Here is a 144,179-nt window from a genome sequence, read left to right as displayed (position 1 = left end):
GTGGTCCAGTGGCTAGGAGTCCACCTGCCAATGCAGGGCACACAGGCTCCATCCCTGGTCCAGGAAGATTGCAGATGCCATGGAGCAACTAAGTCCATGTACCATAGCTGCAGAGCCCAAGTGCCTAGAGCCTGTGCTCTGCAACTAGAGAAAGCGTGTGTGCAGCAATGAAGGCCTACTGCTACCAAAAATAAATAAATTAATTAATTACAAGGGAACAGTGTATCAGTGATACTCTGAAACCACAGCCAACATAAGCTCACCTAGGAAGGGAGAAAGAAAATGAATGATATGCCAAAGCTGCCTGGAAGGATACATTTTTATTTGCAATCCTGGCATCATGAATGCTGTAGGGGGAAAAAATCATATCTTCATGAAACAGTTAAAAATGATCATGAATTAAAATCATCAAGCTGTGTTAGCATATATGGAAAGAATGGGATCACATGATCGTTTGACTCAAACATTTCATTGACCAAAAACTGGTTTTCAAAGACAGACTGTGTTAAATTGAGAGTGAATTAGTTTTTCATGGACATTTTGGAAGTTCTGGTCCATTTGCGCACATTTCAAGGTGCTGATGTCACACAGAGGTAAGCCAAATGGTTTGCATCAGATGAGAGATGAGGAAGTGGCCTGGCAAAGGCTGTTGCTCTTCAGTGAGACAGGGCTATTCATACGGTGGGTGCCCCAACATAGGAGACAAGACTAAGGCAGCCTGGAATTAAAAGGTTGAAAATATCTACATCTTCAAGTCAGAAAACCAGAAATGCTTCTGGAGGACAGTGAATGCCTTACATATCTCAGTTTCACTCCCATGGCCCCTGTTTCCTGGAGCTCTGAATACCCGTGGATGGGTTTCACATGTCCTGGTTTTTAATTAAGAGGGTCACTGACCTTAAGGGACTTCACATGTGCAAAAAGTTATACTGTAGAGTTTATAGATTGCCCATTGAGGATAGTTGTTATGTTATTATAATTTTATGTATACATACATGAATTATACTATTACATGTACCTACATAAACATACACATTATTACATATACTGCTGCTGCCGCTAAGTCGCTTCAGTTGTGTCCGACTCTTTGTGACCCCATGGTCTGTAGCCCATCAGGCTCCTCTGTCCATGGGGTTCTCCAGTCGAGAATTACTGGCAAGCAACTGCAGTAATTTGCCATGTCCTCCTCCAGGGGATCTTCCTGACCCAGGGATTGAACCCTGGTCTCTGACGTCTACTGCATTTGTGGGCGGGTTCTGGAGAAGGAAATGGCAACCCACTCCAGTATTTTGCTTGGAGAATCCCATGGACAGAGGATCCTGGCGGGCTACAGTCCATGGGATCACGAAGAGTCGGACACGACTGAGTGACTTTCACTTTCACTTCTTTACCACTAAAGCCACTTGTCACTATTACATACTCACGCATACACACTATTTATACATACGTTTCACTATTACATAAACATATATACATTATTATAATTACTGGGACTAATTTCATTAATAAATCAGACTATACCTCAGTCTGATCAGGAGATTAGCCCTGGGATTTCTTTGGAAGGAGTGGTGCTTAAGATGAAACTCCAGTACTTTGGCCACCTGATGCGAAGAGTTGACTCATTGGAAAAGACTCTGATGCTGGGAGGGGTTGGGGGCAGGAGGAGAAGGGGACAACAGAGGATGAGATGGCTGGATGGCATCACTGACTCGATGGACGTGAGTCTGAGTGAACTCCGGGAGTTGGTGATGGACAGGGAGGCCCGGCATGCTGCGATTCATGGGGTCGCAAAGAGTCGGACACGACTGAGCGACTGAACTGAACTGATACCTCAGTCAAACTTCGGAGACAATTTTCCCAGTCTTTTTGATTTTACAGTCCATAAGGGTGGGCGGAAAAAAGCTTTTCTTCTGTCGGCTGTTTAGTAGAGTAGCAGCGTTATTGTTTCTTCAAGTAGAAAAGTCACACGTTGCACCTCATCTCAGAGATTCAAACAGCTTTTAATTTATATGTTGATTTCATGTGATCTGACTGGAATGCAATGGAATTAATTAGGCACGCTCACCACAGGGAGAGCAAAACACCCTGCATTTTCTAATTATATGAGTACTGAAGCTTGGATGATAGATGATGGGGGAAAATCCCCAGGCAGGAATTGTGATGCGCTTTCTCATTGCTCACAGCACTTATTTCCTTTAATGTACATTGTGAAACATCTGTCTTCTTTCCTTCGCCTGTTCCCCTTATCAGTGATGTGAAGCTGGTCACCTGCCCTCTGCAATTCTCTGTACTTGCTTCCACTGTGTGAGGCTTATTCCCTTTCTCAACTGCCCACTTCTAGAGATAAGGGATTAAGGATACATTGTAAAAAATATATAACTTATTTTATTATTATGAGTTGCATTTGAGGGTACTCTGTATGTTTTAGGCTATCTTAGAGATATATGTGATTTGAATTAGTTTACAAATACAATTTTCTCAAATTTGGGATTATGACCCCATTTTGCAGTGGTGGTGTTAATGCTGTATGCCCAACACACAGTGAGGCCAGCCAAACTGAAAGGTCAGAATTTGGAGCAGGGAAAGGTTTATTGCAATGCCATGCAAGGAGATTGATGGCTCATGCCCTGAAAAGCTTCTCACTCCCAGAAGAGTTTTCATCAAAGCATCTTAAAATGGCAGGTGGGATGGGGGAGGTCTCAGGGTACCTGATCAGCTCGTGCACAGTTCTGTGATTGGCTGATGGTGAGACAGCAGGATGGTGTCACAGGGGTTAACTGTTTTGGTCCTTAGGCTTCAGGAGGCCTAGGGATATGTGCTCAGGGTCATCAAGTACTTCCTCCATTCGGTGGTGTTGGTGGTGGGGTGGCTTCACAACTTAGGAAATTTGCATCAAATACTATTATCTAGGTACTTCAGAGAGGAGCTAAAGCAGAGGATATGGGGGAAGGCCTGTCTTGGGAAGATCTCCTGGGTCCTGCTTGATTACAGAGCAAAGGTATGCCTTGTCAAGTTCTCCTTGCTGGTCTGTAGGGGAGTCAAGGCTAGAAACCAGAGTCTGATGCCAGAGCCCACGTTCTTCCTCCATCACTTTCTTAGTAAACCATACTCCTCCTCCAGGCCAGTCACTCCAGCATCAATAGGGTACCCAATCTATGGTGATTACTCAACAGATGCTTTGGAATTGATGCCAACCCTAATTGTAGACTTGCTCACCTTACTACATGAACAGGCCTTGGCAGGAAGTGGAAAGCAAAGCAGTCACACAAAAAGGTCAACGTGGGCCCAGAAAGCCACGTGCTGCTTCCCTCCCCCGTTTCCCAGCCCAGAGGAGAAAGACTTCAAAATGACCCGAAATTAATTCTGCATAAGTAGGACAAAGAATGCAAAGCCACTATTGCCAACTCACTTGAGAGATGGCTAGGAATGAATTTGGTTCCAACTGAGCAGAAACTGAATTTTGGCATCCACTCAGCTCAGAAATAAGGTCAGCTGTTTAAAACTGTGTCCCAAGAAAAGCCCGAGTGTCACAGGTGATTATCTTCAAACTTTTGCAGCACCCCTGCGGACCCAACATCAGTGGTAGCCTGCCTTCCCCGAGAGTATTTACATAAGCATTGATGAGAGCCTTACTCTTACTTATATTCACAGGGTTTACCCTGTCATTTAAACATCTCATTTCCCTACAGCAACAATTTTTGGCTTGTGTCCATCTTGCATATCCTTCTCAGGGCAGACAAGACATCATTCTCTTTGTTCTTAAGGAGGCAGCCAATTATGGTTTTTTCTACTTAGGACTCTGAAACATGGCATTTGGGACAGGCTTACTTTCAGCCACAGCTCCCTAGGGCATAATCTAATTACCAGCAAGGTACACAATGCCCACAGTTATGTGGAGAACCCTGGAGTAAATGCTCTGTATTGACCAGAGACAGAAATAAGAGGTAATTAATTCATGAGCCAGCATTTATTAAGCACACTGAACCTTACTGAGTATTAGATATGCCACATGGTGGTAGCTACGTGGGGAAAATTCTCAAGAGATTCCCCCAGTGGCTTGGTGGGGCCAATGTCCCACCCATCCAGTGCTGATGAAGCCGTAAGGATTAGCCAACTCTGCCTTGCTCACATTTCAGTGAAGATAAACAGGTCCTATCTACTCTTCCACTGGAGGGACAACAGCAAGTTCCCCAAGAGGATGCTGGTTGTCGGGTATGGAGAAGAAGGGAAAAGAGCAGGTATGAGAGTTCTTGGATGGGTGGGTTAAAGACCAGCTTTGTTGGGAGTCAACCCATTAGCAGTGTCCAGTCTTCCACCCAACAAATCTCCATAGAGGAGCTGGATGTAATTTCTCCCTTCTGAGAGTTATACAGCTTAAAGTTCTGGAATGAATTTCCAACATATATGTGTGTGTTTGTGGAGGGCAGAGGGGTGGTTCCATACATCCAAGTAATTCTCTGACTCCACTAGGGTGTCCTACAATTCAACCCAAGTCTAACACTACAGCTGGTCATTCCCGTCTGTGGGTTCTGCATCTGCAGATACAAAGGGCCTGCTCTACTGTGCCATTTTATATCAGGGATTTGAGTATCCTCGGAATTTGGTATCCTAGAGGGTCCTGGAACCAGCCTCCATATGTGTGGGGACGACCTGGAGACAGTGTCACGTCCCACAGGTTTGGGACTCAATCTTACAAGCCTGTCTCCCAGTCGAGTTCAGACATGCACTACAAGCCCAAGTTGTCACTTGGGCTTCTGACCAACAGGCTGTAGATCAAAGGTTCTTTCAGTCCCTTCCTTGGGTTTGATTAATTTGCTTGAATGACTCACAGAACTCAGAACATTTTACTTACTAGATTACTGATTTCTGTTTTTAAAAAAATGATATAACTCGGGAACAACTAGGTAATATCTGACAATTGTCCCTAGAACTTTTCATCTAAATAACAGAATAACAAGACAGACACTTAGAAAACACTCCCTTAAACTGAAAAATAACATTGTGTCAAAAATGGACAAATTTATTGTCCTCATCTTTGGGGTGCATGAAAAAAACTGCCACCTTATACAAATAGCTTTTGTGACAAGGATTAGGACAGAATTTTTAGAGTTGATCTCTCTGTGTCACTTATTCACTCTGCCTCTGGGATACCTGCCACTTTCAGGCTCAGGGGACATTCCCTGGGACTTGTTGTCCCTTTCTTGTGCTGTGCTATGCTTAGTCACTCAGTCATGTTCGACTCTTTGTGACCCTATGGACTGCAGCCCACCAGGCTCCATGAAGATTCTCTAGGCAAGAATACTGGAGTGGGTTGCCCTTTGTTAGACAGGAACAAAAAGCAAGACTTGCCTTGTCTGATGCTTCAGCTCTGCAGGATCTGGGATGAATTGCACTTCTGTGGAGGAGCAGAAAGTGTGCAGCTCTGCATCAGCAAGGGTCTCACACCTACCGATCCCATCTCAGGCAAGGCCCATGTTGTCATGAGGTAGCATCAGGGGCAGGTGGTGTAGGAGATGAAGGCATAAAGATCTCAATTCTGCTCAGTCACTATATGGTTCCTAGTGCTGGACTGTAATCATTTAACTTTTCTGGCCCTTAATTTCCTCACTATTAATTGGAGAACTAAATGAAAAAAAATTATAGAATAATGTGTCTAGTAGGATCCCATTGCCTTTTTTGTTTTGATAATATTAAAAACCCCTTTACAGGAATTCCCTGGTGTCCAGTGGTTAGAATTTGGTGCCTGGGTTCAATCCCTGATTGGGGAACAAAGATCCTGTAAGTTGCAGCCCCAAACAAAAGCCCACTCCCCTACAAAATTCCTTTATTACCAAGAGGAGGAAGGGGATAGGATGAATTGGGAGATTGATATTGATATATATACATTGCTGCTGCTGCTACTAAGTTGCTTCAGTCGTGTCCAACTCTATGCGACCCCACAGACGGCAGCCCACCAGGCTCCCCCGTCCCTGGGATTCTCCAGGCAAGAATAATGGAGTGGGTTGCCATTTCCTTCTCCAGTGCAAGAAAGTGAAAAGTGAAAGTGAAGTCGATCAGTCGTGTCTGATTCTTAGCAACCCCATGGACTGCAGCCTACCAGGCTCCTCTGTCCATGGGATTTTCCAGGCAAGAGTACTGGAGTGGGGTGCCATTGCCTTCTCCGATATATACATTATTATGTATAAAATAGGCTTCCCAGGTGGCTTAGTAGTAAAGAATCTGCCTGCCAAAGCATGAGATGCAGGAGATGCGTGTTCGATCCCTGGGTTGGGTAGGTCCCCTGGAAAAGGAAATGGCAACCCACTCCAGTATTTTTGCCTGGAAAATCCCATGGGCAGAGGAGCCTGGCAGGCTACAGTACATGGGGTCACAAGAGTTGGACACGACTTAGTGACTAAACCACTACTATTATTCTTGCCTGGGAAATCTCATGGACAGAGAAGCCTAGAAGTCTATAGTCCATGGGGTTGCAAAGAGTTGGACATAACTGAGCATGAACGTGTATAAAATAGATGATTAAGGAGAACCTACTGTATAGCACAGGGAACTCTACTCAATGCCCCTTGGTGACTTAAATGGGAAGGAAACCTAAAAAAGAGAGGCTACACATATCCATATAATTGATTCACCTTGCTGTACAGCAACGATCCTCCAATAAAAATTAATAAAAACCCTTCAAATAGGTGTTACGTGTATCACACACATATACTATGTATATATATATATATATATATATATATAGAGAGAGAGAGAGAGAGAGAGAGAGAGAGAGAATGCATATATACACACATTGAAACACACAACATCAATGCCAACATCTACACAGAGATACAAATCTGCATGCAGGGATAAACACAAAGAAAGCTTTTAAGATAAGTTATTCTAGAGGGACAAGCAGAAAGCTTGGATATTTGGTCCCTGTGTCCTACTTAGCGTCACTGGCAGTAAGTGGGCTGAGTCAAGGACTGCTCCTCCTTAGAGTTGGGGTGGCGAGACTTCAACTCAATTTCTGACAAGGTTATCAGGTGCTAGCAGATAATGGCCCCAGAAACCTGGGAACAGTTAGCATCTATACTCACCCTTTTGGTACCCAAGGGCAAAGTTATTTTTTCCTACTTGCAAGCACATCCCAATACTTAACCCGTAGAGGTAGGATCATAGAGGTAGGATCCTTTTTCTGGAGCACAACCCCATGGTATGTCTGGTGACATCTATCCCAAGCTTTCCATTTATAGAAGAAAAGCGACCCCTGAGAGTACTTCCTATCTTCCCTGAATTCCAGTCTGCAACTAAAGGATGCTTGCAGGTATCCATGAGCCCTTAACTTGATTGGCATTCAAAGTGCTGACCTGAAAGTGGGAGTGGGGAGGGCTGGCTGGGGAGTGGGGATGAAGTGGTGAGGGGAGAGATTGTTAATGTTTACTATGCTTTTATAGCATGTGTTCACTATGCTTTTACTTGTTAAAATGAGCACACATGTATAATCAGAAATCTTGTTAATAAAAGCAGGCACTAAGTATGCTTTCCAAGTGCAAAATATGGCCATTATTTCAAGGAACATGCAGATTTGCTGTCCTGTGACTTTTCATGTTATTAGAAACACTTGGTCAAGCATTTGGGTTTTGCTTCTGCTGACTATATTGATCATTGTAAGAGCATTGATCAAGACTCATTGTTACCAGATTCGCAAGATAGAAATAGAGACATTTTGATATTCATGCAGATCTTCTAAGACATCAAGATTTTAAAGATGCTTTTAAAACATGAGGTAATGTTGGAAAGAAATTAAAGCTCCTGGTTACCCTAGCCAAGAGTCAATTTGAACAAAGAAAGAGGTAATTGGATTAAAACTGAGTTAAAAACAAAACAAAACAGACTTTCAGAGCTAAGAGACTCACGGGGGAAAAAAAAGCAATTTGACTCTGAAACACCCCGACAGTGTCTGATCCTTCTGACCCTTCAGCTTCTTGTTCTTCTGCACGGATTCTTCAGGAACACACCCTTTACAACCAGTTCTAACATTGCAGCTCTCCATGAGTTAAAAGACAAGAAAAAGTATATGTGCCGCATGGATCAATCCTCGAAGAGAAAGATGCATGTGGCTTTTGTATCCCTGACATTCAATTCAAGCAGGACTTGCAGGACTTATTCTTAATGGCCTTTTAAGCTATTAGGATAATATTTTGGAAATGGATCAACCGCTTAACCAAAGGTCGTTCAGTTACCACATCTCATTTTCTCATAAGGCAGTAGAGATAGCTGTGTTAGGACACTGATGATTTTCCAGGTGGTTTTGGAATAAGTTGAATCCTAGTCTTCTGTCAAACTGGTTAATTGCTCTAGGATTCAAAGGTGGGGAACTTCTTGGTACTTTACATGAATCAAAAAAAAAAGCTTTCCTAAGCTCCACAAGCAGGTAATTTGTGAGATGGAAGAAAGAACGAGGGTAAGAAAAAAGGAAGAAAAAACTCATTTTTTACCTGTGCCTATTTATTTATTTGGTTGTATTGAGTCTTAGTGGCCACACGTGGCATTTGGGATCCTAGTTCCCCAACCAGGGATCGAACATGAATCTCCTGCACTGGAGGGTGGATTCTTAACCACTGGACAACCAGGGAGGTCTCAGATCTGTACCCCTTTAGAATCAAAAGTTTACATGGTCCTCTTAACTTCTGTGGCTCCTCTTTTCCTGGATTCAGGTTGCTACTCTCTCATTTCTCTCCCAAACTGGAAAATACAGCTGTGATCTCACTTTTAAATCACAGATATGGTATCTGTGCTACTCAGCTTCTGAAAGTGAAAGTGGTTAGTCGCTCAGTTGTGTCTGACTTCCTTGTGACCCCATGGATTGTAGTCCACCAGACTTCTCTGTTCATGGAATTCTCCAGGCCGAATACTGGAATAGGTGGCCATTCCCTTCTCCAGGGGATCCTCCCAACCCAGGGACAGAACCCAGGTGTTCTGCATTGCAAGCAGATTCTTTACCATCTGAGCCATCAGGGAAGGCCACTCAGCTTCTGAGGTGGCTGTCAAAGGCAGTCAGCTCATTCAACACTGCCACCTAGGTGGTATTTCAGATTTGTGGATAGAACTGCATCAACGCCATTCCATCCAAACTTGAGAGCATGACTCCAGAAGTATGTCTGCACCAAAAAGTTGAGCTTTTTGCCTGGTTCCCACAGATTGGATAAAATAATCCAATAATTGAATGTTGTTTTCCATTGAGTAAGTCTTCTCGAGAGGAAATTTTACAAAGACCTGGCCTGAAAATTTGTGTGTGTGTGTGAATTTTAATGGCAGGCAAATAATCAACATAGATTGTGTAAATTTACCACAGAGGCTTTCTGTGGTAAATATTCTGATATTTCAAAAAATGTCAGAATTATTATTACTTAAATTATTACTAAGATTTTTTAAAGATCCCCTGGAGAAGGGAATGGCTACCCACTCCAGTATTCTTGGGGCTTCCCTGGTGACTCAGATGGTAAAGAATCTGCCCACAATTTGGGAGACCTAGGTTCCATTCCTGGGTTAAGAAGATCCCCTGGAGAAGGGAATGGCTACACACTTCAGTATTCTTGCCTGGAGAATCCCACAGACAGAGAAGCCTGGGGGAGCTACAATCCATGGTGTCTCAAAGAGTCGGACACAACTGAGTGACTAACACTTTCACCTTCATGGCCTCTTAAAACTATCCAATCTATTAGCTATCCCCTTGTCTTCCTTCTCAACTGTTTGTGAAACATTTTGGCAAAAGTAATTTTTTTCATTTTCCTATCTGCATTTGTATTTTTTCAAGTTACTGTTGTACAGATGATTTATTTATATTGGCTGCTGTGATTCCCAAACACCAGAAGGCTTATGTTTATGCATTTATATCCCCTGGGACTCCACAAAGCAACTGCTTTCAGGGCATTTGGATCCATCCTTCTCTTACCAATGAGTTTCTATGAGAATTTCTACAAGGTGAAAATACACTAGCATTTTCCTGCAATTTTATCTGGGAATGATTTGGGGCTTGAGAATAGTTATAAAAAGAAAAGAGAAGGAGAGTTACCCATCTATGGTATGATTAAAATAATTAAAGATCAGAGTGCTTTAAAAGATAATTTTCCCCAGTTCTTCGTAATTTCTAAAAAATTCAGAAAATATAGCATTTGAAGTTTTGTTATTAGTTTGGTAGGTACCCAGAAGGTGCAAATCTGCTGTGAGAAAAGGATTGACTTTTCCAAATTACATCTCTTGGTTCACATTCTTGATGGAAGTGGTTGAGGTAATCCGTCTTTGAAAGCTATACCTGAAAATATGAAATATGAAGTCATCCATGCATTCACAATTCATCTATTGAGTGTCTTTGTTGGAGAAGTTAAAAGATGCTAAGATGAACTGAGCCATCAATTCTGTGATGTCTAAGTGACATCTATCTTTTAGGATACATAATTTGCTTATTTCTCTCCTTAGGATCTTACGTTGCTCTCAGCCCGATATCATCTGCCTTTTAGTGGTTGCTTTCTGTTCTCAGAAATTTTTAGTGTTATTTGTAGCCGAGGAGGGCTGTGCTCGAAGATGTGGGTATATCCTTTGCTGCATCACTGTCAGGACTCCATCTTTCTGGGTACCTCCTGCTCTCGGGCCATCTAGGGTCGCTTGGGAGGCTGGTGACAGCTATGGATTGTTTCGTCTGCTTACCATACTTCCTCATCCCCCTTCTTTAGATTACAGCACTCTTTTCTTTGGGTAATTGTTCCCTTTTTTTCCCCTTATTATCATTTTGGTGGGGCTTCTCCCCTACCCCACCCCAGGATGCAATAATGGTCATGTGACCCACTGAAGGCCAACCAGAGCCCTATTTGAAATTCATCTGGGAATAGAAAGAAGTCCTCTCTGTGTCTGGACCTAAGGCTAGGGCTCCTCTAAGCCAGCTTCTCTACTGTGTGGAGGATAAAACCAAGGGGAAGAAAAGCAGGAATGGGTTATGGAAAAAGAGGTGGTGAGTCTTGGTGTCTGGGAGCCCCTCTGCCCTCAGAGCGGATTCCTGCAGCTTATTTCTCAGACATGGGAATTGCCCCAGCATCCATTCCTGATAAATGAACCAATACATGTCATTTTTATTCCCTTCTTAAATTAGTTTGATTTGGGTGTCTGTTCCTTATGATCTAAAGAGCCCAAGCTAATAGAGTCATTCCTTACTGAGCTGCCCCATTATTGCCCATTTTACCATGAATAGTTCAATTTTCAGGTAACTATATTACTCTCTCCCAGTCCTTCCATAATGTAATCAACCCTGTCTTTTCTGGAGTCCTTTCTCAGTCTTTTCTCCCATCTTTCCAAAGGGCAGCTAAGACAATTTGCACCAATGTCTCAACAGCCTGATCTTTTCCCGTAACATGTTTAAACACTCTGAGAGGGGTGTATATATATATATCCCCAATGTATTTGGAGAAGGAAATGGCAACCCACTCCAATATTCTTGCCTGGAGAATCCCATGGACAGAGGAGCCTGGTGGGCTATAGTCCATGGGGTTGCAAGAGTCAGACATGACTTAGCAACTAAACCAATTTATTTATTTATTTAATACAGTGATGGGAGCTATAGATGCTGTGGCAAACCAGTGAAAGAGATGTTTGTTACCCCCAAAGACTGGGTTGTAAGTCTCTGTAAGACCCCTGTATCTGTGTAATCCAGTCTTACATAAAAGAGCCGTGGGACTTTTCCAGTGGTCCAGTGGCTAAGACTCTGTGCTTCTAATGCAGGGGGCCCAAGTTTGATCCCTGGTCAGGGATCTATATCCCACATGCCTCAACTAACAGTCTGTATGCCAAACTAAACAGCCCACATGCCACAAAGAAGATTGGAGATGCAGAGTGCCACAACGAAGAGCTGGCACGGCCAAAGAAAAACTTTAATATTGGTTAAAAAAAAAAGAGCCATATGGTTCCACTTCACACAGAGATGGCCAGACACTCTCATCATGGACTCTTCTTACTTTTTACCATGAGCTGGAGGATCTTTATTTTCATAGTAGCCTGTACAGGTACTGTTATCGGGTGAGACCCACTATTATTGAGAAGATGCTTGGTTAAAATTGTTTTTCAAAATGAAATAAGTGTCCAAGATCTGAATAAAGGACAACTATTCTGCAGATGGGGCTTCCCTTGTGACTCAGTGGTAAAGAATCTACCTGTAATGCAGGAGACACAGGTTTCATCCCCAGGTGGGAAAGATCTCCTGGAGAAGGGAATGGCTACCCACTCCAGTATTCTTGCCTGGGAAATCCCAGGGACAGAGGAGCCTGGTGGGCTACAGTCCATGGGGTCGCAAAAGAATTGGACATGACTTAGTGACTAAACAGTAGCAACAATTCTGCAGATAACAGGGGGAAAGTGTGCATAGCATTCCAGGGCAGAAGAGGTAGGGAGAATGGGTGGTGGGTATTAAGGAATCACTTAGGAATTAATTGGAGAGGGAAATGGCAACCCACTCCAGTATTCTTGCCTGGAAAATCCCATGGACAGAGGAACCTGGCAGGCTACAGGCCATGGGGTCACAAAGAGTTGGACACAACTGAGTGACCTCACTCACTCACTAGGAATTAATAGAAGATAATCCATGATAGGGTCTAATTGGTATTTCTGGAGTTACAAAACGCCTGGGTGTGAGTGACTTTTGTCTGGAAACCGCTGAAGAACTGGATATCCTTAACACAGCGTGCTAAGTTGCTTCAGCCATGTCTGACTCTTTGAGGCCGTGGACCATAACCCTCCAGGCTCCTTTGTCCATGGGATTGTCCAGGCAAGAATACTGGAGTGGGTTGCCATTTCCTCCTCCAGGGGATCTTCCTGCCCAAGAGATCGAACCCACGTCCCTTACGTCTCCTGCACTGCAGGTAAGTTCTTTACCACTTTGGTAAAGAATCTGCCTGCAATGCAGGAGACCTGGGTTTGATCCCTGGTTTGGGAAGATCCCCCGGAGAAGGGAAAGGCTATCCACTCCAGTATTCTGGCCTGGAGAATTTCACGGACTGTATTGTCCATGGGATCGCAAAGAGTCAGACACGACTGAGTGACTTTCCCTTTTACTTTCTTTACCACTAGCGCCACCTGGGAAGCCCCTTAACACAGCAGCACCTATTAGTTGGTGAAGCTGGAGACAATAATCTCAGGGAATTGGCAGCAATATTAGGTAATACCCGCATATGCAGGCAGACTGCAAATTCAAAACAATGTTCTCAATAACTACTTGGCAGCAGTCTGTGAGAAACCCCTGCCTTAGCTTGAATTTGTTCCCAGGGGCAAGTTGTCTGAAACAGTAACTGTATCTGTTTATATGGGGAAGCAGGTTGCTAGTTCTAATCTTGTCAGCAAACGAAATGATAGGATTTACATGATCAAGAAACTTTTGATGGCATCTAAAAACCTCAGGCAAAAAGGGCCATTTGATTACTTCCTAACTGGCATACTGTCGCTCCTCCGTCCGTGGGATTGTCCAGGCAAGAGTACTGGAGTGGGTTGCCGTTTCCTTCTCCAGGAGATCTTCCCAACCCAGGGATCGAACCCAGGTCTCCTGCATTGCAGGCAGACGCTTTACCATCTGAGCCACCAGGGAAGACTCAGATTAAAGATAACCTATTTCATCCTCTGGATTGGAGGCACTATGTGTCAGTTTATTAGTTCTTTAGCTTTTGTCATAAAAAAAAAAGAAAAACAAACAAGAAATGGCTGAGACAGAGGTCCATGAAGAGGCAATGCCTTTATCCCGGTAAACCTGTCAGCTTAGGGAGGGAGAAACCGAGGTCTAGTTCATTGCCATGACTTTGCAGAATCTGGGTTTTTACTCCCACAGATTCCATAAAGAAGCTACGAACAGACAAAATTCTGAGAGCTGAGTTAAGTGAGTGAGACCAACGGGTTAAGGGTTTTTCTTTGAAACATATGAAGAAAAGAGGACCAGGGCAAAATGATATAGGATGGTAAGGATTTACTGAGAATAGATGAAGAAAAGAACAGATATTTGTTTCTATTTTTAAGGCTTAGTGGACAGGCTTAGTACAGTTTTATAATCCTTGGTCAAGTTAGCTATTTTTGCATGCAGTTCTACTTTTATTTTATTTATGCCAAAATTTCCAACTCAGGCAAACCACATCCATGGTGAAAGATTCTTCTTTCTCCAGGAGTTTAACCAAACTGTTTTCCTAATATCAAAGGACCTTCAGTACAAGCAATAGAGCTCAAGAAGAAGTAGCTTTTCTGGCACTGAGTTAACAACCTACAAACACATCAGTAATGGCATGCTGTATTCCCACTCGCAGACATCTTTGTTCTTTTCCTGTTATTCTAGCAACTTCTTTTCTTAAATTCAGGTAACCAGCAGTGTGGGAAGCTGGAATCCAGAGGAACCATTATGACTTTGATTTCCAACTGTGAGGAAGAACATGCATACGTGGTCACTCAGCATTATATTTATGAGGACAAGGGCTACAAAGATCATGAACATGACCTAGTGTGTAAAGGATGTCTGTTGGACACATCCTGACATGTGTTCCTAGGGAGAGCTACCCCCGGCATCTTCTGCAGGGCCAACGAAAATGAATAGGGTCTGCTCTGAAGAAATTTCAAGAGCTGTTGTTGTTCAGTCTCTCAGCTGTGTCCAACTCTTTTTGACCCCGTGGACTGCAGCATGCCAGGCTTCCCTGCCCTTCACTATCTTCCCAAGTTTGCTCAAACTCATGTCCACTGGGTTGGTGATGCCATCCAGCCATCTTATCCTCTGTCACCCCCTTCTCTTCCTGCCCTCAATCTTTCCCAGCATTAGGATCTTTTCCAATGTGTCGGTTCTTCAGGAGTAAAACGTTATAAACAAAGATGGTACAATGGGACTTCCATGGTGGTCCGGTGGTTAAGACTCCACACTCCCGAAGCAGGGGGCCCAGAGTTCAATCCCCGATCGGGGAACTAGATCCTGCACGCATATTGCAATGAAGATCCCACGAGCCACAACTAAGACCCAGGGAAGTCAAAATAATAAATAAATAAAATATTGAAAAACATAAAAATTAATCTAAATCCTCACAAAAAAACTATAAAAGCATACCTACATATGAATTGGATATAGAGAAGGAGGAGCCCTCTGAACAGCAGTAAATCTCACCAAGGTGGATGGCTCCCTCTGCTCCATGGCCTCGCAGTGTAGGCCTTTGGAGATAAGAAAGCGGGGCAGGATAATAATGCACACTTGAAATCTAAACTCCCCCATGGTGCTCCCATAATTAACTCCATTAATGGTAGATGGCCACCCATGTTTTTAACATCTGTTCTCCTGCTCTCAGATGGAATATCAAAGCAGTATCTTTTGAAAGAATTGCTAGAGGAATGCGAGGGCACCAAGGCCTGAAAAATGCAGTTCCATTTACTCCCATCCATCTTCATGGTTTTTAACCTGGTTCTTGAAATGCCAATCAACCACACTTCATGCCTTTGTCCCCTCTAGGAACTTTCTTCCCCAAGACATTCTCATGTCTCATACTTCATGTCTTCTCCTTTTCTGACTTCCTTATATAAAATAATATCCTTAATCAATCATATTCCTTTACCTTACATCATTTTTATCTAGACACCTGACATTGTATTACAGGTTTATTCAATAATTTATTTATTGCCTTGGGCTCCCACTGGAACATAAGAGACACAAAGCAGGCATACTGCCTACTTGAAGTGCTTTGTTCTCCGTGCCTAGAACACAAATTGATGTCTAACGAGCTCCTAGTAAATAGCTCTTGACTGAATGCATTTCACTCTTTCTTAACTTTGTATTTGTCATCAGAACTAGAGTTCCAGGTTGATACTCATCCATGGGTCACTTCTGCCTACTATATTTGTGATTTAAATGGTGTACTTTTACAGGGACAAGAGCTTTCCCTTCCATTTTGTTTTCCTCTTTGAATTTTCTTTAGATAATTAATACATATCCTTGTCTGATCAACTTTTATTATTCCATCCAAGCAATTTGTTAGTCCTGACTTGAAGGACTAACCAGAAGTTTGGCTACAGGACTGGGCTTGGAGATCTTCCAAACATGGCTCAGTTCATTCATTATGTAAATATTTCAACCACAGACCACTGACCGTGGGCAAGATTAATAGAACATGGGAAGGAATTTATAGCAGATAATGGGAACATGAAGTCTCTGAATTTTTTAAAGATTTTTCTTTTTTTTGATCTGGAGCATTTAAAAAGTCTTTATTGAAGTTTGTTATAATATTGCTTCTGGTTTCTTTTGTTGTTGTTGTTGTTTGGTTTCAAAGATGTGGGATCTTAGCTTCCTGATCAGGGGTCGAACCTGCATCCCGTACATTGGAAGATGAAATCCTAATCCCTGGAGCACCAGGGAAATCACCCCTGAATTTCTTTTTTAAGCTATATTGGGGAAGAAAGCAGCTATTGGCTATCCTAATGTAATTATTGAGTACCAGACTGTAGACTAGAAATCCAGGAGCATAGAGATATTGTCTGATATACACTCACCTCTGTATACTCAGGACCTAGAACAATGTCTGATATATAACTGAAGGGAAGTTCATGAGCTGAAGCTTGTTAACTGAATAAATTGAAGTGCATTAACATTAGGTTTACCATATTGAGCATGAATCACTGAAAGAAAGAAGGAATATTGCTGTTGGAGAGGGGAAAGGTTAGGGCCACTTGGTTACCTAACTAGATAGGAAGTAAGGACAAACACAATTTTGACCTGTAGTTAGGCTACATAGCATACTCTGTTCTCTCTACATACCGATCTCAGCTGTGCTCTGAGAGTCCCTGGAATCCTGACCCAACGTTATAAATGAATAGCACAGCTCTTTTATTTATTGGCTGTGCCTTGGGGCTTGTGGGATCTTAGTTCCCTGACCAGGGATTGAACCTGGGACCCCCACTTCAAAAGTTTTGAGTCTTAACTGCTGGACTGCAAGTGAATTCCCCATTTATTTTATAGTTATATTCCTGGTTCAGTTCAGTTCAGTCTCTCAGTCGTGTCCGACTCTTTGCGACCCCATGAATCGCAGCACGCCAGGCCTCCCTGTCCAGCACCAACTCCTGGAGTTCACTCAAACTCACATCCATTGAGTCAGTGATGCCATCCAGCCCTCTCATCCTCTGTCGTCCCCTTCTCCTCCTGCCCCCAATCCCTCCCAGCATCAGAGTCTTTTCCAATGAGTCAACTCTTCACATGAGATGGCCAAAGTACTGGAGTTTCAGCTTTAGCATCATTCCTTCCAAAGAACACCCAGGACTGATCTCCTTTAGGATGGACTGGTTGGATCTCCTTGCAGTCCAAGGGACTCTCAAGAGTCTTCTCCAACACACATTTCAAAAGCATAAATTCTTCAGTGCTCAGCTTTCTTCACAGTCCAACTCTCACATCCATACATGACCACTGGAAAAACCATAGCCTTGACTAGAAGGACTTTTGTTGGCAATGTCTCTGCTTTTGAATATGTTATCTATATTCTTGGTACAGCCTGTCAGTTAAAATGACATAAATTGAACCTGATTTTCCTACATTTGTATACAGGAGTCTGAAAAATCTGGATTAAGTCCAGGTCAATCAGATTTTCTAGGTCTGTGATGACATCCTCGAGTCTTGGTTTTTCATCTCTAGAATGATTATAGCTGTCTCGAGCCCAGTTAGATCTGGTGTGGCTATCTTTAATAATATTAGTATTCCTGTAATTACCTGAACAATATCCACTTGTCACCTGGACTGCACACACTATGAAGGCATGGACCATCTGTCCTGTTCCCTATTGAATCTGCAGATTGTAACAGAGTACATTGCACACGGTACATACTTAACAAACGTGTTGACTCAGTGACTCATGCATCACTTGGTATTCCCAAGGACACTGAAATCAAAATGGTTCAGAGCCACCACAGATGGTAAAACATGTCTTCGGGCTCCTTGACACACGCTAGAGAACAGCCCATACGCTGGTTTCACAAATTCTTCATGTCACAAGCTATGTCACCACTATATTTTGAAACTAAAATGTACATACCCATGGGTCCCAGGGTGTTTTCTGGATGTTTCTTTTACCAGGAAGGGTTCCCTCATATACCTTTAGAAGTTTTCCAGTACCACAGTCTACTGTCATACTGCAGGTATCTTTGGAAAAAAAAAAAAATTATATATATATATATCTCTCCAAAGTCCTTTTTATGGGTACATAGTGCATTCTCTACCATAAAACAGAGCACAGAATTGTATTAACTAGATCTTGAACAGTCTGGGCAAAATATTCCTCTGACTCAGATAATCTGTCCATCTGGAGAAGTTCTGAAACAGATCACCAGATATAAGGTTTTAGAATAATAACATGACCTCAAAGGTAATCAATGTAAACAGGTTCTAAGGATGAGGCAACAGGGCAAAGTGTTAGGCTTTTCTTCCTGCTTGTTTGTTTTGATTAGGTCTGGTTCTTTCCCTAATCCTCTGTTTGCGTGATCTATAACATGGGTGTGTGAGCACCACGCCTTTCCCTAAGACTCTAACTTGGACGTCAGCAAGCTTCATTAGCTGCTGTTTACCTCACCTAGGAGAACACAGGACAGGTGGAAAGTGTCTTTTAATTATCTGTGTACCCACATGCCAGGTGCCACTCACCCAGCTTTCAGAACTGAGATTGGCATCAAATAGACCAGCCACACAAGGAAACATAGAACAATAGAAACAGAAGGCAGAAAGGGGGCCCCAGAGAGGCAGCTGAGTAAACAAAGCTTTGGTCTGGGTCCTGCGTTTCAGGATGGGGTGATGGAGACATCGTATGCTTGGAGGCTAAGTAGACACAGATTCGAATCCCAACTGAGGTCTTTGCAGGTCACTTAAATATCTAAGTCTTACTTCCAAGATCAAAACAGGGCCATGCTATTAAACGTCTTGAGTTGTTTTAAAAATTAGAAGACACGCAGGTAAACCATACGAGGCACAGCACTGTCGTGGGTACTTGTCATTGTTTTTGACACTCCAGGGGGAGAGAAGGTCAAGTTTGATAACATCGTTGTATGTTGAGATGGGAGAAAGTAGGAACTGTTCTCTTACATGCTAAAAGAAACTACTGTCTACTAATTAGACTCATAATTAGATTTTGAAGATGAAATTTTGCTTCAGAAATAGTCCCTTGCCTCCCTCACCCACTTATTTGGTTTCATTTTCCCCTGAAACATCTTGCTTATAAACTCATTTTTGGTTGTAGCTGTAGTTACTGGACGGAGAAGGCAATGGCACCCCACTCTAGTACTCTTGCCTGGAAAATCCCATGGACGGAGGAGCCTAGTAGGCTGCAGTCCACGAGGTCGCTAAGAGTCAGACATGACTGAGCGACTTCACTTTGCCCTTTCACTTTCATGCATTGGAGAAGGAAATGGCACCCCACTCCAGTACTCTTGCCTGGAAAATCCCATGGACGGAGGAGCCTAGTAGGCTGCAGTCCATGAGGTCGCTAAGAGTCAGACATGACTGAGCGACTTCACTTTGCCTTTTCACTTTCATGCATTGGAGAAGGAAATGGCAACCCACTCCAGTATTCTTGCCTGGAGAATCCCAGGGATGGGGGAGCCTGGTGGGCTGCCGTCTATGGGGTCGCTCAGAGTCGGACACGACTGAAGCGACTTAGCAGCAGCAGCAGCAGTGGTTACTGGAAATGAGTTTAAATGACATATAAATTTCTGTCATCCTGATGGGCTTCTCTTCCTATCCCAGACACACCACTGATGCTGTCTTATTCCATGTGTCCTGCTTGCATTGATGCTGTCCATAGACCCAAGCCTGCAGAAGGATGTCTTACATCCCGAGTGACCACACAGATACTTGTATTTGTCCCTTGGCCCTTCTGTTCCGTGTAAATCCTAAAATGTTTTATAAGAATGCATAATGTTCAATGGAGCCAGAAATGCAGCTATCGGTATCTTTGGTAAGTCCAGCTGGTATCACTTTGGTCTTGGGCAGAGCCTTGAGGGAATATCAATTTTTACCTGGCATATCAATCCAGGTAAAAATAGGACTTTCACAAAGGTCAATGATAGAGAACCTAAATATATAGGAGAGTTGAAAAGTAAAGGAGAAGGAGGGACTTCGCTGGATCCACTACTCCACATTCCCAATACACGGGGCATGGGTTCGATCCATGATCAGGAAACTAAGATCTTGTATGCCATATGATGTGGGGGAAAAAAAAAGAAGAAGAAGAAGGGGAGACGGTTTCCCAATGGTTTAGCCAAAATATCATCCCATTTATTAGTAAACAACCTTGGGCATGTTACCTAACCCTAAGTCTTATTTTCCACAGCTTTAAAATTGGAATAATGAATACCTACCACAAACATTTATTATCATGATGAGGGAAGATGATGTTGAGGAAGCACCTTGCAGATTACCCAGTACATAACAGATACTCAGAAATATCAGTTTCCACCTCCTTTCCAAGAGTCCTCTTCATGGTCAATTCCTGCTCTGTTTCAAGTTCAGGGACATCATGATGGTAGCTTAAAATTTTCTGTAGTTAGAATATTTACACCATGGAAACTGGAGGTCAAGCTTCAATATTTTGGCCATGTGATGTGAAAAGCTGACTCATTAGAAAAGACCCTGATGCTGGGAAAGATTGAAGGCAGGAGGAGAAGGGGAAGACAGAGGATGAGATGGTTGGATGGCATCACTGACTCAATGGACATGAGTTTGAGCAAGCTCTGAGAGATGATGAAGGACAGGGAAGCCTGGCGTACTGCAGTCTATGGGGTTGCAAAGAGAAAGACACGACTGAGCAACTGAACAACAACAAATCATTCAGAGCTTCTTCATCCATGTCCCTCCCTAGAAAATTTGTTAAACGTTTAGCAGCATTTACATCACTGAGTTTGGATGATTTATCATTATAAATGTTAATAATGTGTTATTATAAATGTTAATATGTATTAATATCTTTAAGCCTTGATTTCCTTACCTTTAAAGAAGGGAGAATGAACACAGTCTGCCCATTTCAAGGGGAATTGATGGCAAATAACAAAACAAAAAACTGAAAATGACTGAGAGTAGTAATGACTGAGATTCATGTGAGCAAGAGGAGGTGCTGATGGCATTTCTTCCAGGGAAGAGAGAGAAATGCTGGCGGTCTGTCACTCCTGGTGAGTCCACTGTGGTCCACGATTGGAAGCTGAGACGAGAGGGATCCCCTTGGCCACATCCCCTTGGATTGGAGCCTTGGTCATTGAAGAGACACAGGTGAGGGAAGGAGGGAACGGTGGTGGCTCAAACAGTGCAGATTCATGTAGTTATCATTGAGATTTAGTGTATGTTCTTGAATGAATATTTCTTTAATGGCTCTCAGCTTCTAGGACAATTTCCATATTTATTCGAAGTAGAGCTGATTCACATTATGTTATGTTAGTTTGAGGTATGCATCATAGTAATTCAGAATTGCAGATTATTTTCCGTTTACAGTTATTACGAAATCTTGGCTCTCTTTCCTGTGTTGTACAGTATATTCTTGTAGTTTATCTGTTTTATACATAGTAGTTTGCACCTCTTAATCCTCTACCTCTATCTTTCCCTTCCCCCTTCCATCTCCCCACTTGCTTGTTCTCTGTATCTGTGAGCCTGTTTATGTTCTTATATTTATTTGTTTGTTTACTTAGATTCCACATGTAAGTGTTAACATACGGTATTAGTCTTTCTCTGTCTGACTTATTTCACTGAGCATAATACCCTCTAAGTATTTCTGTGTTGTTACAAAGGCAGATATCATTTTTTATGACTGAGTGATATTCCATTATATATATATATATATTACATCTTCTTTATTCTTTCATCTCTTGATGGGCACTTAGGTTGCTTCCCTGTCTTGGCTATTGTAAATACTGCTGCTGTGACATTAGGATGCATGGATCTTTTTGAATTAGTTTCTTTGTTTTCTTTGATTATATAAATAGCTATTTTATGTAACTTTCACCATTTATAGTTGTATCCGTGGAATGATCCACAGAGTTCCTCGTTGCCATTTTGGAAGTACAAGTAGTAGTGATTTTTTTAAACAAAACTCCAAAATTGTAAAGGGATAAATCTGTTGTTTTTTACTACATTAAAAAGTTTTTGTTCAAGGAAGGGTGAGAGACAGGAAGGCAACTAAGGACTTCCAGTTGAAATAAATTATTTACAAATTGTTCAGTTGCTAAGTCATGTCTGACTCTTTGCAACTCATGACCTGCAGCACGCCAGGCCTCTCTGTCCTTCACCACCTCCCAGAGTTTAAGCAAACTCATGTCCACTGAGTTGATGAAGCCATCCAACCATCTCATCTTCGGTCGCCCCCTTTTCCTCTTGCCTTCAATCTTTCCCAGAATCAGGGTCTTTTCCAAAGACTCGGCTCTTCACATCAGGTAGCTAAATTTACAAAATAGATTAATAATAAAATATTGTACATTGTTAATGGATATACATCTAGAATATACAAGAATTTCTGTAAGTCTGCAGGAAAATGATGGGCAATCTCATAGAAAAATGGGCAATGAATGACCTAAGCAGGTCACAGAAAGAGGAAACTCTTACAGCTAGTGAGTTCATGAGAATTAGTCTCATTAGCAGTTATAAAAAATGCAATTAAAATAAGTTTCCCTTTTACTCTCAACAGGGGGCAAAAGTTGAGTTATGGGCAGTCAAATGCTGATGAAAATGGGGAAACAGAAAGCCTCACATACTGCTGATGAGACTACAAGCTTTTGGAGAACAATTTGGTACACATTTAGCCTATAACCCAGGAAATTCCATGCTTGTGGGTACCTTAGAAAACCTTTCACAACATGAAACAGGGGAAGATGACTCATGGCAACACTGTTGTTAATGTTTGTCAGTGTAAAGATTTGGAACCAAACTAAAGGTTGAACAGAGAAAGGATGAACATGTGTGGTATATGCAGATTATCAAATACAGGTTAGAAATCAGAAAGAAGGAACTATATATATATATACACACACACACATATATATATATCAAGAAGGACAGTTCACAAATATACTTATTGAACCTAAAAGTTAAAAGCATAATGAAATGTTTATCACAATGCAATTGATATAAAACATAAAATAATGCTTCCTATTGTTCATTGTTACAGAATTTGTGACTAAAGGCATGGATGATAGAATTCAGTTCAGTTCAGTTGCTCAGTCATGTCCAACTCTTTGCGACCCCATGAATCGCAGCACGCCAGGCCTCCCTGTCCAGCACCAACTCCCGGAGTTCACTCAGACTCACGTCCATCCAGTTAGTGATGCCATCCAGCCATCTCATCCTCTGTCATCCCCTTCTCCTCCTGCCCCCAATCCCTCCTAGCATCAGAGTCTTTTCCAATGAGTCAACTCTTCGCATGAGGTGGCCAAAGTACTGGAGTTTCAGCTTTAGCATCATTCCTTCCAAAGAAATCCCAGGGCTGATCTCCTTCAGAATGGACTGGTTGGATCTCCTTGAAGTCCAAGGGACTCTCAAGAGTCTTCTCCAACACCACAGTTAAAAGGCATAAATTCTTCAGTGCTCAGCCTTCTTCACAGTCCAACTCTCACATCCATACATGACCACTGGAAAAACCATAGCCTTGACTAGACAGACCTTTGTTGGGAAAGTAATGTCTCTGCTTTTGAATAGGCTATCTAGGTTGGTCATAACTTTGCTTCCAAGGAGTAAGCGTCTTTTAATTTCATGGCTGCAGTCACCATCTGCAGTGATTTTGGAGCCCCTAAAAATAAAGTCTGACATTGTTTCCACTGTTTCCCCATTTATTTCCCATGAAGTGATGGGACCAGATGCCATGATCTTCGTTTTCTGAATGTTGAGCTTTAAGCCAACTTTTTCACTCTCCACTTTCACTTTCATCAAGAGGCCTTTTAGTTAATAGACATTAAAAACAGGAGTATGGATGTGAATGGAGGGCGAGGAGGTGACAAATGACATTGAGTATGGAAGATGAAGAGGACAAAAATAAATGAATAAAATTAAACTAAAAAGAGCCTCTTGATGAAAGTGAAAGAGGAGAGTGAAAAGGTTGGCTTAAAGATCAACATTCAGAAAACTAAGATCATGGCATCTGGTCCCATCACTTTATGGCAAATAGATGGGGAAACAGTGGAAACAGTGGCTGATTATATTTTTCTGGGCTCCAAAATCACTGCAGATGGTGATTGCAGCCATGAAATTAAAAGACGCTTACTCCTTGGAAGCAAAGTTATGACCAACCTAGACAGCATATTAAAAAGCAGAGACATTACTTTCCCAACAAAGGTCTGTCTAGTCAAAGCTATGGTTTTTCCAGTGGTCATGTATGGATGCGAGAGTTGGACTATAAAGAAAGCTGAGTGCCAAAGAATTGATACTTTTGAACTGTGGTGTTGGAGAAGACTCTTGAGAGTCCCTTGGACTGCAAGGAGATCCAACCAGTCCATCCTAAAGGAGATCAGTCCTGGGTGTTCATTGGAAGGACGGATGTTGAAGCTAAAACTCCAGTACTTTGGCCACCTCATGCGAAGAGCTGACTCATTTGAAAAGACCCTGATGCTGGGAAAGATTGAGGGCAGGACGAGAAGGGGACAACAGAGGATGAGATGGTTGGATAGCATCACTGACTTGATGGACATGGGTTTGTGTGAACTCTGGGAGTTGGTGATGGACAGGGAGGCCTGACATGCTGTGGTTCATGGGGTCGTAAAGAGTCGGACACGACTGAGCGACTGAACTGAACTGAAACTAAAAAGGTACTATGTGGTTGGTAGCATCAATAGTGCACCAGAAACGGAGTATGGTTGGTCCTGTTAGTGCTAGTCTGTGTGTCTGAGAGCCCATAATATTAATGATGATGATACAATGAGATAACATATGTATGAATGACTAGCAGTGAAACCATGCTTGCTAATTCTCCTTTCCATTCTGTCTACCTTACAGAGATAGCACCAGAATTAGGGAGATTTACTTTTGAAATGGACTTGGAAATTTTCTGCAGAAATCAAAGTTTGAATTACTTTTGTAAAAACTAGGCATGAATTACTATTATGAAAATGACTATTTATTTGTCTGAACTAGTCAGTGCCTCAGTCAGGTAGAGACATAACTGGGAAGGTAAAGTTTAAAAAGAAGATATTTCAGCAAGGCAAGCTGTCACAGATTATATGAATTAATGCCAGAAAATGAAAATAAAAATTTCTGGACAAAATCTGTAAGTCCTGAAATATGGTCCAAACATTGCCATCTGCTCATAAAATTATGGAGAGGCTGTTGGAACTTTCCAGCACTGGAATGGACTGTCTATGCTTAGCTGTCAAGGCAAAAATCTGTGGCACCAGATCATCAGGAGAGTTCCCAAAGGGAGAAGGTCACTGGGAAGCTTTCTCCTTGGTGTATTTCTATGCAGCAATTTCCAAAGTTAAAAAAAAAAAGAAAAAAAGAGGATTCACCCTCATAAAACACCAGTCCAAACTATATTTCCTTCCCCTGAACTAGCCCTGGAGCACCCCTCTTAGGGGAAGCTCACTGATTGAAACCTCCCATTCTGGCCAAGCTCCATAGTAACCATTTGCATAAGTTATTTTAGGACAGGAAGTCTTGTAAGGACACAGAACTAACAAGCTACCACCCACCAGAAGAATTCGGGAAAGGTCAAAAGGAGATGCCACATGCCCTACCGCCTCCCAGAATCCTTCTTGCTGGCGTCCATCTTGGCTGAGCTATGCATGTGCCACCAGGAAGGGCCCTGAGTCAGAATGATTGGCCAAAGACCACCCAGAAATGAATCCCATCACCATAAAATCCAAAGCTGGGAGTCATGTGGCGGAGCAATTCTCCTGGATTCCCTTACCCTCCTGCTCTCTGCCTGGGTGGCCCTTCCCAATAAAGTCTCTTGCTTTGTCAGCTCGTGTGTCTCCTTGGACAATTTATTTCCAAGTGTTAGACGAGAACCCCTTTGGGGCCCTGGAAGGAGTCCCCCTTCCTGCAACACCCCGACCTTAATACCATGACCCATCCAATTCATATTCATTCCTCAAGTCTCAGGTTCAAGAAAGGGTGGGCTGAGCAAGGACCTTGGATACAGACAAACCTAGGCTCCAATCTAAATTCAATTGCTCATGAGCTGCACGGACTTGGGTATAGGTTGAAATCTCACTGTTCTGCAATTTCCTGAACAGAATGGGGAAAGTAATACATAATTTTCAAGTTGTGAGAATGAAAAAACTAGAGCAGACACTCAAATCAGTATTTACATATTCTCTCCCCTTTTTATTGACTCCTCTGGTTCCAGTTGATCTCTCCCTTCTTGGAACTTCCTCAGCACCCACAGGTGCAACTCGGTAACTTTCTGTCTTGATTGTAATCTCACTTCCTGGTGTAAGTTTCATCTCACCCAGAAGAGCTGGGCGTGAGCATTTTTTTCCTTCTTCTGACCTTTCCCTCAAAGAACACTCATTAGAACAGGAGCTTGGCTGCATACTGCTAAAGTACCATGAACAGATAAAGGAGAGAAAGACCCTCACCTTTCTCTTAAAATATCCCCACTGGCCATCAGCTATAGAAAAAAAGAATTCTCAACAGAAAATGGCTTTTTAGGTAAAACAAAATTGAGTGCAGTATTTTCAGCTACAGAGAGGCTACACTCATTTATCTGTATGCTTTTAAAGGGGGCATCACCAAGTGGAAGCAGATCCTTTGTTTTGCTGTCCACAAACACAGCGATGACTCAACTGCTCCTTGTTTTGTTGTCACAAATGGAGCTGGACATTTTATTTTTCCTACGATAAATCTAAATTAAAAAATCACTCTTTTCTCCAGATAACCCGGCAATACCCACAGTCAAAAAGGATTCTTTTTTTCTAGTTCATTTAAACTCATAGTTTCATATAGGCCCGGAATGATATACCAAACCACAGAAATATAGTTCAATTTCATCCTACTGCTCCCAGTCAGAAAAAAAGATAAGGCTTTCCTGGTGGTCTAGTGGTTAAGAATCCGCCTGACAATTCAGGGGACATGGGTTTGATCCCTGGTCCATGAAGATCCCAATGCCGTGGAGCAACGAAGCTGGCACTCTAGAGCCTGTGAGCCACAACCAGAGAAAGCCCATGCACAGCAACAGAGACCAAGTGCGGTTAAAAAAAAAAAAAAAGAATAAATAAATTAATTAGATTAAAAAATTTTTTTTTAATATTGTATGTTTTTTTAAAAAAGAAAAAAAACAGTTTAACTGGTAAGGCATGGTATTGAAAGCTGCAATTCATCTCAAATCCTTAAGCCAAATGGATGATTTCATGGCTATATAACTATATAACCAGCCCGTTTCTCCAAGATTCACAGGAAAAAGGGGTGCTTCCTATGTTGGGGGGTGCAGGGAGCCAAGTGCCCTGCATGGTGGGAGCGCCCAGGGACTGCCCTTCTAGTTTCCATGCTGTGGTTGTCCCCAGGAAGCCAATCACTCAGCCAACTCCAGCGTGACTGCCAAGACACATGGGCCAAAGGACTCCACCCCCTTTAATGAAATACAAATTTCTATGAAGGGCTTCTAGCCTTCAAAAGTACTTAAAGTAATTATACCCTGGCTTTAATACAGAGGCCATTTGTTTAATACGTATAAATCAATCCAGTTCCATTTCGATGTACTCAGTTCATACAACAGCCTTGTTGAGGTTTACTTTGCATACCCATAAAACTGAAGGACAAAGAAGTGAAGCAACTTGCCCAAGATCTCAGAGCTGGCAAGAGGGCAAGTCAGGATGTGAAACCCAGCAGCCTACATCCCATCCTCATAACAACTAAATGGAAGTACCTGAGGCTCAAGCTATGAGCCTCATAGCTACAAGCTATGGGACTTGTCCAACACAGCTGCTCAGTCACGGGGATTAAACTGAAACATGAGTTGTCTATTACCAAATCTTCACTTTTTTACTAATTACAATGCTCTCACTCCAAATTGTGGGGAGCTTTGAATATGAGAGCTTCCCAATTACTTTAAAAACATTTCTTTCATGCCCATGATTCACTCAATAGTCATGGAATAAGTACATTGGAGTGAGCCGCAGAGAACTACTGCTACTGCTAAGTCGATTCAGTCGTTTCTGACTCTGTGCGACCCCAGAGACGGCAGCCCACCAGGCTCCCCCATCCCTGGGATCCTCCAGGCAAGAACACTGGAGTGAGGTGCCATTGCCTTCTCCAATGCATGAAAGTGAAAAGTGAAAGTGAAGTCTCTCAGTCGTGTCCGACTCCTAGCGAACCCATGGACTGCAGCCCACCAGGCCCCTCCGTCCATGGGATTTTCCAGGCAAGAGTACTGGAGTGGGTTGCCATTGCCTTCTCCGGCAGAGAACTAAGGCATGGTTTTATCCTGGGGGAATCACAATCTTACACGGAAACAGACACAAAAACAAGGAATTCTGATGGTAGGAACCTGTAAAAAGCGTTTTGTTTGGAGAACAGGAAGGACTAGATTCTACCCAAGGAAGCAGAGACTTGAAGAAGCAGTGTAGGAGACATGCGGATGGGAAAAGACTCAATTCTTTTCTGGGTGCAGCATGTAAGCTCTTCCATCCCTGACCAAGGGTGGAACCCGTGACCCCTGAAGCAGAAGCTTGGAGTCTTAACCACTGGACCGCCAGAGAAGTCCTGAAGACTCTTAATTTTTCATAATAGGGTGCAGATGTTGAGACAAGTTGATGGAGGATGGAAATTGATGGAGAGGAGACAAATTGAGATACTAGGATCCTAAATTAGCACCCTGAGCACAGAGAAGGGAAGATGGGGGAAGATAGTGGAGACTCTGTACACAGCGAACACAGTTAGTTATGAAGACTATCTGTGTGCTCAGTACTGGGCAGGAAGACATAACAGAGGGAAAGGGCCTGAGGATGCAAGGTGAATTCTCTGGTTACTCCTTAATCTACTGGGGAATTTTGTTGACCCAGTGAAAAGGAAGAGAATCCTAAAGTTCTTGGGCATAAAACCTCCCTCCCTTTTCTCACACACGCAATTCCTTCCTGTGGAGGTCCTTTGGGGTTCGAAAGCTATCCTTTGGCAATGCTAATGATTTTAGGAGAAAGCCTCACATCTGGGAGGAAATGGATAAGGGGTTAAGACAAATTTACCCCCATTTTTAATTTTGCTAAAGACTCTGCTGACAGTTTGTGAGTGAAAATTCGAATTTTGAGTAGCACTTATTATTACAAAGGTACCATCTTCATTTCCTTATTTTGCACCAAGACCCCATTCTTCTATTTGCCATTTTTTCCACTTCCCTGGTAGCCACAGACATGAGGGCTGAGCTCTGCAGTTTCCGAGGGTATACAGTCTACTCTGAACGTGGGAGGCTCTACACCAGGATCTACTGGAAGGGTCTCCAGTTTCATAATGCAAGCTGCAAATTGGCATTCCTTTCCAAGAAGAATCCTTGGCAGCTAAACTGAACTGCTCTCCCCAGAAGAAGGCATAAAAAGGACAAGCCCGAAGGAGAAAAAAAAAAAGAACTTACAATGCAAATTCCAGAGGCCGTCATGGATGTAGCTGTTGCTAATATAAAGGCTAAGAGCAATCAGGGCTTCCCTGGTAGCCTACAATTCAGGAATTTGCCTACAATGCAGGAGACCCCAGTTGGATTCCTGGGTCAGGATGATGCCCTGGAGAAGGGATAGACTACCCACTCCAGTATTCTTGGGTTTCCCTGGTGGTTCAGACAGTAAAGAATCTGCCTGCGTTGCAGGAGACCTGTGTTTGATCCCTGGGTTGGGAAGATCCCTTAGAGGAGGTCATAGCAACCCACTCCAGTATTCTTGCCTGAAGAATCCCCAAGGACAGAGGAGCCTGGTGGGCTACAGTCCATGGGGTCAAAAGGATTCAGACATGACTGAGTGACTAAACACAGCACAAGAGCAATCAGAAAGGCTCAAGTGTAACAACCTAACAAGGCTGCCAAGGAAGCAAAACAGGGCTAAGAAAGCATCTAAAAATATAGCAGTGGCTTCTGCTAAGCCTCCCTCAAAGGTAGCATCTAAATAAAATGTTGTGACGCCCATGAAGGTTTCTGCTCCCTGAGCTGATAGGAAATGTCAAATTGTCAGATCAGATTATTAAAATTAATTTTAATTAATTATTTTTAGGTTGATTCTAAAATAAACATCTGACTATAAAAAAGGGATTCTGTGCTTAAAATAAGTTATACATATTCACATCTTTCCCTTCCCTCTACAAATTTGTTCAGCCTTCCAGGAGTTAGCCATCAGCTGAATCTTCCCTGCTCCCAAATATTTAGACACGATTGCCTTGAAACTTACTCCATGCCCTGTGGGAATTCAAAGTCCACCCTGAGATGACTTTATTCTCAGGAGGCTTCCTGTGTATTCTGACCTGAACTCCTGTTTTTCCTGAGTTCACAGGTTGATGACTCACCTGGGAAAATTCTAGGTGCTGCCCCTTCTTCCTTGTTGAAACTTTGACTCCAAGCACGTGATATGGGACTCCCTGAAGATTTAAGGGTACTTAGGGAGGGTTTACAAAGCCCAAAGGCAGGATCATCTAATCTCCAGTCATCCAGCCTTACCACTAACTGCGACTTTCCTCAGTCCCTGCACAGATGCCCAGTCACACCACCTTCCTCCTTTCTTCCCCGCATCTCTTGAAATTCTTCTTTCTGTGAAGGTATGCAGGTCCCAGGTTCCAGGCTCACTGGATATTTGAGAGCTCAGTGGCACAGTAGGGGGTCTCTGTTTGCAGAATCCAGCCTTGGTAAATGGAAATCTGTGGTTATAAATAGCAGATCTCTTCCTCCCTTCACCCCCAATACTTTCTGCCTCTATTGTTGCATGATACCTCCCCTTTAGGAAACTTTAGTCTCTGGGGAATAACACCTAATAAAGATATATACTAAGTGGTAAAAGGACATCAGGAGAAGGCAATGGCACCCCACTCCAGTACTCTTGCCTGGAAAATCCCATGGATGGAGGAGCCTGGTAGGCTGAGTCCATGGGGTCGCTAAAAGTCGGACACGACTGAGCGACTTTACTTTCACTTTTCACTTTTCTGCATTGGAGAAGGAAATGGCAACCCACTCCAGTGTTCTTGCCTGGAGAAACCCAGGGACAGGGGAGCCTGGTGGGCTGCCGTCTATGGGGTTGCACAGAGTCGGACACAACTGAAGTGACTTAGCAGTAGCAAAAGGACATCAGGAAAGGAAAGATTTGCAAAAGAGATTTGTAGGGATGAAGGCAAAACCTTATGAGTAGTCCATCCATCCACCCACCCACACATCCATCCATCTATCCATCCATCCTCCCATCCATCCATTAATTTATCCACCTAACATCGACTAAGTGGCAGCTAAGTGCCAGACACTGCTCTAGCCATTGGATATATATTCATGGATGAGATAGTAAGGGCTGTGCCCTATCAGAGTTTACTTTGTAGTGGGGGCGGGTATTCATTTTGATACATGTTTTGCAGGAAGAATAGGTGTTCACTGCATAGGTAAGGGAGTCAAGACTTTTCCAGCAGAAAAGACAGGATGCACAAAGGCAAGAAATAAAATGAAATTGAACTAAATCACTAGGAAACAATATGGCTGGCTCAGGATGTGCAGTGGGAAGGGAAAGACGGAAGCAGGGCCAGGAAGGCACGGAGTTGGGAGTTTGGATGTTATTCTGTGGCAAAGGGAAGGTCTAATCAATCGTATAATGTCTCTGCCTTTCTTTCTCCCACTGCCGTGCTCTCTCCTCGTCTCTGTTCCAGTCGGCATGTGTTCCTGTCATTCCCAACCAAATGAGTCCATAGTGATGGGAGCATTAATTTATTTGAGCAGACATGTGTCAACATCATTTGGAGAAAAGGCACCAGACCCATTACATACACTCAAATAATGTAATTAGGACTAGTTTGAAAGCAGCAAACCTCAAGCTTTCCTAATTCAGTCCTGACTGCTTCAGCCCGCTCTGTCTCTCAGCCTGTCTTTCGAGCTAATTTCTACTTCTCCATCTCTCCACTCCTAAGCCCTTCCCGCCGCCTCCCCCACCACACCACCTGTCTCAGGCTCTCTCCTGTTGTCTTGCCATATCAAACCACAATATTTACTGGATTTCCATGGTAAAGTATTAGTCGCCCAGTTGTGTCCGACTCTTTGAACCCCATGGTCTGTAGCCTGCTAGGCTCCTCTGTCCATGGAATTCTCCAGGCAAGAATACTAGAGTGGGTTGCCACTCCCTTCTCCAGGGGATCTTTCTGACCCAGGGATAGAACCTGGGTCTCCCACATTGCAGGCAGATTCTTTACCATCTGAGCCAACAAAAAAGCCCACAGTGAAGAAGAGAGAAATTTTTAGATGTTAGCTCCCTTAGTGTGTGGGAGAAGGCATTATAACAAAAACATGGCCACCTGATGAGAAGAACCGACTCATTAGAGAAGACCCTGATGCTCGGAAAGACTGAAGGCAAAAGGAGAACAGGGTGGCAGAGGATGAGATGATTAGATAGTATCACCGACTCAATGGACATGAATCTGAGCAAACTCCGGGAGACAACGAATGGGAGGGGAGCCTGGCCTGCTGTAGTCCATGGGGTCTCAAAGAGTCACACGTGACTTAGCGACTGAACAACAACAACAAACCTTAATCTCTTCACATCCTAATTGGATTCATAAAATTCTAAGAGCAGTATTTGGATGGGACCTTAGAGACTGTAGTGAAATCCAGCTCTTTCATTTTGGAAAAAAACAGGCTCAAGGAAACATGTCAAGTTAACCAGGCTCTGGAGCTGAAATCAACAGAGGCTTATTCTGATATCTCCCATTGATGGGGGATAGTCACGAGTGCGTGTGTGTGTGTGTGTGTGTGTGTGGTCGAGAGGAGTGTGTGGGTGTGTGGTAGGGCTGGTCCACCTAGTCCAAGCAGAAAAGGTAAGATGCATCCCATCAGTCATACAGCCATGCTTTATGGATACTAGAACATTCTTTGGGTTCTGCAGGGGTTAATGCAGCACAGAACTCAGGCATCCAGCCACACTCCCAGCATCAGGGAATTCTTAGTCCTTCCCAAGAATTATGCCTGATGACAGTCTCACTCCTCTTATTTATGCCTCTGCTATTCCTGCTACTTCTGCTGCTTTAGGTTAATAACTTGGGGGAAAAAAAACCAAAAAACTCATTGGTCTTTTTGTAGCTCATGCTGACTCTTGGCTTCTCCTGATTGTAATTTCTGCTTGCTTGGTCTCTGCGGATCATCAGCTTGTACCCATTGCTAAGTCCCTCTCTCAGTCCAGCCTTTAAAGTGGAGAGGGAGTATAACTGAGCAGGAACCCCAGGGCCTTCGCAGGACAGCCTTTCCCCACATCCTCTGCTTCAGCTCCTCTCTGAAGTACCTGATGCAAATTTCCTGAGTTGTTTTGCAGATGCGATCCCCTAACTCCCCTAAATGGAAGATATTAACTTCTTGAGGGCCATGAGCACATGGCCCCAGGCCTCCTGGAGCCAAAAGACTGATAAAGTTAACTCCTGTGACATCACCCTACTCACCATCAGCCAATCAGAGAACTGTGCAGGAGCTGATCACAGACCCTGTGACAACCCCCACCTGGCTTTTACAAGTGTTTTCCGGTAACCCTTGGGGAACTCAGTGCGTTTTAGGGCTTGAGCCACCCGTCTCCATACAGGGCCCTGCAATAAACCTTTCTCTGCTCCAGACTCTGCAGCAGCTGCAGGGTTTCAGCAGGTAGTTACCTTCCCCCACCTGGGTGGGGGCCTTAGTTCCTGCAAAACAACTAAAGATTCCTATCAGATTATTAAGGATTTCCCTTGAGGAGGAACGAGGACTCTCTTTTATTGCTACACTATTGTTTCTTAACTGTGTTTCCTTTGTTTCTGCATTCCCTCACTTCTATAGTTAGCAATTGCTTAAATCTGCTCTTTGGAACTCAGGGAAGCCCTAGGAGAGTAAAGCCTTTTTCTTCAAACATGTTTCAATGCTATTCTCTCAAATCATCCCACCCTCACCTTTTCCCACAGAGTCCAAATGTCTGTTCTTTATGTCTGTGTCTCTTTTGCTGTCTTGCATATAGGGTCATCGTTACCATCTTTCTAAATCCCATATATGTGTATTAATATACCGTATTGGTGTTTTTCTTTCTGATTTACTTCACTCTGTATAATAGGCTCCAGTTTCATCCACCTCATTAGAACTGATTCAAATGCATTCTTTTTAATAGCTGAGTAATATTCCATTGTGTATATGTACCACAGCTTTCTTATCCATTCATTTGCTGATGGACAGCTAGGGTGGAATGATTTGAGAGAATAGCATTGAAAGAGGTATATTACCATATGTGAAATAGATCACCAGTCCAAGTTCGATGCATGAAACAGGGCACTCAAAGATGATGCACTGGGACCACCCTCAGGGATGGGATGGGGAGGGAGGTGGGAGGGGGGTTCAGGATGGGGGATACATGCACACCTGCCGGGAGCTGGCATATTGCATATTGAGTGCATATTGCATATTGCATATTGAGTGCAGCACTTTCCACAGCATCATCTTTCAGGATCTGGAATAGCTCAACTGGAATTCTATCACTGCCGGGAGCCAGCGTGAGGAACTCCGCCCATGACAAAGGTCGTGAGGAAGGAGGCTCGGCATACGCAAAGGCGGGATCGAGCCTCAGGAGTCCCCCTGGAAATTCTCGAGCATCTACCCCCAAAACCAGAGTCTGCCTACTTTCTGCTTTGTGCTTTCACCTACACCTCTGACTTTATGGGGGGCTGTCCCCCACTACCTCTCTCTGAAAAAAGAGTTAGCTTACAGCTCCAGTTAATAATTCCTGGGTGTGACAGTGTTTAACCTACAAACTCCTTTGGAAGTCCTCTAGCCTGCCTGAATAGGTTTTTCCAGCCACATGTGATTGTTCAGAGCCTCCCAACTGTGAGAGGCAGGAGATATTCTAAACTGTCTAAACACAGATTCCTTTGAGTAGTTAAAAGATTGATTAGAAATTGTATTGGTGAAGGGTTTTTCACTTATTGGGCCAATGTTTGCTGCTAAGTTTCCATACTCCTTGCCTACTGTGTCCTTGGCAGTGTATTGATTGATATAATGGGTGTATAGAAATGTAAGTTGTAGCCTCAATGTTTGTAACCTTGGACCCTTGAGTTAATTCTTTTCTTGATTGAGCCCACCACACCTTTGCCCTATAGGAATGCAGCTTTGTCCAATGCTTTTTTGGAGGCTGGTCCCTGACTTTGGAATAATCACCTTTAGAGAAAGATAAGTTTCTTAAAATGTTAACAGACCTCCTGGCCAGAAGATGATGTAATTCACCTGAACTTTTGCATATGATAAGTTTGAAAGCCTGGCTTCAATTAGGACCAGGAACTGCTGTCCTTGCATGACTCCACCCCTTCCCCCATTATCCTCTATGCACAACTTAAGGTATAAAAACTACTTTGGAAAATAAAGTGCGGGCCTTGTTCACCGAAACTTGGTCTCCCCATGTCGCTCTCTCTCTCACTCTGGCTGAGTCTCCATCTGGAGCGCGGAACCCACCATGCTTACTAATTCTGCCTGGGCTTCTAAGATCCGACCAGGGAGGCCTCAGTGTCAAGGCCGCCTGCGGCCTACGTAAGTGGTGCAAACTTCTTGTCTTGAAGTTTTATTGGTCTCCTGCGTAAACCAAGCTACTCAGCCTCTTTTCTCCACTGAATTTCCTCACTGAGCTATCCTCATCCTATTACTCTTTATATCTTTGATAAAATATTTAAATAAATAGGTCGCCGACACCGTCCCTGCTTCGAATACCCTGGATCAGCCGGGGCTGGTCCCCGGCACACACCCATGGCTGATTCATGTCAATGTATGGCAAAAACCACTACAGTATTGTAATTAGCCTCCAATTAAAATAAATAATTAAAAAAAAAAAGGAATGGGGGATATGGAAAGGCTTTTGTACCCCAGAGGGCTCCACAGGATCCTGCTCGATTTCAACGCTTCAAATAAAAATGAGATTGTGCGTATCAATATATTGATGTTTGTGTCAATATACTATATCAATACAATATATGTATTGATATTCTTAATATTTATATTAATTTTAATTAATTTACAGTATTTCCCTCTTGGTAGGTATTTAGGCTGTTTTCAAATTTTCACTATTGCAATGATGCTTATAAGTCTCTTAGGGCTTTCCTGGTGGCTCAGTGGCAAAGAATCTGCCTTCAATGCAGTTTGGTCTTGGTTGGGAAGATCCCCTGGAGAAGAAAATGGAAACCCACTCCAATACTCTTGCCTGGAAAATCCTATGGACAGAGGAGCCTGGCAGGCTACAGTCCATGCGGTCACAAAAGAGTCAGACATGACTTAGCCACTAAACAACAAATAAGTCTCCTAAATAAATCCTTATTTGCACTGATGACTATTTCTTAGGATAGATTTCCAGACTGGGAAATAGTGAAAGAGCATGATGATGTTTAAGGCAAAAAAAAAAAAAAAAAAAGAAAATTATCTTTGAGGTTGAGTTGTAAAGAAGCCGCAGTGTCAGATTTGGGAACAAGGCCAGGACCCCCTTCCCAAGTCCAGAGAAACATATCTGAGTGAACACTCAGTTTCCTCCAGCAAGGGGAGGGAGCCTGCTTTGAGGTGTGGCTTGCATTTTGTCCTCCATCTCTCTGTTGGAGAAATGCGCAACCAGAGTTGGTATAACTGAGCAGGACACTCACTATGGGCCTTCCTGGGACAGGCCTTCCCCACGTCCTCTGCTTTAGCTCCTCTCTGAAGCACCTAGATCATATTGATAGTACCTGATGCACATTTCCTGAGTTATCTTGCAGATGTGAGCTCCCTCTCACCCCACCAAATGGCAGATGTAACTCTTGACCAGGGGCATACAGCCCCAGGCATCTTGGAGCCTAAGGACTGATAATGTAAAGCCCTGTGACACCACCCCGCCACTTCACCATCATCCAATCAGAGAACTGTACACGAGCTGATCACACACCCTACGATCCCCACGTCCTCACCTGCCTTTTAAAAATGCTTAGCTGAAACCCCTTGAGGAGCTAGAGGCTTTTTAGCACGTGAGCTACTCATTCTCCTCCTGTAGCCCTGCAATAAACCTTTCTCTGCTCCAAACTCTTACTTTTTTTGGCCTCACTTTGCGTTGGGCACGCGAACTTGCGTTAATGTTTGGAGGGCAAGTCAGTCCTCTAATATCATTGATGACGTCTCACTCTCAGCTTAAACTGTCCTCTGCTTTCAACGGTCTTCTCTGAGAATAACATCCAGAGGATCATCAAAGCCCACGGCACCCACACGATGTGGCCCTGACCGTCCATCGGCCATCTTTGGCATTGTCCCCTTCCTTCAGTGCCTGGAAGGGGTTAAGTTCTTTAAAGGCTTTACTCTCTGAAATACTCTTTTTCAAGATCTTCAAGAGATCTTGCTCTTTTTCTTCCTTTGGACTCAGGTTCTCTGAAGAACCTCTTCAGAGAGTTCCTGCCCACATCACTTAGGATGTTGCTTCTTTGTAGAACTTAGCAAAACTTGCAATTAGTTTACTTTTTTTCTGTTGTTTTTTCCCATTTGTGATGGGAGAGTCAGTTCTCTGGAATATCCAGAGCCTCACACAGAGGCTGGCATATAACAGACACTGGATAACTATTTACTGTTGAATTTCTGTAGACTTTGGCCAGTTATGACAAGAGGACAGAGTGTAAGATGAGATGTGGAATCCGAAGCCAGATTTGCACAGCAGAGACCAGGGTGCCAGGTCCAAGGTTGAGTTCATCTGCATTACCTGCTGAGTTAGCTGAATAATTAATAAAAGATGGCCACGTCCTCACCCCTGGAACCCGTGACCATCTCAGAGTGAAATCCTGAGGCTCGCTTGAGCAAGCAACTAGCCAAGCCACCACCCCCAAGGTTGGGATAGCTGTGATCTGGTTTCAGAGGCTAGAACACCATTTATGAAATGCCCAGCTCTGCAGAAATCTCAGCCACTGTAGTCATAGCACCCACTGAGGCCCCAGTTAAGCCAAGACCAGATACTGAAGCCAAGGCTGGGTGTAAACCCCAAAGGACCTCAAGATGTGCTTTGTTTGTGGGAGTTGAGTATTAGAAAATGGCCTTGGGAATTTCCTGGTGGTCCAGGGGTTAAGAATCACCTGCCAATGCAGGGGACATGGGTTTGATCCCTGGTCTGGGAACTAAGATCCCACATGCCTTGGGGCAACTAAGCCTGTGTAGCGCAACTACTGAACCTGTGCTCTGCAACAAGAGAAGCCACCACAATGAAAAGGCCAGCACCGCAACTGGAGAGGAGCTCTTGCTTGCCAGAACTAGAGAAAGTCCACGAGCAGCAAGGGAGACCCAATGCAGTCAAAAACTAAAAATAAAAAAGAGTGGCCTAGTATCACTGAAACAATGTGGACTGTGGTATTAACTTTGTTTTGAATCTGGACTTGGCCACTTCCTAACTAGTTAGGTAAGCCTGAACAGTCCTTTAAACTAGTTAAGATTCTATTTTGTTGTCTATGTCAGTCATAACAGACCATGCAGGATAGTTGCGAAGCTTAGAAATTCCATTTATAGCATGCCCAGGACACGGTAGGCTTGAAAATGGTGATTATTACTGGAGTGTCTTCCAGGGACCCACAGCCAGAGTCATGGATCAGGGACTAAGACTCTATCTTAGCTTGGTTCTCATGGATGGGATGTCTGTTCCCCTGCCAAACATCCCTCAAAGGGGAGCAGATTTAAGAAAGTAATATACTAAGGGATAAGATCCATTTCCCCACCAGCTCCCCTACTTCCAATCTCAAACCCTGTTTAACACCATTTGGCAAAACCATGAAATAAGAAGAAAGTGCATCTCTACCTGGTAGAAAGCCTATGAAACTTCTGTGCAAAAAGTTAATTTTCAATCCTATGTTCTTCATCTCTCACATAAGGGTAATAATAGTATTTCCCATGGAGAGTTATTATAGATAAGAAATTAAATAATACATATAAAACACTTATCAAGGAACCTGGTAGACAACAAGAGCTCAGTCAATACTGTTGCTGAGGTCCTGTCAGCAGTGATAGTGATCCTGAGAGTGTTAAGGGCGAGGATGGTGAGGACCATGATAATGATGATGATGATGCCATGAATGTGGCTTCCTGATTAAATTCAGGGGACACCCTGGGAGCTGACAGTCCTTACAGTCTTTTCTTTGGAGGGAAGAGGAGGTTTAAAGAAACATGAATTTATTCTCATCATTGTGCAATCAGAACTTTGAAATCAGTCTCACTGAGCTAAAGTCAAGCTGTCAGCAGGGTTGTTTCCTCCCGGAGGCTCTAGGGAAGAATCCATTTCCCTGTGTTTTTCAACATCTAGAAGTCACCTCCCGTTGTGGCTCAGCTGGTAAAGGATCTGCCTGCAATGGGTGAGACCTGCATGCGATCCCTGGGTTGGGAAGATCCCCTGGAGAAGGGAAAGGTTATCCACTCCAGTATTCTGACCTGGAGAATTCCAAGGACTGTATAGTCTATGGGGTTGCAGAAAGTCGGACATGACTCAGTGACTTTCACTTTAGAAGTCACCTACTCCCCTGAGTGCATAGCTAGCTTTCATTCATCTTCAAAGCATATCACTCTTACCTCTGCTTCTGTCATCACAACTCCTCAATCCTTTGACCTTCTTACCTCCCTCATATAAACAGCCTTGTGATCACATTTATGACCCACCAGACAACCCCAAGTAATCTCCCCATCTCAAGATCTTTAACTTCATCACATCTGCAGAGTCTTTTTTTGCCTTATGAGGTAAACTTCCCAGGTTCTGGGAATTAGGATGTGGATATTTGGGGAGGAATTCCTGTCACAGCCACGGATGACCGTCTGTCCCTTCATTCCCACTTTCTAAGCATACCTTTCGGGATCCATCTCTGAGGCCCTCCTTGTAGGTAATCTCCATATCCTCCCCTCTCCCTTCTGCTGTAAGCTTCAACTTAAACACCCAACTGTTGTAAGTTTCAATTTGAATACCCAGCCCTCCACCAACTATATGTCTGCATCCAAAAAGCTTGATCAGTCTGGAGAAAAGCATCACTGGGACACTGGGTCCCACTTTACATTTTTAGTCCCAGATCTGACACAGGTCCTAAGAATTACAGCAGAGAACCTGACACAGACCAGGCCACAGGCAGGCAAGGGAGAGGCAGAACGGCTCCTTTGGAGACAGCTGTCCAAGAAAAAAGATAGCTAAGGTTAAATGGGGATAAGACAATCTCCTTTGGATTAAAAAATGAATTGTGAGGGACATTTACTCTGACTGGGAAGAGTTTTTATGCGAAGCCCTCTGGGTGGGTGATAGAATTCTGAGGCAGAGGGAAAAGGTCAATACAGAAAGGGGGACTCTTTCCAAGTCTGCTAAATGCTGTGTAAGCACAGGGCTTAATTCTTATGAGGGAGACAGAGTATGGTAAGATAAACACTTGAAGATAAAATACAGTGCCAGGTAGAGAAAAACGCTGATCAAAATAAAACAGGGAAGATTGCAGAAAATAACACGGATTGCTATTTTAGAAAGAAGAGTTGGAGTAATGACCTATATGGGGAAAGAAGCCAAAAGAAGAAAAAAAAGAAAAAAGACTGGATATATGTATGAAAGGAAGTGAAAGTGAAGTTGCTCAGTCGTGTCCGACTCTTTGCGACCCCATGGACTGTAGCCTACAATGCTCCTCCGTCCATGAGATTTTCCAGGCAAGAGTACTGGAGTGGGTTGCCATTTCCTTCTCCAGAGGATCTTCCCAACCCAGGGATCGAATTTGGATCTCCCACATTGTAGGCAGACGCTTTACTGTCCGAGCCACCAGGGAAGTCCAGATATATGCATATGTATAACAAAATCACCTTACTGTACAGCAGAAATTAACACTGTGAATCAACCATATTCCAATAAAGTTTATTAAAAAAAAGAAAGGAGTTGGAGAGAACATCTCTGAGGAGATGGCAAGTGAGTGGTGAGGGAGGAGGGAAGAGATAGGGGAGAAGGGAAGGAAATACAAAAGCCCTGGGGCAGGATTTGCTAGGTGAGTTTGAGAACCAGCAGGGAAGTGGGTGCGGCTGGAGAGGAGTAACCTTGGATGGGACTGGTAGGTAAAGGTGAATGGGTCTCCAGGGGCCACAGCATTCAGAGCCTTGGAGGACCCTCACGCCTTTGCTTGGCTGCTCCTCTGGTGGAATGTCTCAAAGGTAGAGCCATGCGGCCCTTCAGGAAAGCCCTCCTCATGTGTCATCTCTACTGAGAAGTCCGCCTGTATCCCCTGAAGGTGTAACTGATCGCGACCTCTTACACTCTTCCAAGGCCCTTAGAGTCTTCACTTTGGGCAAGTCTTCACTTCTCAAGATCCCAGCCTCTGCATGGGACCAGCTCAGCCTTCCTGTGAGACAAAGGGACCCATCCTTTCCAAAGCCCTGATATCTGAGTCATCACCCTATGACAGGTTCTTTCAGAGGATTTTCTTCTCCCTCTTATGTTTGGGAAGAAAATTGGCTTTCTTCTCCAGGGAAAAATGAAAACACTAATTCAAAAAACAAACGCTGGACTGGAAGAAACACAAGCTGGAATCAAGATTGCCGGGAGAAATATCAATAACCTCAGATATGCAGATGACACCACCCTTATGGCAGAAAGTGAAGAGGAACTAAAAAGCCTCTTGATGAAAGTGAAAGTGCAGAGTGAAAAAGTTGGCTTAAAGCTCAACATTCAGAAAACGAATATCATGGCATCCGGTCCCATCACTTCATGGGAAATAGATGGGGAAACAGTGGAAACAATGTCAGACTTTATTTTTTTGGGCTCCAAAATCACTACAGATGGTGACTGCAGCCATGAAATTAAAAGACGCTTACTCCTTGGAAGCAAAGTTATGACCAACCTAGATAGCATATTCAAAAGCAGAGACATTACTTTGCCAGCAAAGGTTCATCTAGTCAAGGCTATGGTTTTTCCTGTGGTCATGTATGGATGTGAGATTTGGACTGTGAAGAAGGCTGAGCGCCAAAGAATTGATGCTTTTGAACTGTGGTGTTGGAGAAGACTCTTGAGAGTCCCTTGGACTGCAAGGAGATCCAACCAGTCCATTCTGAAGGAGATCAGCCCTGGGAGTTCTTTGGAAGGAATGATGCTAAAGCTGAAACTCCAGTACTTTGGCCACCTCATGTGAAGAGTTGACTCATTGGAAAAGACCCTGATGCTGGGAGGGATTGGGGGCAGGAGGAGAAGGGGACAACAGAGGATGAGATGGCTGGATGGCATCACCGACTCGATGGACGTGAGTCTGGGTGAACTCCAGGAGTTGGTGCTGGACAGGGAGGCCTGGTGTGCTGCGATTCATGGGGTCGCAAAGAGTCGGACCCGACTGAGCGACTGATCTGACTGACTGACCCCCATATTCACTGCAGCACTATTTACAATAGCCAAGGCATGTAAACAACTTAAGTGTCCATCAATGGATAGGTGGATGAAGAAACTGTAGTATGTGTGTAAAAAAAAGGAAAACTCATCATTTATAGCACATGGATGGAACTCAAGGGCACTATGCTAAGTGAAAAAAGTCAGACAGAAAAAGACAAATATCGTACGACTCTCCTATATGTGAAAGTGTTAGTCGGTCAGTCATGTCCAACTTTTTGCAACCCCATGGACTGTAGTGCATCAGGCTCCTCGGTCCATGGAATTCTCCAAGCAAGAATACTAGAGTGGGTAGCCATTCCCTTCTCCAGGGGAGTTTCCTGACCCAGGGATTGAACCCAGTTCTCCTGCATTGCAGGCAGAATCTAAGCAACCAAGGAAGCCCCCAAAACAAAACAAAACTCCCAAAGGCAAGCTAATAGATACAGAGAACAGATTGGTGGTGGCCAGAGGTGGAGGGTGGGGATGGGAGAAATGGGTGAACGGGATCAAAAGGTAAAAAAAAACATTTTTTTTTTAAACTTTCAATTGTTTGGCTACCTAATGGCTGGGGGCAGTGTACACAGTGAACTGAGAGAGCTGTCTTCAGCGAGGGTTGAAGGTAAGAGGAGGATGTATCTCAGGTTCTTTTCTGGTCTCAGGTTCTTTAACTGAATAAAGCTGTACTTTTCAAACTAGATCTGAGTTTCTGCCACCGACAGGTATCATCGCTAAGCAACTGGGTAGGATTTTAGCTTTATCACTTGGCCATATGAGCTTAGACCAGTCACTTGCCTCTTTGAAAATCTGTCTTTTCATCTGTAATACATGGTTAAGGATTCTTACCTCATAGGATTATTATAGTATGATTTTGTAAAAATGTCTGGCATAGAGTAATCATGCAAAGTAAGAGTTGATGTATGACCTGAAATTTCAAGTTGTACCTTTTTCTGAGTTCGACAGAAATAACACTCCACCTTCCATCCCTGGCTTTCCCGTCCCTAAATTCTGTGCTCTATCTACCTTGCAAATTCCTGTGTTCAGTGCATCTGACAGGAGAATTTCAAAGAGTAATAAGGAATTCCCACGCAGTCCAGTGGTTAGGACTCTGTGTTGCTTTCATTGCCAAGGACTTGGGTTCGGTCCTTGGTTGGGGAACTAAGATCCCACAAGCCATGCTGCATGGCCAAAGACAAAAAGAAAAAAGAAGGCGACAGAAATTAAGGTGAAGTTATTTAAAAAAATTTTTAATTGCTTGTAAACAGATATACTTATTAGGAAAGAAAGAACTTAATGCCTTAAAATGAAACTAGTTTTTCCAATTACTTCTAAGAGAAAAATTGCATAAATTACCAGTGAAGTGATTTACAATCTTTATTTTTAAAAGTAGTAACTGTTTCTAGATTAAAGACAGAGTCTAACTGATTTGGGAATAGACATGAAAGAAGGATAGGTTTTCAAACAACCCTGTTCATAAGTCAATTCTAGAACAGACTACATTAAGATGCAATTATCCATTGTATTCACCATTATGAATTTTTTATTTAATATTAGTTTCAGTGCTGTGAAGAGAGATGGCTGAAAATCTTACAAAGTGACAACCACTTTGTTGATTACTCTTAAGGCTTTTGAATATTTAAGATATTTCCATAAAACGATTATTTTCCAAGCAAAATTAATGCTGCTTTAAAACTGACTTCAGATATAAGCAAGTTAGTCCAACTGAGCCTAAGACATTGAGTGTGCAGAACGTCCCTCAAATGTTAAAAGTGGTTTTTAAGCCTTTCATCATTTCAACAATGTATATGTTACAAACAACAAAAAAATCATTTGAAGGTGTTAATATGTCAAGTTTTATACCTTTATGCATTTTGGTGAATTTTGAATGGCTAATGTTTTAATTTTTGTTTGTCAAATATTTGCTAACTTCGATGAGAGGGACAAAAATTAAAATTAAATGTGAATTTTTTAAAACATTAAAACATGTGGCAACTGTATGAAAAAGTTTAAAAAAATGAAGCTTTCAAATAGTTTTTAAAGTTTGTAACATTTATACTTCTGAAAGTATTAATGTTTAAAATTCCAAGAAGAACTTTAAGACACACTCTGTCAAATACTATATATAGTAATTGCTGTAAAGAATAAAATTGAAAAAATATCAAATCAGAAGGGAAAATTCCCTCTCAAGGAAAAAAAAAAATCCCTTTTTCCTTAGATCAATTGATGCAGGTAGGGCACCAAAGACGAATCATGCAAAAAACCCCTATGGGCTCTTGAAGGGGTGAGGCAGGGTGTGTAGGGATGGTGAATTGGGTGGTACCGTGGTTATATTGTGGAGAAGGCAATGGCACCCCACTCCAGTACTCTTGCCTGGAAAATCCCATGGATGGAGGAGCCTGGTAGGCTGCAGTCCATGGGGTCGCGAAGAGTCAGACACGACTGAGTGACTTCACTTTCACTTTTCACTTTCATGCATTGGAGAAGGAAACGGCAACCCACTCCAGTGTTCTTGCCTGGAGAATCCCAGGGACGGGGGAGCCTGGTGGGCTGCCGTCTATGGGGTCATACAGAGTTGGACACGACTGAAGCGACTTAGCAGCAGTGCTTATATTGACTAAATTTCCATCAGTAAATGATTTTGGGTCCAATTTTCTCTTTCTAAAAAAGTTTGCTTCTCTGTCCATTTTTCAGATGCTGCTTTTTTTTCAAGGTCTCCACTTTCATTTTTTATATTTTTAAAAATGCTTTTGTTTTATTGTGGTAAAAGTCACATAATATAAAGTATACTATTTTAACCATATTTAACCATACAGTTCAGTGACACTAAGTACGTTCACCTTATTGTGCAACACTCACCATCATCCTTTTACTGAATTTTTTACCTTCCTATACTGAAACTCTGTCCCCATTAAACATTAACCCCTTCCCGTCCTCTGCCCCCCTCCCCCCAACCCCTGGCATCTACCAATGTACTTTCTGACTGTGAATTTGACTATTCTAGGTACCTTGTATAACACTGCTGGTGAGGGCCTACTATACAGGCAGAGGGAGCGGGGGGAAAGGTAGAATCTGTTCATAGGAAATATATTAAGTTAACCTTAAAATTCATTCCAACATACATTAGGTGCAGACAAACACTGTCAGAGGCTTTTAATGCTGCTCTTATCACTTATAAAAACAGAGAATGGCTCAGGAGAGGTGTTGGAGTAACTATTTATCCAAAGGATCTTCTTCAACCAACAGTCAGTTACTGTGAGGCCACCTCCTGTGCATTGGCTCAGCAGGTGAGCTATGAAGCTGGACTGAGACCAGAAATCAAATCTCCTGACTGTTCCACTTCTCTTGACACTACATTACATCATGTCAGAGTAAGCAATTTTTCTTTTCTTTTTTTTTCATTCATATAATAAACAGAGTAAGCAGTTCTTCTATCCATCTTAACTCCCAATTCTAATGGGTCTTGGAGTAAATTTCAAATTTTCCAACCTACTGTTTCTTCTCTAATTACAGTAGATTATAACAGATAAGCCTCTCAAAAAAAGGAACTTGGAGAAGGAATATTGAGTACATAGTAAGGGACAAGCCTTGTGCTGGTAATTTTACATCTTTTATCTTACTTATTCCTCCTAACAGCACTAGGAGATATTTCTTACTATGTTAAAAATGGGTAAACTCAAAAAGTTGAAGGTACTTGCCCAAACTTAATGAATAAGTAGTATAATGGAGATTTGATCCCAGCAGCAGCAAATCTATTGTCTTTTGATTAAACTATTAAGTGAGGCCTACTTTCTCATCAACTCACCCATGAAGTGAGAAATTATTTGGGGCCCTGTGTGGAAAAGCATATAGCAAAATGGGAACATTACAGGTGTGAAGTATTGCACGTGAATGATGGACAATTCAAGGTCAATGCCACCTTTCACAGTGCTCCAGGTGAAGAAGAAACTAATTTAATTACCTCACTGTCCCCAAGATTGAAACAAAGGTATTATACCTTCAAAAGATTGGCTATTTTATCTTATCAAATCATCCCTCTCTTACTAGCCAAGAGAGAAGGAAGCTTTCAGAACCATGCCTGCTTTGCAGTTCTATTCCCATTTGATCTTATGCAAGAATGCCTTCTTTGTAGAATGCCTCTGTGGAGACTTGATCAAATCATGCCCACGTGCTTAAAATCGCAATGTGCTGCCGAATGGCTGATATTCCTTCTTAAGCCAAAAAACAGCAAGTTCTTTTTTAAATTTATTTTTTAAAAATTTCTTGGCTGTGTCATACAGCACGTGGGATCTTAGTTCCCTGACCAGGGATTGAATCACCCCCTCTCCTTGCATTGGAAGTGCAGAATCTTAACCACTGGACCGCCAGGGAAGTCCCTAAGAATGACAAGTTCTTAAATGAACTGTTTTAAGGAAACAAAGCTGAGGACAAAACACTTAAACCCAAGTCCAGGACATGGCACTTTAGCAAAACACATATTAAACCTTTTATTATTTGTATAACACAGCTCAGGATGTTTGATTTAAGGCTTGGAAAAGGAAAAGGTACATCAGGTGTGTTAACTGTCCCATGGTTTGTCAAACTTTTCAATTATGTTTCACTTGACAAATATTTATTGAGCCAGGTCAATATCTTGAATCTTGACTATGGAGATGGAAGATGATTAAGACACAGACTTTGGCCCCACGGAGCTCAAAATGTGGCCAGCAACACAGACAGGAAAACTAACTACAGTGTCATATCATATAAATAACAGAGACATGTAGGAAAAATCTTGAGGAAGGAACAAGTATCTTTCCATATAAGGGTATAGAAGGTGAAAGAAGATGTTAGGAAAGCATTCTTAGATGAGGTACCACTTGAGGCTGGTCTCAACAGGTAGATTCATAGGAAATCAACAAGCAGAGGTGAACTGAAAAGAAAACAAAACCTAACAAGGACTCAGAAGTATGACAAAGACAAGGCAGGTAAGAAACACAATGATCTAGCAGAATTAGCATGAAGAATCTGGGGTTTGTGGGGACTGGCAGGCAGTGGGAATGAAACTGGATGTAGGAAGTAAAGGCTCCATGTGCCTTATCTGTATATGTTTACTCAACTTGCAGCCATGGGGAGGATTGAACCATAATCAGAGATTAGAATGAATGGTTTTACTAGGCCTTTGCTCTTCAAATTGAGAGTAATGAGGAATATTTGTTGGGTTTTTGGTGAGAGAAGGACATAATCAGATTTAGGTGCTAAAATGTTCATTATCCTTAGGATGTTAAGAAAAGTTTCTTTTGCAGGACTGAGAGGTCCAGGCAAAACATGAGACAGATATCATGAAGTCTGTGTAATCGTCTGGGCAGGAGTAGAAGGGGTATAGAGGAGGAGCTGCTGCTCCTGCTAAGTCGCTTCAGTCGTGTCCGCCTCTGTGCGACCCCGTAGGTGGCAGCCCACCAGGCTCCTCTGTCTCTGGGATTCTCCAGGCAAGAATACTGGAGAGGGAGCAAGGAAGAAAAAAATGTCAGAGACAAAATGAAACTACAATTAAATTGGAGAGAAAGAGCAGGTCTTCATGACCTTGAATGAGAGGGATGATGGACAGTTAAGGTCTAGCCAGGGAGAATACTTCCCAGAAGACATGCATGGCCATTCTGCTTGGCCAGAAATTCGGTCATACATGGGTGTACTGGAGATGGGAAAATAGTTTTATATTCTGGATAGTTGCTCCGAGGCACATGGAAGCTTCCGGGACCAGGGATCAAATCTTCATCTTCTGCAGTGGCAGGTGGATTCTTAACCACTAGACCACCAGGGAAGTTCCCCAACTTCTTTTAAACAAGACTTTTTTTTTTTCCTTGTCAGGCAGCTTGTGGGATCTTATTTCCTCTACCAGGTATTGAACCCAAGCCCCTGCATAACCATGCTGAGTCCTAACCACTGGACCACCAGGGAATTCCATAAACAAGACTTATGATGGTACTGATTAGTCATTTTGAAGTTTTGAAGAAATAATTGAAGCTGTTATCTATGGAGATACAATGCATCTCCCTCCTTCTGGAACTAGATTGAGAAATTCAAGTGCAAACATAATCCTCTCCCTCACATTCCATATTTAGTAGTAATGTTTCCTAGAACTTTGATTTTCACCAGACGGTACACATTATGCTCCAATATTTATCAACAATCATTTTCTTTACTGGCAGATGTTTGAAAGAACAGACTGGAATTAATCCTCATTAATTTTTAGCATCTTTCACGTGTGCATAGTTCAAAGGCCAAAGCACAATATTTTAATAAGAAAACAAATAGTTGGCACCTTTCCCTTGTAGGTTACCTTCAGAGGTACTGTACTGATTCTTGAAGCAGATAATCGAGAAAGTGTATTATCTTTAAGTAGAAGGGGTCAAGGAAACTAGGAGAAGTCCAGCACCATAGAGTTCACAAATGAGTAGTGTGAACCAGATGGCCAAAGAGGCAATTTCAGTATAGTGTGCCCTGTGCTGGGAGAGACGCAGTGGTAAAGAATCTGCTTGTAAATGCAGGAGACGCAGGAGATGCGGGTTCCTTTCCTAGGTGGGGAATATCCCGTGGAGAAGGACGTGGCAACTCACTCCAGTATCCTTGCCTGGAAAATTCCATGGACAGGGGAGCCTGGCCGGCTACAGTACACAGGGTTGAGAAGAGTCAGACGTGACTGAGCAATTGAGCACACAATGCTGTCAGAATCTAGACGATGGACACTATACCAGAAATGGTGGTGCTGCCGGGAGACTCTGCCTCCCGCCAGGGGAGACAACGAAAGGGATGGCAGGTCCTCACTCACATTCAGAAATGCAGGCGATGCCAACTATGGCCAGGAATGCTCTGGCTGCTCTTGTTTCCGATCCACCCACCTCCCACAAAGGCATTTGGAACTCAACTCAAAAATGTTTAATATGTTTTTGGAGGGAGAGTGTTTCTTATCTTTGTGATAAATTGATTCAGAGCTCTGGATCTTTTATTTAGGAAAATGCACCTGCCCACATATTTCAGGGGTTTCCAAGGCCTCTGGAAGACCATCTATGGATCCAACTTCCGTGGACTCCAGGTTTGGAATTCTTTAGTCTGGATTTCCTTAATTGCATTTATTAAGCCAGAGGATTTCAAATTTTGTTCCAAAATCTCCCCAAATCACCCGGAGAAGTTAAAAAAAAAAATCCCAACGCGCCCAGACCACATTCTATTCCGATTCAAACAGAATCTCTAGGGTGGGAGCAGGCATCAAAGTTTGTTTTAAACACTGCAGGTGATTCTGAAGCGCAGCTAAGTTTGGGAACCAACTCGCTGATCTCTTTACGGCACACCGTTGGTCTAAATGCTTTTTGCTTTTTCTCTTACTCATCGGGCCAGAAACAACAGAAAGGCGTCTGTCACAGAAAATAACTTACTGAGAATCATCTTAGTAAAAAGAGGGAAATTTGGGTCAAGGGTGTGCATACCTTCGCAACGTTTTCCTTGGGTCAGAAAGCAGCTGCAAGTTCTTCAGCGAACAGCAGGGGGCATCCTGCACCTCCTGGCTTGTTCTGGACCGCCTTCTCAGTTCTGCTCGCACAAAGAGCCCGGCCTCCTTCGCGATGACATCACAAAGGGCCGATTCCCCGCCCCTTCGGCGCCACCACGTGTTTCCCCGCGCTCGGCGGCCACACGACTCAGTCCCTCGCCGGCCGGTCAGGGCAGCGGAGGACGGTGGTTGGCAGCGGCCGGAGGCTTCGCTATGGGAAGTTGTTCCTTCGTTCTCTCGCGCCCAGCCCTCCTCCCTGGTTCTCCGCAGCCGCTGTCGGAGGAGAGCACGGGGAGGTGCGGGTTGCAGCAGCGGCTGCTTCTCCCCGTCCGGACAGGCGCGCAGCTGGGCAGGTGCTAAGCGCCCCCGGAGCCTCGCTCGCCGCCTCCCTCCTGTGTCCGGCCGTCCGGCTGCCGCAGTGCACATGGGGTGTTGGAGGTAGATGGGCTCCCGGCTCGGGAGGCGGCTGTGGATGCGGCGCTGGGCAGAAGCAGCCGCCGATTCAAGCTGCCGGGGGGCCACGCGCCCCGGGCGCCCTGCGAGCCCCAGGCTCAGCCATGGGGACCTTCACGAGCAGCAGCACCGCCCTGGCCTCCTGCAGCCGCATGGCCGGAGCCACGATGATCGCGGGCTCCTTTCTCCTGGTGAGCGGTCCGGGTGGGGTAGACGGGAGCCGGGGGCGGCGGCCGCGCTGGAGCCGAGGACGCCGCGCTCGGGGAGCGGGGCGGGTCCCGGGGCCGGGGCTTCGGGGTGCTGGGTGCAGGGGGGCGCAGGTTGCGAGCGAGGGCAGGCAACAAATCCAAGGGCTTGGATCGGGTCATTTTGGGGGAGCCGCAGAGCTCAGCCCGACTCCGGAATGAAGGCGAATTGTTTTCCTTGCAGTCTGGCTGCGCCGGGAGAGGCGCTGGAGATGGCCACTCGGCTTCCTGCGCATTTCAGGGTTTCTTCACCTCCTCCGCCCCTCCGGGGCCCCCATCTCCTCGGCGCACCCCCATGGCCACCAGCCGCTACCCCCTCCGCGGGGTGTGGGGCCGGGGAGCCGAGGCTGGCGGCGGCCGCCGCTTTGTTGCAGCTGCAGTGTCATGTCGGGATGCTACTGCAGTGGGAGAGCGCGGGACCCGGGCGCGCCGGCCCCCCAGAACGCCGGGTACCTCGGCGCCTCGCCTTCGGAGCGGGCGCCTGGCCCCCTTCCCCCTTCTCTCCGCCTTGGCTGGGTGGGTCCCGGTTTCGGCACGCCCAAGAAGGAATCCTGAGACCCACTCTCAGGCGCCCCGAAAGCGCCGGCTCCCAGCCAGGCGGCCAGCGCGCTGACACTTGAGTGGGGGAAGGGGAGAGCCCACCATAAAGGAAGCTGAGTTTCCCCCCGTTTTTCTCCATCCCTCGCTTACCTGTGGCCGGGCAGGTGCGCATGGAGGGTGGAGCAGCTTCCTACTTCTGCACCCGGTCTGCATTCAGCTCCAGGGCGTGCCCTGTAGCTAGTTCTCTCCATCACTTATCTGGCCAAAGCCTGAAAGCACCTTCGACCCAAAACTTGTCCCCAACTTCCCCACATCCCTTCCCGGCCTTTCCATATGTTGGCGGGGGGATGGGATGAATTAGGTGGAAGAAGAAAATTGATTTGAGATCAAACCCACGAGCCACCATAAGCTTCCGTGCTTATCTTTCTGTGTCCGCCGGGTGGATGGAGATTCTTAGCTAAGAACCGAACAAAAACAAAAAAACAGGAGCCTATTTTCATGGCAAGGCCGTGTCAGGGAGAGGCAGGCTTGCTGTCTCCTTCCCGAAAAGGGCTCAATGCCGGGCCAGCCAAGATCTCTTAGATCCCAGGGCACTGCAGTTGCTATGGCCTGGGAATTCATCCTACAGACACTCTGGTTCCCTGTGCGAGGCTGATTTTAAAGGCGAAGAGAGACACTAAAGAAAAGTTTGGTGCTGTTCGGATTTATAATGAGGCAGGTCCCAGACTCCCTTCAAAGACCCTTTTCTGCCCATTCTATAGCAGTGGCAAAGTCAAGATTTGTGTCCTTGACACAAGGGTGCTGGATGGTGGGCAGTAGGCTGGGAGGGTCCTTGAAAGCAGTGGGCATGGATTGGACAGTCGGTGTGGAGAGAAACCCATCTAAGTCCTGGGGAACATCGAGCCCAATATCAGTGGAGGTAGGTCCATCCTCAAGCTGCCTCCTTCTCAGTCTTAGATCTACTGCCCTACACCTATGCTCCTCTTGGAGTCCACTCCTGGATTAAGTCTTAAGTCAGTGCAATATTTCATTGACTTTACATTTCTGCATGAGATGCTTTAAGTAAGGTCATGGTGTAATTAAAGCATAGGTTGCTTTAACCTCCAGAGAAAGTTCTGAAATCATTAAGTCTGGTTGACCTAAAAAATTGTGCACTGGATTTGCAACTGAAGACTTGAGAAAGTAAGTTTGCCTGTCTTTTTTTGAAAAGTAATTTATAGTGGAGCTTAGATGCAACCTTGAGATATTAACTAAAATGAGAGTCCTTATTCTCTTGCTAATTATAATAGAAAAGTTCCACTGGAGTTCATTGAGTGGCCTGAGTTGACCCCTTTGTCCTGAAGGGAAACTGAGAGGGTGGACAGGGGTCACCAGGGTGGGGAAGCAATGTCTTTTATTTTTCCCACTCTACCAGCTACAGTCCTTAGCCCAGGCAATGATAGCATATGAAATGATGATCTCATGGTTAAGACTCCACGGTTGGGCACGGGTTCCATCCCTGGTCATGGAACTAAAATCCTAAATGCTGTACAATGTGGCCCGAAATAAAAAATGATGATTTCATGATATTTTTATAAGGATTCTTTATCCCATTGGGATTCTTGGCCCCGTGAAAATGACAGACTTCAGGTACTGCAGCTCAGGTCCACACGGCAGCATGCTCAAGGCACATGGTTTTCTGTTACTCCTCTTTCAAATATTTCTTCTTTTAGGGTGAAGATATTTGTTACTGCCATCATTTTTGATTCTTTCTTGTGATGACAGGCTAACTGAAGGAGAACTTACTGTAAGCTTTAAAAACCCTTTTTATATAATATATATACAGCATATAACATGATTATTGTATGTGACAGGTGCTTTATAGATAGTACCTATCTTAGTCCCAACATCTCTGTGAAGCCAGTGGGATGAGCTCAGTTTTCCAGTTGAGAAAATGGAGACTGCAAAAACTTCACTGGCAGTTCTGGTCACCCTGCTCCCAAGTGTTGCGGGCACTGGTACTGGGACCCAGGATCACTGGGCTCTCTCTCACAACTCACTGCCTCCCTGCTGTGCCACTCTGCAGGTTTCACAACTCCAAATTGCCTGATGAGGAAATGTAACAAGAGAGAAGACTCACTGGGGGAGAGTTGAGGCTGGTGGTTTGATTTGTTGTAGGACACTGATGAGAATTGCATGAATACTTTTGGAGGAAAGTGTTCTTGCTGCTTGCACTTGTGTTTCTGATGTGTTGAGATGTCTGCATGATATTGGAAAGTAAACCACACACTGAAAGGCAAAATATTGTGTGTTTCAGGCCAAAAATCTGGAGAGCAGATGAATGAGACCTTGAGGTTTGTGCCAGTGTTAAGAAATGCCCTAGAATGGGCTAACAACACACTCAGAGATGTCTCTCGCCCTCAAGGAGCTTTGCTTTGACTGCACAGATAGAATATTGGCAGTGGGGCAGTCAGAAGAAAAAGGAGATGTTATTGATAAAGAAAACGAGGTCTGAAATTTTAGAAACCACTAATCTGCATATATTATGAATTCCAGATAGAAGGACAGTTACTGTAAGAGCTTTCAAGTGAGTGCTCTTACAGTAAGACCTAGAAAGTCCCACATATGGGTGTTTGTCACTGTTGTTGAGACTAAATGTCTTGGTGCCATCTCCTGACCTTTGCTTGTTAAAGTTAATCATCTAGCATCCTGGCATTTGACTTCGGCTATTTGACTAGATTGGTGTGGAGTAGCTGGTTGGGGCTGAAGTCCTGAAAAGATTCTAGACTAAGTGACAAGTTCAAGGAAAACTTCGAATTAGAGCTAATGTTATATCCAAAAGATTTTCTCCTTTATATACACCTGAACTTCACAGTCCTAGAGTGTGAAAGCTGCAAGGGAAAACTTGGAGGGGAAAAACAGCGTAGATGGGGGAAGCGGATTATTTTTTCATGTTAACAAACCTACATTGAGCGCTTACTCTGAGAGGCACTGTTCTTGGTAGTGGGAACCCAGGGATGAACTAGAACTTGGATCTTGCCCTACAGGTACGAAGTATATGGTGTATAAACGTACATAGCTATCAGTAGTGCTGGTTGAGTTTCACACTTTCAGAAAGAACCCACAGATGAATGTACTATACTCAAAGTCATACACAAAATGTGATGCATGTTAGCATCTTTAAACTGCTTGAGGGACTTCCGTGGAGGTCCAGAGGTTGAGACTTCGCCTTCCAACGCAGGGAGTGAGGGTTTGATCCCTTGTTGGGGAGCTAAGATCCCTGATGCCTCATCACCAAAAAACCAAAACACAAAAAGAGAAGCAATATAGTAAACAAATTCACTAAATACTTAAAAAATGGTCTACATCAAAAAAAAAAAAAACACTTGAAGAAATTGTGGCTTTTAGTCTGAAAGTCAAAAGAAAAATTTTTGTAGTCTCAGAATAACATCTGTTAGTCTTGGTAGAGAAAATGACTCATGATCGCGCAAGTCAGGTATGTTGACCTGTCCTGGAAGGCAGGGTTTTTCACATACGATGTGAATCTCCCATCCCTATTGTCAAACTGTATAGGATGGGATTGAGCTTTTTCATCTGAATTCTCAGCTGTTTCTAAAGTCATGTGGCTGAATCTGCCACAAGCCCAGTACAAAGCAAATAAACAAAGCTACAGTATAAAGAAGACACACAGGCACATCAAATCAGCAAGAAAACAATTCCTTGTCATGGAATGCAGACTACCCAAAGCTGAGAAAATACCAGGAGTAGGTCAGCCTCGATCCACCAACTCGCTAAACTGCATATTTTAGTGTGGCTAAATTTGGACACAGTCTTTCCAGCTGGAGGTGATCAGCACAGTTAGTAAGGTATTTTCCAGCACCATTTGCAGCAGGCCCCTTTCTCCAAGTAGATGGAGTGAGTGGGTGTGGGTTCAAGTTGGCTTCAGCAGGTGCTCTGCATCCTGTCTATTTGTAGACCAGAATGAGGAGACATCACTTTTCAGCCTTAGGCTTGACTGTGAGGGTGAGAGGTGAAGTTTCTTTAGAGACTCTGGGGACACGTTGCAAATAGGTTTTGTGCTCATCTGGCCCTTTGTAAAGCATGTTAACTATAATTGGCTTAAGGGAACTTTATTAATTGTGTGTGTGTGTGTGTGTGTGTGTGTGTATGTGTGCAATGGGAAATGGTCAGAGGCATCATCAGATTATTCCAGGGCCAGAGTGAATTGAGTGGCTTTTTGTCAACTGCAGTGCCTCTTTTCCAGGAAGCACTGACTCTGCTGGCCCTCTTCCCCCAAGCAGGCCTGGCAAAGACTTGGTGATACCAGGTCACTCGGCAACTTCCTGGAAGATTCAGGTGCTTCTCTTCAGTGACAGAAGTCTCTCATTGCCTTTGGGCTTGTGCCTGATGACCATTTGGAATGGATTCGGTCTGGAGCATTTGGCGCAGATAATGTCTGTTGGACAGAATGAAAACTGAAGCTGCAAGAGGAGTTATCCTGGCCCCCAAGTTGAAACCCCCTTTAGCATTCGTAGGACACTGGGCGTTATAGTTGGAGTAGCAGCTGCTGAGCTGCGATTCTTTAGGAAAGGGGCGAGATGGTGAATAAATACTGGCCTTGCCCCAGTGTTTGTATTTGTCAAATACCAGAAAGTAAACAGGCATCCTAAATTGGTTTGTGTGCTGCCACCTGGCTTCCATACCACCTTGCATGTCCAGCCTGAATCCAAGAGAGGAGAGGATCTGGGCAGAGCTTGTAAGTAGGAAGGAACTGGCTGATGTCAGCAGGTATCTGCTGAACATTCACGGGGGCTGTAGAAACACGGGGCTCACGGATGTTTAGGCTGTTGCTTCAGAGCAGTGGTGATCTCATTCTTCTTTCTCTTCTTTATGGCCACACCAAAGGGTAGATATGTGGCATCTTAGTTCCCCAACCAGGGATCGAACCTGTGCCCCCTGCATTAGAAGTGTGGAGGCATAACCACTGGACCACCAGGGAAGTCCCGTGATCTCACTCTCCTTGAGAGATGCTAAAGGCCACCAGGAAGAGTCCTTTTTCCTGGATTCTGGAAAAAAATCCCAGTCATCAGCACCCTGGCCGTGAAGATGACAGGTGCTTCTGTGGTGGGAAAGTTGTGCTCAAAGTGTCCTCAGGGTGTGGCGCTTGGAGCCATTTGCAAATCTGTTTTGGGAAAAGGAGCCTGAGTTGAATGGATTTAGCAGGGAGGAGAGGAGTGAGACGGGTTCTGGAATCAAATGAGCAGCAGTGGCTCTAAGAGGGCTTTGGTCCTGATAGAGGGGAGGAATATTAACGGCTTTTAAGATGAATCATTGATGTTGATTATTATCAAGCTTCTATTTATTGAGCACATACTATTGGCATTGTGTTGAATAGCTTCTACAAATGATCTCAATAGACCCTTCAAGTCCATGAGGCAGTAGCATTAGCCCCATTTTTACAGGAAATGAGGCTTAGGAGAAGCCATGGTCAAGAAATTGGCAACTGCCAGAGCGAGGGCTCGGAGAAGGCAATGGCACCCCGCTCCAGTGCTCTTGCCTGGAAAATCCCATGGATGGAGGAGCCTGGTAGGCTGCAGTCCATGGGGTCGCGAAGAGTCGGACACAACTGAGCGACTTCACTTTCATTTTTCACTTTCATGCATTGCAGAAGGAAATGGCAACCCACTCCGGTGTTCTTGCCTGGAGAATCCCAGGGATGGGGGAGCCTGGTGGGCTGCCGTCTATGGGGTTGCACAGAGTCGGACACAACTGAAGTGGCTTAGCAGCAGCAGCAGACCAAGGACTCAGATCTAAGTCAGCCTGACTTCATACACACTGCTCTTTCTGCCAAGGTGTGGGTCGGGCACAAGCAACCTTAATTTACTGGAATTTTGTTTCCCGTTAAAGGAATACTTTTACCTGAGAGTCGAACATTCTCTTTCCACTGGGTGAGTGGTTCTGCTCCATGGTGGCATTTGGAAGTTTAGCCTAAAGGGCTGATTATAGCGTAAGAGTAACCTGTGTGTGCCGATTGAAAGGGAAGGGCGTGGAGCCACTGGCAAGCATTTTCCTATGGTGTGACTCTGACCGGCATTGGTTCCACAGTTAAGATGGAAAGATTCTCTTGCAAACTGAAATGTTATAAATAGGGAATAGATGCTGTGCTTTCCTGCTTCTGGGGTCATTTTGAAAAATATTTGCCTAGTGAGTAACAGTATGACATGAATTCTGCTTAGCAGGCTAGTTTCAACTCATCCTGAGAACTCGAGGACCTCTCAGGGTTTCCTTTGCTGACGGCCTGATTATTCATCCAGGATCAGTCCACAGGTTTGCATCATCTGTTATTAGCATTTTCTTTGTTAACTTTTCATTTCAGGTCTCTTAGAAACTTGTTGAGCTCTGTGATTTGCACAGTCTCGTCTCACGTGAGCTGTTTGTACGTGGTTTATCAAACGTGGCGCTCTCTCCTAAGGGAACTTTTCAGCATGTCTTTTCATAGGTTGTAGATGCTGAGTAGACTAAAGAAAGGCAGAAGGTGAGAAGAAATTTGATCATTGCTCCTGGAAGGAGGTTGGCATTCTGATGAATTATCAGATGTCATCTTAGGTATGGCCCGGTCAGTATATCCAGGATTAAAAGAGGCAAGAGGATGAGGAGGAAAAAAGGCAAATGGTGACAGCTTCCCAGAATAATCTAGTCATTAGTCACTCCTTGCTCTTTACTTCTGCAAGTCCATGGCTCCTCTCTCTCCTTTGGTTGAAATCTTCTGTACCTGGTCCAGAAATACTGATTAGATAAGGATTGGGTTTGCTTCTCCATACAGCATGCTCAAGGCCATTGTTGTTATTATTCCTTTTCAGCTCCTTATAGACGACAGACAACGCACTAGTCATCTTTGTGTTTCTAGCTCAATGCCCTGACACACAATATTTAAGCAATAAATGATTGTTGAATGAATTCCAGAAGGATTTTGCTCTAAACTAACAGTTCATTCATTCTGGACAAGTTAGAGTGTAGTGGGAGCTTGAACTGAGTCTCAGGACTTTGAGCTGTATCTCAAGGGTGTTTGACTTACTAACAAAGAACATTTTATTTTTTACTTTTTTTTTTTTTTTTTTGGTCTCATCTGGGATCAAACCCATGCCCCCTGCAGTGGAAACATGGAGTCTTAACTGCTGGAGCACCAGGGAAATCCCATGATTTCCTGGTTCTTAAGTTGAGTCTCTGATGGTCTGACTGCTTTGAAGTGGTGGGTGGGGAAGGAGTGGATAAGATTGGGTCACCCAAAGTTTGGGTGTGAATTTGAGGTGCTGTGGTTCACGTCAGTGCAGCCTTCCTGCCTGCCGGTTTCTATGCCGACGTCTCCTCTGGTTGCCAGTGTGTTGCGTCACCTTACTGTCGTTGGACCCGTGGTGGTGGTTCTCATTGTTTTCCTGCTGCAAGCAAACAGCACTGACAGTTGTCTCTGTACAAACCAGTTGCTCTTTTTTCTTTTGGGTTGTTCCCAAAAGTGAGGTCCTTTTGATGTGTGTTCTCCAGAGTGGAATTGCTGGGTCACAGGAAATGAATGAACCATTTTCTGGCTCTTGCTGCATGTTGCCAGATTGTCTTTAGAAAGACCGATTTCATTTAGATTGTCACCAGCAACCTATAAATGTACCTACTACCCCACAAGCTGGCCAACATTGAAGTTTATCATTTTAATTTACTTATGCTGCTTTAATAGAGAGATGTAAAGGTCCTTGGTTGTGCAAATTTACATTTCAGAAGTTGCAAGGGATATTATCAATTTATCCATCAGGAAACTCGGTAGTAAAGAATCCACCTGCAATGCAGGAGACGTGGGTTCGATTCCTGGGTTGGGAACATCCTCTGGAGAAGGAAATGGCAACCCACTCCAGTGTTCTTGCCTGGGAATCCATGGACAGAGGAGCCTGGCGGGCTACAGGCCATGGGGTCACAAAAGAGTCGGACACAACTTAGCAACTAAACAATTTATCCTTATAATTAGTATTCTGTCTCCACTGTTGAGTGCAATTTTTGTTAACCTGCTTTGTGTTAATTTTTTACGTTTTCAGTTATAAGCTTTTATTAGCTGTATGCTGCTAAGTCGCTTCAGTCGTGTCCGACTCTGTGCGACCCCAGAGACGGCAGCCTACCAGGCTCCTCTGTACATGGAATTCTCTAGGCAAGAACACTGGAGTGCATTGCCATTTCCTTCTCCAGTGCATGAAAGTGAAAAGTGAAAGTGAAGTCGCTCAGTCATGTCTGACCCTCAGCAACCCCATGGACTGCAGCCTTCCAGGCTCCTCCGTCCATGGGATTTTTCCAGGCAAGAGTACTGGAGTGGGGTGCCATTGCCTTAGTTCCCCTACCAAAGATCAAACCCATGCCCACTGCATTGGGAGCCCAGAACCTTAACCACTTGACTGCCAAAGAAGTCCAACTTTGAATTTTATATTTGATCTTAGTAATGCTGGATTTGTTGACATTTCTGGACTTTAGCATGTTGCTGGTGAGAACTACATCAGTGTGTTGTGCAGGATGTTCATACTCCTGATGTGAGTAAAGGATTTCATGGTCACATAAGTTTGGGAAGCTTTGGGAAGCTAAGTCACCATTTTCTGCAGCCCTACTGGGTTGGGCTGGGCCTCTTGCAGCCTTCATGAGGCTGCCATGAGCTGTGCCTCTCCAAGAGAAGACTCCAGTGAGGATCATTTCCTAAACTTCTAGGCCAGGGGTTGGTAAACTTTATCTGTAAAGAGCTAGATAGTATTTCTGACCATGTGGACCCTACGATCTCTGTGGACACCACTCAGATCTGCCTCTGTGCTTTGAAAGCCGACCTAGGCAATGCCCAGAAGAGGGGTGTGGCTGGGTTCCAAGTCAACTTGATTTGTGGACACCGAAATTTGAATTTCAAATCATTTTCATGTATCATAAAATTTTATGCTTCTTTTGATTTTTTTTAACCCAACTATTAAAAATGGGAAAACTAACCTTAAGCTTGTGGGTTATGAAAAAGCAGGGAGCTGGCTGGGATTTATTCACCCGTGTTTTAGACCCTAGAATGATCAACATCTTGTGGGACAAGATCAGAAAAATTCCTTCTGGAAAATATTTCCCTAACTTTCCCTCCATTCATCTACAGTGTACCAACAAATAACGAATCCTTTCTCCTCCTGCGTTTGCTCATCTGCTCAGTACTGTGTATTCTAAATCTGTCTGGAAATGCCAGTTGGTTCTTGCTTCTCTTTTACCTCCTTGCCATGCAGTCTGTATTTTTGGTTTTGTGGCGGGCTCCAAGCCTAGTAGGGTATGTTTTAGGATTATAGTTTTTTAAAAATCTGGAGTCTTTGACACACTTATCAGGAATTGGTTATTGGCATATTGTTTTGTTTTTTTTTTTCAAATAAAAGAAGGCTACACCTTTATTTAACTAGTGTAAAAAACAGGGATTATTGTTATTTTTATTGAATTAAAGATTCTTCAAATTCTATAGTGCTTTGCAAATTTCGGAAGTTTCATACATATTTCTTTTTTGAAATTATTTTTTATTTTTGTACTGGCTCTTCCTTGAGGCACTCGGACTTTTCTAGTTGCATTGCCTGGATTTCTCTTGTTGTGGCATGCAGGCCTATTTGCTCCAAGGCATGTGGGATCTTATAGTTCCCTGACCAGGGATCGAACTCAAGTCCCCTGTGTTGAAAGGAAGATTCTTAACCACTAGGCCACTCAACCCAGGAAGTCCCTTATATATATGATTTCATATAATTCCATAATAACCTTTTGGCCCCCCTTCCCCATATCATTTCTCCCCTTTTCCTCTTTACACTGGTAACCACTAGTTTCTTCTCTATTGGATATGTGTATTTTAATTGGAGTGTTTTGAAAAGTTGTCTAAGCCCAAGGGACTGAAGCTAAACTAGAGTACGATGATAAATAGAAGGAGTGATGATTAAAATAGCATTCGTGAAGAACTACCTTGTATCATGACTGTTTCACCTGCTCTTATCTGTAGTAACAATTGTGAAAACAATCCTATGGTTGTGATCTTATGTATTATTTTTATTGTATTATAAAAATTATTTTTAGTTTATTATTTAATTATATTATTATTATTATCATCTCCATTTACTAATGAAGAAATGGAGACACAGGTTAAACTGCTTTCCCCCTCCCCCGCACCCCGATCAGGATCTGGTAGAGCGGGCTTGCTCAGATGCTTCAGCCTAAATTAGGTTTTGTTTATACAGGCTAGAGTCGCTGCCCTGGCTGGTGGTGGCAGTTTTAATGAGGATTCTGTAAATTCTTCACCTTCACCACTGTCTTATTTATAACTTGGCTTCTCCATGTAGGTGGGGTCTTAGCCTATAGGACTAGCTGTTGTGATGGATGACGGGGTGGGGTTCCCTGGTGACTCAGATGGCAAAGAATCTGCCTGTGGTGCCGGAGACCCGAGTTTGATCCCTGGGTCAGGAAGATGCCCTGGAGAAGGGAATGGCAACCCACTCCAGCATTCTTGTTGGGAGAATTTCATGGACAGAGGACCCTGGTGGGCCACAGTCCATGGGGTCACAAAGAGTCAGACACGACTGAGCAACTAACGTGACACACTAACATTGTGATGGGTGGCGGGCGATGTGTTTCTGTGGTCCAGGCCCCTGAAGGCTGAGTACACACACTCTCCTGCATTGTAGGTTCCAAGGAAGACAGCATCTGGGTTGGTTCTGTCTTGCTTTTTTTTCCCCTTTCCCCTCCATCTCCTCTGAGCTTGCCTCCTTCCGGTCCCGTCGTCAGCACATTCTAGCCTCAGCATTCTCTGGATTCGCCGGCTTGAACGGCAGTCCCTGCTTTTGCCTTAGCAACAGAAGGCTTTTTTAAATCAGAGAGGATAGTAGACAGAGCCAGAGTCGGTCAGATTTATATAACGTAACTGGTAACGGGTCTCTGTGCTTTGCAGAAGCTTTTTGCTTGGCACCTTTCTCTTGGTACATTCTTTTTCTCCCTTCAAATCTCTAGAATTCCAAGCAGCCAGTGTCTTAGGATTACAAATTTAATGTGATGTGGAAAATAAAATGGTCAGAACTTCTGGAAGTATCTCTACTCTGCCTGGCTTTTTGCCATATGAGCATCTGTTCGTATATTTTATTTTTCTAAAGATGTTTTTGATGTGGACCATTTTTAAAGTCTTTATTGAATTTGTTACAATATTGCTTCTGTTTTACATTTGGGTTTTTTGACCCAGAGGCATGTGGAATCTTGGCCCCCCCGACCAGAGACTGAACCTGTAACCCCTGCTTTGGAAGGTGATGTCTTAACCACTGGACCACCAGGGAAGTCCCTGTTAGTATGTTTCATCCTCACCATGTTTTTAGAGTTACCATCTCAGGAATAACTTGTTTCCCTTAGTTATCATATCCAAGGAAGCTGAGATTCCTTTTGACATATTAGTTTTAGGCAGTATTAACAATTTTTCTATAGTAAGCTCACAAGCAGTCTTCCTGCTGATCCATTATGAATAGACAAAAGTTTATCATTGCCTTGAGTTTGCTCATTTTCTATGAAAAGTGATTGAGATTTGATAGGGAGCAAGAATGACAAACACATTTACTAATAAACTGCACAGGCTCTTTGCCTCATTTGTTAGAAGGATGAGGTCATGGGATAAGAATTGTTAAAGACAAGTAAGCGTCAGGACCTTCCTGGCAGTCCAGTGGTTAAGACTTCCAAAGCAGGGGGGTGTGGGTTCAATCCCTGGTCGAGGAGCTAAGGTCTCACATACCTGGCAGCCAAAAAACCAAAACAGAAAAGAGAAGTAGTATTGTCACAAATTCAGTGAAGACTTTAAAAATGGCCCACATCAAAAAAAAAAAAAATCTTAAAAAGGAAAACAAACAAAAATAAGCGTCAACATCCTGACATACATTAGCACATCCGGTGTCTCTTGGGCCCATCCCTGTGTCCTAGGGTAAGAGTGATATAACAGGACAGGTGTGATGCAAGTCATCAAGGTGAGCGTGGAGACCTTCCCTCCTTGAAAAGTGCTTTGTGTCCTGGGTTTTCCCTTTTAATCAGCTCGCAAGTATTTGTCGTGCTTCTGTATCCTGTGCAGTTTGGGATGGTACACTGATTTTTGTCCATCTATCATTGTTGTTGTTGAAATAAGTGTCCTCTAAGTAAATGAAAATTTTCGAATAGCTAAACTTGAAATCAGGATGGGACATAGGTGACTTCTGGAGAATTAATCTTGTTATACTGCTTATCATTCTAATCACCAAGTTACTCTAATCTTTTTATGAAATGAGAGCTACATTTTCTTGTCATCTTAAGCACCACACAGAGCATAATTCTTATAAGCCAGTTACGGTTCTGTGAAAACGGAATGATATCCTCAGGGGCTTTAGAGGTGAAACTCTAATGGGTGCCAGCCTGTTTGAGATATGGTGGCTACATGGTGGAGGCATCTTGGCTTTCTGTCACTTGCTTTTATACCTGCGTTCATCCCCAGCAACCTCCTCCACTCCCACCCTTTACTTTGCTGCTTCTAATTAATTATGGTCTACAAATCCACTCATTCATTTAGCCAACACACCCTGGTCAGGTATACCATGCATTGAGTACTGTCCTCGAGGGCTTGGAGAACATGAGCATATAACATAGATTCTATTCTTATCCTCATGGAGCCTGTGGTCCAGAGGGGAAGACACACTACACAGATAAATGTATAACTACAGAATGATGGTTGTCATATAGAAAACAAAGGAATAGGGAATAGATAAACAACAAAGCCTTACTATATAGCATAGGGAACTATATTCAGTGTCCTGCAATAAACCATACTGGAAAAGAATATGGAAAAGAATGTGCATATATGTATAACTGAGTCACTTTGCTGGACAGCAGAAATTAACACAACGTTGTATTGATAAATCAACTATACTTCCGTGAAATAAATTTTAAAAACAAAACATTTATTAACCTAAGGAAAGGGCGTAAGGGGTGAATGGGAGACGTGTTTTAAGTGGGGAAGGGGACAGCAGGGTTGGGATTTTGGAGGAAGTCCTAACTCTGGTAAAGATTTTGCATCCACCCTAAGTCATGTGAGGGGCCACTGAGAGTTTTAAACAAGGGTTGGAAGGATCAGATTTGGCATGTGAGTTGGAATGAGTGCTCAAGAAAGGAAGCCATGAACTCCATCCTCTGCTAGACTCTCCAAGGAGGTATGAGTGTTCCAGTGAGGGAGCTCCTGGTCCCTGCATTTTTGACATTTCTTTTGATTGCTCAGTATAGGGATTGGCAGGCTTTTTGTTTTTTTCCTTTGAAGAGGCAGATAAGTTTGCAGCCATATGGTCTCTTGCAGTTATCCATCTCTGCCGTTATAGCATGAAAACAGCCATGGACAATACCTAAATGAATGCCTGTTGTTGTTGTTTAATTACTAAGTCGTGTCCAACTCTTTTGCGACCCCATGGACTGTAGCCCACCAGGCTCCTCTGTCCATGAGATTTCCCAGGCAAGAATACTGGAGTGGGTTTCCATTTCCTTCTCCAGAGGATCTTCCTGACCCAGGAATTGAACCCCATGCAGGGATCTCCTGCAAGGCAGGTGGATTCTTTACCACTATACCACCAGGGAAGCCCAAATAAATGCCTAGGTTCCCATAAGTCTTATTTACAGGAACAGGTGGCATGTGGGATGTAGTTTGCTGACCCTTGGCTCAGAGGATGCTTTGTTTATCATTTCCATGGTCTTCATCATTGAGGTGGTTGAGCAAGGGAGGAAATGCAATCTACGTGGTTGTCCCTGGCCTCGAGCTGCTTACAGTCATTATGGGAAGATAAGTATATACACTTTGGAAGTCATCAACTAACATTACAAGGCAATATGTAATTAGGCACCAACATGATGAACAAAAGAAACAGGAAATGTGATGAGTTTGCTCACTGGCTTGGAATGAGTGTCTAGGAATGGTTGTAAAGGCTTCGTGGAGAAGGTGGAACTTTGACAATCACAGACACCTTGAAGTTGAATACACCTTAAATTGAATACAACCTCGTCCAACCTGCTAATTTTACAAGCATGTGAACCCAGGCGGAATTGATCTTAAGGCAGAATCTGGACAAGATTCTCTACATCTTGGCCCAGGTAGTCTTTCTCTTTCAGGTCTGGTCCTCCCACAGTCTGAAAATACCTATCTAGTAAATTCATAGTAGTAAAGAAGAGAAGGACCAAGAGGTTCCAAATTATGGGTTATATGGTGGCTTCTTTGGTCCTTGAAGAAAGGGGTTCTTAAAAGGCTGAGAATAGCATGATTGTACCTATTATTTGCGATGAGAAGGAAAGAAAAGAGAAACTAGTGTGGAGTGGGAAGGGAAGGAGGTGAATATGGATTATAGAAAGATGCATGGGTACCTGACATGTGGACAAGGAAGCAATCTACCTGTCCTCAGTAAGAAGAATCTCTAAATTCTTTACATGTGCACGTTCAAAGGCATATCCGTGCTGTTAGAGTACTTGACTGCTATAAAGAAGGAAGTAGTCTGTGTGCTCTGACGTGGAAAGATTTCAGTGATGCAGTATTAGAAGATGAACAAAAGCAAGTCATAGAATAGTGGGTATATATAGCCTTTCCCCTTTATATATGTAAACCAAACCCAAACCTGAGGTAGCCAACTTGGCCAAGTGAAAGCATGTATGTGTATTTTATGTGTAAATGCCCAGAAAATGGTCTGGAAAGATGCACACCATAATCAAGAGAGTGTTTCTCTGGGGGTGGGTGGCTTTGAGCAGAGACTTAAACATTTCACTCTATTCCATAATTGTTAGAGTGGTTACAAGGAATAGTTAGGGAATGTGGGTTTGACATGTACACACTGCCGTATTTAAAATTGATAGCCATTAAGGACCTACTGTACAGGGAACTCTGCTCAATGTTATGTAACAACCTAAATGGGAAAATAATTTGAAAAAGAATAGATAACATATATAAGTATAACCGAATCACTTTGCTGTACACCTGGAACTAACTCAACATTGTTAATCAAATATGTGCCAATATAAAATAAAAAGTTAAAAAAGAATTTTTATTTTTGTTATAAATAATGATTTTGAAAGAGCAATATTAAAGCAATAAGGGAACTTCCCTGGTGGTCCAGTGATTAAGCTTCACGCTCCCAGTTCAACGTTAGGGTTCTCCTGGTTGGGGAACTAAGATCCCACAGGCTACACGACACAGCCAAAAAAAAAAAAAAACAGTAGAAAGTGCCAGGTTGTGTGAGGGTTGGAGGGAAGGATCTGACAGTTGAACTGGGTTGTCTCCAAAGTGGGTCTCGGAATCTCAGGTGATTAGAGCCCAAGGGGGCCCATCTTGTTTCAGGAAGTCCAAAACTTAGTTGGGGATCAGAATCATTGGGAAAGCTTAAAAACCAAATCAGACGAAAACAGATTCTTGGCCTCATTGCAGATCCACCTGATCTCAGGTGATGGGCTGGGGATGTGGATTTTCAAAAAGCTTCTCAAGGTAATGTTGATGTTGCAGTTGAGGCCCCAGGCTTGCTTTGAAGCTCTGATTTAATTCCCCTGCCTCTGTATCAAGGAGAGATGGAAGAATCTCGATCAAAGAGAACCAGCCTCAGGTTTTCTGGCTCCTGTTCTCCTCAGCTTTTTTCATTGACTGTGTCTCTTGATTTAGATGTCTTCCCTAGCATCAGCTTTTAGGCATCATCTCAGCTTGTTTTTACATTTTATAGGGAATTTTCTTAAATGTTGTTTTTGAACTTTAACTGCCCTCCTTCCCATGCTTTGTTCTTAGGCGCTTAGGTGGCTGCAGGTCCATGCTCCATTGAGCCTGGCCTCAACAGATAGGAGCATCTGAAAGTATTAACTCTGTTGTTTAAAGCTCATTCAGAACACCAAGGGCCTGCCTCTGGTTTACAAAATAAAAAGAAAAGGTCATTTAGCTTTGTAAAGACAAAACCTTTGGAAAAAAAAAATCACACTTTGTCTATTGGTTAACGCCAACTGGGTCACCTGTAGTAGCAGCTTGAATATTTGTCATCCTGCCATCTCAGCTGATTTGTCCAGGTGTCAAGAAATGGCTACCGATTAGTTGGGTTGCAGCAGGAAGACACTGTTCGGCAAGTTACTTTCCTTTTGCATTAAGATTTTAATGTGTAGCATTTTTAATATGAGTCCCAAAGTGCTTTCATGTTCATCTTCTCCATTGATTTTATAATCAGTTTGCAGCTTCACTTTACAGATGGAAAAAAAGAAAGCTGAGGCAAAAGTCAGGCAACAAAACCAAAACTTTGCAGCCAGGAGATCAGATCCCCTGTGGAATTGTAGTCTGTTTTTTTTTCTCTCTCTCTTATGACATAGCTGTTAAAAGGGCACAGTACTGGGGACTTCCCTGGTGGTTCAGTGGTTAAGAATCCACCTTCCAGTGCAGGAGACTTGGGTTCAATCCTTGGTTGAGAACTAGATCCCACATGCCACCAAGCAACTAAGCCCCTGTGTGCCACAACTAGAGAGAATGAATGAATGTTAAAAAAAGTGGCAAAGTACTGGTCAGACTTTTAATGGGAATGATGATGGTCGGGTAGGGATTATTCCATCCTTTCTCCTCCTCTTCCTGTGTAACATCTTCTTAGCTTTTGTTCCTCCTTTCCCCCTTTTTTTTTTCTTTCAGCTTGGATTCCTCAGTACCACCAGGGCTCAACCAGAGCAGAAGGCACCAAGTCTCATTGGCAAATACCACCACGTTGACCGCATCACCGGCCAGGTGCTCACCTGTGATAAGTGTCCAGCAGGAACCTACGTGTCCGAGCACTGTACCAACACAAGCCTGCGTGTCTGCAGCAGCTGCCCCACGGGGACCTTTACCAGACACGAGAATGGCATCGAGAAATGCCACGAGTGTAGTCAGCGGTGCCCCTGGCCGATGATCGAGAAATTACCTTGTACTGCCTTGACTGACCGAGAATGCACTTGCCCACCTGGCATGTTCCAGTCGAATGGTACCTGTGCCCCCCACACGGTGTGCCCCGTGGGGTGGGGGGTGCGGAAGAAGGGGACAGAAATGGAGGACGTGCGGTGTAAGCAGTGTGCTCGGGGGACCTTCTCCGACGTGCCTTCCAGTGTGATGAGATGCAGAGCGTACACAGACTGTCTGAGTCAGAACATGGTGGTGATCAAGCTGGGGACCAAGGAGGCAGACAATGTCTGCGGCCCGCTCCCGTCCTCCTCCAGCACCGCCCCACCCTCCCCTGGCACAACCAGCCTTTCACGCCCTGAGCACACGGAACCCCACGATGTCCCTTCCTCCACTCTCATTCCCAAAGGTAACTTAACCTCGTGAATCGTGTATGTGAGGAAGGCTCCGAGCCCTGTGGGGCGGTACCAAGAACGGGCGGGGAGCCACGATGCTTTCTCCATCTTGTCTATTCCAAAGTCACCCCTTGAAGATGGGGCTTGCCTTTTGTGGCTGTTTAAAGTCTAGCTTCCATGGACCTATTAGAAACATTGAGACTCAGAAGTGTTAGCTATTAGGGAGGAATAAATATCTGAGAAGTAGGTGACATCAAGCTAGAAAATTAGAACCAGGAGAAACAAGGTCAGCATGTAGCCTTAGGGAAATCACTGAACTTCTGCAGGCCCTGGTCACAAACTTGTCAAGCATATGACACCGTAAATGAGTGATTTGGCTCCTTTAAGGTCCCTTCAGATTAAAAGTTTTCTAACACCCAGCCAGTCCTGGGGAGACATAGCCGGAAGGTCAGGAGAAGGGGAGAAAAATACCACGACATCTGGAAAGGAAAGGTGAATGTTGGATCCGAGGGGAGTCTGAGAAAAGGAAGATCAGGCAGGAGTGTCAGGAAACAAGCAGATGTGTGTCATGTTGAAGGTAACTGGCGTTCACGTCTGGAAAAGAGTTTTTTATTTTTTTCCCATAGGACTTTATGTCCTTCATCAAGTATATCCCAGTTTTCCTCAGAATTCTTTGAATCTCAGGCAAGAATAACATTTAGCTTTTATTTTCAAATTCCTTTTGATTGAGTTTAATTTTCATGAGATGATGGCCGAAAACTGTCCAGCGAGCTCTCACATGCGGTTATGTTTGACCTTCTGATGAGACCCCATAAGGAAGGCCTTCTCACAACCGCCACTAGAAATGAAGAAGCAGCCTCAGAGAGCTCCTGTGATCTCTCCAGGTTTCCTCAGGGGTCAGGTCCTGTCTCTCGGGACTTGAAATCCCTGGCTTTCACTCCTTAATGGAAAATTGCTTGTGGAAGCTTCTCTGAAAACAGTCCACTAAGCTGCCTGCCCAAATCTTGCTGCTCTATTACTAGCACATACTAAGCAAGTCCTGCTTTATTTTGTTCACTGAGAATCCCACCAAACCTTTCTCTGGTCCAACTTAGACTGGAGTTTGAACTCTTTCCTTTATCTTAGTCATGTTTTCATTTTACCACTGTATCTTGAAATAGCTAGCTGGTGGGAGAGGAAGAATAAAGAAATTAAAAGACAGCGGAATTCAATTGGAGCTAGTTTTGTAATCATCAAAACAAGTAAGAGTTGACGTGGTACGCGCGGCACAGGGGAAGCTACTGTGAAGCTCAGGCTTGGTCCCTGAGGATGCCCTTGCTTTTGGTAGGAGAGAGTGAGTTTAGCTGTTAAGCTGAGTTTTAACCTCTCACATAAAGGCATTGTCAAGGTCTTTGTGAAAATGTACAGTATCATTTATTCTAAAGCTCCATAGGTCATCTCTTCTTGGATTATCTGACCTGGTTTGGAGATGACTAGGAAGAGGATGGAATGTGTAGATACCCCCATATAGAAAAGCTCTTCCCCCCTCCTTACTCTTTTTTTTCTAGGCATCAACTCAACAGAATCCAACTCTTCTGCCTCTGTTAGACCAAAGGTGCCAAGTGGCACCCAGGAAGGGACAGCCCCTGACAACACAAGCTCAGCGAGCGGGGAGGAGGGCGTGAACAAGACCTTCCCCAAGCTCCAGGTAGCGAACCACCAGCAAGGGCCCCACCACAGACACATCCTGAAGCTGCTGCCGTCCATGGAGGCCACTGGGGGTGAGAAGTCAAGCACGCCCATCAAAGGCCTCAAGAGGGGCCACCCCAGGCAGAACCCACACAAGCATTTTGACATCAACGAGCACCTTCCGTGGATGATTGTGCTTTTCCTGCTGCTGGTGCTGGTGGTGATAGTGGTGTGCAGTATCCGGAAAAGCTCGAGGACTCTCAAGAAGGGGCCCCGGCAGGATCCCAGCGCCATTGTGGAAAAGGCAGGGCTCAAGAAATCCATGGCCCCCACCCAGAACCGGGAGAAGTGGATCTACTACTGCAATGGCCACGGTGAGCCTGCCAAACTTGTTCCAAAAAGCGATTCCACAGTTTTTGGAATCTCTTTTTATACCAAGTGCTGTTTGATCTGTTTGTGATAGGAGAAATCAGGTGGATAGCATGTGATGTGGTAATGTTCAGAGAGAATAACTCATCTCTCCTGGTTCCCCTGGGCATTTAAAGGACAGTTATTTCCGAATGAGACGTGACAGTGACCTTCAGGGTCTTTGTTCAACTTTGTCGTTTAACAGGTGAAGGGATCAAGTTCAGAGAGGTTTGGCTGCCTTGACCCAGGGGAGTCAGTCTTTTGTTTCAGCGAAGGTGGGACTGAATCCGTATCTCCTGATGGAGGCTTCTGAGAAAATAGAGGGAGGAAAAAGGCAACTTGTCTGAAGTGCACTTTTTCAAATTTGAACCTTGCCTTTAGGTTCCTATCACTTTACCCACATGTATTTCCCCCCCCTTATATTTTTAGGATCTCATTTCTATTGGGAAGATAGGAAGGTTTTTTGGGTTTTAAACACCCAAAGCTTAGTATCTTGATCACCTGAGGCTGGCCCCGTATCTCTTACCTAGTTATCAGTGTGTAGGAGTACGGGCTGGAGTATTTCAGCTTTTTCTCTTTGGAGGGCAAATCATAGCTAATGAAACTTGTCCTGCTAGCTAAGTGTGATCTGAAGGCTGCAGTTTTCAGACTGTGGCAGTAAAACTTCCATTTCTTTAATATTAAATAAGATTTCAGCCCAAGTTTTGATAATCCCATTCAGGATCTTTCTCCTTAAAGATAAAGGCATAAAGCTTAACTTCCTGTAAAGTGGTTTGACCTTTTGTATTGAGTCTTGAACTTGCTTATACTCTTTGGCCCAGCAGTTCTATTTCTGTGAATTTATCATAAAGATATAAATCAGAAATACTAAAACAAAAAAATTTAAGCACAAGGATTTTGAACTTTTAATTCAACATCATGTATAATAAATAAAAACCAAAAGTAATTGGAGGGTTGGTTTTAGGGAATTGACTAAGTAAATTGTGGCATATCCATATTATGACTATGAATATTATGTTGAGGTTGAGGATTATGAGATTTTTTTCTTTTTTAACCTATGACATGGGAAAACGTTTATACTAGATTAAAGAATAGAAAAAGCCACCATACTACGCACCTTATATAATATAATCTTAGCTATCTTAAAACTTGGGAATAAATTCCGAAAAGAAATATGCCAAAGTGACAATGAAGTTTCTTTCAGTTTGGTGGTGTTTATGTGGATTTATCCCTTATTGGTTTTGTTTTTTACCCAAATTTTCTTTAATAAGCACATGCTAGGCTTATAATCAGAAATGTGGAGGAAGTTTAACAAAACAACTCATTTTATTTCCCTTTGCTAATTTGTGTGAATGTCAAACCAAGTGAAAGACGGGTGAACTTCCTACTTGGGATGAGCCTGCACAGATTTGAATGAAACAACCTTTTGCTGGCAGCTGAAGAAGGAAGACTCCAATTCTCCCTTTTTTAAAAAAATCATTTTTATATGGATATAATTGCAAAAACACACAAGAATTGCAAAATCAGTACAAAGAATATATTCATGTCCCCACTTGACCTATTGCTAACATTTTGCCCTTCTGCATTATCATTTGCTCCTTTTCTATAAAAATATATATGTTTTATGTTATAAAATGTGCCAGGTAATTTAGTTATATATAAAATGTCATGTAACATAATATGCAATATATAGGTAATTTCCCTGATGGCTCAGATGGTAAAGAATCTGCCTGCAATGTGGGAGACCTGTGTTCATTCCCTGGGTGAGGAAGATCCGCTGGAGAAGGGCTTGGCTACCCAGTATTCTTGCCTGGAGAACTCTATGGACAGAGAAGCCTGGAGGGCTAGACATAAAATAGTTTTTCTGAACCATTTCATGAACATTTATGGCAGATACTTCAGTATTTATTTCCTAACAAAAGGATATAGTCTTAAAGAATAGCAGTTTTCAACTTCAATAAGTTTAACATGGATACAATATTTTAATTTACCATGCGTATTCCTCAGTTGTCAGCTGACCCAGTAAAAGGCCTGTGATAGACAGTGTACTTTTTCCTGTGATATAGGGTCTTGCCTAAGATCTGGTATTTCATTAAATTGTCCTTTAAGTGGCCAGGCAGAACCTTTGTTCTAATATATAGTTAGCAGAAAACAATGTGTCCATTCTGTTCAATTAAAGAAGCGACTCCATTCTTTCAGTAGCTGTGTTTATGGATTAGGTTATGGACAGCTGTATTTCTAAAAGTCTCTTGTGGTGTAGTTTTCAGAATTCTCGAGAATACAGGAAATTATAGAAGTAAATCTAGTCCAGCAACACAAAGCAACTTAATACAACGATCTTAGGCGTTTTTATGGCCGCCGTAACCTTGTAAACTACCATGTCTGTGTCCTTGAAACAATCCTATTTTGTAGAAAGAATGGAAAAGCCAAATCAAACAATACCTGACCCTACCTTCTGAGGAAGCAGAGCTTCAGCATTCTGTTTTTCCAGCTAAATCACAGTCATCTCATTCAGATGTTACTATCTCTTTCAGCAGTTTAACCTTTTTCCCTAGGATTTTGCCTTGGGAGGTTTATATTTAAGATTTTTTTTTTTAAAGGAAGATCTGTTCTTTCCAAATTGCTGTCCTCAAAGGTACACTCAGGTAAAATCCCATAACAAAGAGAGGTTCTGTTTCAGAAAAACCATTCCAGGTGCTCAGAGAGGCCTCTGGAAACAATACCTTGTTGATCTGATTGCAGTGAGTTCTGGGCAGCAGATAATCCTGTATAGTAAGATCATTTTCTGGTCCTTATCCATTTCACACTGAATTGTTCAGGAGGATAAGGGTGAGGATAAAATCACCTAGTCCTGGGTGTTCTGTATAAGAGGTCATTACCCCTTGCTCACCTTAAGCAGACGGTGTTGTATTCCTGAATGCCCTGTAGACCCCAGCACTCTGAAGCCAGACCAGTGGTTCCTACCTTTCTCATCAAGACCATCTCTTTTGTGGGGAGAATCCTCTCACCCCTTATGGATTTATGGTTCTAAAGTTGAATTCCACAAAACTGCTACCCTACTTTCATGGAATCCTAGTGCTGGAAACACAAGATGAGGTCTTACGTGGCCAGGAGGAAGGGAGACTGAGAATGCTGTGGCATTTTGTGTGTTTTATATGTTTCCTTCACTTCTAAAGTCATAGCAATTTTTTGCTTGGCCAGTTGGCACTGTACTCCTTTCGGCTTGGTCCAGTGTAGGAGAATTTGTCTTTGTTCAAATTTTTATTCATTTATTTAATTTTGTTTGTGCTGGATCTTCCTTCGTTTCTGCACCAGGGCTTTCTCTAGTTGTGGCGAGCAGGGGTACTCTCTAGCTGTGATGCACAGGCTTCTTCCTGCAGTGGCCTGAGGAGCGCAGGCTCTATGGCACTCGGGCGTCAGTAGTTGCGGCTCTCAGACTCTCGAGCACAGGCTCAATAGTTGTGGTGCAGGGCTTAGTTCCCCTGTGGCATGTGAGATCTTCCCAAACCAGGCCTCAGACTCGGGATCGAACTGGTCTTTATTGGGCTTATAAAGGAAGACCATTTCCCGGTTTCACAGCTCTGCAGAACTTCACCCTCTTTCCAGGAGAAGCAGTAAGAAACAATCAAATTGTAGGAAGGGAACTGTGATTGTGTTTCTCTTATAAATATTTCTCCGAAGTTGCAGGGGTTAGTTGGGGACAAATGCAGTAACTGGAAGCTGTGCCCTGGATGTATCTGAACAACATTAATATACTCTTCAATCAGATTTCAAGAATGACATAACATTTCATCTGAATTATTAAAGCCACCATAAGCAGTGTTCAGAAATGAAGAACAAATGAAGTGCATTAGGAATTCAATAATGAGTACTTTTCCACTTTACATGTTTCTCTGAAGTGGGACTAGGGGGTGTTTGCTGCTACCCACACAGGCAAGATCTTGAGGTAATTTGGGGTGCAAATCACCCAATTAAACTGTGACTTTCTAATATGATTTTCTAACCTTATAAGAAAGGTTTCTGCCACCATTAAGTTTTCATTGTCTACTTTTCTTTAACAAAGACTGGTACCGTCCTTGGGCTTACGTGGTGGCTCAGTCAGTAAAGCATCCACCTGTCAAATGCTGGAGACACAAGAGACTCTGGTTTGATCCCTGGGTCGAGAAGATCCCCTGGAGAAAGAAATGGCAACCCACTCTAGTATTCTTGCCCAGGAAATCCCATGGACAGAGGAGTCTGGCGGGCTATCATCCTTACTGAATGCCATATCCTGTTCTAAACATTTTTAAAAGTTTAACTTAATTTTCTTAACCCTATGAGGTGAGCTACTGCCATCACCATTTTCACTTCAGTTCAGTCACTCAGTCGTGTCCAACTCTTCGCGACCCCATGACCTAACTGCACCACGCCAGGCCTCCCTGTCCATCACCAACTCCTGGAGTTCACCCAGATTCATGTCCATCGAGTCGGTGATGCCATCCAGCCATCTCAGCCTCTGTCGTCCCCTTCTCCTCCTGCCCCCAATCCCTCCCAGCATCAGAGTCTTTTCCAATGAGTCAGCTCTTCGCATGAGGTGGCCAAAGTACTGGAGTTTCAGCTTTAGCATCATTCCTTCCAAAGAAATCCCAGGGCTGATCTTCAGAATGGACTGGTTGAATCTCCATGCAGTCCAAGGGACTCTCAAGAGTCTTCTCCAACACCACAGTTCAAAAGCATCAATTCTTCGGCACTCAGCTTTATTCACAGTCCAACTCTCACATCCATACATGACCACTGGAAAAACCATAGCCTTGACTAGATGGACCTTTGTTGGCAAAGTAATGTCTCTGCTTTTGAATATGCTGTCGAGGTTGATCATAACTTTCCTTTCAAGGAGTAAGCGTCTTTTAATTTCATGGCTGCAATCACCATCTGCAGTGATTTTGGAGCCCAGAAAAATAAAGTCTGACACTGTTTCCACTGTTTCCCCATCTATTTCCCATGAAGTGATGGGACCGGATGCCATGATCTTCGTTTTCTGAATGTTGAGCTTTAAGCCAACTTTTTCACTCTCCTCTTTCACTTTCATCAAGAGGCTCTTTAGTTCCTCTTCACTTTCTGCCATAAGGGTGGTGTCATCTGCATATCTGAGGTTATTGATATTTATCCTGGCAATCTTGATTCCAGCTTGTGCTTCTTCCAGCCCAGTGTTTCTCATGATGTACTCTGCATATAAATTAAATAAGCAGGGTGACAATATACAGCCTTGACGTACTCCTTTTCCTATTTGGAACCAGTCTGTTGTTTCATGTCCAGTTCTAACTGGTGGGAAAACCGAGGTGTGGAGAGTCACTTGCCCAGGGTCACACAGCTATAAAGAAATAGTGCCAGGTTTTAATCTCAGGCACTGATCTGACTGTGGACACTGCTCTCTGATTCTCAGAGTCTGGATTTATAAAAAAATCTGGATTTTAATTTTTCCAATGTTAGAAATTTCTAGGTTTCTGTGGTTGACTTTTTTTTTTTACCATGCCCAATCAAGAAAAATTTACTTCCCTTAGCAAAACCCAACTTGTTCTGAAATAAAACAACCATAAAATTGTCATCAGTAATGAGTTTGCCTCCACGGAAGCCACTCCGATTTCCTCCTTTTCCCTTTTTCTTGGATTGCTTGCAGTGGAAGCATTCTCAAGCCAGGTACCCAAGGGCTGCAGGCTCTGAGGGCCATTTGGAAACAGAAAAGCTGTTTCAAAGAAGTCCGAGGTGATGGAGTTGTGCTCATAGGAGCTCACATCTGTTGAACTTGGTAGTGCTTTTCTCAGCCCTGGATGGCAGCAGCAGTAGCAGCAGCTGCAACCAAGAAACCTTCCTTGCTTTGCCAGAAGCCTCCTGGACTCCAGATTCCAGACAGTCATCCTGTCTGTCAGCCCAAATTTCCTATGGGAAGTAGACTTGAAGTGTAAACACCGGGGAGCCGGGCTGAAGGGAGCAGATTCTTCCATTGACGAGGCTGCCCAGTCCTTGCTGTGTCCTTAGGGCTGCAGTCATCTCACGGGGAATAGGCAGGAGCAGGCGGGCTGCTTTCCAGTCCCCAACTCTCCACCCTCTGTCTTTGCCACCTCTGCTTCCAGTAATGCTATTTCCAGCAGACGGCACCTTTCGGTGGATTCTAGGATGTTTGAGAATTATAAAGCACACACAGCCATTGTAGGAGAAAAGCCTCTTACCCTGACAACTTGAAAAGCATTACCTCGTGCAGAGTGGAGGGAGGTGTGGCCTTTGCTCTTAGAAGGCTGCTGTCCTTCCCAGGCCCACCCTATGGTGACTTCTTCCTCTAGACTTTAGAGGACAGGTATTTATGTTTTATGGAGGAGGAAACGGCAACCCCCTCCTGTTACTCTTGCTGGGAAAATCCCATGGACAGAGGAGCCTGGCTAGCTACAGTCCCTGGGGTTCCAAAGAGTCAGACACGACTGAGCTACTGAGCATATTTGTTTTTGATGTATATTTTAGTCTCTCATTTATCTAACTAACAGTTTTTGAATTTAAGCTAGTTGGGATACTGGAAAAACACATCAGCATTTTCACCACGTAGGGCTAAAATACAAGCAGGGAAAAAAAGTTCCTTACCAGTGAGTGTCCTTGAATCAACCTGGTCAGGTTTATGTAAGCAGATTTTGCAGAGGAGGAAGAGTTGCTAGAATTCTGTTGATCGCTCTTCATGAGTAATTAGTTATTACCCTTGTAATGTGTGTACAGAATTTGATGTGTTGGGTTGCTAATATGTCAAATTGTAAAAAGTAGGTGGGTTCAAGTTTACAAATTAAAAAAATTCTTACTATATTTTGTCAAATTAAAGATGCCACTGATTGTGGATGCACTGTTATTTTATAAGGAAAATAAGGAAAAAAACAAAAAACTGCAACTGAGCTATGGAAAGGCATTGATTAAAAACATATCACTTATATGTAGAATCTAAAAAAATGATACAAATGAACTTATTTACAAAACAGGCTCACAGATATGGAGAATAAATGTGGTTACCAAAGGGAGAAGGGGTGAGTGAGGGATAAATTAGGTGTTTGAGATTAATAGATACACACTACTATCTATATATAGGGCTTCCCTGTGGCTCAGCTGGGAAAGAATCCACCTGCAATGTGGGTGACCTGGGTTTGATCCCTGAGTTGGGAAGATCCCCTGGAAAAGGGAAAAGCTACCCACTGCAGTTTTCTGTCCTGGAGAATTCCATGGACTATAGAGTTCATGGAGTCGCAAAGAGTCAGAAACAACTGAGCGACTTTCACTATATATAAAATAGATAAATGATAAGGTCCTACCAAATAGCACGAGGAACTATATTCAATATCTTGTAATAGCCTATACTGGAAAAGAATCTGAAAAAGAGTATCTGTCTTATCTGTCAGCCTGTCTGTGTATCTGAATCACTTTTCTGTATGCCTGAAATATTATAAGTCAGCTGTACTGCAATTTTTAAAAAGTGCTTTCAGATATCTTAGAATGTCTAAAATATGGTGGCAATCTTTTAGCCCCAGTCCTGCCTCTTCTCCATGAAGTCTGACAGCCTGATTCTAACTGCGTTGTTCAGTTCTGAGTTTTCCGCTATGGCCTGTTGGCTCCCTGGGTTCCTTTCTTCCTTCCTTTGGGTCTCCTCCCACCGCTCTGGCTGTTCCTTCTTCAACTCCTTGGCTAGGTCCTCCTCTTGGACCCCACCTCTGAATAACGGAGAGCAGGCTCCATTTGCACACATTCCCTCCCTGGGTGACCCATGGCTTTACATACCATTTATCCGCTGCTCATTTCCAAGTGCATCTTCCCAGCCTGGATCCTGCACCTGAACTCAGGCAGAATGCCTCCCACCTGCCTGACGGACCCAGATGTCCAATAGGCACCTCCCACTTCAGATGGGAAAATCTGAATCCTGAACCATCCAGTCCACATCAGTTACCCAGTGCAGAAGATGGCGCCTCCAGTCTTCCCCCTGATTAAAGCAGAACCTTAAAGTCATCCCTAGGTTGGAAAGATCGCCTGGAGTAGGAAATGGCAACCTACTCCAGTATTCTTGCCTGGAGAATTTCAAGGACAGAAAAGCCTGGTGGGCTGCAGTCCATGGGGTTGCAAAGAGTCGGATACGACTGAGCACTCATGCGTGTTAGAGTCATCCTTAACTCCTTTCCTTCTTTCTCACCCCATATTAGATCCATTAGCCAATCCCACCTGCTCTACCTTCAAAACAGATGCAGAAGCCGACCATTTCCCCTCCTTTTCACAGCCACCACCCTGGCCCAAGCCACTGTCACCTCTCTCCTGAATCATTGCCTTGACATCTTAACTGGTTGCTCCGCTTTTGCCTGTGGCCCTTTTAGTTTATTCTTGACACAATGGCCAGAGTGATCCTGTTCGATGTAAGTCAGATAGTGTCATTCGTGTCATTGACAAGTCAAAGACCCCAGTGACTTTCCTTTGCATGCACAGCAGCAGCCTGGAGGCCCAGTGTGATCTGTGCTCCCCTGCCAGCCAGTCAGCTCCAGCCTCCAGTGCCTACCATGTTCCCCATGGCTCACTTGCTCCAGCCACACCGGCCTTCCTGCCCTTCAGTGTACGGGTCAACACCCTTCCTCCCTTCGCATCTGGTGTTCTCCCACAGGGCTCACTCCCTCACCTCTAGGGCTTGATTCCAACGTTAGCTCAGTGGACCCTTCTCTGAGATACCAGGGAGCAGGCCCGTATCTAAAATTGCAGCCCAGCCTGCTCCATCGCTTTCCCTCTGCTTTCTTTTCTTCCCTAGCTCTCCTGGCTGGCTGTCTAACACATGGAATTTCATTACTTCCCGTATCCCCCAACTGAATGTAGGCTTCACCAGGGAAGGATTTTGTGTTGCTTCATTCATTGCCACTGCCCAGTGCCTAGAATTGTGTCTGATGCTCAGTAAGAGCTCAATGCATTTTTATTGAATGAATAAATCAGCATCTTTAGATACAGGCTAAGATAAAGGAAGAGGGCATTTTTGGCTTTGTGTTTTTTTGTGTGTGTGTTCCTCTGAGAAATGAAAGAAAAGGTTATTAGTTCTCACAGCCTCAGTGAAATTGATATCTTCCATCTGGAAAACCATCTACTGTCTTGACAGAGTTTGCCCTTGGTAAACAGTTCCTCCGTAAACCACGAGACCTTTGCACGGTGGTTTTTAGCGGCTCCCTAGACTCATCTGAGCTTGTAATGATTGCCCATTGAACCTCCAACAAAATAGTGATGAATTCTGCCTTGGAAACCACGTTAGGGTTTCAAATGAAATCGAAACAGTTCCCCCAGCTTTTCACCTCCACAGGGAAGGAGTATTTTTAACTTGGGGCAAACCAAGTTCCCGGCGTGGATGAAGCAGTTTTCCGTGTGATGCTTTTGGGAGTGATCGTTGTAGACACAGTGTGTTTTTATTTTTATGTTTTGACCATGCGGGATCTTAGCTCCTCCACCAGAAATTGAACTTGTGCCCCATGCAGTGGAAGCACAGAGTCTTAACCACTGGATTGCCAGGGAAGTCCCGATAGAGCATGTTCTAACCGTCCTATGACATGCTGGTTACTGCAAAACACATTCATGTGTGCGGTATCTGCTTTTAGGAGCATTTACTGTGTTATCAGGCCAGACAGACCGTGACTTGGATAGCTTATCTCTGGAGGAGGTTTCCACCCTGGTGGGACCTCTTTGCCTCATGAGCTCTGGGCTCAGATGTGCAAACAGTGGACCACCCTCCATGGAACCCCTGGCAGAGGGAGAGGTTCTTGCACAACACCTGGGTTCCTGTGCCGGGAAGCCTGGGTTCCCCTCACTGAAAGCCACACGTTGGCCTAACTTCTGATCATGATAAAGACTGTCGATCTGGCCAGACCACACAGCAAGGATGTGATAGCCTTTGGTCCCTCACATTCTCAGGGGTTTAAGTTATAGACTAAGGGGATAATAAATGGTGGGGGTGAGCAGTTTAGGCAAGAGGGACGGGATGACAAAATGGCTCCCATTCATTCATTCAGAGACACTCATTGTACTTTTTATTATTGCTAGGTTCCGGGAGTTGGTGGGGATCATGGTGATGAGAGCAGGCATGGGGCTCAGGCAAAAGAGGTCCAGAAAAGGCATCTCTGAGAACATGACCGTTGCACAGGGCATCATGGAATGCTAAAGCTAGGCTTTTATTCAGATTTATGAACTTGACCTCCATTGCTATACAAACATTATCTGTGTTGTGTCCGTCTTTGCCCTGTGTCTGCTGTTGGCAAACTTGAGATTACAACATGTGTTGATGAAGAGCATGTTTGGGGTCAGGAGTCAGGCTGGGAGTAGAAGTGAAGTGGTTTTGAGCTCATGTGTCCTGTTTTCCTGAGACATATATGTCTCAGGAGACTGTGTGTGTATGTGTGTCTGTGTGTGTGTGTGTGTGTGTGTGTGTGTAGAAACCAGCACAGGGATAACTGTGGAGTCATCTGTCCTGGGAAGAGTTTGTGTACTAATTGCCTCCATGAGAGTTTTTTCATTATTTGTCCCTCCTCTTCCCCCACTTCTTTTTCTAGAAGGATAATGAGAACTGCTATACATTTCACAAGGATGGGGGATACAGTGGAAATCTTTTTAAATGATGAGAATGTAGTACCAGCAAAAAGCTTATACTAAACACATTCATCCCTTCGATGTACTCACTCCTGTACTTCATGGTTGTGTAGCATGAAATTCAGAGGGCTGTATCGTGGGGTCCACACGACCTCTGTTTCCTCCAGTTCTTTCATCACTGTTTCTTGTGTCTCTTCCAGGGAAGGCTTTACAGTGGCTTCTTAATGATGGCACTCATTTCAGATGTTTATCTCCAAAAGAACAGAGCTTTAATACTTTCTTTATAAAAGTCAGTTCGGGTTGTTATTAAAAGAGGACAAACCCTTTCTTGCATGCTGGCATTGACATGAAGCTTGAAAAGAAATGAGCCTCCAGAGAGGATTGTCACCCAGATCATATCTAACTCAGGGTTTTATAATGTTTGGGAAAATACTGTGTCTTTCATGATAACCTCATCCCTTTTTCTTGAGCTTCCTCAGGGTGGAGCTGGGCATTCTGCTCACTCAGAAGAGGGAGCCCCCGAGTGCTGTCTTGATACTCTGCGAGTGGCAGGGGAGGCGGCATTGACCTTTCACCCGTCCCTTTCACCCGTCCCTTTCTGTGGGTGGCTATTGTCTTGTGCAATGATGCCCCTTCGGACATATACTAGAGAGATTTCAAGAAACCCAGGAGGTTGGGATGCTGGAGCCTGTCTTCATCGTCCAGTGCCCGTGATCCTGGTGCTAACAGCCTCTGTCTTTGTAGAACTCCTCCTACCTTTCAGATTCGTTGCTCCAGTGACCCTGGTCCAGAAGTGGAAGAAACAGAGGAAGGAGAAGCAAGGTGCTTTATAGTTTTAACACTTGACCCCATCCCTCTCCTTATCCGGCCTATGAAATAAGAAGTGGTATTTTCATTTTACTGATGAGGACACTGAAATCTTACAAGTCATTTGCCCCAAAGTCACACAACTAACAGGTCACAGAGTTTGAAATCATATCTTGGGATTTATACATTTGTGATCTTTCTACTACTTGCGCCTTAAAAATCACAAGCCATTTCCCTTGGGCCAGGCCCACCTTCTCAGATGCAGCCCCTGGCTAGTACATCCCCTGGTTTATAGGACTTGACTCCTTCAGTGACTTCTTTAGAAACTTCTACCATTCCCCCAGAGCTCCAGGACCTACAAACACAAGAAAAGCGAAGTTAACCTCATTGCCCATCAGTCAGCACTTTCATGGGTTGACAATTATATTGCTTTTCAACCTAAGGAAAAACAAGTTCGGCTAAACAAGTTGAGATTGATTTAATGCCTAGTGACTGTCTTCAGTGAAAATTCTCCGAACTCTGATGGACAGATGACCAGGGCGCCCTGCCAAGCAGGGACTTGGTCTCAATCTCAATTTCACTAGCATTTCACAATGAGGTTAATCATTGGAGCAGGAACTTTCATTTTTGTGTGTGTGTTTCTTTTCACACAGTGCTTCTCTAAGTCTTTTTGCCATTTGATACTTCAGTCTTGTAACTGATGAGAATGTAGTACCAGCAAAAAGCTTATGCTTAAACACATTCGTCTCTTCGCTGTTTTCATTCCGTACGTCCTGGTTTAAAGCAGTTTAAACTGCTACCAGCACATGGGCTCGTTTGTGTTGCTTATGGCTGCTGTCACCTAACAACAGAATTGAGAACCTGCAGCAGAGACTGTATAGTTCTCAGTATTTACTCTCGCCCTGTACAGAAAAAGCTTGCTGAAACTTCCTTTTTTTTTTTTTTAAAGGGACCGTAGTTTAAAGAACTACAGTTGGTATCCTCAGAGAAAAACTTTCCCAGCATCTGCTTGGTCAGTAATAACAGGCCAGGAAGAAGCACACACGTCATGGCCAACCCTGAGTGCATTCATATGTGGGCTGTGCCCTAGGAGCAGAATTCAAGTGAATAATAATGTTCCTCTATGACACCACATTCCATATGATCCACAGCAGGGGTACCACTAGCTAGCTGCTGCTAAGTTGCTTCAGTCGTATCTAACTCCATATGACCCCATAGACGGCAGCCCACCAGGCTCCCCGTCCCTGGGATTCTCCAGGCAAGAACACTGGAGTGGGTTGCCATTTCCCTCTCCAATGCATGAAAGTGAAAAGTGAAAGTGAAGTCGCTCAGTTGTGTCCAACTCTTTGCGACCCCATAGACTGCAGCCTACCAGGCTCCTCCGTCCATGCAATTTTCCAGGCAAGAGTACTGGAGTGGGGTGCCATCACCTTCTCCAAGCTAGCTAGGCAGCCTTAAAACTAGTCTCTAGTCTTACTCCATGAGATTCCTCACCAATAAAATTAAACACTTAAAGAAAATTTATATATCCCACATAATAGTATGTGTATATATGAGTTGTATATGAATACATGTCTGTAGAAGTGTTATATATATATGTTACATATATAGCTTTAAAAGGAATAATAAAAATAAATATCAAGTACAGTAATAAAATACAAAGACCTGTTCTCCCACCATGCAGCTTTGGAAGTTGAACCTTGTGGATACCTTTGAAGTCCCCTCTGTGCACCTGTCCAGTAATGCCCCCCTCCCTCCCCAGAGGTAGTGATCTCAGTTAATCATTCTACTGCATTTCCTATACTTGCATTACTGATTTTGCCTGAAACTTTTTTTCTAAACAAAGAACACTTTCAGATCCCATCAAATTTTGTGCTCCATCGGCATGACTTCATTTTCTTGGTGCTAAACTCTTTGTCTTAAAATCTCACAAGGGCTTTCAGTCTCCAGCAAACAGTTAGCACACAGTGGCTGCCCAGTGAATACTCTTGAAATACTCTGCAGGTTTTTCTTTTCCCTTTGGTGGCGATGGTGGGATTGGGCAAGGTACATCTAGAGTCATGGGCTAGTTCAGAGTGGTCTTCTTCTGTGGTGGTCTGTGATCCTGTGCTAGGCTGAGAGGCTGGGGTCTCCAGAGCTAGTGGTTGCCTCTGCCATCTTTGTCTTTATCAGCTCTGCAGTGGGAGGGGCCAGGCTGGTTCACATGAGTTGACTCCATGTTTACATAGTAGAAGAATAAGGTGAAACCTGATTCATGGTCCTTAAATTTAGCTTCCAGTCAATCTTAGTTGAAGGAAAATCTCATTGAACCCATTCTTCATGTTTTCCTCTTTTTTTTTGTAATTTTTGTGGCTGAAAAAAAAGTATAAATGCTGGCTTTCAGAAGAAGGAGCTATTGTTAAGCGTAAGCCTTTTAAACTCTGTAATTACTCCATAAAGCCTGTGTGTTTGCATCAGAAATGCATTTTGTCTTAAGTTGTAGTGCTCAGTGTATGGAGCATTTATAATGATAGGGTACTTCCAAAAATAAATCGACTCTATAGAAAATGTTAATCAGCTGATCCCCAGGGACCGTCCTGAGTATCTCCACTGTACAAATGAGGAAATGAACATGACAGTTAGTGGTTTGCCCAAAGCCACACTGTCGCTGGCATCACGAAGATTTAAGCAAAGGTCCCACGTACAAGAAAACACAGTCGTGTTTCCATGCAAGACACTGTGGGCCTTCCTCGAATTGACCTACATTAAGATTCAGGGACGAAGCAGCCTTTTGGTGTTTGGAAGAATCGACTACATCAACCACAAATAACTGGTTTGCTTCTGAAAGTTACCTGCGGGGTTTTAAATAGGACTTTTTTTTTTTTTTTTGAGGAGTCTGTTTGCTTGAAATCAAAAGCTATGTATCGCTAAATGATTGCTATGAAAACTAACAAGCAGTGGGTTCAAGAGTATTTCACACCGCCAGGGAAAATAGTGTGAGAAGTACAGTCATTTCTCAAAGTGTGGTATCCCAGTTTTACAGTTTTCAAGAAAGCAGCCTGCTACCAGGCACTTACTTTCTGAAACCATTTTCGGGGGATTGGTTCAGGATATTCACAGTCTTCCAAGTCATCTGCCTCAGTGGCACGCTGTGACTGAGGAAGGGTTTCCATGGCTGTGCAAACCACAGAGTCTTCCATTTACAAGGACACTTCTGGAATTCTTAGTGCTCTCTTCTTAGGCACAAATGGATAGTTTATTTTACTTGGAGCAAAAAATGTTTTGTTTTTTTCCCTCCTGACTAACTTCTAGTTAATTGAAAAATTCAATTAACCATCCTGGTAAACTCTTCTTCCTTTGCTTTCTTCCCCAAGCTTCACTTGGGAACTTGACTCCATTTTTTTTTTTTTTTTTTTGAGTAGTAAATGCTTTAAAGACTTTTTCCCAAGATTTTTATTTTAAAAATTGAAGTATAGTTGATTTACAATGTTGTGTTAGTTTCTGGAGTACAATGAAATGATTCAGTGTGACACATATATATTCTTTTTCAGATTCTTTTCCATTGCGGTTTATTACAAGGTACTGAATATAGTTCCCTATGCTATACAGTAGGACCTTGTTGCTTATCTATTTTTTATATAGTAGTTTGTATCTGCTAATCCCAAACTCCTAATCCATTCCTCCCTCACTCCCTTTCCCCTTTGGTAACCATAAGTTTGTTTCTACATCTGTGAATCTGTTTTGTAACTAAGTTCTTTTGTGTCATATTTTAGATACCATATATGAGTGGTATCATATGTTATTTGTCTGTTTCTGACTTACTTAGTATGATAATCTCTATGTCTATCCATGTTGCTCAAATGGCACTATTTCATTTTTTATGGCTGAGTAGTATTCCACCGTGTGTGTATACACCACATCATCTTTGCTAGCTACAGTTAGCCGACATTGTTAGCTATAATAACTCTGGTATCTGGGCATGTGAGTATGGCTATTGAACGATATGGTGTTGACTCAGAGGACTCATTCACCTGTCGTAGTAACTACCAGAGCCCTTACTGTGGGGTTATATTGGATAAATTTGGGCAAAGCCAATGCATAATTGCAGAGAGATGGTGCCTTATAGAGGAGGACACCAAATTTTGCCATGCAGGGAAGCCCCTACTTCACAGCAGGTGGATGCAGGTGCTTATCCTAGTTATCAGACCCCAAGATTTGATTTTGGCATTTTACACTCTGATCATCAGATCTGGGAACTATAGATCCACGCTGACAGATTTACAAGTAACCTACTATGAGCTAGAATGACTCAGTATCCAGTGAGTTGGGTTCAAAATCCAACCTGCCTACCTTTGTGATATTGGGCAAATTATCTTACTTTTCTTTTTTTTTTTTAAACCCAGACAATTGAAATGTTAATACTTTATAAAAATGTTCCAGGAGCTAATGCCTTCACATAATATCTGGAAGATAATAGCTATTGTTATTATACTGTCATTTTGCTGTTGTCTTCATTATAACTGTGCAAGTCAACTTAGGAGACTGAATAATAATAGATGAGAAAGTTGCCTTACAGTATTTTAAAGCGTGAGAAGGAATTGGACTGGATCAGATGGGTGTTTTGTCAGTTTGTGTATTGGACACCATAGCCTCAACTCTCAACACCCTTTACCCAGACAGTGCTGGATTAACTCCACTGCAGTTTGAACCTGTGACTTACCTTTTTCTAGATTTCATGAAGTCACCGTTTTTTTCTTTTCATCTGGGAGCCTCTTGTTTATTTGATTCCAGTTTTTAGCAGCAAATAAAGGACTCACCTTGAGTACTTTGAGTTTGGCTTTCAAAACATCTTTAAGGGGTGATTTATTATTCTTCCAGGTTGCTCCTTCTTCTGGTTCCACTTTCCTGAGGTGACGTTTGCAGAAGGTGGGCTAACTCATCCCAAGGATGGGTGGCGTATGCCAAGCGCTTCTAGAAGACACTGCACTCCCTTGATTAGAGCATGGGAAAGCATGCTTCTTTAAGTTTGTTAAACCAGAACAGCCTTCTATAAAGCCCTCATGTTTCTGTACTTTTTCTTTATTTTGTTTTGTGTCTGGTATAGGTATTGACATCCTGAAGCTGGTAGCAGCCCAAGTGGGAAGCCAGTGGAAGGATATCTATCAGTTTCTGTGCAATGCCAGCGAGAGGGAGGTGGCCGCTTTCTCCAACGGGTACACGGCAGACCACGAGCGCGCCTACGCAGCGCTTCAGCACTGGACCATCCGGGGCCCCGAGGCCAGCCTGGCCCAGTTAATTAGCGCCCTGCGCCAGCACCGGCGCAACGATGTGGTGGAGAAGATCCGTGGCCTCATGGAGGATACGGCCCAGGTAACGCAGCCCAGCTGTCTGTCCTTCCCACTAACCTTTAGGTCCCTGAGCTCCAGATTTTACCAGGTATATGTCAGAAGAGAAAAGAACTGCTCGTTGCTATTAAGCTTCACACCACACACACACACACACACACACACACACCTCTTCTAGGGCAGTGCTTCTAAGCGGTTTCCCATTAATCATCTAGAGAACTTTTAAAAAATTCTGGTACTTGGACCTCACTGTAGACCAAATTAGAATTTCTGAGGACAGGACTCAGAACGAGTACTTTTAGAAATCAGTATATTTAAAAGCCCTACAAGTGCTTCTAATGTACAAAACTGAGAATGTTTGCCTTTGGGATGGATTCTGGCATCAAACTGTACATCTAGATCTATTCCCTTTTTTCCCCAATTTACGGTTTCATTTTGCATAACACACTTTGAACAAAAGCAAGAAGGAAGACTTTTTTCTATTCCCTTCCTCTAACAGCTGATGTTTTCAGTGATGTGGTTTAAGAAGGCTCCCTCGTATCACCAAGTAACCGCGAGGATGCAGGTGGGGCTGGCAGTGTTTAGTAACAAGATTGATATTTCTCCCTGGGCTTGTCCAATCAGTGTCTCAGATGAAACTGATGGGACCTGGGAGGGTGATTTATTTATAGTCGTTGGTCCATGAGCCCCGTTTTGGCATCAGGAAGCACGGGATAGGAACCCTGGTTCTGACACTAGCTGAGTGACCAAGTATGTTTCACTTCAACTTTCTCTGCCTCTGTTATCTCAGTTCTTACCCGAGTTCATTAAGACTCGAGGAGTAAAGTATATAAAATACCTGACCTACTGAAGGTGTTATACATAGCACAGTTACAGTTATGATGTATTTACTTAGCCCTTCCTTAATCATAAAGTACTTCTCTGAAAGGCTGTGAATTAACTACAAATTTGGCTATTGAATCATAGTTCTCAGATTTCGATTGAAGTTTTGCAATGTATTCTCAGGGAAAAACACTGCTGCTGAGACTTGATAAAAACCACTTAAAATTTAAAAGACCATTCTGCCTGTGTTCTTTTCCAGTGGTCTAAACTCATTACCTAAAAGAGTGAGGGAGAGAGTTTTTTCCCTGGTCCACTCTAATCTGCTATCATTCTGCACCACATTTGTGTATCAAGGGACTCAATTTTATATATTTAAGAAGTCCCAATGCCTTCATCTTTCTATACTAGCAGTGTACTTCATTATTGAAATAAACATTCATCAGGTGAATCTTTTATCTAAGTGACTGACTGGATAAAAGTTCGTTGGTGCTAATTGACTCTGAAGATAGTCTTTAAAGCTCCTAGTATACTTTTTAAAATTTATTTTTAATTGAAGGATTATTACTTTACAATCTCGGTGTATTTTTAACTCCTTTGAAATGTGGAAGTTCAGAAAAAAAGATTTACTAATAGAGGCAGGGGTAAGCATTCAAAGGCACACACGGTGTCTTTTGACTTTCTGAGAAACCATCTCAATTAAGTATGGTTCTCAACTAAAACAAGGCTTTGAGTAGCTGGATTTGGGGAAAGAAAAAGGAGATGCTTGGCCTCCAATTAAATAAAAGACTGCAGTTCAAACAAAGGGACTCAGGAGGCAAAACATTGTGCTTCCTAGGAGTCTCAGCTTTAAGGAAAGAACTGTCAGGGCAAGCAGCAGATTGAAGAAGGATTTAGATACTTGGGAATAAGTCACTGGATCACCTTGATATTGCCTCCAAAAAAGAGAAAATATAATTGATGCAGTGATAGGATTTGGTTAAATGGAATATTTAATAATGTGGAAGGATGATCACGAGGTATTGTTAAGGGTTCACAAGGAGGTTTCTGACTAGAAAAAACAAATATAAACACAGGAAAATGAAAAAGCATAAATGCTAATATTCTATTAAATTTAGGCAGTAGAATGAGAAGTGATTTTTAAAATTATTTTTTATAATGAAAATATTATTTTGTGATTTAAAACATTTTAAAAAATGACAGCTGAAAGGACCCACGAGAAAGATAGGTAGGGCTTTGTTTTACTGTGCTAACTTGAAAGAGGGAGCCATCCTCGTTTTAATCGAGGAAGAGCCAACAGTGGTTTATGTGCCAATCCATTCTTTCTTGGGAGGACTGGCTGAGGTTTGCGATGTTCGGTCAGATTTGCCTAAAACTTATTTCGTTTTTGGTTTCTGCACATCTGTGTCCTCTTGCTCTGTGTACACTCAGCAGTCATTTAGAATTTGTTCCTAGTCTTTAAAGTACTTTCTTTTTGGGGTTGGTGATGACGGTAGTGGAGTATCGTCTACACCAGGTGACCTTGGCAAGTAACCTTGGTATGTTTCTCTGATGGTTCCATTGAGTTCCATCAACGGAGCACTTGCTTTATTCCAGGCTCTGTCCTAGGTCCTGGGAAAGGCGGGCCCAAAGATGCAGACTCCATGGAGGAGACTGCATGTCAGGGAGAGTAGTTTTTTCCTTGTTCATATCTCCTCCATATATATAAAATATTTTAGTATCTATTTTTGTTATTTTTTAAGAGACACTAGCACTCAAACATTCTGTAGCTTTCTCCTTGGTTCTAGTCTGGCCCGCATTTTGGGATGAAGGCTGAGAGGGCAGAAGCTTCTTGTTCCATGTTTTAACTATGTCCATCATTGTCTGGCAGTGTTGTGGACCCAGCTACGATTCTAATTTTAATAGCCAGTGAGCATGGATTTCTGGTTGCCAGCTCTTATTAATGGTGCAGCTTGTTCCTAGTTTATCTCTCAGATTTGTGGAGTCAAACAAGAGAATCAGAGAACACAGGGGGCCTAATTGAGACTTAGTTTTTCCATTTTCTGGTGGATTTGTATTCTGTGTGTATGGTGGTATTGCTGGCAATTTGAGACTTTGCCCCAGGAGTTAATGGGCTCTTAATGTGTGAAAATGACTTTGTGTGTGTGTTTAAAATGGTTAATGTTTTTTTCCTGTTCATGAGCCTGAGAACACCTATGTTATGTTCCACTCAGAGGATTGGTCCTGGTGTTCCTTTTGGTTACCTCTGTCAGGAACAGCTGGTCCATTATTAACCTTGGTGGCCTATTAGCCATTTATGTATTAAACACATCCAGAGTCTGACTTAAAAACAAAATTATGCATTAACAAATTATAAGTACAATTTACTTTATGGTGTACTGTTCTTTGAATTTTTTTAAAGACCATTTTTTAGAGCAGTTTTAGGTTTAAAACAAAATTGAGAGGGAAGTTACATGCACCGCCTCCCCCTCATTCACCATTATCAGTTATCAGTCAAAAGAGGGGTATCAGGGGTGTCCGTCAAAAGAGTTTCTACCAAGAGGGAACCTATAATGACATATCATAATCACCCAAAGTCCATAGTTTGCCTTAGAGTTCACTCTTGGTGCTGTACAGTCCTGTGGGTCTGGGTAAATGACGCATGTCCATCATTATCACACAGAATATTTCACTGGCCAAACAGTTCTCCATGGTTTACCCATTTCTCTCTTCCCCACTCCCCACACCTCCCCCATCAACCACTAAGCTTTTTCAGCGTCTCTTACAGTTTCGCCTTTTTCAGAATGTCGTGTAGTTGGAGTCATGGGGTGTTTTTCAGATTGACTCCTTTCACTCAGGCGTCTGCATTTAAGCTTCCTCCACGTCTGTTTATAACTTGATAGTGGATTTGTTTTTAGTGCTATTTCATTGTCTGGGTGTATCACAGTTTGTTTTTTCATTCACCTGCCTGACTCTTTTCTTATCTGAAGTGTGGCCTGAGTTTCTCAGGATGCTCTTCTTTCAAGTTCAATAAGAAAATGGACCCCAGCCTTCCAGAATCATCTCTATTCTTTCCGTCCCAGGCATGAACTTTTGAGAGAATCGGCAAAGGACAGTAGTTGGAAATTACTGGGATTTTGCCAGAACTCTTTAAAAAACAAAACAAAAGCCTAATACAACTTTCCAAATTGTATGTTGTCTCTTTTTTCCATCCTTTAACTTTTTTTTCCTGTGTCTTATAAAGAAAGCCTTTTGTAAGTAAATATATTGAAAGTTTAAAAAAATCTATTCTAATAGTTTTGTTGTTAAGAAAATTTCAGTGTGGTAACATTTTTTAATGTAATTTAAAAATGCTTTCTTTACTCATATATTTGGGTTTAAATATACCATCTTATTATTTTTTATATTTGTCTTATCTGTTCTCTTCCCCTTTTCCTTTCTTGTAAATAGGGTGTTTTTATTATTCTACTTTTCCTCTCATTAACTTCTTAGGTACACTTTTTTTTTTCTTTTTACTTTACTTTTAATGGATACCCCAGAGATTACCACACACAGTTAAATTATGAACTGTTTTATAAATGTGTACTTTTTATTATTTTCCAGACAACACAACAGCCCTAAAAGACTTTAAACATATTTATCCCCCTCTTGTGTTTTATTGTCATACATTTTATTTTTTTAAGTTATTAATAATTTTTATTGGAGTATGATTGTTTTACAATGTTGTGTTCGTTTCTGCTGTACAGCAAAATGAATCAGTTATATCCCCTCTTTTTTGGATTTCCTTCCCATTTAGGTCACCACAGATCCCTAAGTAGAGTTCTCTATGCTATACAGCAGTTTCTCATTAGTTATCTATTTTAATAGTATCGATAGTGTATGGGCTTCCCTGGTGGCTCCTGGTAAAGAATCCATCTGCCAGTGCAAGAGATACAGTTCAGTCTTTGGGTCAGGAGGATCCTCTGGAGAAGGAAATGGCAAGCTTACTCCAGTATTCATGCCTGGGAAATCTCATGGACAGAGGAGCCTGGTGGGCTACAGTCTAGGGGGTCACAAAGAGTCAGACACAACTTAGCAACTAAACAATAACATCAGTAGTGTATATATTTCAATCCCAGTCTCCCAGTCCGTCCCCCGGTATCCATATGTCCATTCTCTATGCCTGTGTCTCTGTTTCTGCTTTGCAAATATGTTCATCTGTATTATTTTTCTGGATATCATATATTAAGTGATATTATGTATTTGTTTTTCTCTTTCTGACTTACTGTCATACGTTTTAACACTACACATTTCTTAGCCTCCCAAAGGCATAATTATTATGATTTTACACGGTCACACTCCATGTAGATTTACCTGCTTACTGATTTTTTTCTGTTGCTCACTCCCCATGTTTGCCTGAGATCCTTTTTCTTTGGCCTAAAGAATTACTTAGCGTTGGTTTCCAGCAATAAACTCTGTCTTTCTTCATCAGGAAAATGCCCACTGACTAAAATAAATTGCATTATTTGGGCTTTGTTTTTGAAGGAGAGCCGGAAAAATGGAACTTAAACTTAACAGTTAGTTTTTCTTTCAGTACTTTCTAGCCCAAGTTTAAGTTTCCCCTGCTAAATAGCAAGGGAGAGGATGCAATTTTATTTTTAAATCTGTATTACATAACAAATTGCATGGGCACTATTATGCCAGGCACTTTGGGCAATGCAAAGACAAGGAAAAACGGAGTCATTGCTGACAGAGAAACCTGCTATTGAAGGGAAGAAAGGTGTACATCTTTTATCTAAGGGAGTAAACCCAGGAGGGAGGGAGGAGGGAATTGGTGGGTGTGCAGTTTATCAACATAAAGGCTCCAAGTCAGGATGTCAGTGTGAAGAGCGTACCGGGTTAAATTCCTGTCCTGGTCACATACGTGGCATCACTGACTCGGTTTTTCCATGAGAAAATGGGAACACCCTTAGTGCCTGTCCTCTGAGCTGTTGTGAAATTAGGTGAGTGTGACCCAGAGAAAACCCTTGGTGAATGTTTACCATGAATCACTGCAATTATTCCCAGGCTCTAGAGGCAAGAGAGATGGAAGAATGTTCTTGACTAGCTCCAACTCACGTATCAATAGATTCTTTAAATCCTGAACACCAAGGGTCACTGTGTCGGATAGGGAGAGACTGCCAAGTTCAAGACTGCTCGATGGGCAGACGGTTAAGCATGAGGGTTGCCATCTGCATTCAGTGCCCAAGAACTGGAAATTCCAGCTAGTTGTAAATATTTATTCTTGTACTGCCTGAGTGAGTGTTCCTAGGCTGGCAGGAATGTTTTCTCTAGTGAAGAAACAAAGGGGATGGTGTATGTAGACAACGGCCTGCTCTTTCAAGGGCTGTCAGAAAAAGGATACAGAATTGAGCAACTGGATTTCTAGGTTTCCTTTTATGTTGTTGCTGGTTTTTTTTTTCGGATCTTTTTATATTCAAATAGGCTTACCCAGTGTACTGGTTTTCCTTTCTTCCCCCCTCATCTTTGACTTGCTTCTTTCTCTGTAGGAAACCTTAGGCAAATGATTTCTCTGTCTCTTATTTTTCTATTTAAAATGGGAATTCAAGTGGTATATTTTCTTTTTTTTAGCATTAAATCAGATAATGGCTTGTTAAACTATGGGATGTAAAAACGTAGGATATGAAAGTGATGCTTACTGGCTAGGTTCAGAAGTCGTGGTAATTTGAATTTCCCAGCCTTCCTTTAGAGTTTCCTTTTGAGAAAGGGAGGGAAAAGGAATTTTATGTACATTTAAAAATGATAAACAAGGTCCTATCATGTAGCACAGGGAACTATTAATATATTCAATGTCTCGTAATAAACCATAATGGAAAAGAATATGAGAAAGGAAGTATCTGTGAAAATGAATCACTTTGCTGTACATCGGAAACCAGCCCAACGTTGTAAATCAGCTGCATTTCAATAAAAGGGAATGATCATATTAAAAACAACCACAATCATTTAAAATAGTATAAAGCATTACTTTAGCTGCCTGCTTTGACCAGAGATTCACAAATACAAAGGGTTGGTGTTGATCAGGCAGAGGGTTTGGGGTGTCTCAGCCCTCTCTCCCTCCTTTCATGAGATTAGCTAGATTAAAACCATACTGTAATGTATGGTTTTATTGATGAATTGATGAATCTGAAACCAGTATTGTTGTGGTTAATGTCTATATAGTAGAATGATTCTTTGTTAGAAATTCTTAATCCTTTCCAGAAACCACATTGGAGACCTCGGTCCCAGGGACAGTTCTCTCTCTCTCAACCATAGTGGACTCTGTGTTGGAGACTGAGTGGTTTTGCTCTGTATAATCTGCTGGGAGAATCTTAATTGTGAGATGATGAGCACTGGCATTCTGTCTGTGAGGACAGTACCACTGCTTCTGCTGAAAAGGGAACTATAGTTACTGAATTTTTTTTTTTATCAGCTACAGGATGCAGCTGTCTTGATCTACGTTGTCTGAGAGCAGCTCTTTTCAGAAATTTAATATAGTGAGGGCGAGTGGAGGCAAATACCAGCTGTACAGTTAGCTGTTGACTTTTTGGCTTTTCAGATTTGCCCTTAACTTGCCAGTTGACCGTCTCTTAGAAAACAGGGATTACTGTCCTAAGGCCTTGAGATGTTAGCTAAACTGGCATGTATCGAGCCCCTGACTTCTGCTATGTGGCCACTGCATGGGGGTCATTTCAGGTCAAGTTACTTAATTTGCAGAGTGTGACTGTGGGTTCTGGGGAACTTGCCGTATGGTGAGAAGCCGACTCTGTAAAAGCATGCTGACACACGAAAGGCCAGATACTTTGAGTAATGCTTGTGTTTAAGGTGGTGGTTGTGTACAAAGGAGCCAGGCCTATGAAGAAGCCTTTAGACATTTAATGACATTTCAGGCCATTCTACTTATTGTCATACTCCATGGTTTCATTCAGTTAGTCAACAATCTTTTGTAGAGCAGCAGCTGTGTGCCTAATACTATGTAAAGAAGAAAGGTGTGTGCCTTTCAACAGCTTACTCACCGAGATGGAGACATATGTGCAAATAATGACAATTTAGTGGCATAGGCAAGTGTTGTAATAGAAGTGTGCATGAGGAATTGTAACATCAGAAGATAAGGGTACTCAACCCACGACAATATACCTAGAAAATAAGGACAGATGTATACATTTCTATTTAAAAAATTTTTTTTTTTAAAGACAGACTCTAATTTCTTTCAAGAGTATATTTTGGTCTTCTTGTCCAAGACTTTCTCATGAGGTTTCTGCCCAGGGAGCCCCATCTGTTTTTTTTACACTAAGGTCTTCTCAAACTTTTGAGTCTACGAAGAACATGTATTTTCCTTGGAATTTTGTTTCATTTGGTTCAGTAGCAAGCTTATCAGAAGGTTCATTGTTCTTTAATAGGAAAGGTACAAGAATGAGGCTTCAGTGTCTCACTTCACATCAAGTGCAGGAGTTGGAACTTTGAATCTCCAAGAACTAGCAAAAGGAGCTGACATAACCAACAATTAGACCTTTGTCTCATAAACATCTGGTGAAATCTCATGTAAATAGTAGAGATAATGATTGTACATGCCCAGGCCTGCACTTGACATCTACTAGTGGGGCTCAGTACATCTTAGCTACTGTTTTATGGTTGGAATTTGAGTTCCATACACTCCTTTTTTGACTTAAGCAATAGCAGTCTACTTTCTGTAAATGCATGTTATGGAGAAAGTGAACCAGTGTTTGCCACATATCTGCCGTGTCCCAAACACTGTCTAGGTGCTTTGCATCTGCTTTTATCTAGCAAGCTTCAAGGCCCTGTGAGAAACAGGTATTAGAATTAACATATATTTCTGTATTTTGTTGAAAGCTGTGTCAGCCATGTATGTACCATTATTATAGGTACCACTAAGAAAGCAATGAAAACATTGTGAATTATAGTTGTTAGATACAGCCCAATTTCAGACATGTTAAAGCATTTGAAGTGTGACAGGTGATAGAAAAGTCTGGGAAACAGATTCTTGGGATCTTGGGACTGGGTATACCCTCCCTCCCTAACACACACATACTTAGACATGCTTTCTTTCTTTTTTTTTTTTAGTAGCCTTTACTTTTTTATTAATGAATTTTTTTGTTTGGTTGCACCACGTGGCATGCAGGATCTTAGTTCCCCAACTAGGGATTGAACGTGTGCTCCCTGCAAGTAGAAGCACAGAGTCCTATCCACTGGACTGCCAGGGAAGTCCCTTTCCTAGCCTTTAAAGGTGGGATGGTTTGACACAAGCAATTTATTTAGCAAACATTAAAGGAACACCCATTTTGTTTCAATGTCTGTACTAGGCACTAGAGATACTAAAAGAAAACACACATTATATACAATGGAATACCACTCAGCCGTTAAAAAAAAAGAATGAAATTTTGCCATTTGCAGCAACATGGTGGACTTGGAGGGTGTTACGCTTAGTGAAATAAATCAGACAGAGAAAGACAAACACTATATAAATCACTTATATGTGGAATCTAAAAAAATACACCAGACAAGTGAATACAACAAAAAGGAATCAGACTCACAGATAATAGAGAACAAACTAGCAGTTTGGAAGGGAAGCAGGGAGGAGCAAAATAAGATGGGGAGAGGGAGGTAAAACCATTGGGTGTAAGATAGGCTAAAAGGATATACAGCCGATATTTTGTAATAGCTGTAAATGAAAAGTAACCTTTCAAAATTATATTAAAAAAACAAAGAAAACAGACACACACCAAAACACACAGAAACAGAATCATCGCTCAAGATGCCGGCATTTTATAGGAGGGGTGCATGTGTGAGCCAGATGTTGGAATATCCTCTGTGAAATGGCCATACAGGGGACTTGAAATGGGCTTTTCTTTTTTTCTTGGGACGGTGTCTCTACATTCAGAAAAGGCTGAGTCTATCGGTGGATGATAGAGACGGGGAGTGGGAGGTAAAACTATTTTCTGCCCCTTTAATCCACATCCTTACTGGCTTCCTCAAAAAGTGCATTCGAGAGAAACAGAATCAATATTATGAAAAGAAGCTTGTTTTCTCCATGAATTACCAGTGCTGGATGTCATATTTTGTTTTTTTAAAGCCAAAACTCATATTCAGACAAAGTTTAATATCTTTCGGTTTTGGCCTGGCTTCTCCATCCTATGTTCATGAGACTTGTCTCTTCATCTTTTATAACCCAAGTGCCAAAAGCATATACACTGACTGTTAAGGAATTATATTTCAGTCAGCAGTAGGCTTTATTGTACACTAGTTAATTTCATTGTTTTGATCAATTGTGCGTGCGTGCTCAGTCGCTTCAGTTGTATCCGACTCTGTGTGATTCTATGGACTGTAGCTTGCCAGGCTCCTCTGAAAATGGGATTCTCCAGGCAAGAATACTGGAGTGGGTTGCCACGCCTTTCTCCAGAGGATCTTCCCAACCCAGGCATCGAACCCGAGTTTCTTTTGTCTCTTGCATTGGCAGGCGGGTTCTTTACCACTAGCACCATCTGGTAATTGCTTATTCCTCACCATTTCCTTGAGGGAGAGACAGCTGTCATTTCTAATTTCCGTATTACTTTTTTTTTTTTGTAACAGAAGAAACTTTGATTTAGCCACAGTTTGGGCTGAGTCAGGGGCAGGCTGAAACGACCAAACATTAAAATGGCTTAGGGAAAAAAGTACTAGGGAAAGAGGTGGAGGAAGTGTTTGGTTTTTATAATCATTTATTTACACAATAAGTAAGTGTCTTTTGAGAATGATATGAAACACAGAAGCCATACAAGAAAAATTAAATTACTTAATATGTATATGAGCCAGAAAACACCATATACAAACCAAAGACAAAATAATAACTGGGAAAGTTGCAATATAGGGTTAATTTCCTTTAATAATGAAGGATTTTTGCAAGTTAATTAAGAAACCAACCATCCAAAAGAAAAATGGATGGTTTGTGAATAAGCGCGTGCACAGAAAAGAAATCCTGAAGGCTCTTAAAGGTATAGGGATTTTTTTTTGTAACCTTGCTCAAAATAGAAAAATTCAAATTGAAACCTGCACTGAGATGCAATGTTAACCTCTTAGACTGGCAGAGAGAGAAAGGTATAACTCCACTCTTGTGTTGTAAAGGGAATAGAGAAGGTGGAACAGTATCCATTGCAAATGGGTGTCCACATGAGCCCGCCCCAGTGGAGGGCCATCTGGCATGGACCAAAATACACGTGTTTTGACCATGGAGCCCACTCCTAGGAATACATCTTACATATGTTCTTTTTAAAATTTACTTTATTGAGGCATATTGTAAATCAATGTTGTGTTAATTTCTATTGTACAAGAAAGTGTTTCAGTTCTCTCTCTATATATATACACACACACATTCTTTTTCTTATTCTTTCCCATTATGGTTTATTACAGGATATTGAGTATAGTTCCCTGTGCTATACAATAGGACCTTGTAGTTTGTCCATTTTCTATGTAGTAGTTTGCATCTGCTAATCCCAACCCCCCAATCCACCCCTCCTCCACCTCATCCTACGTATATCCTTACATACATCCTACATACGTGCAGAATGGTTCAGGTAAATTATTCATTGTAGCATCACTTGCTAGTAACAAAAAGGTAGAGGCGACACAAATGCCCTTCAATAGAGAACTAGTTATGTAAGCTCTGGAACATCCATACAGTGGAACAGTATGCATTTATCCAAACCAGTGAGTCAGCTCTTTATGTGCTTAACCTCAAGATACATTTTTAAACAAAAAAGTGCAAGGTACAGAACAGGATGGACCTAAACTGTGCTACCATATTGTAAAAAAAAATTGTAAAGAATGAAAGAGAAGGTCTGGAATAGGGTGAAGAATATATGTACCTACCAGATTGGTGTAAGTGTAGACTATTCTGGAAGAATACATGGGGAGTTGGTAACAGTTAACACTGGAAGGAAAATGAGAAGCTGACATCATTGATTAGTGAGGGGCAAGTACTTTCAGAGTTCTCTTTTGCACCTGTACCATGCACTGTGTACCACATATAGTCTAATTCTAATGGCATAAATTCAACTAAGATTTTTATTAAGTGACACTAATTTAATCAGATTTGGGAAGTTCAGAGAATTTGAGTCAGAAAGATCAGCTTGAGCCTACTTATTTCAAGGTCATGTGTTTTTATGAAATTATTTTCTGTCCACACTTCTAAAAAAAACCATTCTAAAGCCTTTATTTAGCATCATGTAGACTATTTCATTATAATACTTGTTAACTTTAAGACAAATATTAAAATAACTTACTGGCAGCTACCAAAGGCCCTTTGGAACAATACCTCAGCCTCTGGTTGGGTGGGTCAATACCATAAGATTGATTGTCTGCATGCATGCTAAATCGCTTCAGTCCTCAGTCGGCCCACCAGGCTCCTCTGTCCATGGGATGCTCCAAGCAAGGATACTGGAGTGGGTTGCCATGCCCTCCTCCAGGGGATCTTCCTGATCCAGGGATCAAACCCACATCTTTTACCTCTCCTGCATTGGCAGGTGGATTCTTTACCACTAGCACCACCTGGGGGGAGGGGGAGGGCGGGGTTGCCTGGTGGCTCAAATGGCAAAGAATCTGCCTGCAGTGCGGGAGACCAGCGTTCAATTCCTGGGTTGGGAAGATCCCCTGAAGGAGGGTGTGGCAACCCACTCCAGTATTCTTGCCTAGAGAACCCCCATGGGCAGAGGAGCCTGTGGGCTACAGTCCATGGGGTCGCAAAGAGTCGAGCTCGACTAAGCACACCGCCTGGAAACCCTACCATAGGATTAATAAACCCCAATTAAAGGATCAAAGCTACTGCACAATAAGTCTCCATACATATCTTAAGTACACAGGTACCTGGAAAATTATAAATTCACAGGACCTCCTTTTATATAGTTGGATACTTCTATCGTGTCTTAAGGCAAGCTTATGATTCTTGCAGTCTTTTTTTCGTGATGAGAGTAGTCCCAAGGCTTTTTTTTTTTTTTTTTGTGGGAAAGGTTTCCTAATGAGCAATAGGTCTCACTGAGTGAGGTTTAGGGAACCCTGTCGTTTCCAACAGGGCCAACTCCTCCTGTAATGATGGGGGCTGAGCCCTTGTAAGGCTGGGCGGTGTATTTGATTGTGAGCTGGCTCCAGCTGTGAACTCAGAGAGCCCCCCTGACTTACTCTCCTCACTTCCGTTTTTTGAGAAAGCCGGTTGGTGAATCAGCTCAGGGTTGATGTCAGCAGCCTGGACAGCTTGCAGACACACACGCGCTCCGCAGCTGGGCGGCCACGCCCTCCTCGCCTCCCTCCGGAGCCAGCTGGTTCTTACCAGCTCTGGCAGCTTTATACCGCATTGCTTGTGGCTTCCTGTGCCTGTTACCCTGCACGCCCAATTCTCTTAAATTCTCTTGCTTAAGGCAAGGATTGGCTAGCAACCACACCTTGGCTTAAATGTGGCTGGTTTTTTAGCCCTTGGGATTCAGTTTTGAAATGAACTCTTAAGATCAGGATTAGCAAATGGCATGTATATATACGCTATAGACAGATGGCTTCCCTGGCCCGTAGCTCAGTTGGTAAAGAATCTGCCTGCAGTGCAGGAGACTCGGGTTCGATCCCTGGGTCAGGAAGATCCCCTGGAGCAGGAAATGGCACTCCACTCCAGTATTCTTGCCTGGAAAATCCTATGGATAGAGGAGCCTGTCAGGCTTCAGTCCATGGGGTTGCAAGAGTCTGGACTCGACTTAGGGTCTAAACCACCATGTATAAGACTATAGCAACTGCTTTGACTGGGGCTTGAGATGCTTAAAGGAGAAACACCATGGCCAGCTAACCTGTTGTTGTTCGTGGCTAAGTCCTGTCTTCCTCTTTGCGACCCCATGAACTGTAGCCCGCCAGGGTCCCCTATCCTTCATTGTCTCTGGGAGTTTGCTCAGATTCATGTCCATTGAGTTGGTGATGCTTATATAACCTGGGCAGATGTTTATATAGAATCTTAAGTAAGGTTGCAGTTGAAACACAATTCTTGAATTATTCTGTGCTTGGACCAATCTAGGGTGGGTTGAGGGTGTCTTTCAAAATAATACTCTAGTGGTTTTGGCATGTTTGGGTCAAGTTAATCCTGAGAGCTTCCTGAGGGTGGGTGAGTTTGTTCCACACGTTTTGCTATTGGCTTGCAGCTCACCTGGGAAATGCATATTTTAGTGTTCACTCAACTCTGCTACCTCTGTTGTCTGGCACGGGGGTTCCCAGGGACCTTGAACATCTTGGCATCTTGACATTGTACTTCTGTTGCTGCTTCCATCTCCTGACCTCTAGAAAGGAGATCTAGAAAGCATTAAGGCTGCAGTGTCTTAGCTGCAATCATTGCCAGTGTCTTAGTGGCAATCATCGCTTGCCAGTTGATGATTTAGATTTAAATGTTAGCTCTGTCCCCTAGTTATGCAATAGAAGCCCCTCTTTGCTTCCCTTTCCTATAATCTGGGCTGGGCGGGAGAAGTTAAGAAGGAAGATTGACAGAGCACTTAACAGTCAGAAGCTTAGGAAAAGTTTGGGGAATTTTTGCCTTCAGGTTATTTGGCCCATAGCCCTTCTTTATGTATTTATTGTCCTCCCTTTAAAAAAAAAGACTCCGGAAGCAAAGAAAAATTAAAGCATAGTACAACGCACATGCATAACCTACCACCTAGATTGAACAATTATGTTTTGACATCTTTGCTTTATCTGTGTTTATGTGTGTGTATGTGTATATGTGTATTTCCACTCCACGTTTCTTTCTGTAAGACTTCCCTCCAAATTTGTTAGAACTGCCAACCTTTCTTTTAAAGGTTTAGGAATCATCGTCTTCTCAATTTCCTCTTTTTTCTTTATGTTTGCAAAACTTTTTCCTGAGTAAACTTGGCTGCTGTTTCTCATGACCCCTTTCTCTGGATTGTATTGAAACAAGAATTCACACTCAGAAAAATAAAGTCATTGTTTCCTATCAGCAGGGACTTTAACGAAACTTTCCCCTTTTATTGGCGGTGGGATTTTTTTTAAGGGAGAAATCATCTTGTACAGGAATTCTTTAGTATCTGAACTTAGGAATTAAATAGATTCAGGTACATATTTTGAGGAGGTGGGGCTGGTAACCATCATTATCTGAACTCTCATTTAGATCTGAAGTCCAGGAACCACATAACTTTGGGTAACAAAACCTTTCTTATTATCTGAATTCCTTTTCTCTAAACAGAGGAACCACATAGATTCCAGTATCAGGAGATACTTGTATGGTAAGGAGGAAAGTGCTCGTTTTTTATCAGAACCCAGTCTTACATACCTACGTAGACCTATCAAAGGTCATGAAATTTAATTTGATGTTGGCAGCTGGGAGAGTGGGGGAAACAAGCTTGAGATAATATCATCATCCTTAAATAGTTGTAGTTATCTCTTTATTTGTGACTGTAATTCATTTGAGATAGACCTTTAGTGGAAATTGAATTTGTGTTTTTTTAAGTAGTCACTGGTCTGTTGGGATCTGAAATATTTTCTAATAGAAAACAAGGTTATTGGCCACAGTTGAAGTATCTGGTATTTACATAATCTCTCATCTTTACCTCCGGGCAGCCATCCAGCCTGGGTGCAAGATCTGCCATTGAGTTATGGGTCCTCTGGCTCCTGCAGTCTGATGGACAGGGCAGAGCAGCTCCCTCTGGTCATGTGATATCTTTGTATTGAGTTTACAGGGTTTGTCAGTATCTGTAAGTACAGTGAGTCTAGACAGCAAGTGATATGACACAGCAAAGAGGATTAACTTGGATGGAAACTAGATCAAACCTGATCTTTTTTTTTGAAGTTTTGTGGTAAAATACACGTAACATGAAATTACTATTTTAATCATTTTTAAGTGTACGATTCAGAGGGATTAAGTCTGTTCCCAGTGCTGTGAACCTTTATCATCCATCTCCAGAACTTTTTCATCATCCCAAACTGAAACTCTCTGCCCATTGAATGATAATGACACATGATCTTTGCTCCTCTGTCTCTGGTAACTACTGTTCTACTTTCTGTCTCTGTGAATTTGCCTATTCTATGTGTGTCTTATCAGTAGAATCATGTAATTTTTAATCTTTTGTGTCTGGTCTGTTTCATTCAGCATTAACAGTTTCAAGGGTCATCCATGTTGCAGCATGTATCAGAGTTTCATTCCATTTTAAAATCTGAATAATATTCCCTATATGTATAAACAGCATTTTGTTTAACTATTAGCCTGTTGATGGGCATTTAGGCTATTTGCACCTTTTGAGTATTGGGAATTGGCTGCTCTAAACATTGGTATACAAGTATCTGTTTAATTCCCAGATTTCAATTATTTTGGATACATATGCATAAGTGGAATTGCTGACTTATATGAGAATTTTTCATTTAACTTTCTAAGAAACAACTACAGATTTTAAGTGAAAGTGAAAGTCGCTTTGGCCACCTGATGGGAAGAGCTGACTCATTTGAAAAGACCCTGATGCTGGGAAAGATTGAGGGCAAAAGGAGAAGGGGACGACAGAGGATGAGATGGTTGGATGGCATCACCGAATCGATGGGCATGGGTTTGGGTGGACTCCGGGAGTTGGTGATGGACAGGGAGGGCTGGCGTGCTGCGATTCATGGGGTCGCAAAGAGTCAGATACGACTGAGCGACTGAACTGAACTGAACTGAAAGTCGCTTAGTCATGTCCGACTCTTTTGACTGTACAGTCCATGGAATTCTCCAGGCCAGAATACTGGAGTGGGTAGCCTTTCCCTTTTTCAGGGGATCTTCCCCACCCAAGGATCGAAGCCAGGTCTCCCACATTGCAAGTGGATTCTTTACCAGCTGAGCCACAAGGGAAGGCCATGAATACTGGAGTAGGTAGCCCTTCTCCAGTGGACTTTCCCAACCCAGGAATCAAACTGGGGTCTCCTGCATTGCAGGCAGTTTCTTTACCAACTGAGACATCAAGGAAGCCCACAGTTTTAAAATATATTTTAAATGTAATTGTGACATCATATTTTTGTGTGAAATTTGATCAAAATCTGTATTTTAGTTAATAATACTGTATCACATGTTAATTTCCTGTTTTTTTTTTTTGTTTTTTTTTTACAACATAGTATTTCTGTATATTCTCAGAATTGGATTAGAAGTTTCAAACCTCAATTTTTTTTTTTAAATCACTAGATAGTAAGCTTTCTAGCCTTTTAGCAGTAACACTAGATGTCTGAATAAGTGGAACTGTATCAAAATTTTGAGTGAATATAAATTAGAAATTTAGTATTCTATTCATACTTAGTTAAACACGTGGAATCAAAATGTCATAAATTTTTTAGCTAGACAAAAATGGAGAAGTTTTCTAAAATATATATTACATTATAATACTATTTATGTATTTGTGTGTACAAATGCTTTTCTATTACACTTGATAAAAGCTTGAAAAAGAACAACAATGAAAGAGAGACAGAGAAACTGGAGAACGTAAATGAGATGGGAGCGCTAAACATGAAACAGAAAAAGTGAAACAATGAAAGTAAAAGATGACCATATAGTCCAGTTGTTTTGAAACATGGCTGCTCATTAGAATCACATTTGGAGCTTTGGAGAAAATAACAGTGGCTTCTGTCATCTTGGGGAGGTTACTTAAACCCCTTTGAGCCATGGTTTGCTCATCTGTAAAATGGAGCTAATAAGAGCTACCTTAGCATCAAATAGATTTGTATATTCGTGTTGCATCATTTAGCTGAGCATTGATGATGACGTTTTTTTAAGTCCTTTTTTGTTTACTGGAGCTGAGTAACAACTGGTCAACTCAGATGGAATAACAATTAGTTTCCATTGAATTTAGCAAATGTGTTTTTGAAAACCATCTTTAAGTGATAGAAATTTTCACAAATGTGGCATAAGAATTCTTCCTACTTTCTAAGTATTGGATGAGATCTGGAGGGAAGGTTCAGTTGGAAGGGAGACTTTTGATTGTAAGGTGCTTTCTCCTTAACCCTATCAGGCATATTTGGCTACAGAGGGGAGAGAGAAGGGTCTTATGGAATCTGACTGGGTGATGCCAGGAGCCAAGGGGTTAAGTTGAACCATTTTGGCAGATTGGCAAAGGGCATTCAGGCTGGGTAATTAAGGCTTCATTTCAGGAGATCACTGATGCATCAAAGTTGTTAATTAGTTTTATGAAAACAGATTGTACAACCACGGGGAGATTGTAATTGGGTAGTAATTGAAAATAACTCAGTGCTAAACCTTAGTTGAGGAACCAGTGGGAGTAACTTGGAAGGAGAAAGGGAGCTGGGGGGTCTGCAGGTGGTGAGGGGAGAGAACGAAAAAGCCAAAAAGCCGTAGTGAGACAAACAATAAGCGAGACAATGTGAACAGAGATGACCTAGAGTAACCTTATTCTTTTAGAAATGAGGAAACAAGTCTGAAAAGGGACAAGGTTTTTCTAAGACCACACAGCTAGTTATCCATAGGTTTCTTTTCTTCCCTTGCCATGATGTTCCAGGATTGGCATGACTTTGATTCTTAGGAGTTGACTTTGAAGATCATGAAACATGCTGAAAAGAAGGCTTCTGGGGCTGGAGTCCTCCACCCTTTCATGTTTGCAGAGTATCCTCAGGGATGCTGTTCCATCACAGGAGAGAAGCAAAATCTTCTCAAACCCTTGTTTTGTTGATTTACCACCCTCGCCGTAACTACATCTTCTGCATCCACGGTCCACCATCCCTGGGGCTGGAGAAACTCTTCAGGCTTCCACAGTGCGTCATCCTAGGAAAGGCCAGTCAACAGGGAAGTGAGTTTTGGTTTGATATTAAAAGAGGAGAGTTAATTTTTCATTGGGGTATAGCTGATTTACAATGTGGTGTTAGTTTCGGGTGTATAGCAAAGTGATTCAGTTATACATCCACATATATTGTGATATTGTTGTTTAGATCCTTTTCCTGTAGATGTTGTTACAGAATACTGAGTTCCCTGTGCTACATGGTAGATCCTTGTTGATCATCCGCTTCATCTATGGTAGTGTATGTGTGTTAAGAGGGGAGTGAGTTTTGAGCTTCAGTTTCAGGTTGTGATTTGACTGCGCACCCAAAACGGGCAGGTGGATTTGGGGAGCTGGTTGAGGGAGGGAGGGGTGGGTTGCAAGAATAAACTAGAGTTTGCTCTTTCCGGTGCTACCTGGGACAAGTTACATCATTGTTCTCACCAACGCTGCCCAAGCCTCTGTAACCCAGAGACATTCAAGGCCACAAATCTCAGTCAATAGCTTGTGTACCTAATCTCTTTGATTGGTTCCTTGTACTCAGTGGTTCTGGTAAATCAGAAAGGCAAGTAGTCAGCAGTGAAGCTTTAGGTATGACTCAGGTGTCAAGTATGGTGAACCACTTATCTCTCTTTTCTTATCCGTTTGGACCAATAAATACAGTATCTGGAAGGACAAAGTGCATTTGCATGGAAACTAATCAGGAGAACATTTGGGGTTCATTTGGCCAAAATCATTGGGGTTTAGCGATTTACAATGTGGTGTTGGGTTTATAGTTTTGGGTGTATAGCAAAGTGATTCAGTTATACATCCACATATATTGTGATATTGTTGCTTAGATTCTTTTCCTGTAGATGTTATTACCGAATACTGAGTTCCCTGTGCTACATGGTAGGTCCTTGTTGATCATCTGCTTCATCTATGGTAGTGTATGTATGTGAAGAGGGGAGTCATGTCAAATCGTGTGGTCTGGAGCTTCACACCATAGACCCATATAGATTTGGGCTACTTGGGAAGCTCTCTCCTCACAGTCCCTGCTCCCTCCCCCTTCTTGGTCTGTCTTTCTGTCTAACCCTTATTTCTCAACTGAGTCTTCTAAGTTAGCATGATTACCTCATGGCTATAGAGCAAAAACAACTCTACTATTCAAGTTTCTCCAAAGGAACTTCAAATATCTATCTGGTGGATCCATTGCCTTTACTGGCCAAGTTTTCCCAGAGGCCTTTAAGTCAGTATTTGCCTCGCTGCAATAAGTTGGGAGGACTGTTGTCCTTTTGTACCTGTGAACGCTTAAGAAAAGTACAGAGAGGTGCTCAGTCAAGTAGATGATTTTCCAGCTGTCCTGTTCCATGGCTATCAATAAAAATAAGAACTATTACAGCCACATTTTCAAGTTAACAGAGGGAAAACACACTTACCAGTGGTGAGTGTGTTTTTAAAATAACATTGTTTTTCTAATTATAAAAATTAACGTTCCTGTAGAGGGGCTCTGTATCAATATAGAGGGGTGGGATGGGGCAGGAGATGGGAGGGAAGTTCAAAGGGGAGGGAATATATGTATACCTATGGCTGATTCATGTTGAGGTTTGACAGAAAAAAACAAAATTCTGTACAGCAATTATCCTTCAATAAAAGAATTAATTTAAAAAAGTTAATGTCCCTGTAGAGCATTTGGAAAGCTTAAAGAAGAAAAAGGAATAAACTAAGTTACTCAGGATCTCTTTTGTGAATATTTTGATAAGTTTATGTTCAGATCTTTTCCAGGAGGATATAGCCTGTTTCTGTAGACATCTGGCTTTCTTGTTTAGAGCATTTGTCTTCTTTTTTAGTACCTGAATCTTTTTATAAGTGCTCTTTATTTGCTATAAACTCAATACTGAACCATGAACTTTCTGAACTGATAAAGAATTAATTATTACACACATCCTGAAGCCCCGATTTCTTTTTTTGTTGTTTATTATTTTTGGTTGCACTGGGTCTCCCTTGCTGTAAGGGGGCTTTCTAGTTGTGGTGAGCGTGGGATACTCTTCGTTGCAGTACTCTGGCTTCTCATTGTAGTAGCTCCGCTTGTTGCACAAGCTCTAGGTGCCTGGTCTTCAGGAGTTGAGGCTCGCAGGCTCTAGAGCACAGGCTCAGTATTTGTTGAGCATAGGCTTTAGTTGCTCCACAGCATGTGGCATCTTCCCGGACCAGAGACCAAACCCACGTCCTCTGCTTTGGCAGTGGACTCCTATCCACTGTACCACCACGCAAGTCCAAGCCTCAATTTCTTGTTAGAGAAAGCACAGGTAATACAATGTTTGAGTTTCAGTGTTGCAAACCAATTTTGATAGATATTGTCAACAGACAAGTAAAGGGAGGAAAGAAGTTTCTAGGGGCAGTTTTTTCTTTTTCTGATAGGCAAAAAAATGCAGGTAACTCTAGAGAAATCTGGAATGCAACCAACTACTGTGTATCTTGTACCTAGTAACAGATATCTCTACTTGGTAGCAAAACTGATTTTCTAGAAAGATGCTTGTCAAACAGTCGATTGTGAGCGCTATTGTGGAGATGCTAAAACCATTCCTAGTGGCATTTTCCCATTCACTCGACTCACTGCTAATGATTGGACAGCACTGCTTCAGCATTCTGTCTTTCCAAATTGTGTTAGGAATCATGTGCTTAATTTCCACTGATAAGATCCTTTGGTAAAAATGGGGGGGAAATTAAATAATGAACTGAGTTCAGGAAACAGGTGGGTGGACTTCTTAGTCTGTTGGCATGTGACTTGTGGGTGGGAATTTCTTTTTAAAGCAAGAATAGTGCACTATATATTGGCTGACTGCATTATCCGTGTACTGGAGTGTAGACAAGTGTTCTTTGTCTAATTGAGTTCATGAATGGCCATGTGCATTTTCAAGGAGGAGGGGCGCATGCCAAGGCCTAATGAATTCAGATCTTCAAAGCATATCTATAAGGGCTTCCCTGGTGGTCCAGTGGTTAAGACTTGCTCTTCCAGTGTAGGGGGTACAGATTAGATCCCTGGTCAGAGAACTAAGATACCACATGCCTCAGGCCAAAAAACCAAAACATGAGACAGAAACAATATTGTAACAAATTCACTAAAGGCGTTAAAAATGGTCCACGTTAAAAAAAAAAAAAAAAAACATATCTGTAAAGCTTGGCTGTGGATCAGAAGGGGACTGGTGGGAATGCATGTTATCCAAATCTTAAGCTTGCACTGGCAGCAGAAGCAGGATGTTGGTGGTTTGTACAGGGGACAGATGCTTTGGGGACATTAGACGTGCCATCATCAGAGGTCTTCAGAATCTGCACTCAGTTGCAAGAATTTATCTGGGCTCAGAGGTTGTAAAAGAAGCAGTTGTGCTTTTCTTTGTACATTTTACCACTGGTCAGCGTCAGGCTTTGAGATGAGGGTCAGTGTCCTCCTGATTGAGGAACTTGAAAGTGTTTCGCTTGACATGCATGGAGTCAAGTCATGAGGTTTATAATGAGGGTGATTAATAGCTCTGGGAAGAGCACACATCATCCCTTGAACCCTGCCCTGTGTCATCTGGCCACCTGGCTCCCGGATATCCCTCCCAGCCAGAAGAGCAAATAAAAAGATAAGTCAACCGACTGGGAGATGCCACCAGTGCCTGCCACATTTCTAACCTATGGTGTCAAATGACAAGGGCAAGTAGAGATAACCAGCTGGGCTGAGTTGAACATTGGCTTTTTCCCAGGATCTGTGTGCCCTCTTGGGCCTCAGTTATTTCACCTGCAAAATGGGGTGATACTGCTTGTCACTTCTGCCCATCTTCCATGTGCATCCTGGTACAAGCCACAATTATACCTCACTTGGGCACCATGGCATCATCCTACCTGGTCTCCACACGGTTGAGTCCCAGAGCTAGTTTGAAATGGAAATCAGGAGATGTAGGGTCTAGTCTGAGTTTTGCCACTTCCTGGCTGAGTGCCCTGAAGACAGTCACTTATCTTCTCTGGGCCTCTTTCCTTACCTGTAAAGAGAACGGTATATTCGTTTGCAAGGGCTGCTGTGATAAAGTATCACAGACAGGGACGCTTAAGCATCCGAAGTGTATTTTCTCACAATTCTGAAGATTAGAAGTTTGAGATAAAAATGTTGGTAGGGTTGATTCTCTATGGTGTGCAGAAGATGACCATCTTCTCTGTGTTTTCGTGTGGCTTCCCCTCTGTGTGTCCGTGTCCTCATCTCTTCTTACAAGGACATTGTTCACATTGGATGAGGGGCCCAGTTGTACCTTCATTACCTCTTTAAGGTCTTGTCTCCCAAAATAGTCATGTTCTGAGGTATCAGGAGTTATGAATTCAACATATGAGTTTTAGGGGCACACAAATTCATCTCGAAACAGACAAGAATATGCTGTATATTATCTAACCTATTTCCAGTGGTACAAAATTATATTGTAGGTTGGGGATCTTCCTTTTCACTTTGTTGTCCAGTTACACTCCTGTGAGGTAACAGCTTGATATACACATAATTCCTCATTTTTAATCTTCATACATAATCCTCAGGTGTATTTTGAAGGGTTTATGAGTCTGTGTGTATGTGTATGTATTGCTAGATAGCAATAATGTAAGTTATGGACTGTCAAAATGGGAGAATTTCTCTATAAAATGTTAAGTGGAACAAAAAGAGTCTGGAAAGGGCTTTTAATTTCATTTTTCTCTATAATTTTTTAATTAAAAATTTTATGTTTATGTTTTCAGTTGAAGTAGAGTTGATTGACCATATTCTGTTAGTTTCTGGTGTGCAGCAAAGTGATTCAGTTATATATATATATATATATATTCCTTTTCAGATTCTTGTCCATTATAATTTCTATAATTTTGGACTATGTAGTTCACAATGGTTTGTTTCTTCCCACAGCTGGACACTGACAAGCTGGCTCTCCCCATGAGCCCCAGTCCGCTCAGCCCCAGCCCGATCCCCAGCCCCAACACGAAACTTGAGAATTCCACGCTCCTGACAGTGGAACCGTCCCCTTTGGACAAGAACAAGGGCTTCTTCGTGGATGAGTCTGAGCCCCTCCTTCGCTGTGACTCCACTTCCAGCGGGTCCTCCGCGCTGAGCAGGAATGGCTCCTTTATAACCAAAGGTACAGATGGCTGGCAACCCGCATTCGTTCTTAAGTCTCCTCCAGAACAGCCCCTGGGATCTCTCCCTCTATCAGTTCCTCGTTCCAGTAGGAGTAGGATCAGCTGCATGACCTACTCTGGCCTCTGAGGTGAGGCTAGCCTATGAGAAACTACATCATTACCCACCCGGGACCTGCCTGGAAAATCTTTACAGCCCCTCCTGTCTGGCTGGGAGCCTGTGTCCAGGAGTATCAGTCACCCTTAGTCCTCATGATGTTATCAAGTGTTTCGGGGAAAGTCCGATAACGTGTAGTCTGGCAGGGTTTTCTTTTTTCCTTTTTGCAAATTATTTACCAGGCTTGTAGAACACAGGGATTTAAAGTATAACTTATCTTGAGAGTCTGGAGTATAGGTTTTATTGACTCAAATTAAAATTCACTCTATTAAGCTTGGTTGCAAATAATGTTTTAAAGATTCTGGACTGACGCTTTTGGTAAATAATCTGCTACTTGCAGTTCTGAATAGCAGGGTAGGGAATTAACAGGTATAGTATATTGATGACTGACTTTTGTTAGAAATTTCCTAGTTTGGGTAACACCAGTTATATTTTACTGAAAGGGCTATATTTTATGTTATAGTTTACATATTTATAAAATATATTCTATTTTACATGTTTATATTTTATATAGTCATATATTTATTCTTATAAAGATTTATATTTTAGTTTGTAATTTGGTACATATCATCTTTTAGAGAATACATTTTATAATGGTAATAATAGTTTAGTTTCTTACCCCATTTTAAGATATGACCCAACAAAGCATTATTTTATTTATGTGCCTTGGCTCTTAGAAGTTTACTTTTAAAATATAACAAAGTGAAAGTCGCTCAGTCATGTCGAACTCTGTGTGACCGCATGTACTTCTCCAGGCCTGAATGCTGGAGTGGGTACCCTTTCCCTTTTCCAAGGGATCTTCCCAACCCAGGGATCGAACCCAGAACCCAGGTCTTCCATATTGCAGGTGGTTTCTTTACCAGCTGAGCCACAAAGGGAAGCCCAGGAATACTGGAGTGCATAGCCAACCCAGGAATTGAACCGGGGTCTCCTGCAGGCAGGTTCTTTTACCAACTGAGCTATCAGGGAAGCCCAAAATATAACAATGTAATTAGAAAGTCAGATGAGCTGATTATTAACTTGGAATGTTTGTGGGGGAAAGACTGGGCTGATCTTTGCTTCCTAACACACACTACAGATGGGGAAAGTAGTGACATTTCTTTCTTTTAAGTTTTTTTAAGTATTTCAGCATCCTCCTGAGTTTTGGAAGAACTTAGAAGTCACTTGAGTCCAGGCAAAATGTCATGTTCCATTAACAACCCAATCAAGCATATCCTTAGGCCAGTCTTGCTTGTTATCTTATGCACAATATTGGCAAAACCCACCGTGGTGTTTACAATGTGCCAGAGCTTCACTCCCTCACCTTGTCGGGGGTGGGAACAGCCTGGGGAGGGGATCACTGTCACCTTAACCTTCCTGTTCCCTAACGCGGTCCCTTTACAGCTGTCCTCTCCCCTCTCTTCCCTGCAGAAAAGAAGGACACAGTGCTGCGGCAGGTGCGCCTGGACCCCTGCGACTTGCAGCCTATTTTTGATGACATGCTCCACATCCTGAACCCTGAGGAGCTGCGGGTGATTGAAGAAACTCCGCAGGCCGAGGACAAGCTGGATCGGCTCTTTGAGATCATTGGAGTCAAGAGCCAGGAAGCCAGCCAGACCCTCCTGGACTCTGTTTATAGTCACCTTCCCGACCTGTTGTAGAACATGAGGAATACTGCACTCTGGAAATTACTCAATTTAGTGGCAGGGTGGTGTTTTTTTTTTTCTTTTTTAATTTTTATTTTTTTGGTGTGTGTGTGCGCGCGTGTGTGTTTAACGGAGTATATGGCCAGTGTTTTGAGTTCTTTCTTTTTAAAAACCCATCTGGGAAATTAGCATATAAGCCTTTTCGACTGTTTCAGAATATCCACCACTGAAGTTTTTTTTTTAGGTTCCCTATTTTCTCTGTTTTGCCTTTGTATGTATTCTCAAAATTGTTCTGTGCACTTTAAATTCACTTAATGAACCACAAAGGCAGTGTGGCTTTTCTCACACACTGGATTGTGAGGCTCTTAACTTCTCAAAAGTGTCATGGCATCTTATGAATGCTATAAGCCGTCTTTGTGTCTCAAAATCCACTTCTGCTTTTATTATTACTATTTTATTATTCGTCATTTATGGATTTTCTTAAGGGTTCGAGAAATGTAAGACCCCATTGAGTTACTGTAATGCAATTAGATTTTGAGTTATCTTTTTAATATGCCTTTTTGGATAGTTCATGTTCATGGCTGGAACTTGACCACACTGTTGCTGATTGTATGGTTTTCACCTGGACACCGTGTTGAATGCTTGATTACTTGTGCTCCCCTTACGCTAATCTGCTCTGGGCTGGAGACATGAAGTCCTCACAAGCCATCACGACTTTACTATTCGAGTGGCTTGACAACCAGGCCACCAAAGAACTTGAACTTCATCATTTAGGGATTGAGCTGTTCTGGAACCTATTGCTGCACTTTGGAAAGTCACAATTGAAGTGCTGGTGACAACCGGCACCTTTTCCAAAGGGAATTTGCCCAGCTTTGCTTGACAAGATGTCTTGTTTTTTATACACACATAGTCAATAGGTCCAGTCTGCCCTCAAGGCCTTGGTCTTGGTGGGTTTCCTTCATTCAATCACTTTAATTAAAAATGGCTGCAGCTGTAAGAACTCTTACTGATATATTTGCAACTCTGCTCCCATTTATAGACGTGCTGTCTGATGCTCAGTTGATGGATTCTAGCAAAGGTGGTGTGGACTCCCTTTGTGTGGGTGGGGTTTGTGGGTATAATGGTGAGGGACTGATATCAGAAAAATGCCTTCAAGTGTACTAATTTATTAATAAATATTAGGTGTTTGTTACTTGAGTAGTTGAAGTATATTTTTAATCCTTGTCTTATCTGTGTGTTCAAGGCAGAACTCTTTGATCAGTCTCTTGGAAAAGTATATTCTAAAAACTTAAGCTTTTCTAGGGACTTCTCTGGTGGTTCAGTGGTTACAAATCCGCCTTGCAATGCAGGGGACCTGGGTTTGATCCCTGGTCGGGGAACTAAGCCCCCATGCTGCAACTGCTGAGCCTACGTGTTCTGGAGCCCGTGGGCCACAACTAGAGAGCCCACTCGCCACAACCGGAGAGTCTGCGTACCTCGACGAAAGACCCATGTGAGGCAGCTAAGACCCAACACGACCCAAGAAGGAAAGAAAAAAGCATTTCAAAAATTAAAAAAAAAACTTCAGCCTTTCTAATTTGTGAATCATGCATATTAGCAAAGATTTGTGTTTGAAAAGGCACCTGGAAATTTCATAGACAAAGACTTCCAAGCATTGAAGGTGACCAAGCATTTCCTAGTTTTGTGGAGATGAATCTGAGGCTTGTGCTTTTGAAATTGTCTCTACTTTAAGAAGTGAGGATTTGGAGGTGGAGAGGTTTAATTGCTGACTAGGCCTTGGACTCTATGCTTCTTACTCATTTCCATCTAGGAAACTAACACTCGTGGGCGGATCTATACAAGTTCACAGACTTCTATATGAAGCCCCATTGCCCCTGAATAACTATGGGGAACTTTCTGGGAAGTATGGCATCTTATGTGGGTGGGACATATTACTTTCCATTTTATCTATTATGTTATAGTTTACATTTCCCGGCATATCCCCCTTAGCTTGGGAACCCTGGCTCTACGGAATTCTCACAGTCAGAACCCTCAGCAACTTTGAGTTCCTCTTTAAGTAAGAAATCGGAAGTAGATACCCAGTCTGAACACTTTGACACCCATGTCAGTGACATGAAAGGGGTTTTCTGCTTTTGTCTACTTCCACGTGGCTGGTTTCTAGAGAGCCATCCTGGGATTTGGTTTCATGGCTCTTGGGCCAGGTTTCCCTTCCTCTTTTGTCAACAGAGCACAGAAACTCTTCACAAAAGGAAAAGCTAAACCAGAATGGGTCCTGGATGGTAGTAGAGACAGATTTTTGTTTGTTTCTCATAAAATTTCAGGAGCACTGTTTACTTTATGTGGGGGTGGAAGACATGAATGAATGAGTCAGCATTGTGGTTATTAAATTTGTAAATTCTTCATAGCTTGGGGATGCTTTTGTTTATTATTTCCACAGCTTTATACTTTATTGTGGAGAAGGAAATGGCAACCCACTCCAGTACTCTTGCCTGGGAAATCCCATGGATGGAGGAGCCTGGTAGGCTGCAGTGACTTCTCACATTTATCCTATAAGATAGGAGCTATTATGCCTTTTTATAGATGAAAAGTAGGCTTTATTTTAAAGGCTAAGGAACTTGCTTAAGGACCAACAGAAGAGCTGTAGAGATCAGACTTGAACTTGAATCTGGAGACTGTTTTTTCAGTACTAGAACCTGAACCAGTACACGTTTGTCAGAGATCACGTGATGAAATGTATCTGGGTTATAGGGGAAAATGCTATACTTAAGTTGAATGAATAAGGTGGCTCAGATAGTAAAGAATATGCAGTGCAGGATACACAAGTTCGATCCCTGCGTTGGGAAGTTCCCCTGGAGAAAGGAATGGCTACCTGCTCCAGTATTCTTGCCTGGAGAATTCCATGAACAGAGGAGCCTGGCGGGCTACATTCCATTGGGTTGCAAAGAGTCAGACACGACTGAGTGAGTAACAATTTCACTTTTTCACTGTAGGGAAAAATGTTATACTTAACCTGAATAAATAATTATGAAAGTATAGTGATAGGCTGACAGCTCTTGGTGACGCAAGGGGAAAGGAACATAGGAATTGTGGTTAAACAGAAGTTTAACATTTTTTAAAAATTAATTTTTATTTGAGTATAGTTACTTTACAATGTTCCCTGGTAAAGCGTTTGCCTGCAATGCGGGAGATCCGGGTTCAATTCCTGGGTAGGGAAGATCCCCTGGAGAAGGAAATGGCAATCCACTCCAGCACTCTTGCCTGGAAAATCCCATGGACGGAGGAGCCTGATAGGCTACAGTCCATGCGGTCGCAAAGAGTCGGACACGACTGAGCCACTTCACTTTACAATGTTGTTAGTTTCTACTGTACAGCAAAGTGAATAAGCTATATGTATACATATACCCCATCTTTTGGGGATTTCAGAAGGTTAATATTGAATTAATACGACATATATAGCTATTCTTAAAAAAAAAGCTAAGGCTAGTTGCACTATTAAAAAACAGCTTGTTCTGGTCAGAGTTAATGATAATATGATTCGTATACTACGTTGCTCACCTTGGAGGTTTTCTCTCTGGTTGGAGCTGCCTTACTTTGAGGGGTCTGGGAAACTGGAAGGTCTCCAGTGTAGGGATGAGGGGAATAGACAGGAGAGTAAGAAACAGGAAGGGGAGCAATTGTTGGGAAATCTACACTTGATGAAGATCCATGGAGGCAAGAGAAACACTATCTTGAGTAATCTGAAAGGCTAAGGAAGGGACAGTTTATTTTTCTTTAGAGAGTCATGCTGTTTCCTGTGGGCCAATTTAGGCTAAATGCAGGGGAGCTTTGAAACAATTAGAGAGGGCTGGTTTTTCAAAGGAGAGAATGGTTCCCACTCTCGGGAGACGTTGGCTGTGCCTCAGTGCTCCTCTTGTGTAAGCAAGCATTATCTTGGAATGAGCAGGTTGTTAACAAGGCAGATTTCCAGACAGTATGATTCAGGAGATTTGTGGTGACATGGAAAATGAGCTTCCCCCATAATTTTTCTGAACACCCTCATTGGGCCACATTGACAAAAGTGGTTTAGATTCTTGACTCTGTGGACCAGAGACCAGCCAACTACACCATCTGGGAGCTTTTAGAAATGCGTAGTTTGAGGCCACTTTGCTGTGCTCCTTAAACTTTAATAAGCAATGAAACACTTGGAGATCTTGTTAAAGTGCAGATTCTGTTTCAGCTGTTGGGGGTGGGGGTAGGTACCTGGACTCGGATGCTGCCGGCCACCAGATCACATTGAGCAGTCTGAGATTAAGCTTTGGTTTCAAGGAGGCTTACAAAGAATAGCACTTATATGAGAGAAGTTTATACCAACTCCACAGGAGAGATGCTCCAAAGAGATTTCCAGAGTCAGGCAATCCTGGTCAGAACCTACAGCAACTGGAATCAGCCAGGGGAGCTTTGAGAAATGTAATGCCCAGGCTAAACTCCAGACCATTTATGTCAGAATCTCAGGGATGGGACCCAGACATCCCATCCCTGGATGGGGTGTTTTTGAAAGCTCCCCAGGAGATCCTGATGTTTTCAGCTTGGACAACTGCTGATATAAGAGTGAATCAAGAGTGTGCTTCTAAAGCCCTACCCCAGATCTGATGGGTAAATCTTACAGGGAGGTAACCTGGGAATCTTGCTGTCACCAGTTGCACTCAACTCTGCAGACTTGCTTTAGGCCCCAGAGCACGCCTGCTCAATCATGTCTGACTCTTTGTGACCCCATGGACTGTAGACAGACTCCTCTGTCCATGGAATTTTCCAGGCAAGAATACTGGAGTGGGTTGCCGTTTCCTCGTCTAGGGGGTCTTCCTGACTCAGGGATTGAACCCGCATTTCCTGCATTGACAGGCAGATTCTTTACCCATTGAGCCACCTGGGAAACCCTTTAGGACCCATAACCCTGCTTTAACGTGTTACATAACTGTTAGGAATGTATACACTATCAAGTCCAGTTGGGGCAACAATTTATGGCTTAATTGCTCTGATGAACCCACCTGCAACTAATCAATTCTTGTGGCTTTAAGCATAATATATAAGGTATGATTAATCAAGAATATTTAGGAAGGGATGTTATGAATGCATAATTAAACAAAAACACTTGGGAAGTGATGTTATGCTGATTTATGTTTCCATATATATTTGATTGAAGGTTTACCAATTTTCAAAGAAATGAAGTAAGATATCATGAGACATAAAAGCTGCACTGATTGAATCGTAGAATCTCAGACTTCTGCAACCCCTGGACCACTAGGGTGTCAATCTCATTGTCCAGTCCTGTAGATGCAGCAGCTAACCTACCTTGGCCCTCAACTTGAGAAAAGTAAACCCAATCTTTTTTTTAGCAAAATTGTAAAGTCCTTACCTTTGTACGGAACCTTGGATATCATCCAGGGAGCCTGTGGTTTTCAGGTGGGAGGTTAGGGCACTGATATGAATCATGACATTGTGGCATCCTGGAAAGAACACTGGATTTGGGATCAGAAGTCCTTAACCTACAGCTGCTGTTGGTTAAGACCAGAAAGGTCTGGGACTTCCCCGGTAGTCCAGTGGCTAAGACTCCGCACTCCCAATACAGGGGACCTGGGTTCAATCCCTGATCTGGGAACTAGATCCCACATGCCACAACTAAAGATCCCGCATGCCATAATGAAGGCCCCACCACTAAAAGATTTCTGTGTGTTTCAGTGAAGATCAAAGATCCTGCTTGCCGCAGCTAAGACCTGGCAAAGGAAAAAAAAAAAAGATCAGGAAGGTCTGAGCACATCTGTGCTCTCTATCAGAGTAAGGTAGTATCCCAGGGCTAAGGAGGCTCTGAGAGTTCCAAGGAAGCAAGAGACATAAGACAGACATTGTTACCATGGTCAGGTCAAGCTCTGGGTCAGAGACCAGGATTCAGACATACTAGAAAGAAAATTGAGATGAGAGAAAAGCAACTAGAAAGTGACAATGTGGAGCTGATAACTGAGGAAAGGCTCTAGCAGAGCCAGAGATTTCACTTTCACTTTCTCCTTGGCCCGAAACCAAGTCCAGGGTCGTAGGCTTGGCAGTGGGTGGGACAGACTAGGGAATTATGGACTATGGATTATGAGCCTAGCTTGAGTCAAGACAATCTGAAAGTTCATGTAGGAGCCCAGCTGGGAGAAATAGTTGGAGGCAGGTCCCAGAGGGTTTGTGTCCCAAGGATCTAGAAAAGAACTTGGTGGGTCAAGGACAATTTTCAAGGCTGACCAGTTTAAAATTAAGTGGTGGCCACCAGCAGCAGCACGGTGGGAGGTGAGTCAATGCCCAGAGGGCAGGATGTTAGTACCTAGAAGGCCAGCAACATGGATGGCACATGCAGCCCTTCAAAGATTGGAAATAGGAGTAGAAGCCCCCCTCATGATGATTTGAGAGTGGGGAGATTGAAAAAATAGGGATTTTAAGCTCAATACATGCTTTGTGTGTGTGCTCAGTCACTCAGTCATGTCCAACTCTTTGCAGCCTTTGGACTGTAGCCTGCCAGGTTCCTCTGTCCATGAAATTTTTCAGGCAAGAATACTGGAGTGGGTTGCCATTTCCTCCTTCAGGGGATCTTCCTGACCTAAGGATCAAACCTGCATCTCCTGTGTCTCCTGCATTGCAGATGGACTCTTTACTTGCTGAGTCATCAGGGAAGCCCTAAGTACTCCCCAAATAGACCTACTTCTTCCAAGATCAGATTTAGCCCTCAAGTTGGGGGCACAATTGCCATTATGGATGAAGGTGAGAGGTGAGTGAACAGACACTCACAGAACCAAGCAAGACAATACAATCAGCATAAAAATCACCAGAAATGAGGAAGATGGGTGAGTGAGCCCCTGATTCAAAGGGGGAGCAAATGAGTGCAGATGAAGTCACAGCTGGATGCAGGGAAAGTGGAACTGTTCTGGAACGAGATTCTTGGTGGTCCCTGAACCCACAGCTCATAAAGTATGAAACTAGAACTCAGTATGAACACTTCCACCTAACTGGTCATTGAGTCATCTTTCTGAAATTTAGTTTAATTCTAACCCCAACCCACTTCTGACTCTCCTTGCCAGCCCCCCAAGGGGAAGGTGTCCATCAAAACACCGCCTGTCCCACGGTATACGGTCTCTCTTTGACCATACTAGGATTCTTAGGTAGAAATTAGCCTTTTCCTTTTTAAGGAACATCAAAAGTGATAATTTTAAAAAACAACATATGTAGTTAAATTTCATAGCTCCAGATCTCTATGGTCCAAGGACTAGAGTATTACGTAAATGGAAGGAACATTAGAGGTCATTTAATCACATTTCTCACTCCAAAACACTCTACTGCATACTTCATGGCATTCAGATTCATGACCCGTGAAACTTAAAAACATCCATCTAGCCCTTGAGCTCTAAAAGCAGTCAAGTGCAACAACTCAAGTGCAAAGTGTGAAATTTTTAACTGCTGAGCAAATTGGGGCAGTAATGATAGAATAGATGATTCCATGGTGAATGATTATCTACATACTCCGGTCCAGTGGTCAACTGGTCAACTCTAGATTTCAAGTTCTACAGATCTAACCGAAAGCCTCAGCTACATGATTAAACAATTCTTAGACTACGAAGTGATTATTTCCAAATATATTTCCACAGGTGCAATGCAGATACAGTCAATCTAATCAAAACAACCACCATAAAAGTGATTTATCTATATTACTGCCTTTCGGCTAATGGTAGGAAACCCACCTGCCAATGCAGGAGGCATAAGAGACGCAGATTTGACCCCTGGGTCGGGAAGATTCCCTGGAGAAGGGCATGGCAACCCACTCCAGTATTCTTGCCTGGAGAATCCCACGGACAGAGGAGCCTGGCAGGCTGCAGTTCATAGGGCTGCAAAGAGTCAGACACAACTGAAGCGACTGAGCACACATCCCAATTAACATCTGTTTTATTGCTCCAAGTGGAAGAAATAGATAAAAATAATAAGATCTTGTCCAGCTTCTGTTTCGAAAATGTTTTCAGGGAAAACAAATGTTTGCAAACAAAATAAATGTGCCTGCTTGGGTCTTATGCCTACTTCGACAAGTTGGTTCTTTATCGAGGAAAAAATCTTTGTGGGAGGAGGTCTTTAGTAAACCAGCAAAGAGATATGCTAGTCTTGGGAGCATATTGTCCCAGGAGATGCTGTGGAAGTTGGAAAGACTTCCAGGTGCTTGCAGAGTGCATCCTAGCTGTGTCTCCATCGTGGCAGGCCTCCTTTCTCCCACCAGCTCTAATCCAACCAGTCCCCACCCCAACCAATCCATACTGTCCTCCAAGGACTGTACTGTGTTTAATTCGACATTTACAATCCTTATTGTTCTCCCCCTCTAGCCACTCAAATTTATTGGTCCAGCTACATGGTACATTTTGTAGTTTCCCAAATAGACCCCAAATTTTCTTCATAGACCTCTGTCAAGGCTGCTTCTTCTGCCTAAAATAATCCTCCTGCATTCTCCACTGCCTTCCATCTGCTTTATTGGCTAATTCATTCTTACTCTTCAAAACTCAGCCACACTCAGCCACAGACCGGGCCATGGCATTTTCACTACTGTGGCCCAGGTTCAATCCCTGGTTGGGTAGCTAAGATCCAGCAAGTCAAGAGGCATGGACAAAAAAAAAAAAAAATTAGTAAATAAATACAGGGTGTACATATAGAGTGGAAAATCAGTTTAAAAGGAGTACAACTGGTCACTTTGTGCTCATCCTGTCTCTTCAGTGCCACGTATGCTTTGCTTTAATGTTTGTAAATGGTATATGTCCCTTCTCCCTTTCCTTAAAAAAAATTCTCATCAGAAATGATAGTGTTTCTGGATTTGCCTCAAAATAATGTGGGTTTGGGAAGAGAGAGGGTGGACTATCCATGAAATAACCCTGGTCATGAGTGGACTATTGTTGAATCTGGGTAATGAATACCCTGGGGTTTATGAAACTTTTTTGCTTTTGTTTATTCATAATAAAAAATACAAAATAAATCCTCATTGAGAATATGAGGTCTGTTCTGATAAAGTAGCTTACCAAGCTGAATGATGCACTAACCGCATATGTATATATGTCTTAATGTGTTGGATACTTGACAAGGAAGGCATCACATATATACTGTGATCAGCGCAACTGTCCCTGTGTTTCCGGCTTCCTCCTCAGTCTGAATCCTGGTTGTCCTGAACCCTGGCTCAGTTCATGGATGATTTATTCTGGAAGAGATGGTCTCACAACTGAGAAGTCCTCCTACCTTCCTGTTCTTGAATACTGGCTTTAGGGACAACGTTCTCACTCCCTTTCTCCCATTTTAGAGGTTAACTTTTTCTCTCTCTTGTATACCTGAAGCCTGGATTACCTTAGGCTAAATCTGATCCCCTAACTCCTCAGATATACTATTTTTGGCTCCAGGGTCTTTCAAGTTGCCCATCATGAGATGCGGTGATATGACGGCAAAGGAAAAAGAAGAAAGAGAGGCAGATGTAACAGTGGCCGTCTTGAGAAATGACTGATGCCTCTCCTCTTTCTGGAGGTAGCTCATCAAAGAGGCAGTGACGGCTCCTGACAGTAACACCCGACAGGACAGATCCATGCTTGCAATGCTGAGCACTTTGTATCAGTTTTCTTACTTAATTCTTAGAACCGCCCAGTGGGGTAGGCACTATTATCTCCTTTTCACAGATGAGGAACTGGGACTGATAGAAATTCAGGACTTGCCGCAGGGTACACTGCTGGGGCGGCAGGCCAGGGATTGGCACCAGGCCTTCTGTGTACCAGTGTACAAACAGGGGCACCACTTTCTTTCTTTATTTTTGGCTGCGTTGGGTTTTCATTGCTGCATGGGCTTTCTCTAGTTGTGAGCAGAGGCCACTCCCGGTTGTGGTGTGAGGGCTTCTCATTGCAGGGACTTCTCTTGTGGAGCGCGGGCTCTCGGGCATGTGGATTTCTGTAGTTGTGGCGCACAGGCTTATGTGCCCTCCAGCATGTGGGATCGTCCTGGACCAGGGATCGAAACAGTGTTGGCAGGAGGCGTCTCAACCACTGGACCACCAGGAAGTCTAGGGGCACCCCTTTCTAATGGGCACAAAGGTGTCATACAGGCTGTTGGATGCCCCAAGTGAACCTGCCCAAAAGACTCAGGAGTCAGACCACTGACTCTTCATCTCGCTTCCCAGGAGTCAACGTGGGCTTTTCCCAGAGCACAGTCTGCATTCCCAGGTATGTGCTGGATTGTTACAATGACATTTTGAGAAGAGAGAGTTCCATGTGAATTGGTAAAGTAGCAGGATTCATGGGAGAAGTCAGTGCAAGCCATCCTGGGATGGATAAGCCGATTATTTTTAGGCAGGGAGAAAAGAAGACAGGATGTCCTGGGTAAAAGAAGATGGGGAGAGGCAGTCAGGAATGAGCAAGCAGAGTAGGTGTGCAGGGAGGGGTGGGATCTGAGGATGCCAAGGAGGCAGGGGGTGGACTGGGGGGTACCTGCCAGGGGACAGAGCAGTTGAGACTTGAAACAGGAGGCAGTCAGGAGCCAGGAGAGTGATCTGATCCAGGGAGGGGTGAGATGAAAGCATTTTTCAGGAGGATTAGGCTGGCTGAGGCACAGGATGTCTTGGTCTTAGGCAAGTTCAGGCCAAAGGTTGATGAGAAGTCCCGAAGGAGGGGTCCTAGTCCGACGTTGGGCCCCCAGGTGCAGTGACAGCAGCCTCCTTAGGAAGGATGATTTCCCCGGGGACCCCGACTGGGTGTGCCTGGGACTCATCCTACCGCCGGCTTTGCCTCCACCCCGTCCCCTCACCCGCCACTTCCAGGTCCCAGGAACCAAAGGATCCATCAGGCTGGAGTGTTCAGAGGCCATTCCCAGAACTTGCCTGATCCGGCTCTCCGCCCCTGCCGAGACGAGACAAGGCATTGTTCAACTTGGCCTCTGCTATCATGTGCCCAGGGTTGACCTCAGCTTCCTTGTGGCTCATCTCACACCCCTTCTCTCTGTGCAGCCCTTACTTCCTCCTGTTCTTTCACTGCCCTCCTCGAAACCGTCTCTAACTTTTTCTGGCTCCTTCACATGGAGCCACAGAGGAGAAATTCCACTGCCAGCTTCTAGGGGCAAGTTTTGGAAAGACGCTGTGTGCTGCCAAGCCTGGGAGGGTGACTTAACGAGAGCGTGAGCCACATGCTCCTTCTCTCAGCCATTGGTGGTGTCTTAGAGATGACAAAGGCCCCTGGTGGGCATCTCTACCCCAGCCCATGCAGGTCAGGAACAGAGTCTGAGCTGACTTTCTCACTCAGTCAGAGTTTGGTTCTGGCTCAGTGTCATTGTGCCTGCCTGCTAAGTCACTCAGTCGCGTCCAGGTCTTTGCGACCCCATGGTCTGTAACATGCCAGGCCCCTCTACCCATGGGATTCTCTAGGCAAGAATACTGGAGCGGGTTGCCATTTCATTCTCCAGGGGCTCTTCCTGACCCAGGGATCGAACCCGTGTCTCTTATGTCTCCTGCATTGACGGATGCGTTCTTTACCACTAGAGCCACCTGGGAAGCATCATCTCCAGGTCCTAATTCTCCATCGGGCAATGGTTGCAGAGTGGGCAAGTCTTGCTAAATCCTTTCCAGCTCCATCCTTCTGGATCCCCTGAGGACCGTCCCATTCTCAGCCCTGGCCGAGACAGAGTCCTGGCTCCAACCAGGGCTGCGGCTGCCCGGGGAGGGCACATGAATGCCACCTCTGTGTGGGAACCACCTCTGCAAACAAGAGTCACACACATGCTCACACACATAGACACACACACATCTCTGCTTCTTGTGATTCTGACTCATTTCTCTCCAAGAGGATGCATTTGAACCACACTTCTCCCAAGAAGCTTCCATGAATGTACCATCTGTGCCCTTATCACTGGAATCCTCCTGCATCATGAAATGGCCCTAGGGTGAGACAAAGCTAAGGGGAATTTTATATGTTTAATGGGCTCATGTGGTCCCTAAGTTAGAGAGTCTACCAGACCCTTGGATCTACCCCTTTTCTTTGGATAGCCAGATCTTCTTCTTTGCTATTCTTGACCCACAACAGGAGATGGGTATCCCAGGTCCTCAAGACTCTGGCATGACCCACGATGCTGTCCCAGACCAGGGCAGGCCATGGTTTTAGCTTGAAGGAAGGTATCAGTCTGGCTAAGAGAGACAGGTGATGGGCCCTGCAGAGAGGTTTATGTGATAACTACCCCGAGAGGGGCCAGGCTGTCAGTGGTACAAGGGTCCTCCTTTGTAGGAGCTGATAGGCTCAGGGGAGCTTTGTAGAGGCAATTCTGGTTTCACAGATGCAAAGACTGGAGGCTTTGGTATGTGGCATGGACTCAGGGAGATTTCTCAGGAGAACATGGGCCAAGACTCATGTGAGAAAGATGGGGTCTCAGATGAGCCTGGGCTTGCCTGTCTGAGGCAGAGTTCATGGGCAGTGGGAGATGATGTTGGAGAGAGAAGGAGGCATCAGTCAAGGATGCTGGGGATGAGCTCAACAGCTGGCACCCGGAATGGCGGGTCCAGGCTGTGTGTGTAGCTGCTGAGGTAGTGAGCTGCTTGTCGTGACTTAGTTATGAGTGAGTTAGCACTGCCCCGGAATCCTAAGACAGCCACCAGGAAATGACCACTGACAAGAGGTCAGTTTGTTTTCCCAGCCAATACCTTTCCTGAGAGCTGAGGTTCTGTTGTTCATTCTACTCCCTACAACTGCTTCAAGCGATGCCTCATAGACTCTGAGGATGGTTTTCTTGTGGGCAGAAAAAATTGCTAGCCATGCTGCGTGTTTGTGTGTGTGAGAGAGAGACAGAAACACACACAGAGAGACAGAGAGAGAGAGAAAGAAGGAGACTGATACAGGATGGATGGAGAGATGACATCATGAAGAGGCAAGAGAGAAAAAGACAGTCTACTGGCAACCCACTCCAGTACTCTTGCCTGGAAAATCCCATGGACGGAGGAGCCTGACGGGCTGCAGTCAGTCCATGAGGTCGTGAAGAGTCGGACATGACTGAGTGACTTCACTTTCACTTTTCGCTTTCATGCACTGGAGAAGGAAATGGCAACCCACTCCAGTGTTCTTACCTGGAGAATCCCAGGGACGGGGGAGCCTGGTGGGCTGCCGTCTATGGGGTTGCACAAAGTCGGACACAACTGAAGCGACTTAGCAGCAGCAGCAGCAGCAACTGGCTTACTGTTGGCACTCAGTAAAAGTTCGTGCTTAATAAATGCTGTTGTATTAAACTGGAGGGCAAGGCAGAATTAAAGAGCTTGATTGGAGCCACCACGCATTGCCTTACTTGTTTGATGGACTCTTCGACCAAATATAAATCAGCACCATCTAGTCACCTTGATGCAACAGAAATGCTACACCATGAGGGAGAGTGGATGTCAATTCCTTGGGGATGTTTTTGCTCTTTCTTAGGCTCTGTAGTTCTTTCTAGCATTGGATTTATTAACTTTGCTCCATGCTGAGGCTATTAATAGTACCTGTAACTCCAGGTCAGTCACCTTATAAATGCACAGCCCCTTGAGACTGCAATTGGTTCCGCATTAAACTGTCACAATTCCTGAAGTGACATGAAGATCTCCTGAGTTTGGGCCAGCACTGCCATGGTCAATGATAAAGGGCAGGTGACCCCTGCCATCTTTCCCAAGAAACTGAGGTCTCACTTCTGCTAAACAAGCAATCAGTTAATCAAATCAGTACTAATTGGATGTCTATTACACTGTCAGTATTTGGAGACAGCCTCTCTTCCTTTGATACTCCAGAAATTTTAACTCTGACTTGAACTTTTCCCTACCTTTACTCCAGAATCACATGGCTTCTCTTAACTATTTTTGTTTCTGTCTCTGGCAACTGAAAAAATAGCCTTGACCTAAGCACTCTGGGGGCAAGTAGAGAAATGGGGTAACTAAGAATCAGTACAAGAAATTCTTCCACTTATTGAGTCTTCCAGGAATTTTGGACAACATGGATATTTTCCTTCTCATTTTTTTTTCCTCAGTCACTCTACAGGACTTGTGGGATCTTAAGCAGTAGTAGGACTTAAGTAGTTCCCAGACTAAGGATCTAAGCCAGGTTCCTGGTGATGAAAGCACCAAGTCCTAACCATTGGACTACCAGGGAATTCTCCTTCTCATTTTAAAGGCATGAATCATTTCACACCAAGAGAAAAGAACAGAGAGTAATACTGCAGTCTCCTGGATTCTCACTACCTCATTGTGTCAGACACTAGCATTTAGCCATCACAACTTCTGAATTTCATTTTCTAAATAAATGGAGCTTTGGAAATCCAAAAACAAGGGGATATATGTATGGCTGATTCATTTTGCTGTAAAGCAGAAACTAATATTGCATTAAAGCAACTATACTCCAAGAAAAAGAAGAAAAGAAAGGCATAGAGCTTTGGACTTTGATCCCAAGTCTATTAAGTGACCTAGAGATGAGTTGGCCGTTTCTGTGCTTTGTCTTTAAAATGAGGTGAAAGGTGTAGCTTTGAGAGGGACAAAAGTTCCAAATTTTATTTTAGAAGAATTATGAAACAGGCCTAATAGAAATTTTAAAATATTTTAAAACTATTAGTTTATCAATTGTATGAATTTAACAGAGTTTAAGTAGCTCTTAATTTCCCCAACTACTAAGTTTTTTTGGGAAAGTTTTTGAAAGTCTTTCTGTCTACAACATAATAAATCCATTTATCACTCTATGGTCCTTATCCTCTTCAAATTAGCCAAATCCAAATACTCATGAAGTAAGTAGAATCTAAGAATATGACTTATTCTTTTGGTTTCAGTGGTTAGAAATTCAAAAGTTCAATGTCATTTTTCTATTTTGGCTTGGTTTAACATTTCCTATGTTGTTCTTTGGAAAGAGAGATATAGGTGAATATTAACTTCATTGCTGCTACGTCGCTTCAGTCGTGTCCAACTCTGTGTGACCCCATAGACAGCAGCCCACCAGGCTCCCCTATCCCTGGGATTCTCCAGGCAAGAACACTGGAGTGGGTTGCCATTTCCTTCTCCAATGCATGAAAGTGAAAAGTGAAAGTGAAGTCACTCAGTCGTGTCCGACTCTTCTCGACCCCATGGACTGCAGCTTGCCAGGCTCCTCCATCCATGGGATTTTCCAGTCAGGAGTACTGGAGTGGGGTGCCATTGCCTTCTCCGATTAACTTCATTAATGAGCTGCTATTTGAGTCTTCTGAGCTTAAGAGTTGAATGGGCTGTTTTCCTTGAATTAAAAAGTTAGCTTGTATTGATTCATACAGAGAACCAATTTGATAAAACTTTATAGAATTTAGAATATGTAAAGCATGTGAATAATAGTGGAAAGATTTTGAGAGATTAAGGATAAGTCTAGCAAATCCTAGGGTTATAGGTACCATTAAAAATCATTGTCTCCAAGGACAAAGATCATGCCAAGCATAGCATGTGCTTATATCAATGCAAGATAGAAAGCAGCCAGTAGAGTTCAGTTCGGATGATGACACTGCCCAACACACTGAGAAACTATGAGAGGCTTAAAGATGACTGATGCCTAGCTAGTTCATCATCAAAACATATAGTCAAGTTGTATAGGCAAGCATGTATGACTAAACAGATTATGAGGTAATAAAGAGCCAGTTTTGTAACAGACATACAAGGGGAATTCCATGTGATGAGGTGGGGACAGGTGGCTAATTCAGCAAAGATTTATGAAGCAAGTACTGAGCAATCTGTCCTAACTGCCAAGAGTGCAGAGCAGCTCAAGATAAGTTAGTGTTTGATCTTAAAAAAAAATGGCTAAGCTTTCAACAGGAAGAGAATTGGGGATGGCAGTCTAGGTAGAATAGGGAAAGAATCAGGAGAGGAAAAAACTGGTATAAATGAGGATACAACATAAAGATGTACTGGGTTTTGAATTTCCTCAGATTTGTCTGTAATTGCAATGCCTCACCTTTAACTTATTTCTCTCTGGTAGCTCAGATGGTAAAGAATCTTCCTGCAATGCAGGACTCCTGGGTTTGATCCCTGGGTCAGGAAGATCCCCTGCAGAAGAGAATGGCAACCCACTCCAGTGCTCTTGCCTGGAGAATTCCATGGACATACGGGTTTGCAAAGAGTCGGACACAACAGTGAACGGCTGTCATTTTCACTTTCTCCACTGCCATCCAGCTTCTGTCGACATCACTTGCTCTGAGGGCTTCTGGCCAGGTCATCAATGATTTCTCCATTCCAAATCCAACGGACGCTTTTAGTCCCAAGCAGAATAAATCCAAGGAGGAACACACCGAGACACATAATAATCAAACTGAAAAAAATTAAAGGTAAAATACTAAAAGCAACAAGAGAAAAACAACAAACAACATATAAGAGAACGCCCATAAGGTTATCAGCTGATTTCTCAACAGAAACTCTACAAGCCAGAAGGGAATGGTATGATATATTTGAAGTGATAAAAGGGAAGAAACTACAATCAAAAATACTCTGCCCAGCAAGATTCTTATTCAAATTGGGTTGAGAAATCAAACGCTTTACAGACAAGCAAAAGTTAAAACTCAGTACCACCAAACAAGCTTTACGACAAATGCTAAAGGAACTTCTCTAGGCATGAAACACAAGAGAAGGAAAAGACCTACAGAAAATAAATCCCCCCAAATTAAGAAAATGGTAATAGGATCATACACACTGATAATTACTTTAAATGTAAATGGTTTAAATGCATCAACCAAAAGACATAGACTGGCTGGGTGGATGAAAACATGTATATATGCACATCCACTCTCTACATCACTTTGCTTGATTCCCCAAATTGTATGTAATTATTTTATATAATTAGGTTAATCATGTTCCCATTATGGCTTGCAATTGTGATTATCTTTTATTTTTGTCTGACATCTATTTCTGCTTTATTGACTATACCGAAGCCTTTGACTATGTGGATCACAATAAACTGTGGAAAATTCTGAAAGAGATGGGAATACCAGACCACCTGACCTGCCTCTTGAGAAACCTGTATGCAGGTCAGGAAGCAACAGTTAGAACTGAACATGGAACAACAGACTGGTTCCAAATAGGAAAAGGAGTACGTCAAGGCTGTATATTGTCTCCCTGCTTATTTAACTTCTATGCAGAGTACATCATGAGAAACTCTGGGCTGGAGGAAGCACAAGCTGGAATCAAGATTGCCAGGATAAATATCAATAACCTCAGATATGTAGATGACACCACCCTTATGGCAGAAAGTGAAGAGGAACTAAAAAGCCTCTTGGTGAAGTGAAAGAGGAGAGTGAAAAAGTTGGCTTAAAGCTCAACATTCAGAAAACTAAGATCATGGCATCTGGTCCCATCACTTCATGGGAAATAGATGGGGAAACAGTGGAAACAGTGGCAGACTTTATGTTTTTGGGCTCCAAAATCACTGCAGATGGTGACTGCAGCCATGAAATTAAAAGACTCTTACTCCTTGGAAAGAAAGTTATGACCAACCTAGATAGCATATTCAAAAGCAGAGACATTACTTTGCCAACAAAGATCTGTCTAGTCAAGGCTATAGTTTTTCCAGTGGTCATGTATGGATGTGAGAGATTGACTCTGAAGAAAGCTGAGTGCTGAAGAATTGATGCTTTTGAACTGTGGTGTTGAGGAAGACTCTTGAGAGTCCCTTGGACTGCAAGGAGATCCAACCAGTCCATTCTAAAGGAGATCACAGTCCTGGGTGTTCTTTAGAAGGACTGATGCTAATGCTGAAACTTTAGTACTTTGGCCACCTCATGTGAAGAGTTGACTCATTGGAAAAGCCTCTGATGCTGGGAGGGATTGGGGACAGGAGGAGAAGGGGATGACAGAGGATGAGATGGCTGGATGGCATCACCGACTCAATGGACATGAGTTTGAGTGAATTCCAGGAGTAGGGACAGGGAGGCCTGGCGTGCTGCAGTTCATGGGGTCCCAAAGACTTGGACACAACTGAGCAACTGAACTGAACTCAACTGATTGATTGTGAAAACTGATAAACATCTTTTACTATTGTGATTATGCAACTATTATTCATTTCAATAATTGTATAATCATTGGTCAAGAGAAAATAATAGAATTCTATATCGCTAAAGTAAAAGTGAAAGTGTTTGTCTCTCAGTTGTGTCTGACTTTTTACGATCCATGGACTCTAGCCCACCAGTCTTCTCTGTCCATGGAATTCTCCAGGCAAGAATACTGGAATTGGTTGCCATTTTCTTCTCCAGGGGATCTTCCCAACTCAGGGAACGAACCCGGGACTCCTGTATTGCAGGCAGATTCTTTACTGTCTGAGCCACCAGGGAAGCCCTTATCACTAAAACTTTCACTTAATAGAAAAACCTGTAATCACTTTTTAAAACCCTGATGCACATTAGAATCATCTTGGAATTTTTTGAAAAATACAATACCCAGGTATTGTTTTTTCTCCAAAGCCCCAGATATAATTCTAATGAGCAGCCATGTTTAAAGCCCCATGTTTAAAGCCATGTTCAAAGCCCCAGATATGATTCTAATGAGCAGCCATGTTTAAAAACAACTGGACTACATGATGATCTTTTACTTTTACCTAGCTTGTTTCACTTTTTCTATTTCACATTCAGTGCTTCCATTTCATTGAGTTTATGTTTTCTAGTTTCTCTATTTCTCATTTTTTTGTTGTTCTTTCTTAAGCCTTTATCAAGTGTAGCAGAAAAGCTCTTGTACACATACATATAAACAGTGTATATAATATATATATTTTAGAAAACTTATGAATTTCTGCCTAGCTAAAAAATTTATGACATTTTCATGCAACTTGTTTGACTAAGCATGAATAGAAAGTTAGATTTCTAATTTATAGTCACTCAAAACTTTGATATGGTACATTTATTCTGGCATCTTGGCTTCCCTGGTGGCTCAGTGGTAAAGAACCTGCTTGTAATGCAGGAGCTGTAGGAGGCTCGAGTTCGATCCCTGGGTCAGGAAGATTCCTTGTAGCAAGAAATGGTTACACACTCCAATATTCTCCCCTGAAGAATCCTATGGACAGAGGAGCCTGTTGGGCTATAGTCTATAGGATTGCAAAGGGTCAGACACGACTAAAGTGACTAGCATAGCATATTACTGCTAAAAGCCTAGAAAGCTTATCATCTTAGTGATTTTTTTGAAAAAATTTTGAATGAGACTTGAAACTTCTAATCCAATATTGAGAATATAAAGAAATATTGTTTAAAAAAAAGAAATTAACAAGTGATACAGTATTATTAACTAAAGTACAAATTTTGGTCAAATTTCAAAAAAAAAAAAAAAAAAAAAAACAACAAATCCAACGGAAATTCTTTAATCCTCATCTTATTTGACCACTTGGTAACATGGCTACCACGTCCCGCTCTTGCCTTTTCACTCCTCCTTTGGTTTCTACAACATTTCTTTTTCCCTAAGCTCTATTCTCAGTTCCCTTTCTCTGGCCATCCCTTCTTGCCTCAATTCTTTATACGTACATTTTCTTCTCTTGCAATAGACAGTCCCTTCTCATATTATATCCAAATCATTCTTTCTTGAAGTATTTATCTATTTATTTTTGGCTGTGTTGGGTCTTGGTTGCGGTGCTCGGGCTTCTCTCTACTTGTGGCACATGGGTTATTTGCCCTGTGCCATGAGGGATCGTAATCTCTCAGCCAAAGATCTAACCTGAGTCCCCTGCATTGGAAGGCAGATTCTTAGCCATTGGACCACCAAAGAAGTCCCCCAAATAGTTCTTATTTACTTTTCAGATCTCAGCTCAATTATTTTTAAAAAATATTTTTTATTTATTTGGCTGCACTGGGTTTCAGTTGGTGCACTTGGGATCTTCAATATTCACTGACACCTGAGGGATCTTTAGTTGTGACCTGTGAACTCTTAGTTTCCATATGTGGGATCTAGTTCCTCAATCAGGAATAGAACTCAGGTCCCCTGCATTGGGAGCTTGGAGTCTTAGCCACTTGAAGTCCCACAGCTCAATTATTACTTCCTTTGGGAAGTCTTTCCTACTCTACTCCCAAAATCTTGCCCTTACATAGTCAGCAGCCTCTACGTGAATGCCATAGTACTCAGATATCCTCCTAGATCAGTACTGGCAACACTGTATTTTCAATACTTGTGTCATCTAAATCTAAATACAGAGGAATTGTTCACCATTATATTCCTAACACTTAGGAGAGTGGTGGGCTAATACCAAGCTCTTAATAAATGCTTCTTAAATGAATGAATGAATGGTTTATTCAGGTGACATCAAGAAATCTGCATTGGTTAAAATAGGGTGCATATAGAAAGAGATGAGGGGAACAATAGATTGGGGGATATTCTTGGCTTTCAAAGAAAAAAGTTTTACCTCCACTCTATAGACAAAACGGACCCTTGAAAAACACCTGGGCTACAGAATGCCATGTTCTAGCATTAGCCTAGTAGCCTGTCCTGTTAATGGGTGTAGTGTGACTGGAGAAATGAAACACAGGATAGTCTGGTCGAGCAACTGTAGGGACAGTAAGATGATCATCCGCTTAAGATGCATAGTTATCAAAGTATGCTAAGGGCTGATGAAAGAGTATTCATTCTCTTATCACTACCATTCACTGGGACAAGGAGTGCAGAGGGAGAGCCAGGATTAGAAGAAATTAGATTAGAAGAAGAAGAAAAAGATTAGGAGAAGAGTGAGATCATTTTCTATATAGTTTGAGTTGATAGGAAGGATACTTTAGAGGCATTGCTAAGAGACAGTTGGAAATTCCAGCCTGTAGCTCAGAGAAGGTTTGAAAAGAAATGTGGAGTTGAGAAACATTTGAAAAGAGGTAATGGCTGGAGATGTGAAAAATCCCCAGGGAGAGAAGAGAAAGCAAAGAGAGAAGGACCTTGAAGAAATCTCCCCTTTTCAGTGGAGGAACATAAAGTCAGCAAAAAAGCAGATGAAGAGATTTTTCCAGAAGGAAAGGCAGTCACACTCAAATATTGCTGTGGTTATAGTCTTCAGAATGTGGAAAAATAACTTGAAAGTTGGTAGATAGCAGGACAAAGATGGAGAGAAAGTGATAATCTGACATGGATTTCAAGGGAGAAGAGTTTGTTGAACTCAGAAGGTAGAAAGTTTTGCAAAGATGATCCAGAAGTAACAGTGGAGTATAAGGTAATGAGAATGTGAGCTTTCTTGATTGAGATGTAGGAGAAATTAGGTATAATCTCAAATTACACTTGAGAGGGTAAAAAACTAGGTTAAAGAGAAAGTTAAGTGCTCATCAGTGCAAAGAAATGAAAAGGAAAGAAAAAGGTGAGTGTTTAAGCCAAAGGTCCAAAGTGTAAATGAATTCACTGACAGTGGAATGAGAGGTTTTTGAGATTACAGTAACAAGGTTTACCCAGTCAGTGCATTTTCACCGAGTCAGGTCAACCTGAAGATATAGAGCATCTCATCAACTATCTGCACAGATATGTAAATTACAGCTCTGTTACCTTTTATCTTAGTTAATTACATGTTTCATAAAAATAATCATTAATTAATCATTAGCATTCCCCCTTGCTGATTTTTGATCTTTCAGACAACTACCCTCCTCTTCTTATTTTCTTTAAATGGACTCATGCTTTCTTTTTTTAAATTTTATTTAATTTTAGTTGAAAGATAAGTGCTTTATATCTGCCATACATCACTAAATCTGCCATACATATGTTACATACATGCATCTGCTATACATGCATTACTTCTGCCATATATCAATGTGAATCAGCCGCAGGTATGCATATGTCCCCTCCCTCTTGGCCTTCCCTCCTATCCCATCCCCACCCCACCCCCACCCACCACTCTAGGTCATCACCGAGTACCGACTTGAGCTCCCTGTGTCCACAGCAAATTCCCACTGGCTATCTATCTTACATATGGTGTATATTTCAATGCTACTCTCAATTCATCCCACCCTCTCCTGCCCCTGCTGTGTCCACAGGTCTCTTCTCTATACTGTGTCTCTATTGCCATTCTGCAAATAAGTTAATCAGTACCATTTTTCTAGATTCCATATATATGTAGTAATATATGATATTTCTTTTTCTTTTTCTGTCTTATTCATTCTGTATAAAAGACTCTAGGTTCATCCATCTCAATAAAACTGACTCAAATTTGTTCTTTTTTATGGCTAAGTAATATTACATCATGTATATATATATATATAAGTATACACATACATATACATATATATATCTCACGGCTTTATCCATTCATCGTTGATGGACATCTAGGTTGCTTCCACATCCTAGCTGTTGTAAATGGTGCTGCAGTGAACACTGGGGTACATGTATCTTTTAGAATTGTGATTTTCTCAGGCTCTATGTCCAGTAGTGGGATTGCTGTTTCATATGGTAGTTTTATTCCTAGTTTTTAAAGAAATCTCCATACTGCTTTCGATAGTAAGTGTAGCAATTTACATTCCCACCAACTGTGCAAGGGGGTTCCCTTTTCTCCACATTCTCTCCAGCACTCATTGTTTGTAGATTTTTTTGATGGTGGCCATTCTGATTGGTATGAGATGATACTTCATTGTAGTTTTGAATGCATTTCTCTAATAATAAGTGATGGTGAGCATTTTTTCATGGGTGTCTTCTTTAGAGAAATGTCTGTTTTGATCTTTTGCCTTAAATGGACTCATTGCTTTCTTATCCTCATTCTAAACAACAATATCAATTAAATCACTGGTTCATATTTGTATTTTTATGTTTTATAAATTAAATATGTAACAGTTAAAATACAAAATGTATATACAGGTAGAGCCTGGGGTCTGGTACCTGACAATTTAATTCACATCTTATCTCTACCACTTACTAGCTGTGTGACCTTAGGCAACATACAACACCTCTCTGTGCCTTGGTTTTCTCTTACATAAACTGAGGATGTTATTGGAAGCTCTGGTCCACTATGATTGCCTCCTTCTCTCAAACTCTAAACTCTTCTTGTCTTATTTTCTGAACAACCTACTTGTCACCTATCATATACTACCTTCAGTCTTCATTCAGGAAAATTATGGAGCACTTACCATATGCCAGTTACCTAGAGGCTGAGTCCTGGATTAAGTCCTCAGTAAGGTCACCAAATAAAACTTCACTTGCAACTTTTAGGTTTTGCATTTTCCTTTAGCTGACATTTTCAACACCAAAGTGCTCTCAGCATTCTTACTTTGACTTGCTATCTCATTTCCTAAGACCAGGGACAATACTGCTTTGTTGGAACTCCAAGGCTTACCTGATGCAGGGACAACAGAGAAGTCACTTAGATTTGGGCTGGGAAAGGATAAGGAACAGGACAGAGAGTTAGTGCCTGGAGAAGTATGATTCAGTAAGTAGAAGGAATGTCCCCATCTGTCAATAAGATGTAAGATGACAGACTAGACTTTTAGCAATCCTTTCCTCCCTGCTTGGGACTTACCGGAGCACTGAAATCTTGGTTCACATTTGAAATCTCAACCTGAAGAGATTCAAGAAAAACTCTTTAGTAGTTCTAGTGAATAAACAAAAAGCAGACACAATGCTACATTATCAACGAATTGATTGTTGCTATCTTTCTCCCCAGGTGTAGAACGTTTCTAGGCTCCAAGTGAGCCCTCTTCATTGAAGAAGCTCTGAACTTCAAAGGCAGTCCATCATGGTCTTTGATATCTGTTGAACTGAATTTGGGAAACTGCAAGGAATCTCATTTTCAATTTAAGATGAGGGAAGGTTCTGGATTTTAAACAAAAGGGTTGAAACTTATCTGGAATCAGTAGTCTGTCTGGTTAATCAGAAGACCTTTTGGATAAACACCAGTTACTTCTCTGACTTATCTCTGAAGTACGAAGTGCCTTCTGAGTATCTTGATTACTTGAATTCTAGAAAAGAGAACGCGGAAGTGACGACACTCTTTATAGCTTTCCAGAACTACGGATTTGCCATTTATTTTGTGTATCAGATTGCAGCCATGAAATTAAAAGATGCTTGCTCCTTGGAAGGAAAGTTAAGACCAACCTAGACAGAAAATCAAAAAGCAGAGCCATCACTTTGTTAACAAAGGTCCATCTAGTCAAGGCTATGTTTTTCCAGTGGTCACGTATGGATGTGAGAGTTGGACTATAAAGAAAGCTGAGCGCCCAAGAATTGATGCTTTTGAACTGTGGTGTTGGAGAAAACTCTTGAGAGTCCCTTGGACTACAAGGAGATCCAACCAGTTCATTCTAAAGGATATCAGTCCTGAGTGTTCTTTGGAAGGACTGATGTTGAAGCTGAAATTCCAGTACTTTGGCCACCTGATGCAAAGGGCTGACTTATTTGAAAAGACCCTGATGCTGGGAAAGATTGAGGGCAGGAGGAGAAGGGACGACAGAGGATGAGATGGTTGGATGGCATCACCAAATCAATGGACATGGGTTTGGGTGGACTCCGGGAGTTGGTGATGGACAGAGAGGCCTGGCGTGCTGCGATTCATGGGGTCGCAAATAGTCGGACACGACTGAGCGACTTAACTGAACTGAACTGAACACCACAAAGGCAAGTCTATGCTCATCAGTGATAATTATGAACTAGATGCAAATTGAGATCTAGTTGTTGGACATCTATATGCCATTTCAAACATTTCATCACATGTAATCATATTAATCCTCATGAGAAGTTAATTATTAATTCTGTCATTATTATTATTAACATATTGTTAATCTTGTTCTAGAATGAAGAAATTCAAGAGATTCAAGGTCACTTAGCTAACACCTTCCTCAAATGATAACCACAAGAAAATCATTTTTCTTTTTCTTTTTTTTTTAAATTTTATTTTATTTTTAAACTTTACATACTTGTATTAGTTTTGCCAAATATCAAAATGAATCCGCCACAGGTATACATGTGTTCCCCATCCTGAACCCTCCTCCCTCCTCCCTCCCCATACCATCCCTCTGGGTCGTCCCAGTGCACTAGCCCCAAGCATCCAGAATCGTGCATCGAACCTGGACTGGCATCTCGTTTCATACATGATATTTTACATGTTTCAATGCCATTCTCCCAAATCTTCCCACCCTCTCCCTCTCCCATAGAGTCCATAAGACTGTTCTATACATCAGTGTCTCTTTTGCTGTCTCGTACACAGGGTTATTGTTACCATCTTTCTAAATTCCATATATATGCGTTAGTATACTGTATTGGTGTTTTTCCTTCTGGCTTACTTCACTCTGTATAATAGGCTCCAGTTTCATCCACCTCATTAGAACTGATTCAAATGAATTCTTTTTAATGGCTGAGTAATACTCCATTGTGTATATGTACCATAGCTTTCTTATCCATTCATCTGCTGATGGACATCTAGATTGCTTCCATGTCCTGGCTATTATAAACAGTGCTGCGATGAACATTGGGGTACAGGTGTCTCTTTCCCTTCTGGTTTCCTCAGTGTGTATGCCCAGCAGTGGGATTGCTGGATCATAAGGCAGTTCTATTTCCAGTTTTTTAAGGAATCTCCACACTGTTCTCCATAGTGGCTGTACTAGTTTGCATTCCCACCAACAGTGTAAGAGGGTTCCCTTTTCTCCACACCCTCTCCAGCATTTATTATTTGTAGACTTTTGGATCGCAGCCATTCTGACTGGTGTGAAATGGTACCTCATAGTGGTTTTGATTTGCATTTCTCTGATAATGAGTGATGTTGAGCATCTTTTCATGTGTTTGTTAGCCCTCTGTATGTCTTCTTTGGAGAAATGTCTGTTTAGTTCTTTGGCCCATTTTTTGATTGGGTCATTTAAGAAAATCATTTTTAAAAAGATATTGTTTGTATAAGCCTGCAGAGCTAGTAACCGACAGACATAGTTTCAAGTTAAACTCTTAATCCTGAAGAATGCATTCTTTGTTCTGTGCCACAGTCCCTTGTTTATTCTACACATTTCTGACCACACAATTTTTAGATAATTACAACTTCTCTGCCTCATTTGTAAATTGAGGATATTGATGAAAGATTGTCAATGAAAAAATGACACTATATATCTTCATATAGTGAAACTCAGGTATCCATGAACAAATGAAGGGAAATTCACAAATAAATCTGTAAAGTATAAAGTTATAAATCAAGTGTCATGAGATTAACTATAAATGACTTTAGGGTTTAGGCTATGTCTCATTTTTGTTTCATCCCCAGGCCCCAGTTGAAAGAGAGATTTAACAAATGTTTGTGGAACAACGTGGGTGAATAATGATAATTTCCTTGGGCCTTGGATAAATGTTTATACACTTGAAGGAAATAATGGAATTCTAGAACTGGAAGAGATCTTGGAACTGTCTATACCCATGGTTCTTCAAACATTAACGTATGGCATCAGAATCCTCTGGAGAGTTTGTTAAAGCACAGATCGCTGTGTTCCAGACCCGCAGAGTTCTTGGTACACAAAGTCTGGGATGGGCTTGAGCCTTGTCATTTCTTTTTTAAAAAGATGTATTTATGTATTATTTGTGTTTTGACTGTGCTGGATCTTCCTGGCTGTGCTCGGGCTTCCTCTGGTTGTGGTGAGAGGGGGCTACTCTCCACTTGCGGTGCGAGGGCTTCTCACTGTGGAGGCTTCTCTTGTTGCAGAGCATGGGCTGTAGGCACATGGGCTTCAGGCTTTGTGGCACATGGGCTTAGTCGCTCCTCGGTATGGGGGATCTTCCTGGATGAGGGATCCACCCATGGGCCCTGCATCGGCAGGTGGATTCTTAGCCAGAAGACCACCAGGGAAGCCTTGAGCATTGGCATTTCTAACAAGTTCCCACGTGAGGCTGATGTTGCTGGTCCAGGGACCACACTTTGAGAATCACTAACCTGCCACAACAATAACTAATATTTATTAAGGGCTAATTATGTGACAGGCACTGTGCTAAAGGTATAATTCATATTAGGTCATTTAATCATTACGATACATCTACGGATGGTGACATTATTAGCGTCCTTATTTTAGTTATAAGAACACTGAGACCCGGAGAAGCTAAGTATTTTACCCAGACTCATCTACCTAATAAGTGATGGAACCACGGTGATGCATTCAGGCTGAGTAATGCTACATCTGGCTCTCTCGGGTGATATTATAACTTCACAGAGTGAGGTGCCTTGTACATCAGCCTAGATGAAGAAATGGAGGCCCACCGGAAGTGACTCCCCCAAGGTCACATGATGAATTGGAAGAGGAGTATGAATGAGAACACTCTTCCTAATTCAGCATCTGCCATCTCCTGCCATAGAGCACGAGGGGCAGGCAAGTGTTCTACCCCTTCTTTCAGTGAATTCCCAAGGCCATCACCTTCTAATCAGTTTGAATAGTATAGATGTCCTTATGGTGCTCTGATATATTAGTCATTTTCCTTATTTACCCACTGTTTCATAACTTAAGGAGGTGGTGGTGTCTGTAGAGGAGAGAGTAGGGGTTGATGGATGAGTCATGAGGCTGGAGGCTAAAGACCCAGAAAGGAAAGGGGTTAATCAGACTGATGAATGGCTCAAGAGTGGATGGAAGAAATGTCTCCACGTGTCTTGGCAAGTCCTCTGTAATATTTCTTCCCACACTTAGAAAACCCAGCTCTCAGGGACTTTAGGTCACTGTACCTCAACCACCCGAGTCTCCCAGGGATGCTGGAAAGGAAAATTAAGAATGTTTTGTTTGGGAAAGATTGGGCCTAGGAGGGCTCTTAAAATTCTCAATTCAGTCCCCAGAGGCTCTGTCCTTAGATATGCTGTACTCTCTGGTTTCTGTGCCCATAAGTTTGTTTGTTTTCAAGTAAAAGGCAAGTCAAATTTATTAGATTTGTCCACGGTCACCAATGGTGATCTTCTTGCTGGTCTTGCCATTCCTGAACCCAAAGTGCTCCATGGCTTCCACAATATTCATGCCTCCCTTCACCCTATCAAAGACAATGAGCTTGCCATCCAACCATTCAGTCTTGGCGGTGCAGATGAAAAACAGGGAACCGTTTGTGTTGGGGCCAGCCTTTGCCATGGACAAGATGCCAGCGCCTACATGCTTCAGAGTGAAATTCTCATCAAATTTCTCACCATAGATGGACTTGCCACTGGTGCCATTACGGCATGCGAAGTCACCACCCTGGCACATAAGTCCTGGAATTATTCTATGAAAGCAGGGACCTTTATTCCAAATCTTTTCTTCCCAGGGCTCAATGAACAGGGTGGGGTTGACCATGGCTGAAGGCTCCAGGGTGGCTCTGTCTACAAGGCTGTACCCATAAGTTTTGCTAAACAGGTGTCTTTGAGCTGCACAGTGCTCAGGGTAAAAACATTTGAAGTGAGTTTAACATCAGAATTAAAGAAAAAATTTGCCCATTATTCAAAGATTATGCTGTACCTGACACCAAGCAAATACCATCAAACAGCAATGGCTCGGTCGCGCGGGTGGTCAAAGCTGTCCTTTCTCTGGCCAGGAAAGGTTAATATCCCTGTCTGCAGAATCTGATTTCTTTAAGGACCCTCTGTCCCTCATCCCTCCCTCCCTTTTCCTTTCACCTACCCGCCCCCCATCCCCAGGCACTTTATGCACAAAACTCCTCAACATTGAGATCATGGGTATGATTCGAGAGCTTCAGAGGCATGAGTAGCCTGTGAATGTCTGTGTGGTCAGTGAGTTTGTTCTTTAGGATGAGAAACCTGGTAAGCACGCAGACCCCAAATATCAGGTGCTCTCAAATGAGTCATTGGTAATGAGTAGACAAAACACAAGGCACAATTGTCCACATTTCCTGCCCCGGGCCCCTTCCACCCCCTCTCCAAAATCTACCCTGCCCTTCCTGGCCTTCCCCACCCACTGCAGGTAGAACAATTGGCTGAAAAGATGCATTTTTTTGGTAGCCAAGATAAGGTTAGAATGACTGTTACCATGACCCAGCTTCAGTTCAGTTCAGTTGCTCAGTAGTGTCCGACTCTTTGCAAGCCCATGGACTGCAGCACGCCAGGCTTTTCTGTCCATCACCAACTCCCGGAGCTTATTCAAACTCATGTCCATTGAGTCGGTGATGCCATCCAATGATCTCATCCTCTGTCTTCCCCTTCTCCTCCCACCTTCAATCTTGCCCAGCATCAGTGTCTTTTCTACTGAGTCAGTTCTTCGAATCAGGCGGCCAAAGTATTGCAATTTCAGCTTCAACATCAGTCCTTCCAGTGAATATTCAGGACTGATTTCCTTTAGGATGGACTGGTTGGATCTCCTTGCAGTCCAAGGGACTCTCAAGAGTCTTCTCCAACACCATAGTTCAAAAGCATCAATTCTTTGGCGCTCAGCTTTCTTCACAGTCCAACTCTCACATCCATACATGACTACTGGAAAAACCATAGCTCTGACTAGATGGACCTTTGTTGGCAAAGTAATGTGTCTGTTTTTTAATATGCTATCTAGGTTGGTCATAACTTTTCTTCCAAGGAGCAAGCGTCTTTTAATTTCATGGCTGCAGTCACCATATGCAGTGATTTTGGAGCCCAAGGAAATAAAGTCTCTCACGTTTCCATTGTTTTCTCATCTATTTGCCATGAAGTGATGGGACTGGATGCCATGATCTTAGTTTTCTGAATGTTGAGTTTTAAGCCAACTTTTTCACTCTCCACTTTCACTTTCATCAAGAGGCTTTTTAGTTCCTCTTCACTTTCTGCCATAAGGGTGGTGTCATCTGCATATCTGAGGTTATTGATATTTCTCCTGGCAATCTTGATTCCAGCTTGTACTTCTTCCAGCCCAGTGTTTCTCATGATGTACTCTGCATATAAGTTAAATAAGCAGGGTGACAATATATAGCCTTGATGGACTCCTTTCCCTATTTGGAACCAGTCTGTTGTTCTATGTCCAGTTCTAACTGTTGCTTCTTTGCTTCTTGACCTGCTGCTCATCAGAAAAGCATTTGCAAAGGCTGCACAATCATGGATGAGCTTGTTAAACTGCATTTGTCTTTGTTTGATTTACAACAGAGAGGCCACTGTGGCAGCTTTTTTTTTTTTTTTTTTTGAAAATAAGTGCTAAATGAATGCAGTACCTGGAATACTGATATTTATCTGGAGCCCAAAGTATTTTTGGCCAATAAAATGGCATGGGCCTGCTTGGGGTCCCCAGTCACACTATGTTACAGGTCCTGGGGATGTCCACACAGCGTATGAGTTTGGAGTGGTGGGGACAGACAGCTTCCGGCCGACTACCAGCTTTGTGGCCCTGCCTCTCTCCTGGCCCCCAGTCCCAAAGGTTCTGGCATCCGTCTGTTTGATAGGGCTTGGGCACGTAGTGTCCTTGGATGGTTGCATCTCTCCTCATACTGAGTTATTCTTAATTAAGCCTATAGGACTCAGCTTGGCAGTCTAGTCCCTGGACAGTCTGTTCCCAGCCAATGGTTGTCACTGGCTTCTGCCCTGTGAGACCTGTGCCTTTTCTCACTTGGTAGAATGTCCTAGGCATGGGCTCTGGAAACAGAAAAGCCTGGCTTCTGATCCAGCTCAATCCATGGTTCTGAACTAGATGGGGCTATGACTTGGCCTTTCCCGCCTCCCCGCCCTTGCTCATACCATTATCTTGGCCTGAAATGTTATCTCTGCTCCTTCACACACAGGCAAACCCTATTCACCTCTAAGTGAATGTGTAAGTGTTAGTCACTCAGTCGTGTCTGACTTCTTCTGACCCCATGGACTGGAGCCCACCAGGCTCCTCTGTCCATGGGATTCTCCAGGCACGAATACTGGAGTGGGTTGCCATTTCCTTCTCCAGGGGATCTTCCGAACCCAGGGATTGAACCCAGGTCTCCTGCATTGCAGGCATACTCTTTATGGACTGAGCCACCAGGAAAGACAGGCTCTAAGATTGCCTCTAAGGTCAAGGGCAAATACCACTGTGAGCCCTTCTTAACCGCACAACGAGGTGTGATCTTCGGACTTATCTCAGTGTCCCATTTCTTTGTCAATGTTAATATCTTGGGTTTAATTGTTCTCAGAGCTCTTTCTTTCCTGTGTTTCTGCTTTGAATCTCTGCCATTAAACTTATTACACAGCAGGGTTGCCAGACAAAATACAGGACGCTCAATGAAGATTGAATTTCAGCTAAACAAAGAGTACATTTGTTCAGTATAAATATGGCCCAAATATTATAAGGGGGAAAGCTTACGTTAAAATTTTTCTGTCATTTATCTGAAATTAAAATTTAACTGAGCACTCTGTATTGTATGTGTGTATCTGGAAGCCCCTCACACCTGACTCTTTTTAACAGTTGTAGACTTTTCTGGATCCTTCATTGAATGGCACAAGATGTGACAATAGCAAGCTTGTCCGCAAGGATTCATCTTTGCATCCTCCTGTCTCTTCCTCCAAGGAGTTGCTTAGTGAAGTCT

At 42.8% G+C, this 144,179-nt stretch overlaps 1 protein-coding gene and 1 pseudogene across 1 annotated transcript; one reads left to right on the top strand and one right to left on the bottom strand.

The window, feature by feature from the left end:
- The first annotated feature begins 50,084 nt into the window (after nt 1-50,084).
- Nucleotides 50,085-114,002, top strand: TNFRSF21 (TNF receptor superfamily member 21). The gene is made up of 6 exons (XM_070778077.1): nt 50,085-50,631; nt 67,895-68,546; nt 70,080-70,574; nt 87,101-87,366; nt 110,802-111,030; nt 112,596-114,002. The coding sequence occupies exons 1-6, from the start codon at nt 50,545-50,547 to the stop codon at nt 112,823-112,825; spliced, it is 1,959 nt and encodes a 652-aa protein (XP_070634178.1). The 5' UTR covers nt 50,085-50,544; the 3' UTR covers nt 112,826-114,002.
- A 26,602-nt stretch (nt 114,003-140,604) lies between these two features.
- On the bottom strand, nt 140,605-140,923 carry LOC109576844 (peptidyl-prolyl cis-trans isomerase A pseudogene; annotated as a pseudogene).
- Nucleotides 140,924-144,179: the final 3,256 nt, after the last annotated feature.

This window comes from Bos indicus, chromosome 23 (assembly GCF_029378745.1).
Source record: "Bos indicus isolate NIAB-ARS_2022 breed Sahiwal x Tharparkar chromosome 23, NIAB-ARS_B.indTharparkar_mat_pri_1.0, whole genome shotgun sequence".
Classification (NCBI taxonomy): Eukaryota; Metazoa; Chordata; class Mammalia; order Artiodactyla; family Bovidae; genus Bos; species Bos indicus.
This window is presented reverse-complemented; position numbering and strand designations above follow the sequence as displayed.

What these genes read in the sequence shown, in the direction of transcription:
- TNFRSF21 (XM_070778077.1), top strand. Translation starts at nt 50,545, where the DNA reads ATGGGGACCTTCACGAGCAGCAGCACCGCCCTGGCCTCCTGCAGCCGC. An exon ending in TCGCGGGCTCCTTTCTCCTG is followed by an intron (nt 50,632 to 67,894) that starts GTGAGCGGTCCG and finishes TTTTTCTTTCAG; the next exon opens with CTTGGATTCCTCAGTACCAC. An exon ending in CTACTACTGCAATGGCCACG is followed by an intron (nt 70,575 to 87,100) that starts GTGAGCCTGCCA and finishes TGTCTGGTATAG; the next exon opens with GTATTGACATCCTGAAGCTG.